Source organism: Strix aluco, chromosome 10 (genome assembly GCF_031877795.1).
Source record: "Strix aluco isolate bStrAlu1 chromosome 10, bStrAlu1.hap1, whole genome shotgun sequence".
Classification (NCBI taxonomy): Eukaryota; Metazoa; Chordata; class Aves; order Strigiformes; family Strigidae; genus Strix; species Strix aluco.
The window spans coordinates 12,525,486-12,630,007 of record NC_133940.1 but is presented as its reverse complement, the minus strand read 5'-3'; the positions used below and the strand labels follow the sequence as shown (position 1 = coordinate 12,630,007).

General features: G+C 45.1%; 1 protein-coding gene across 2 annotated transcripts; it reads right to left on the bottom strand.

Annotated features, from left to right (window-relative positions):
• Positions 1-21,400: 21,400 nt before the first annotated feature.
• Positions 21,401-90,312, bottom strand: GAB3 (GRB2 associated binding protein 3). 2 transcript variants are annotated; one of them, XM_074835277.1, is made up of 10 exons: positions 89,787-90,312; positions 43,772-44,075; positions 36,421-36,637; positions 35,493-35,971; positions 32,880-32,935; positions 31,474-31,729; positions 30,269-30,350; positions 28,505-28,607; positions 27,141-27,254; positions 21,401-26,132 (listed from the first exon to the last, which is right to left on the bottom strand). In XM_074835277.1, the coding sequence occupies exons 1-10, from the start codon at positions 89,856-89,858 to the stop codon at positions 26,016-26,018; spliced, it is 1,800 nt and encodes a 599-aa protein (XP_074691378.1). In that variant the 5' UTR covers positions 89,859-90,312; the 3' UTR covers positions 21,401-26,015. The 2 variants fall into 2 exon arrangements, with proteins under 2 accessions (XP_074691378.1, XP_074691379.1); XM_074835278.1 differs by having other exon boundaries at positions 32,880-32,932; positions 89,787-90,064.
• Between the last annotated feature and the right edge of the window lie 14,210 nt (positions 90,313-104,522).

The following is a 104,522-nucleotide window of genomic DNA, read 5'->3' as shown; positions in this document are numbered from 1 at the left end:
TTCTCCGCCGGCTCGCTGTTCTCCGGGTGGATTTAAGAAATAAAAAAGAAAAAGCGGTCGGCCGACACTGCGTTCCCTGTGGGAAGAGAGGTGCCGCCGGTGTGCAGGGGGCCGTGTGCGGGCAGAGCAATGGCCCAGCAGCCTCCATGTCCCTTTCTGTGGGATGGGTACTGCCACGGAGCCTCCTGCAGCCACACCGGCGTCTGCAGGCTGGTGGGACGAGCTCACGGTACTGCTGCGTGCTGGAGGGAACTCCCTCCCTCTCTTGTGGGTTGCGAGAAAGAATAAAAGCTCCTCGGAAGAATTTTCTTTTGCAGACTTTATTTGCAGAAGCAACATCCTTAAGAAGAAAGGGCCCGAGGTCCCTTGCGGAGCCTGTTGCGTTGTTGTGTTTACGAAAGTGAACCCTGCTTGGGCTGTCCGCAGGGGCTGGGTGGTGTGCCCGCTCCTCCGTGAGGCTGCTGAAGAGCTTCGTGAGAAACTCCTCTGGAGGGGAATGCATTGCATCGCCAGGGCTGAAAACCTGTTAAACAGCAGTGGTGGTGGCCCCCTGGCATTGACCTGGTTTTGAGCTGATGGGTCTTGCATGTTTAAAGTGATACACAAGAACCAGGCAGGACAGGAACTGGGTGATGGGTCCAGCCAAAAATGGGGGGGAGGAATGGTAGTTCACTGTATGTGTGTGTTCACTTGTTTGCCATTTTCTGGAGAGCAAACAGGAGGGTGAGTGCAGCTTTTGCCAGGTGTGAAAGTGCTTTCTCTGATATGGACGCTGGCCCATTGCAGCTGGACCGTTACCAGAAAAACGTTTCAAACCACCATCAATAAGATGTTAATGGTACCACGCAAGTAGGGTTAAAAAAACAGCCTGGAAATGTCTGGTTCTGCAACTCCCCCGGTCCTCCTAGCTTGGCTGTCTTCATACCAGCTTATTACTTGACTAAAAATACAAAATAGGTTTTGTAGTGGGTTGACCTTGGCTGGACGCCAGGTGCCTGCTAAGCCGCTCAATCGCTCCCCTCCTCAGCAGGACGGGCAGGGAGAAAATAAGATGGAAAAGAACTCATGGGTCAGATAAAGGCAGTTTGATAAAGCAAAAGTAACGGCTGTGCGCGGAAGCAAGGGAAAACAAAAGGTTATTCTCTACTTCCCATCAGCAGGCGATGTCCGGCTGCTTCCCGGGAAGTAGGGCCTCAGTACATGTAGTGGTTGCTCTGGAAGACAAAGGTCGTAATATCGAATGCCCCCCCCCGCTCCTTTCTCTTAGCTTTTATTGCTGAGCTGTTGTCATATGGTATGGAATGTCCCTCTGGTCAGAGCTGTCCTGGCTCTGCCCCCTCCCAAGATTTTGCCCACTCCCAGCCTACTGGCCTTTGGGGGTGCGGGGTGGGGGGATGTTGGAGGGACAGGCATGGTGCTGTGGAGGTGTGTTATCAACACCTTTCCAGCTACCAATACACAGCACTAATAGGGCAGCTATGGGGAAAATTAACTCCATCCCAGTTAGACCCGACACAGTGAGGGAAAAAATGTAGCATCACTGCTACTCAATCAGAACACTCAGTTTTCCCATGCCATTTCATGGAAGAGTATTTTTTTAACTTCTGCATTTATAGTACATTAATATAAGTGTGAACACTCATAGAAATAGAAGGTCTGCGAATACAGCAATAGTTATTTTAGGTTACAACTTTGAAGTAAAACCACAAAAAGTAAGGAGAGTAAGAAGGAGGCAGTTGAATATGAGTGTTATAAACAAAAATCTAGCAGCTTCTGACAGTCAACTCATATTTCAGGGTGCTGATTAAAGCTTTATTGCTTACATTATCCCTAAAGTGAGATGCTCCATAAATATGTGTGCTAGACTGCCAAACACCCAACCGTCTGTTACTGCATTACACGTATAAGAGCAATAAAGCAGGAAATGTTTGCATCCCACAGTACTGTATATTTCACTAATACATAAAAATTTCCTGTCTTTTCATAATATTTGTACAACACAGAGGACATTTTTTAAGTACTTCAGCACATTCCTTACAGGCAACTAGGTGACCGCAGGGAATGAGAACTACTGATATGTCTTCTTACCAGCAATTACAACTTATACTACATACTTACACATCTTTATACCCCACATTCAGATTTGTATTTATACATTCTTATTAACAACTATCCCCTGTCCTTTAACAGATAGATATTGTTCTCCCATTCCATAGTTTTCCTCCACTCCTCCAAATGTTCTTAAGAACAGGCTATGGCTTGAGCCCCATCTTTCAAGATGGGTGCTCAGGACAGGAGAAGCAGCATGTTTGATTGTTAGGCACCAACACTGGCTTGGTTTGGGTCATCACTGCACTCGCCATGTTCCTTGCGAAACTCACTCTTTGTTGGTTCAGATCGTTCCTGCTATGTTACTTCCTACAACACACAACTGAGATCACAGATCATTTTTCCCCCAAGGTTAAATCTCCTTGAGGCAGACACTGGGTCTCCCCATCCTTCTGCATTACCCACCAAGTACACCCAGGTCCTTGAGTGAAGACAATCCCATGAATGGATTTGCCTTTTCCCAAGGGAAGAGCAGTCCACACCGCCTTCCCCAGCCACTTCCCTATGTGCACTACCGGACCTTATCTTCTCCCCCAGTATGTAGGAGTTTTGTTTGGGCAGGAACAGGACAGTTAGCAAATCCTCTGGTGTTAATCAGCTAAGTGGCTTCTGCTAAATTTACATCCCAGTGCTTCCATGCCCCATTGTCCAACACTATCAACATAGTCGTTAACAGTCCATTATATCTCTCAATCTTTCCAGAGGCTGGGTGATAAAGATGTGATACACACACTCAAAGCTGTTTCTTAGCCCAGGAGTTTATGAGGTTATTTCAGAAATTAGTTCCATTGTCTGATTTGATTCTTTCTGGGGTACCATGTTGCCACAAAATTTGCCTTTCAAGGCCTAAGATGGTGTTTCAGGCAGTGGCATGGTTTACAGGATATGTTTCTAGCCAACCAGTAGTTCCTTCCACCATGGTGAGTATGTAGCACTTGCCTTGGTGTGTTCATGGCAGTGGTTCCATATAGTCAATTTGCCAGGCCTCACCATATCGAAAACCCAGCCACTGTCCTCTGTTCCAGGGAGACTTTACTCTTCCAGCTCACTTGATTGCGGCACATGTTTCACATTCAAGAGTGACCTGTGTGATTGCTTCCATGGTCAGGTCCACCCCTTGACCACAAGCCCATCTGTATGTTGCATCTCTCGCTAGATGTTCCAATGTTTCGTGGGCCCATTGAGCTACAAACAGCTCACCCTTGCGCTCCCAGTCCAGGTCCACCTGAGCTACTTCAATTTTGATAGCCTCATCTACCTGATCATTGTTTCCATGTTCTTCAGTGATGCGGCTTTTGGGCATGTGAGCATCTACATGACGTATACCCTTAGGGTAATGTTTTCTACCTGGGCAGTGCTGTCCTGCCACAATGCAGGCCCAGATGGGTCTACCCCTGTGCTGCCAGTTGGTCTTCTTCCACTGCTGTAGCCACCCCCACAGGGCATTAGCCACCATCCAGAAGTCAGTATAGAGTACTGGCCACAGCATTTGTTCAGCAATCTCTAGGACTAGTTGCATGGCTTTCACACTGCAAACTGACTTGACTCATCTTCTCCTTCAGTGGCTTCGATGACTTGTCACGTGAGACTCCACACAGGAGCTTTCCCCTTCCAGTGGTTTCCTACAATGCAACAGGATCCATCAGTAAACAAAACATAACACCTTTCATCTTCTGATAACTCATACGATGGTGCCTCTTGGGCATGAGCCACCTCCTCAGGCAATGCTCCAAAACCGCTGCCTTCTGGCTAGTCCCAGGATTCCTGGGCAGCTGGGTTCCCTGAGTCGAGCTTGTTCCCAGGCTCAGCAAAATAAAGAGATAAGCAATGCAGCAAACAAACTCTGTGACCTGCACAGAAGCTTGCCACTTAATAACTACTGTAACTGTAAAATGCTTAATACAAAACTGTTGTCATTTTGGGCCCTATGCTGGGTGCCAGAAAGGACTGTGGTGGGTTGACCTTGGCTGGACGCCAGGTGCCCGCTAAGCCACTCAATCACTCCCCCCCTCAGCAGGATGGGCGGGGAGAAAATAAGATGGAAAAGAACTCATGGGTCAGATAAAGGCAGTTTGATAAAGCAAAAGTAACGGCTGTGCGCGGAAGCAAGGGAAAACAAAAGGTTATTCTCTACTTCCCATCAGCAGGCGATGTCCGGCTGCTTCCCGGGAAGTAGGGCCTCAGTACATGTAGTGGTTGCTCTGGAAGACAAAGGTCGTAATATCGAATGCCCCCCCCTGCCCCCCCCCCCCCCCCCCCCCCCGGCTCCTTTCTCTTAGCTTTTATTGCTGAGCTGTTGTCATATGGTATGGAATGTCCCTCTGGTCAGAGCTGTCCTGGCTCTGTCCCCTCCCAAGATTTTGCCCACTCCCAGCCTACTGGCCTTTGGGGGTGCAGGGTGGGGGGATGTTGGAGGGACAGGCATGGTGCTGTGGAGGTGTGTTATCAACACCTTTCCAGCTACCAATACACAGCACAGCACTAATAGGGCAGCTATGGGGAAAATTAACTCCATCCCAGCCAGACCCAATACAGGTTTAAACATAAAAACAAAGGCAAGCTGGGATGGCTCCCCAGTGGAGCTGTCTATCTTTTGATACCTTTGAAAAGCACCATGGTACTGTACAAGTGTTAGCAGTCCTATGATCCGGCATGGCTAACGTTGTAAATGAAGGGTTTCTATAACCCTAAGGGCATAAATACATGGTTACTGCTATTAATTAAATATTGAACATTTCCTGTGCTGTAAAAATTACAAAGTCTTTAGTCCGACTGGCAGCAGACAATTTCTAGCTGCCTTATTTTCGCCTTAAAACTTGTAGTTTCTAGGAAAAAAATAATTTTGAATCTTCAAAGCCTGAGGAAACATCAAAACAGTAAGAAAAGAAGAGATGGAAAGATTAAATACACATTATAAATGTCTACATCTCTTAGGGCTTGTCTAAACAGGGAAGTTATTTTGCAATAAGTGAGGGTGTGAGCTGAAGCACAGCAGCTATTCTGTGCTACCTCCACCCTCAGCAGGGACTCTCTTACTTTATTGTTTCAGAAAGCCTAAATTTTGCATAAAAGTGCCTGACTTGAGTGTTTCACATTGCTATGGCTCTCTTTACTCAATGTGCTAGTCACACCCAAATATGAGTTCAAATGTCCCTCTTCAGTCAGCACATTGACTCCCTCCTGGTTCAAGCCGTCCTGCGTGCAGTGGGGATGGCTGCAGCTCACACCCTTCAGCACGATGTCTGCCCAGGCTAACACAACAAACAGCACAGCCTAAAGCCTGAAAACCAACTGGTAGGAAGTGCAAGTCAGTTTTTTATTGGCATTCAGCCCATCTCAGTGGAGTGCTCTATAGATGTGCCTTCTTTCAGGTAATTCATTAACTAAAGAGAGTGCCTGTGTAATTCCTATTCCAGACAACAAATTATGCTGGGATGGGATATGCAAAAGAATTATTCCAAATCATAAAACATACCATAGGTGCATTTTTCATGTTCACAGAAGCATAGGAAAATGTATTTTGTGAAGAATCATGGGAGATCATGTGGTACAGCTGGACCTCAAAGCAGGGCTAGCCTCAAGGGTGGATCAGGTTGCTCAGGTCCCAGTTTGGAGCAGCACCAGACATCTCCAAGGAAGGAGATTCCTCAACCTCTCTGGGCAACCTCTATGTTCATATCCATTGTCAATCTAGTATTGTTCACATTTCTTGAGACTTATGGAGATACAAGACTATTGACACATCTGATGTCTTATGAATCTGTTCGTGAAGGAAAAGGAATCCTTATCAGTATAGAGAGGAGGAAATCAGTGACAAGCCAATCTTGGCCATCATCCATCCACCTTAAGAGACACATCTAAATTTCTGATGCAATGCAGAACTTAATTTTGTTAGTAAGAGAGTGTGTCTGGGTGAAATTCTACACCTTTTGAATCAGATAAGGACAAAGAAGTAGAAGCTACCACCCTCTAGGGTGGAGTGGCAAGGTGCATTCATCATCCTAAATTAAACATGTATTTACGGAGGGTTGTGCCATGCCACCATGAAAGATGCACAATTAGCTACCCAAATTGTTGCATAGAAATTTAATTGAGAGGTATGTAAATAGCTTGTAGGGAGTGACGGAACGATACATTACCCACATCTCCCTCAGCTCCCCAGTGCCAAACGCGTCATCGGTCCTGAGGAGACAAGGAAGCGTCGATGTTTTTAGGGCTGAGGTTTCTCCCTCTCACCCCTGCAGCATGGCAGAGTGAGCCGAAGTTTCATGTGTTTCTGCAGGAGTCGTCTGAGACTGTCTGCTGGTCGCTGTCACTGTGGTTCTGGCAGACTACAGCCAGAATGACAGCACATCTTAGTTGAGGTAGCTGGCAGTTCTTGTGTTCACACCACATCGGTATGTCTTTGTAATACTCCTTGCCTGTTTCTCTCTCTCCTTCATCCCTTTCATATGAAAGCAGTACATTATATGATGTAGTTTAGGTTGCTCCATTAGCAAGTCTTGCTCTTAGTCACTCTCTTGCACCTATGGACTTCAGTTTGTATTTGTAAGGATGAAAAACCGGAAATTATATGTACAATTTATGTCTCGTTCATCTTGCTGCCCTGTGTTTACTGTAGTGTGGGTGATGAGGGCTTCAGAAAGGAGACAGGAAACATCGTCCAGGCATGGATGCATATAAATAGTGCTGGGGAGGTGGTGGTGGTGGAGGGAATGGGATGTTTCTGGGCTTCTGCCATGACTGAATGACACAGATGGTTTTCCCGGGAAATGAGTATTTTACTAATGAGTAGTGAATGTCCTTCGGGCTGGATGCACCTACAGCCCTGGGAATGCAAACAGTTTAGCAGCAGGTTTGTCAATAAATACCATCTGCTCAACAGCACTGAATCCAAAATATTGCAGAACCTACCTTACCCATGGCTGTTGTTTTGCTAGATAGAGGTGAGATAAAAATCACTAGTGAATATTCTTTTTTTTAAATACTGTGATTGTGATCTAAAAATTATAACACTCTAAATTTAATCAGACTTGTTCAATCTCGGTTTAAACCTGGGAGAATTAAACTTCTGTCATTAGCTTTTTTCCTGGTGGACAGTAAGGTGTCTCCACAGAAGAGTGAGCTGTAAGTGAAGCTGCTTCTCACACAGTTTAGGACACTGAAGTGTCTGAGAAATGCCTCGCTTCCATGGCTGCCTGCAAGGGAAGGAAACTCAACTCTGCGAGCCACAGCAGCAGCAGCAGAGCCGGGTTTCCTGGGTGCTGTGACAGGGACTCGAGGCTGATTTCCTGCCCCAGTGCTCCAGTCCCCAACAAAAGGTGAACCCCTGCCCCAGTCTTTCTCCCTGAAGGGGCACTGAGAGTCCTTTCTGCTTGTGTCCATGAGTTTTGCCAAAGCAGAGTGTCTTGGGGATCTTTACTGCTGTCAGTTGTGGTTGAAATTGGCTCCTGGATGTGAAGGCTTCTGGGAAAGAAATGAGACATGAGCATCATCTAAAAAGTCTGAAACCAGAATGAATTTCAATGCTAATTCTTACCTCAGCAGAGACATGAGAGAAAAAAAACCACACCCACTGTTGTCCAACTTGGATTTATGGATACCATATTCTGACAGTCTCTTTTAAAGATATTTGTTTCCCTCTGATGTGGATAAGAAGTATAGGTCCAGAACTGGGACTCTCTACAGCTAAATTAATCCAAATCTTGCATAACTGCAAAATATTAAAAGATCAGATTATGAGTCTGTCATTGGAGATTGCCTGGCTGAAACTCAGACTCGACATTATATCTGAGTTTGGTTTTTAGGGCAGAATCAGAGAGAATTCCAGGAGAGGTGGGCCTGAATAAGCAGGTCTTTAAAGTAATAATTTAAGAGAAAACTGTGGTGTAAAAATAATGAAATAAAGAAAAAAAGTGAAGATGCAAAGGAAGATGAGTGCCAAGGAGTGGAATTCACGGCTGGTGTTCTGTGTGGATGGACAGAAGTGACATACAGAGAGGAGTCATAAAAGAGATAGGGGAAAGAGAAACATTTGCTGGGAGAGTAAACCGTAAAATATCCTTTTTTTAATTGAGCTTGCTTATTTTTGGGGGGAATCAAGAACGGATCCACTTACCTTTAGGTTTCACTGACATCTGTAAATTTTCTGAAACGTACAGAGTGGCAAACAAATCTGGCCCAAAAATGTCAAGAGAGAAACTGGTTGGAGGAAATTTACTCTTAGAAGAAATTGGATCTACAGCTGCCTGCCCGTGTATTGTGCTTAACACAAAAAAATGGGCCATTTGTTTTTCTGAGAAGTTTTATGACTGATGTTATGCATCATAAGGAACAAGAAAGAAATAAAAAAGGCGGCAGTAAAAATATTTAATGAACTTTATCTGCACTTTCTTACTACATTTTCTCCATGTAGACTAATATCTGGTATGGTTTCTGGAATAAAGGAGGGGGGATTTCTGCTTCCAGAAATCAGGCCAATGCTCAGAAAGCTGAAATGTGCCTCCATTGAAAAGCTTGACACCAGAAGCCACTGTGTGGCTGGAGAAGCGGTGCTGAGAGGAGTTTGCAGCTCTTCCAGAACAGTAACTGTTCCACCCAGCCCACTCCTGCACCTGGAAACAGCCCCGGGTCAGGAGTGTGGTGCCCTAAGCCCTGCTAGACTCATCCTGTATCCATCCCAGATAAACCCCACTCCTCCAGGACCATCAAGAGACCCTGAGTCGTGATCAAGTTTGCTTCAGCGCTGGTTTTGGAGCCCACACGGTGCATAAAATAGGACACAACCCCTGGGGCCTTTAAGCTCCTTTTCCAAGTGCCCTGCAGATGTGAAATTTGTGCTCAACAGTGTATGATTGGTAAAAGCCACACATCGGTTTTCTCATCTCCCGTCACATGAGGGGAAGTCATGCTTTCTCTGCCCCTTCCTTCCATCCAGCTCCTCTTGAGGAGCGGTGGCCTGGGGCAGGGCTCGGTGCCGGAAGCCCACTGCCTCTCAGCCATCTCCAACTTCTGCCTCTCAAACGGCTGGTGAAGTTTGAACTTTTAAAGTGCTGACTTTGTATAGAGAAGGGAGAAAAGAAAGAGGAAAAGAAAGAAAGGGAAGGAAGAAACAATCTGGAGTTATGCCACAGCTGCAAAATTGCTGGGAGGCAGAAAAGCAAGACCCCCGCAGCTCCCGCTGCAAGCATCTGGCTGCCGTTCCTGACCTTAGACTAGTCATATTCCTGGCAGGTGTATTGCTGTCAATAATGACATATATGAGAAAATTTCTGTATTATTTCTGAAATACTTCCCTGTAAAAATGTTTCTGTTTGTTGAAGAAGCCGTTCTGATTCTTACTGCTGAGCATTTAACCAAGTTTCATGAAAGTCCCCTTTCTTTGACTTCTCTCCTTGATGTTACAATTCAATATTTTTTAAAAGATAGAGCAAAATAAATACTCTAACACTGATCATTTTAACCACAGACTCAATAACCCTGGAGAAACAAGAAAGCTAAAATCATCAGCCTAATAAAATTAGACAAATTGTGGACCAAAGAGGATCTGCAGTGTTTCTGTCCCTGCCAAGGAAGAGGAGCGTACCTGGTTTTGGGAAGAAGGATTTGGGGTGGGGGCGCTGATTGGGCTGTGGCACAGCAACAGAGGAAGGAGCCAGCAGTACAGCCTCTGAAATCATAGAACATGGCCAGTGAAAAATGATCTTGTATTAAAATCAGCTTAAAGCAGTCCTGGAAATTACAGGCCAGTGGGCATTAGTTTCGTATCAAATAAATGAATGGGAACAAACAATGTCAATAAACATGAGATATTTTGCTAAGCATGAATAAATAGGAACAAAGAAACAGAAATATATAAAGGAAAATCTTCCATCTCAAAACATATAAAATACCTTGAGTGTGTCAGTGAAACAGAAGATAAGGGTAAACCAGCAAATATGTCTTATCTAGACTTGCAAAAAAAAAAAAAAAAAAAAGAAAAGAAAAAGACATGGACAAAGGAGCTAAAGCACTTGTGGAATGCCCTCAAGGCATCTCACTGTGCTACTAGGAGCTCACAAACCTCTGAAAAGCTGATCCTGAAAGGGAGAAATGGAAGCAGATGCAAACAGTAGAGAGTTACAAGTGTTTTGAAACCAAAATGCTTATTTGCATTACCTGTCATTTCTGATGGAACAAGTACTAAGTCAATGCCACCGAAACACAGTGGATTCAAAATCGTCCAGGAGATGGAATTTTTTATACAAGCTAAAATGAACCCAATCAGGATACTGGTAACACTAAGAATTTAACCAAACCTGGGATGTTCATGAGGGTAGGTTAGAACACCTAGAGACACATGAGGGTCTGGTCATGGTGGGGGAAGGAGCCTGAGCTGGTGCCACAGTGGGTGATGTGGGATGGGATGGCTCCCGTCGTACACAGCCTGCCTTTCCCTCTTGTCCATTTGTCTGTTTTTATGGGAAAATGCTGGATATGACAAGCAGCCCCATGTGCCACAGAATTAACAAATAAACTAGTAAATAACTTTCTATGGGTTTGTGCCTGGAGACTGACAGACTGAGTTCTCCAAGACTGCAGCACAACTCTGTTGCTTATAAGACGTCAGAGAAGCCACACATTGCGAATGTCCTAACCACAGGAAAAGCTTTAATGGGAGTTCACGCTTCATTAAACACCAGTGAATCCACATGAGAGAGAAACCTTGACTAAAGAGTGGATTTTCTGGTGTCTAATAAGGCACAGACTCCCATTAAAGTTTTTCCCAGGGTATAATTCATTCTGTCACCTCTCTTTTCTCAGCCTGATTACCTGTTCTCACAAACTTTGCAAGACCTTAATATTTTCCAGACATTCACTCCTTTGACAGTAAGATGGGCAGTGGGCTCAAGAATTACTGGGGAGGGGATGGATGAAGTGTGACCTTACAGGAAAACAAGTTGAAAATCAGATCCCATCAGCCCAGAGGAGACAGGAGAAGCTGCCGTGCCTACCACGTGGATGACAGAGCTGTGCATGTTTTTTTTAGAAAGTCGGCTAAGCAGAGAGCGCCACACTCCTTTCTGGGCTCTTGCTTTCTTTTTACGCAAGCTGTTGTCATCACAGAGGTCAGAACAGGTGTACAAAATATCTGCAGGAAAATAGCTGGTTTCACTAGCTAGCATTGCTACGAAGGTGATGTTTTGCTATCCACTCCATTGCCTGGGAGGAAAAAAAAGATGGCAAACAACCTGCACAAACCCCTCTGGGTTTTTTTGGGGGGGGTCCCCGTTGTGGGCGGGGGGAGCGGAGGCTGCCTGGGGTGCTTGGCTGCGCAGACCAGAGGGGTATTGCCACTTGTCTGCATGCTGGAGACGAGATGAGGTCACTGGAAAGTGTGTGCTGTCAGCCACGGAGCATCACCCGTCGGGGCGATGACAGCGGCGGGTGGGCCGGGGCTCAGGAAGCCGGGTCCTGCTTTTGATTGCACTGGACAAAAGCCAAGGAGAGCCACAACAAATTAATCATCTGATGATGGCAAGGCTTCAGGGCTGGCGCAGGGGAGAGAGGAGCTGTTTTTAAGAGGTTACAGAGCAATGCTTCTTCCATCACATTTGTTCTTCTCTATCCGATGGTAACGTTTTAGGGCACAGGTACGCAGGGTGCAGGGCAGAGCCCTGTGCTCCATAGGCAGCCAGCACAAGGTCGCTCTGGCTGCTGAAAGCCCCGTGGCTGATTTTTATGCACATTTCCAAAGTGTGAAGCACGTACATGTTAACAGCACGAGCTCACATGCACATCTTGCTCTCAGCAAGCATGGTTTTATTTCACCTTTCATTGTGATAAGTTAAAACTAAAGCTTTCATTAGCTGTTCATGATGTTATTACTTTACCTCTTAACTATGGATTGGCTTTTGCGTTACAATCAGTTGCTTTGGTTCCTGTTTTATTTTGAAGTATTTAAGTTGTGCAGGCTGAAGGAGTGCACAGGCAGTGATAGAGACATTTGTGTGCTGAAAAGCTGCTTGCTGTTTCCTCCAACTATACCATCATGTCTGTTAACCAATTTTACCTCTTACTATAGGTCTCACCATCCCTTAGTCACACCACAATTGCAGCCCCGTTTTTTCAAGAGTTCCCCTTCTGTCTATAAAATTAATTGGTGAAAATAGAAAGCAAGTACTGGCAACCCCTAATGCATCCCCACTTCTGACAACATTTTATCTGATGAATGCATGTATGTGATCTAATATGCAAGCACACACACTTTCTTATTGATGGATGCAGTTTTTGTTCATCACATAGTGGTGGGATCAGCATTACAGGGCAATGCACTCGTAGGCACTGAAGGGAACTGGGCTCTGTGGTGCTGTGCAAGGGGGGTCCTCATCTGCAGGCATCCCTATGGCTGGCAGAAGATATTCCAGAGAAGGTGGTGAAAAACTCCGGCTAATTTGGCCCAGATGACAGAGTCTCACAGTCCTTCAATCCCCTCTTTCACCCTCAGGAAAGCTGCAGTGTCCCTGCGTGGGGGAAGCAGCAAAATCCCACTCCAGAGCAGCCAGAGTGAGCATGGCCACAGCTGGATTACATGTGAATTGAAGCTCATGAAGGAAATGGCATCACTTTCTCCTCTGGGATGGTGGCTGAGAAGGCTGCAGGGCTGTGGGTGGACTGCCGACTCTGCCGGGCAGACGGGACTGGGTGCTTATCACAGGCACCATGGGTCGAGCCGTCCTTCACGGTGGTGCCACTGGCCACTGGACCAGGGTGGATTAAGGGCTGGTGCCCAACAGGCAGTGCAGGTCATGGGTTGGGAGTCAGGGGCAACGGACCAACCTCAGCCCAAGATTAGCTGCAACGGGCACTGTGTTCCCGGGGCGATGGGTGTCATCGCATCTGGTGCCTGGGAAGACTACCCTCCAGGGGGTGTCTGGGGAACAGTCCAACGACCACAAAAGTCCATGTGCCACAGGGTGAAAACAGCTGCATTAACATGGGCACTTGTCTGCCTGCTTCAGAAGGTAAAAAGTGATAAAAATAACAAGAACAAGGACTGCAAAGCCTCTTGCATGCAAAACTGATAGTTCTGGGAAGCAGAGTCCCAGAGCTGACAGCTGCAGCGTGGCTTGGAGCCCCTCCACTTTAAAGTGCTGGGTGTTGGCAGGTTCACACCCTGGGGCTCGTGCACACAAGTGTGCCTGGGCACAGCCAGATACCACTGCCTGGTTATCTGTTACCTCCCCAGGACAAGGAGCCAGCGGCATTGGAGGGGAGATATTTGTACTGAGGTTGACCTGTGTTTCCAGCTCAGCCAGTGCTCGTACCTCTCTCCTGCTGCATGTCCGAACGCTCAGACAGCAGCACCTGCACTGCTCATGGTAAGGAGCGACCGGTACATCGGTAACCACTTCTGGCAAACCAAAACTAACAACCAATATTGGAATAAATCCCACAGGCAACATGTGAGCGGGTATGAGTGAAGTCTGGCCACTGTCCTCTACTGACCTGATTAGGGAACAGAAGCAATTCATTACAGGTGGCATGACCGCCACCTGTAACCATAGTTCACCTTAATCTTCCAAAGAAGACAGTGATATGGATCTACTAAAAGGGTATGCAGAGAGCTGGGCCAATTCTGCCTTTGGTGACCCATCTGTAGTGCCAGGGATTTCGGCAGAGCTGTAGTCATGCTGCTGGTTGCAGGAGGCTGCGCTGCCAGCTTTGCTTTAATGGACCCTTAAACCCCAACGCCAGAAACCATAGCGTGGTCTCAGACCTGCACAATATTGAGAGCGTGAGAGAGCACGTTTCCAATAGCAATAAAATAAAAATAACAAAATAGAAAGCTGTTTTCTGTTCCCTCTTGTGCAGCTGAAAACAGAAGTCACCATGGCTGGGTGTGTTTTGCGGCAGCCCTGTCACAGCACAGGCTGCCGGTGGCAGGCATGTCTGCCACAGGGCAGCCCTGCACGGGAGGAGGTGACAGGGAAAACAAGCCTTTTCCTTTCTCTTTCCTCAGCCTGCCCGTTGTGTCAACACAGAGAGCTGCTGGTGCGTGCACAGTCTCCCAGGTTTTGGTGTGCACAAGCGCAACACAATGGGTACTGGGCAGTGAGGCAGAAACTGAAATAGAAACTCTGGTCTCCCCACAGGAACAGTACGGCTCTAGGCCAGCCCCCACACACCTCCGAGTTCCAGCACGAGAGACAGAAGTCTTGTGCTTCTCAAGAATATATACATATACATATATATGTCTTCAAGCTATATATATATATACACACACTCGCTATATAGGTATAAATAGTTTTTATATAGATATAGGTGTGTTTGGTTTTTTAATTCCAGTACATACTATTTCATCAGCAGCCCCTTGGGGCTGGGAGTCTTTCAGATGGGTTGTGAATGTGGGGAAGGCCTCTGACAGGACGAGGCATGGGGCAGCATCCTGAGGAGGAGGAGGCAGGGAGCCCTGCTTCCCAGCCGTCCTCGAGCTCTCTCCTACGTGTCTAACTCAGTGTTACAGAAGAACAACACACATCAGAAATCCTGGGTTACTTTGATAAATCCAAGAGTCAGGTTATTCGGTGTTGGCAGAAGTGGGCTGGACCTTGTGGACACTCGTGGTCTGCCCCTCGTGGCATGGTCACTGCAGGGGCTGGGAACGGGCAACCACGGGCAGCGACTTCTTCAGTCAACTCAGCATCAGCCAAAACATCACTTGAACTGATTTCATTACCAATGAGTTGATAAAAAACACCCTTTTGAGAAAGAAATCCAAGTGGATTGCTTTTACTTGAGGGTCTAAGTCCTGGATTTCCCCTCTGCTTTGTGCTAGGTTGCATGAGCTACTGCTGGGCTTGTTTCCCTCTGCTGCAGGCAAAGTGAGCAGAAAGAGGGCAAGAGGAATACAGCTGAACTTCATCCACTTTCAGCAGCATCCTTGACAAAATGTGATCCGTGGCAAGAGCATTTTGTTTACTTTTCTAAAAAATGCCCTCTTCAGCAGTGAGGCTAACAGCTATTTGGAGACTTCCATGAAAATTACTCCAAACAACAGTTAGAGATTGACCACTTCCCCCTGAAAGGTTTCACAAGTCGACATGGAAGACCAGCCTTTAAGGAGGCAGTGGTTCCTCTTCTCTGCCTTGACAGTAGCAGAGATTCGTTTCGAGGTTACCTGTGGCCCCTAGATCTTGGCACTGGCTCTCCCCTCTGGCTTTTTGACTTGTGAAATTTCCTGAGGCTGGTTATTTTAAAAAAAAAAGCAATCACAGCACAAAGTAGATCCCATGACAACTGAAAATCTTTATGGGGGCCATTCACTAGGACTGAGCACCTTCTTTCACCAAAGTTGTTTCCCTTTTTTCCCCTTCCTGTTTGGGGTGATGGCTGCAGGGCTGTGCACAATGTGAACAGCAGATAAGGAGAGGCTCTAAACCTTTTGAAGGACAGCTATTAGCATGCTTTCCAAGCCAAAATAAAAGGTAATGTTTGGGACATGGAAGTTGTATTCCCCTGAGCTCCCACCCACTCAGCTACAGGTGGCTTTGGACACCTTGTGCACACCCTAAAACTTCTGCCAACCTCCTACAAAAGTGTGATTGAACATGCTGCAGGATCCTGGGTTGTCATTTCCCTGTGGAAGCAGCAGCTAAGTATTGGGTACAGCAGGGTAGGGCTTGCTTTTGCACAGCACCGTCTCACCCTGTGCCTAGTAGCTTTTCTCGCTGGGTTTCTCCTCGCCTGCTCTGACCTTGGCCCTTTGTATTGCGAGGGCTGGCGCAGAGGGGAAGCGAGCACCGCCCCGGGAAGCGGCCAGATCGTAGTTTGACAAACAGGTTGCACAACCCTGGGTTGGAGTTACTGATCCAATCTCACTCCGACCACTGCTCTGCAGCACTGGGAAACCTTTGCATCAACGTTTTCCAGGCAGAGGATTCTGCTTGGATGTGGTGCAAGTGTCAGAGTTATCAGGGAAATCTGATTTTTAAGTCTTTTCTGACTGTTCATAATTGCATGGGAGATCTTGAGAAAGCACGCCCCAACTGCTGCTAAGATACAATATTTGTAGGCAAGACTTCCAGCTGAGTGTGATATTTTTCTGTCTCCTCCTGAGACTGCAAGTTTCCCTCCCCCAGGTACAAGGCTGAGACTCTCCCCTGACTGCTTAGGAAGGAAGAAGGTGCAAGCAGCTGGATGTGTTTCCTCTTGATCCATGCAGCAAAAGGAGCTTGCACAGGGCTTTCAAGCTAAAGCGACAGCTTACATATTTGTCAAAGCCAATACCCCCGTACTGAGAGCCGGTGGGCACACCAAGCCGTCCCCACGGCCAGGCACGGGCTCCATGCTGCCTCACAGCCAGACCTGCTGAGCCTTTCCCTGGTAGAAGGACCTCAGGGGTGTCCTTATGCCACAGAGATCCTAGAACCTGCTGCTTCCGCGGGAAGCAGGATCAAAGGCACCCATAGGAAAAATAGCCCTGATAAACGCAAGACACGATTCAGAGCTGTTTCCTCTTTCTGCTTGTAGAACTCTTTGGTTACGGTATCTGCAGGGCTGGGACACACCTGCTTTTCTGCCTGTAAAGCTTATTTTCCTTGTCTGTCTTGCAGCAGCTTGGGGACCTGCCAGCACCGATCAGACTCTGCTCTCTGGGACACTAAAGAGGCCCTGAGGGTGAGCCTGTCTGTGTCTGCCTCCTCCCGAGAAGCACAAGTCAGAGCTAGAGAGTGATGCAAAGAGCTAATGAACATGCTTCGCTGCCTTACCCGGCGTATTTTACTCACTGCTATAGAATAACGCAATACAGGTATACTGTTCTGAATAAGAACATCTGTTTCTGGAAAAGATATAGACTTTGTATTAGCCTGTAAAACTGAGTTTTGGGGTTGTTCACCTACTTAACCTTTTCTATGCAGTGTCCCATCTACAGGACTGAAGCAAACCTCATGGATACAGCTGCTCTTCTCTTTGCTCCAGTCTCCTGCACATCTCTATTTCTCACCTCCTCCCAGTACAGACCAGCCACTTTACACACTCCTCACTCTACTTTTTCAATGAACATCTGCATTCAGCAGAGTTAGCAAGAGCTCATTAGGATTAACGCAGAAAAATGGTGCTTTCTCTTAGATGTGTCCATTTTTGCAGCCACAAGTGTATAAGCTACCATACCTGATGGAATTACACCAAAACATCCCTTCCTCCCAACTTGATCCAGAGAGGCTGGAGGTAAATAACAACATTCAAGCTCTTTTTGAGCCAGCCCAGCTGCATGTTTTGGAGGGAGTAACAGTGTGGTCACCAGTGAGAGGAGCACAGGGAAATGGGTGAGTCCGTAATAGAAATAAAGCTATCTGATGAGCCTTGTGTATCATTTAATTGTCAGAGCTGTTTACAGAAAACCAACATCTGAAGAGGTGTATGGGTGGTAAAGGATGCTTTTGTGCTATATATAAACATGGAAAAAAATTTACTGACATTTCTGGAGATATTCCAAATTTTCATTTTGTGCAAAAGTCAGATTCTGAATGTGCTATTGTGGAAACCCATCTTTATTTTGTCTCCCTGCCATTTCTACTTTACATGTCATGCAAGTTTGCTCTCCAGCTGTCTCTGCTGTGTCACTCAGCTCTGCCTGGCAAGAGCCAGAGCCCCCCCTTGCCGTCCTCCTCTGTGTGCGCACATTCCCCGTGCTGACCAGGCAGAACAGGACGGATTTCCTTTGGTGGCATTTCCTGACGATTTCTGAGTAACTGTGGAGGAAGTCAAACCAAAGAAGTGATGAATCTTCCATTTTTTATTTAAAAAACCAACATCTCTTATTTTTGAACTGTAAACAGCCTGCCTACTAGCCTGCTGACCACCTCATCTTCATGGGTAAAATGTAGACCAAAGGCCAGATACATCTTCTGCTGAGAAGCCCTTACCCCTTTTGGGGAGCTTTATTTGCAAGCGTTAGTATGTTGGGCTTGTTCAGTTCTTCGAAATAAATAGTTCATAGTCTGAAAGAACATACTGTAAAATATGAATGAAGGAGGGCTGCCTGCTCCCGTGGTCAAAGGCAAATCTCTCAGCTTCTGCCAGCGTGAATTTTTGGGGCCCCAATGGGCCTGGGCGCAGCCCTGTGGGGTTTGGTGGGGGGTCAGGCTGCTCGGCAGGAGAAGCAGCAGCAGCAGGAGGTGGGAGAGGGTTGGTCTGTCACTGCAACCCTCCCAGGGCTGCCTGCACCAGGGCGCAGCCGGGGCGGGATGACGTAGCCCTTGGTTGGGCATGTCCTAAGGCACCTCAGTTTTGAAGGGGAATGGCTCAGCTCTCTGAAACCCCAGGGCTGAGAGGGATCTCAGCTGGATGCCCCAGTGGTGGAGGCACCCAGACCCCACCAGGACTCCTGTATGAAACCTTGGCTCCCTTTGCCTGGCAAGTCTGGCTGCTTCCCAAAAGCTACATTAATACAAAACAGAGAGACCAAAGAGTTACCGAGACCTCAGAGATATTATGAATTCCTCTATTGCTCAATCCTCCATCTCTTTCTGTAGAGGAATTGTCTCTCTCATGCTGTACAAAAGGTCGTGCTGAAAGCTTGTCCTGAACTTTGATCTGGAAACCTAAAGGCAAAAGCTATGTTTGCCTTCTGGCATCTCCTCCAGTGCTGTCGGACACCCACCAGCGCTGCCTTCATTTGATGTTTTGCCTTTTCCATCGTTCCATAACTCTACACAACACTTCGTGCCTTCCCAGAGAAAGCCGAGGCACTTGCAGAGCGGCATCCTCCCAGGGTGGGTGGCAGAACCGCTGCTTTCATGTGAAGGGTCTGTAGTTTTTTTCTTGTGAGGAAAAGTACAGAGTGGGTCTTCCCCATTGCTCTGTGCTGTTCCTGTGGGAAGGAAGCTAAGAAATAACAGCAGCAGTAGCAAAAGCAAGCATCTCTAGATAGTGGTATAGTCAGAAGCACTTCCAGGTAGCTGAGCTCCTGGACAAAGCATTTTTGAATGAAGAAGCAAACCAAACTTCAACAACAACCACCATAAACACACTCAAGGAAAACACCTCCAAATCGCGTTAAGCTTTAAAGCTCTTGATGAGAGGCCACCAGCAGAGCAAGGGCTTTCCAGGCTCTTACACAGTGATGAATTTGCCAACAGTGAGATCCCTGAGCTGTCAGAGCAGGGTATGTTGTGGCTGTATAACAATGAGCTTATGCTAAAATCAGATGTGAAAGGAAAATCAAAGTAGAACAAAACAGGACAATGAATGAAAGGCTGAGTTGCTCCCTGCTAGCTCCTGCATTACAACAGGGTCCAGGATCGGCTCCCCAGGTGGGAAGGGGCTGAGCCTCCACCAGTCACATCCTTTGTGTTGAAGCACTGGATGTGGTGCTGCTGACACCCAGCGCGTGCCTATGAATATGTATAACCAATAGAGCTCTGCCCTAAACAACTGGAAGAGGAATTTTAGATGCTGTTTGATGGGGAAATGAAGATCTTAAGACCTGTCAAAACACAGCGTGCAGCCTGCTTTAGTTGCTGGCAAAAGGGCAGGATTAAGACACTGCAGACCCAGGTGTCATCTCTGCTGCTGCCACCGGCCCTGGGGGAGTCACTGTCCCTCAAAGTGATCATGAAAAACCAGAAATAAAGTACAGATCCCTTTAGAGATCTACTGGAGAGAAATGAGATATCACCACTGTGGCCCAAGACTTGTGTTGATACAGTCCCTGGCATGGACACGCTTACACAAGAATGCTCTATTGAGCATCTCAGGCTAAAAAAAGGTCAAAGCAATTGCACTCTTAACTGAAAGAGTTAAAGAGGCAAAAAGCACCAAAGCGATAGGGAATTACTGACTTTATTGAGGGGTTTGTGTTTCATGCCCCATGAAAATGACCTGGGTTTGGTAACTGGCTGGCTACTCTGTGGCTTTTTGCTTCAGGGAAATGTTTTACGTGGTTTGAAACTGTGGATGTGATTAGAGAGGCTAACCTCTACCAAGTGCTTACACAGTCATACTTTTTGCTCTCAGGTTTTTCACATTATTATTATTATCTAATCACCAAAGTACTTTATAAAGCGGCGTGAGAAGTCTGAGAGCTTCCTGAATTTTTTGCAGCCTCATACTGTTTCATTTCAGCACCATTTACTTGCAGAGCCAGATTTCTTGATCGCAAGCTCAGAGGGTGTTGGGTCCCACAGGTTGGGCTGTCCCTGTCTGCGGGGGTGCTCTGGGTGCTGGGACCCTCTGTGAGAACCACCCCTGCTGCTCTGGGAAGTACCCCAGGGAGGGGACATGCCGGGCCATTGTGGCAGGGGTGGCAGTGGCTTTGGCATGTCTTGCTTCCCTCCGAGGGTCTGGGAGCTGGTGCAGGAGAAGGGGGTCACTTTTCTGGGGAGTACTCCCTGCTGAAAGGGCCGTTCCCATCTCCGCTGGAGAGAGTACACTGAAGCAGCCTGTGAACTGGCAGTCAGACTTTATCTGACCTTTTATTTATCCGGCCTGCCCTCCCTATAAGACTGAACACAAAATGTCACGCAGTTCCCTTGTATCAAGCCCCCAGGCGTAGGCTTATCTAAATTACACGTGTCTGTGCTTCTGGAGTCCTGCAGCCAAGTTTCCATCAATGGCTCTCTAAGCGCTACAAGTCCCTCGATTCACCACAGAGGGTATCCAGCCAGGATTACAAAGCACACAGATCCAAAAGTGACACTTGCCTGAAGCAATAAATAAACTATTTCCCAAACTATGTTGCTTGTTAGCAGCTAGGCTTGCTCAGCTCTGCTCCCATGGAGTGCCTCGTTTCCTCTTCAAAATCCTGAGACGTGCATGTTAAAAGGATCTCACGTCCCCAGCTCACTGCATGTGGAAATGACATTAACAGCAACCATGCTCCTCAGCATAGAGCAATTAAAGGATCAGGTTAAATAACAACTAGTCTTTGTATCCAAGCCCAGAGCATGTGCTGATCAAATCTGTGCTTGTGGTCTGTGTCTTCGGTCAGTAAGCGCGGCCCCTTCCTGCCCCGTGGCTGCAGCAGGGCCTGGAGACCTGCATCTTACCCAGGCCCAGGACGATGCAGACACCAGCCCAGGTCTCGACTTCATTGTTCTTTCTTTCTCAAGTCACCTGCAAATAATCTTCCTGATACACAGGTGTATGAAATTTGTTTGCAAATTTGTTTGAATTTGCATCCAAATAATTTATATGAACAAGTCACAGCCTAGTAAGAGATTTTAAAAATTGAAAAAGCATTACATGAAAAATGTGAAAGTTTTCCCCATGAGCACCTTTGCTTATCAAAATAATTAAAGATCACCGCTACATTTTATATTAATTTATTAGAAAAAAAGATACACAGTTTAATGTGCAAATATATACAACAAACATTACATGAAACATCAGGAAGGCGAGCCCCTTCCCTCTATCAATGACTTACTCCTTCATAACAGAGATGACTGTTTAATGCTTCCCCACAGCTTTACAAATACAAAAAACGTATAATGCTTCATTTGCACAAGACAAAAAGTTTATTTTTATTTGAACAAAAAATATTCTGGCTTTGACATGGCAAAAGTCTGCTATTTTGGTGGCTTTTTTTTTTTTAAACCTGAGCAAGTTTTGCGGAACAGGGGAACAAAGGAAAGGCATTGCCCTGTGCTTCATTCTCATCACAGCATCTGATGGTCTTTGAATTACTAAACCACTGAATCACTTCAAGTGAACACAACTCCAAAGTCTACACCTATGATGTAATTAGTGACATGGAAGAGTGCGGGTGCTACCATTAGCAAAAGTGAGCTGGTTGAAAACACCTGACTTGAGTTAAATGGCTGTTGACATTTCTCAGGTAAAGTGTTCCTATCCACCAGTAACGAATTTAATGCTGCCTCCTCTAATAAAGGAATTATAAATGGAAAATACAGTTTAGTCCAAAAAGCAAACAAGTTTTGGACCCTGCTATGCCTTGCTCAAATGCGTGATCATTGAAAGAATAAGGCCGTATTAAACCTGAACTGAGTAAAGACCTTGGGAACACATGTAACTCCCAGTAAGCACTGAAATTCTGCTCGCTCCAGGAAAGAAATTCAGATCAGATTGATTTCTTTATGATTCTTTAGGATGTATTTCAAGCAGGTGTTTGACGCAGGCTATTTTTATATTCAGTGGCCACAGTTTCAGTAAAAGAAAGCCATTTCATCTCTGATCTCCTCCCTCCTGTGCCTGGGTGCTGGCACGCCGGCTCACTCACCGGCTGTGTCAACAGCGGGGGGAATCCAGCTGATCACCCTAACAATAACCACAGCACTGAAACCATTTGGCTTGGTTGTTTTCCACATCGTCCTGCAACAGAGCTTCACCTGGCAACTCCACAGAGCAACATTTCCAGTTGGGCAAAAGCTATTCTGCTCGCTGAGTGCTCTCTCCATTTTAAACGAGAAACCCCAGCGGTGCTGGAGAAGGCACTACAAGTCCTGAGCCAGGCAATGCCGGTTCCCCCAGGAGACAAGTTTCCTAAGGGACCACTGGCCATCCCTTGCTCATTTAGGTGCAAAGCCTTTCTCTGCAACAGCTCTCATGATACTTTTTTAAGAAATACATACAAATAGCAACATAACAGACCCCCAGCAAAAAGCAGACACTACCAGGAGTGTGTCTGGCTGACCCTGGAGCCAGTGCTAACCAAGGGCTCTTGCCTGGGCTACGTTTTCAGACCAGACACGCTTTCAGGTTGCTTTCACAGGTTTTCTTTTCTGTTTGGCCAAGGGATCAGTATTTAGGAACTGACTTCATTAAACAGTGATTCCTTTTTGCTCTGTAACACCCCTCCTCTCCCACCAGAAGGCTCTACGGGTGCTGGCCCTGGGCTGGTGGCAGCCCATAGCTATGTCAGTCATCTACTACAGCAGGGGCTGCTGTGGCTCCATTCACACCAAAATCCTTAATGATGGCGTGGCCACAGCAGATTTGGCTTTTGCCATCCTCCACCATCCTCTTCCTCCTCTTTACCCGCTTTGGAGTATTGTGAAATTTGACTAAAACAAAAGGAAATAAAAGCCTTGGGGGAGGACTGCTCTGCTTTTAAAACTTTTTTTGTACTTTTTTAATTGCTCCTGTTTCATGTGTTGTGCTTACACAAGAATGCATGTCACGGACCCTGGAGCAGCAGGTAAAACCAAAACCTAAATGAAAAATCTGAATAAACTCCCTAACTCAGCTTTTAGTTAAAAAGTGAAAGTCGGAAACCAGTGAACAGTGTTTGATCAAGAGAGTAGCGGGGGGGCAAGCAGGGGACACTGGGAAGTTGAAAGGGAGCCATTCTGATCGAAGGATAACCCTCACCAAGCTATATGTTTATGTCCTTTTAGGGGGAAAAAAAAAAACCCAAAGAACCCTTTCTTTTCAAAACTTCTGAATGATCCATTAGCCAGTTTGTCAAAGTTTAAATATTTTTACAATAAACTAGAATAACAAGCGAGTCAGTTGTCTCCAACAACTTGGTGTTTTTCCACTTAGAAGATTTTCTGACAGCATGAAAAGAAACACTCCAGTCAAACATGAGCTGATTTGTATGCTATTGCAATCTGCATCGAAGGCTGCCATGCCATCACTCTGCAATTGAGGATCTGCAGTAGCATAGCATAGCATAATTTTACCTGCCCTTTGTGGACGTTTTCTGTCCCCTACTGTAATATACATTTTAGCTGGTCTTTTAACTCTTTCAGTACTGCAGCATTCACTAAAAGCTTTCAGTGACAGGTATTATTTGTACACCTTGAAGGAAAGCCAATTCTTTTGAGCAGAAAGGCAAACATCTGTAACCGTGGCCCTTCCTCGCTTACCTCTCTCTAACACCTCTGTGGAGGTGCAGATCTCCACCGCCTCTCCCCAAACCCACTTCCCCTCTAGCAATACCACACCCAGGGCACAGTTGCTCAGAGCTCTCCTAAATCAGTCTTAAGACAAAACAACTGGGTTTTAACAAACTAAATTTCACACCAGACAAGATTTTTATGGAAAAGTCTGAATTCTTTTCAAAACTTTTATGAACATTAACTTTCATTTTAGAGCTTTGGTGGGGGCTGGAGGAGCAGAGTAGGAGGAAATAGCAGGTCAGCTATCTGCAGTATAAACCCAGTTTTTCCAAGCAGCTCTAGTCCAGGACACTTTATGCCTGCAGGCCTGGGTGCCCAGTTTGCCCCAGAGTCAATAAAGGCGCTGGTGAGCCTCGTTGTTCTTGCAGGGAAAGCTAATAGCCTGGTCACCATGGATCCCCAGCTTTGTATTTGCAGTGAGACTTGCAAGCACTTCAGCTCTCTTGAGGTAGGAGAAAATTGGTGTTTCTGTTAGCTATGCTGCCTCTCCCAGCAGGACGTGTGACTTGGCCGCGTCTCTCAGCCTCCTAGAGTGCCCAAATGGCTGAAGCAGAGTGGGTGCATGGAGGACAGTAAGCAGGAGCCTTGAAATGCCAGTGGTTTCTGCAGTGACATTTCTACAACCTCTGTTTGGTAAATCAGCATTTTTGGAATGTCACATTACAGTAATACAACGTGGTAGCAACAGGCACATGAAGGGAGGCCAGTGACTTGGCACTGTCAAAGAGCAAATCTTTCCTAAGGGTCCTGGCTGCCTGTCCTTGCTGACAGGATCAGACCTCTTATGGCTAGTGGGACTTACCTGCATGGGCAAAGCCTGCAAGATCAAATCCAGTGTGGGTCACTCAGCGGTACTGCATACTTCCATGATTCAAGTGGTTGTGTGCCACCTTAAAATAAAGATTGCAGCCAAGCTTTTAAAGTTAAATATGTTATAAACTATACACATATGTGATCCTGAGATAGTGCCTGTAACAAGTCCCAAGGTAGATAAGCTTCCTGAACCCAGAGGTCCTCACGCCGTGTAAGCACATTGTTGTTTTATTTTGGCAGGCCTGCTAGCCTCTCTCTGAGCACGCTGCACTTCCTAGCTCTCTTTTTTTGGGGGGGTGGGTCTAGTGAAACAATCAGTTTGATGACAACTACCAGCAATTCCAATGGCATTTCTTCTGCAGCTCAGATGAAAGCATTCTTGATCCTTTGCCAGTTCTCCCAAGACTTGCAGAAACAGGCTCACAGCTTCCCTTTCTATTTTTTGGCCAGCCAAGAGCTGTGTGCCTCCTCCTCCTGCTAGAGGAGCAGCTGTGCTGTGCCGAAGACACTCCTTAAGATAGGGGAGGAAACATCAGTAGGAATCAGACAGAAAGGCGACAAGTGTGAGCCACAATGGAAAGAAGAAGCTTAATACGATGACTGTTGTCCGGAGGGTCAGAGACCATGTGTTCCAGTCCCATCGGTACATAGTCCTGTTTTGAGTTTCTGACAGCATCAGCTCAGAGTCAGACCTTTTAAACCCACGGGAAAAATATTTTCCAAAATTCTCTTTGCTTAAACACTATATATTCAAAAAGTTCTTTTTATTGTTTCAGTATTTTAGCCCTTAGTTGATTAGTCACCAATACCTGTCAGATGCCCGCTGCCATAAAAGCACTCTGAGCACCCGCAGTGTTTGTAGGAATATCAAAAAATAGCTTTAGCAACTAGGAATTATGCAACAGAGGAAGAAGGCAGGACTAACTAGATTAATGCAACATGTAGTGAATTTGTTAACATTAAGTGTATGACTCGTCGCAGAATCATGCCAGAAAATGGTACCATGTAGCTTACTGGTAAGGGCAGTAAAAAGGGTAATGCTTTACTTGAATCATCAGTGAACCACTCACTCATTCAACATACTATTTCCAGCTGAAATCAAAGGTTTCCATTAAAAATGCCATTCTTCTGCAGACTGTAAGCATCTTATAACTCTCTCTGCCTTTGAACTCCACTGTGATAGCTGCTTCATTAACCTTGTGGTTCCAGTGCAAAAAAAAGATCCTCCAGATCCCAGATCTTCCTCCTTTAGACTTTTGATTGCCTCTCATCTGTCCATTCCTGCTTAGTGTTCTGTAAAGCTTGAGTCTTCTGTTCATCTACCTGGACATAGTCCACTCTCTGCTCCTCAGAGAGAAAAGGTTTCTGTGAGAGAGAGAGGAAAAAACCAATCTATTAATTATAGGGTTGAAAAGGCATGCTAGTGAAACCTGGCTTGATTTTCTGTTTTCCCTTTCCCTTGTTCCTTGATTGCTTCACTTCACCTTGAAGCTCACAGTGACATCAGCTGACAAAAGCATTGCTTTACAGCCTGCTTTAGCTATAATTATCCATCTGTCACCCTGTCACTCAGCCCAGCACAGCGAGCGAGGGAAACGTGCTGTTCTGGCTATTTCCATGCAGATAATCATTCTCTTCTCATCTGAGTGATCCTGCTGCAGGGATAACCTATCTGCATTTTAACTACAGGGAGGGTTTAAATAAGAAAGCTTAGGAGTCTTGAGTCTTTTGCATCCAGGAGCATTAGCTGATGGGGGAAATGATACACAGGATATAAAATGACCCAAACTGACACCAGTTCATTGCTCTGCAGTGGTACCTACCTCCCACCTGGGCAGGTTATAAGCTCTCTGGGATAAGGAATGTATTTTCTCAGCATTGCTAAGGAAATTGAAATGCTTTTGGTGATGCAAGAATAAAGATGCACTTTTTGCTGTGTTACAAGAGACGGTACAGTTTTACCCTGTGAATTTATCATGGGCTGTAAACTTGTTACTGCAAAGAGGTTTGGGGGAAAACTAGCAGGAAAAGGTTTGTGGAGACTTGATGAAAATGAAAGAGCATGCAGAGATCCTGCAAGCACCAACAAGCTTGTCCACGAGCCCTCATGGCTGCACATCCCAGCGCAGTCTCATGCCCTCTGCCAAGCTCGTGTTAATGGCATCCCTATGAGTCACGCTAAGGACACCTTATCACCCTAATAGTGCTTTTATTATATTAATCTTAAGCCTGCCACAAATGCAGTCAGCTGGAAACACGACTGGCTTCATCATGATACTTAGGGCACCTAGCAGAGTGTGACTCTTAGTCTTGTTTTCCTCCCAGCAGACAAAAAGATAGGACTGGCTGTGGGGTTTTTCAGATGACTCGTACCTTCTGTACAGGGGATGGGGAAGCAGAATTAAAATCCAATGCTAAGTAATCAAGGTTAGATTTCCTTGTCCATGGAAAAGCACCACTGTATGGAGATGTTGCCTGTCTGTGTTCCTGTCAGGAAAGAAGAGAAACTTTTAATATTCTTAAAACATGTTCCTAAAAGGAAGTAGGACTACAGCTGCGAGGTGGGAGACTCGTCTGGCAGAACGCAAGTGAGAAGGGTCAGCACCCACCTTACTTTTTATGCCAAGGGTGCGTTTGGTGACTTACCACAGGATAATGCTGATTAACTGTGGGATGGCATAAAGAAACTGTGAGAGCCTTTTTCTCCTGGTAATTATGGCAAAACAAGCAAACCAGGCTGATTTTCATTCAATGTTATCAGGAAGGACTTGTGCCCAACTTCTCGACCCAAGCCCTTGGAAGACTCAGATTTGCCAAGGTGCCCTCTTAACAACCATCATTGTTCTACAAGTCTGAAGAAATGGTGATAATTCTGTTCAAATCTAGCAACTGAAAATTAATCTCAAGAAAATCACAGAAGACCACAAATGTATGGAAGGTCTTATTTGACTAGAAAAATCAAACAGGGAGTAGTTACAACTGGAACTGCCCTCCTGAGCAGATTTTGATCTGGCAGAGGTATGGGTTAAAATTTGAAACTATGGTTCATGGAGATTGTGGTCAGTTTTGCAATGTATTTCTATAGCCATTGCTGTTGGGCTTTGGCTGTGGAGCCAAATCTGTAGACATTGGCTCAGATCAAGGGATTTGAGATCCATTTCCACCTAAAATTCAAAGGAAACTGAGATTCTGGTCTTTTGCAAGATATGGCTAAAGAGTGAATGAAGAAAAGGAAGCCACAAAGCCAGATGTTCTTTCATGGGATGGGAAGTGGGGTTAGTGCCACCAGCCAAAGCAGAAGCAATAAGAGACTTTAATGGGAGTTCTGTTTCTGCACAATATTTGGTGTGTTTCTTTAGGAAGTGCACTAACGGCTTTCTGTCATTTCCTAGGAGATTTTGCAGGGCACACTTTTAAAAGGTGAAAAGATTTAATTTTCTTTTGCCTTAATGAGTTCTCATGTAAATATGGCTGATCCCTGTGATCTCTTGGAACTGCTCAGCAACATTCGTGGGTGAACAGCTGAGTTCTGCAGAGCAGAAGAAGGGCTTCCCTTATCTCTCTGTAAATTGGTCCCAGTGTCTTTGGCTTAAAACCGTTTCATCATTTTTTTTAAAAACAGAAGGCAAAGGACAAACCTCCTCAACATTTTTTCTTAGAAAACAAACTTCTGCATTCTCTATCAATGTGACAGAGCAGAATAAAGCAAAGGATGGCTGTGTGAAAATGAAGATTACCATATGAATGTAACTTTCTTCCTCTTCTCCGGAAACTGAATTGGCAAATATTCTTGCTGAATTAATACCGTCTCTTTCTGGTGAGATAAAGCTCATTCGATTGCTATGAAGAAAAACACAGGAGAGGTTAAGGAAGCATCTTACAGATGCTCTGAAATGAAGCCAAAGCCTGACACAGTCCATATGGTGAATAAACTCACACTAACGCTGCAGCCTTTATGGAGAGGATGTCTAAAACCACTCCTCAGTTCTAGAAAAAGTGTGCTATATTGCTATGAGTGTTTTTGTTGATTTTTTTCCCTGGGATTTATGAAAGTTTGCCATCGCTGGCATGACAGAAAGCATAAAACATTGGAGCAATTCTCCAACAAGGGGCACAGAGACAGATATAATTCATCTGGGTAATATGTGCCAGTGGGGCTGTTACTTAGTTGTGCGGGTATCCACATTTTGGAGGTTGATGTGAATTAATCAGCTACTGGAGGTGCATGCAGAGGAACTTGTCTGGCTTTGAACACAGTGTAAACACATGCTATCTGTGCTATGGAGATGGCTGTGACTCAGCCCTTGTACAAGGAAATCTCTTCCACTAACAACTGTCAGAGGTATATCGTGAGTAAATTATTGCAGGCTAGCACAATGGGGTTAGTTATTAGGAAATTAGATGGCCACTTTGTGCAGCATGAACAGTATAATTCCTTTTGCTTTATTAGTTCCGGGCATACTTCTTTTTAGTTTTGTTAATGTAAAACATGCAAACACTCTCTGAGCTTGTTATCCTTCAGGACTCTGCACTGTGTCAGCACTAATTAACCACAGCGCTCTGGCAGGGATGCTTGGGAGGCAGGCTACTGGGCTTCCCTAACAGGCAGCACTGAAGGGCTTTAACTACCTTAGAACTGTACAGCTGAGAGAGGGGTCTGCAATCGAGAAACTTCCTATCTCATGTCCCTTTTGCCCTCCAAATGGCTACCTGAGGTGGAGGAGTGGAAATGCCCTGTCTGGCACCTTACACTATTGTAAAACCACAATTTCCGGAGTGACTGGGGTATGCAGAGGAGGTTGATGGGAATTCCTGGCTTTTGCATGCACACTTCAGCACAGCTGGTCTCCTGTCAGCCTTTTGCTGTACCGCCAAGAATCCCCCCTGCCAGCAGGCTGCAGTCCTCCCCTGCTCATGAGTTCCCTGAAGATGAGTCTCACTGCCCATGGAGCCCAACAGTATCATCTGTTCATACTACCTGGGCTTTGGGACCAAAAGCATTTGTTTTACCCCACAACTAATTTCCAGCGACAAAAAGTCACATCAACAGATCAAATCTGAATAGCTGTGTGGCAGTGCAAAGGCTACACCCAGGCTACAAGTCAGGCGGATCTTTATCTTACCTGGTTCTCCTTTGCTGCATTAATTTTCAGGAACAAAAATGGCTCTATCACTTTGAAAAAAAATAAGTGAGGCATTTTAGCTTCTAGCCATCGCAGCAACCACACTAGAGTGCAGACCAGCTCCAGACTTTTCAAAAGGAACCTTCAATACAGACTGAGCATCACTGCGTGATGCTGAACGCACTGCAGCTGCCTGTCCTGAAAAGGACACTTGCTTTTTAGAGACAGCAAAAGCCTGGGGGATGCTGGAAGGAGCCTGGGGAACTTTTTGTTGTGGACTTTGCCAGGAAATTGTTTCTTGTGGGATGTGATAAGTTATTTTTAACTCCATTCCACAATGTTAAAAATATTGGAACGGCAGGTTTCTTGTTGACTTACTAAGGCACAGTCCACATCCTGGTCACGGCAGCATGCTCCCGGATTGTGGAGAGGTTCCTCAAGTCCAGAGGAGGTGGCCGTGCTGCAAGTAGATACAAAAGGAAATATATTTCCAATAGCAGAGATAATGAAAAGTACAGACTGTTCAGACAAATGCAGTTTTATATTAACAGCAAGAAACTAACAGAGTATTTCACAGAACATAACTGATATAACCAAGACAGAAATCAGTAACAAATGACCACTTCGGTCAGTGCTAGAAAGCAAAGTCCCTCATTTACCCTAAAAAACCAGAATAAATACAACGGGCATAAGGAAAGCAAATGCCCCACAAGATCCATGTGCTTGCCTCAGATCTGCTCTGCATATGCTGCCTCCAGGAGGAGAGGCCAGTTCTACCTACAGGTCAACACACGTTTTGGGCTCTCTTCAAAACAAAAAGGTCCTACACATGGAGATCACAATCATTCCTCTCACTAGTCAATGTACGTTTTTCACTCCATTCTCAAAACCCTCTAAGAAAGGACCCGAGCTTGCTTTGCTTCCTGGCAATGGTCTAAATCTCTGTCCCCAGTCGATTTCCCCTGTAGCTCTGCAGCCCAAAGAACTCTAATGTAGGCTAGGTTTAGGCAATTTCTCTGCTGCAAAGCTGAATTTTGTCCCCAGTATATCCTCTGGAAGTGCAACCCAGATCTTGGAGATGCCATGAAAAGCAGAAGTGGAAAATTACCATCAGTAAAAGCATCTGTGGGAAATTCCTAATTAAACCAAGATAGCTGCGCCTACCCAACCAAGGTTTAACCAACAGCCCCCACAAGTTTAGGTATTTGAGTGCCTGGATGTGCTGCTCCTGGAAGGTCAGGGAGCTGGTGAGACAGCAGCACATGTACTTCAGAGCTGCAGGATGTAGCCTCCAAGGCTATGTCTGTTTGGTCATTTGCAGTCAGAGTGAATCTGAAGCCATGCACCATGCTAATGCAGCCACTTTGACTGGAAAAGTAGGCATGGATGCTCTTCCTCTGCTCACAAACGACCCTGCAGACGCATCCTGTTACGGTACTATAAGCCACTTACACAGCAATTCAATCTCTCTTCTAGAGCATGAAGTGCTTTAAAATGTTCCAAGGACACTACCAAAGGAGGTCACCCATGTCCCTGCTATCAGGATGCCTTGGCTGCCAACTGCACCTTAGGTTTGGGCTTACATTTCCTACGAGGCTTGAGGTCTCGGTTCACTGGAGGGGGCTCCAGGTCCGAGGGAAGCTCAGGTAATGGGCTGGTGAGTTTTTCAGTGCTGACGACAGGGAAGGTAAACGTGGCTGAGCCAGGGCTCATGGGGATATAGCCGTCGGGTGAACAGTCGGAGCCGGGCGCAGAGGGAGAGGTGCTGGGGCGCATGGGCACGTAGCTGTCCTCTGTGATGTCCGAAGCAGTTGAGTAGAGTGGGGAGAACCGACAGGGCTTCAGAAGCAAAGGAGAAAAAAAAAAAAGAGAAACGGGTCAATAAATGAATAGCTAACCCCCTGCAAGCCAGGTGCTGTGAGCTGGCCACAGATCTGAGCCAAGACCCAGGCCAGAAGAGTCCTGACATGACCTTTCTGAGAGGCACAAGCTGGAAAGACATGAGACAAACACATGAGTTCGGATGCACACTCCACCCTTGGAGAAGTGCACTTCTGAGCTTTGCAAGTCGCTGCTGGAAACTAGAACCAAACTTACTGGTGACTTAAGTAGGTTAAATCCTCCAATTTCAGTGAGGCTGCACTTGCCTCTCCCAGCAGTAATTCTGACCTATAAATGAAGGAGGATCCTTCATACAAGAAAAGTCTGAAGGGAGAACATCTGATGAACCAGATTTTTGCAAATGTGGAAGCTGAGAGAGCAGCCACACAGACCTACAAGTTGGTTCTGATAGTTGAGAATAAACACTAGAAATTTATTTCATGCAGGTTAGTGCTGACTGAGTGGCAAGAAGGATTGAATAGAAACCTTGCAAGCTTTCAAAGGGGAGAAAAATAAAAGTTGCCCACCACCAGAGCTTCCATACAAACAGCAAAGGATCTCCCACACAGAAGACAGTATCCAGTGCCAGGCAGAAGACTGGTTATGTGATGTGTGATGGTGCTACATATAACCATGTCTATCAAAGGCTCAGTCAGGAAGCTTTGGACTGACAGAGCTCTGAGTCACAGGCACTTTGAGAGCAGAGATTTTCCTATGTCCTAGAGAGGAGATATCCCTCAGGATCATGAAGTGATAGGGTTCTTTAGACCCTTTTTTCAAGAGATAAGCAGTTTTCCCAGATGCTTCTGGTCAACAGTTTAATTCTTGAGGTTACTGGTATCCCTTTTCACAACAGACCTGGCTTCATTGACTTTAAAAACAGAGTGCCCAGTGTTGTAGCCTCCCCCTCCCTCTTCTCTCAAAGGCTTCCTGCAGTTGTGAAGAAGCAGCACGGAAGTTGCCCAAAGCCAAGTGCTTCTTCCATTTTTTTATTCTTCTGCTGAACACACACAGGAGAGGAATGATTGAGTATCAGGATGTGAAATGATTCACTTTCTGAAGTTTGTTATGTGCCAGTGTTTTAAATTTATGCAAGCAGAGTACTTACCAAATTCAAGCTAAGCCTCTTATCCCGACTTCTTAAGGAACTGCCTTCCATGTCTGCTGCAAGGAAAAAAAAAGTGATTAAAAATGTGGTAAGGCAGTGCAACCTTACAGAGATAATTCTGGAGTAAAGCATATGGCTCTAAAATAATTAAGAGCTTTATAAAGGTTCTATAACTCCTAGTATTTATCCTAAATGAGGAAATCCAATGACACTTAAGACCAGAACCAACTCAATAGCATTTCAAGAGTGATTACATCTATTTTAAGTATGATGAAACCAAGGAACATGTTCATGTATAATCCAGCTGTAACTCATGCTTCCTGTAACGCAAGCAGTTGAGGAGAAAGACTGGTGTGGTGTGGAGAGCAAGCAACCAAGCAAAAACTTAAGCTAGCTCCTGCTCTAGTCCTGCTCTGTTTTCCCATCTGTCAAATTGGGGAAATTATATGCAAAGGGACCGTCGGGAATATTAATTCATTACTGTTTGGAAAGTTATTTAGAAGCCTCGTATGTAAGGTGCCAGGGAAGCACATGTTATTGTACAGAGAGTGCATAGGAAAACTTAATGGTAGGAGAGAAATTCTTCTCCTTGTCACCCAGAAATGCTGATGTGGTGCAAGTGGCTCAAGCTGATGGGGAACAAACAGACAGGGAAAAGGTCACCAGTCACAGTGTCCCCGTGTGTGGGTGGCCTTTGTCTTGGTGTAGGTCAATTTTATTTTTGAAGCAAAAGGCAAAAAACCTGAACTTCGGTATTCAGTGCATAGCAGATCAGCAGTGAGAGATGCTTACAACTACCATCCTTTTCTTGAAAATTATTCTCTGTGAAGAAAATGGCTTTTCTGTGGGAATGCATTAACACCCTGCAACCATGTTAATCCAGTTCCTGCTCTTCTGGTGGAGATGTTAATAATGCACTGCAACTGGGGGTCTTTGTGATGGTATCAACATAAAAGGCAAAAGAGCTAAGCAAGAACAAAGCAATACTGTTAGTGTGATATATATTCAGATAGACACACTGTACTGGGACAGCTACATTTATTTATTATTTTGGCAAAAAGACATTCAGGCACAATGCTCGGGCAGATGCCAGGATACAGGTGCCTTACATGTGTACAGCTTGTTCCCCTTCATGGTACTGCAACCAGCATATGCTGCGTTTGCACTGGGTTAATTAAATCTGTTCAGCTTTTACAGGTTGCCAAGGGCAAAAAATGAAGTAAATAACTCGAGTGGGCTCACTCTGGGAGCTGGTGAGGAACAGCTGTTTTCTCCCTGTTTCGTCTTCTGATCTTCTTGTTAAACACATTTGAATTCAGAGTTTAACCTTTCAAATAGTTTCAGCTGCACTTAGAGTAAGAAAAAATAGCAGCACTTATTAATTCATTGCTGCCCCCTGTCAGGCAGAGATAACCTTGCAGCACAGTAGCAGAACATGACATTCAGCCACTTAATCCTCTTAAAAACATTTTGGCGTAAATTGGTTTGGAGGAACATTAACTGTCTCAAGCACGTTGGCGGTGTTTGAGCGGCACATGTGCAGAAACAAGAGCAGCACCTTTTGGGGAACAACCAAATATAACTGATAATTAAGAATACCAATTCCACTGATGGGTGTTTCTCCAGAAACCTTCCAAGAACTGTTTGTACACTGATAAACAGGCTGGACAGATGTCTCCTTGCTTTAGCTTCTGAGCTTTAAGAGCAAGATCTAACAGCCCCAAACACCACTTGGTCATTCAAACTACGAAGTCTAAAGGGATGCTTGTCCTTAAAAACCTACATTTTCTTCCTCATCAAAAATGACATATCACTGCAAAATACTTGATTTCTGGCCAGGTATTCCAGATGTCTCCCTCTGTTCTGTGACTCCACAAAATAAAACTTTCTCATATTGTGTATCTGGTTTTTGACACCTTGATGTTCTGGGTTTTTGACTGTTATTTTTGTTTGCCATGATGGTGTTTCAAGAACAAGTGGAAAAGTCACCTCAGCTCAGAGCAGAACTTCAACAGAGCCCTGCTTTGCAGTAGGTTTTCAGGCTACCCTGACTGAAGTGCAAGGACAGAGTGGGATTTGCCTAAGGACACACAGAGTCCCTGGTTCAACTGGGATTACATTCCATCCCCAATGTCTCCCTGGCTTCCCGTTCTTTACTCTAAGCTGCAAAAAGACACACTGCTGTTATGGAAAGGACTGGATGTAGCAAAGCAGCACAGCTACAGAGGCATTTTGTGTTTTGACCTGCATAAACAGAGAGTGTGGCATTGCCTGGATCAATGGCTGGCTTTTCATTTTTTTCTACTGCTATTTTGGAGAGGGAGGGGGCATGGAAAACTAGCAAGTCGTGAAGCACCCTGAAGAGATCACAGTCAAATTGCTGCCTGTGTGTACACACTGAGGGGCTTTTACAGAGAACTAGCGGAATGTGAGGGACAGGTCTAAATCCTACTTGGATTCACCCAAAGCATTTCGGGTTGCTTTGGGTGGTGTATGATTTCACAGAGGGGAGGACAGGGAGGCACAACTGGAGGTGGGCACCCGCTCTGTGCTTGTGGGCAGCTCCATCCCTCACATGGGTCCTGCTTTGCTGGCTCTCAGAAATGCACTCACCTTTCCAGTTCCTCACGTTGTCCAAGCTGGACAAGGAGATCCTCCTGGGCACCAGAGCAACCTGAGCTCGGCAGATCCCTGCGTGCCCATTCTGGAGGGCTCCACCGCCCACCTCATCCCCTCTCCTGTCTGAGAAGTGCGTTGGCTTGGGTGGCCGCGGCGGGGGCGTGTTGGACAGGATGTCCAGCTGAGTTACACCGTAGGGCAGTGCATTTTGGCTCTTGTCAATCTGAAAGGTTGGTGTCAGCGGCGTCCCCAGCAGTGGAGAAGAGGAGGAAAAGTCACTGGGTGGCCCGCTAATGTCTATGTTCCTGGACATGGTGCTGGGATTTGCCAATGGGGCCCCGTCCTGGTGCACACTGCCAGTGCTGGACGGCTGTACAAGGTACAAAGAGGGCTGGGACTGCAAGGAGTCGACAAAAACATCGTCTGATGAGGTTTGCTCCAGAGATCTGTCTGAATTCGACCAGCTGTCACACCTGCACAGACACAGAGGTCAGGACCTGCACTTTCCTTTTCTCCTGGTTGCAACTGAGCAAGCTCACAACAAAAAAAACCCAACCCCACAGTTCGGGACAAAATCCATCCCTTCCCTATGGCTGTGGAAGGTCCCCTCTGAGCTGGGCTGGGGCACTTTGTGGAGCACCTTGAGCAGCAGCAGGCAGAAAGGCTGTCCGGAGGGAGGCTGTATGTGAGGTCCCCAGCCACCCACCCTGGAAAGGGACAGGACCAACATATGACGCTCGACTGCTAATCTGCACTACGAAAAGCCCCCTGTAAATTGGATTAAGTGGGGGACCCCCTGTTGTGCTTGGACGCCTACCCTGAGTGGTGGGCTCAGGGACCAGTTTGCCCCAGTTTCCCAGGGCATCACTGGGCAGGCAGAGGGCAGCTCCAGCCCAGTGCATCTGCTAGACCCCAGACCTACCTGTTGTGGCTGAGCTTGCCCGACTCGCAGTTGGAGAGGAAGAGGTAGTCGGGGAGGAAGACCGACTCTGACTCGCTGGGGGTCTCCTCTGCGGCAGACACGTCAGCAGCAGCATGGTTGACTGAGAAGGAGGGATCAGCGATGCGGGAGGTGTGGGTGGAGGCGGCCGGCGATGGCTGTGGGGACGAGGTTGTGTGAGACAGGCTCTCCACCGAACCTGCAATGGGAATGGATGGCCCCGGCTGAGGGATGGCTCTGACTCACCTTGGCCCACTGCCTCTCCTGACCATCACCACCTTGCCTTTGCACCAGGGGTGTTTTACCCCAGAGCAGCAGTGGGTCAAGGCAAAAGCAGTTTCTGGGGAGAGGGAAGCCTGATTTTGCAGCTGCTCGCCCTGCCCAGGCTGGACAAGCCAGCTGCCAAATCGAGGGGCTGCAGGAGGTGCAGACCCCTCCTTACTCTGAGGTCCCCCACTCCTGCAGGGCTGTAGCACCTGTCCTGCAGATATTAAGGAAGACAGCCTCTGCTGAGGAAAGTGCTGAGGCAGAGCAGTCTGCTTTATCAAGTATTTTTTAGGACCTAACGCAAATAATTAATTATTAATGTTCAACACTTCAAATTAATGGCAACAAGGAAAGGGATTGATTTCTTCACGCTTTCTAGATCTCAGAGGACAAAACTGAGCTTGTGTACCCAGATTTGTTGCACCTTTGAACTTGTCTGCAAACTCCTTATGTCTCCTTAGGCATCAAATCCACAAGAGCTGTGCTGTAGCTGTTATTGCCCAGCTGGAGGCTTGTTGGCTCTGCTGAGAAAAGGGACACTACTTTTCTGGAGGCCACAAGGCACAGGGGAGCCTGTGCTCAGTGGCACCTTTCCCGCTCCCTCCTTCCTTGGGCATAACACTCCGGTTCCCCCTGGCAAAGAGAGGGGTGGCGGTGGGGAGAGGAGCAGGTTTTGGGCTGCAGGCAGCAGGGCTGGCCCAGGCTGCACAGAGCCGGCCATTTGCTCAGCTCCAGGTTCACCTCCAACCACCAAGGCCACCCTTCACTGGCAGCATACGGCCGAGGCACACATTCCCTCCTGGCCTGAGCATTGTCAGGCAGCAGAGACAAGTCTGGCTCTGTTGCTCTCCCGGCCAGAAAGCTGGTGATGCTGGGCAGGAGGGATCTAGGAGTGATGGCTGAGCCACAGAGAGTTAAGGCTAAGCAAAGCCTCTGGCCCAGCTTTTGGGGTATTTCGACTCAAAAATCGAGTCCTCGGTGCAAGTCGGACCTCCCACCATGGGCAGCTGTGGAGTGGGAGGGGCCTGGGGTGTCTGCAGAGCAGCTCCTCAAAGGCATCTGCTCCTGGCAGCAAGCTCAGACAGCAACACCAGTAGCACAAGCCCTCAATTAGAGAATATGATTTTTTCTAATGAAGTTTCAGGTTGCTACATGGCGGTTCCCTTGCCAGGGCTGCATGGGGACCAGGCAGTGCTCGCTGGGTGCCCCAGCTGTCCCCAACACCTGCGGGGCCATGGGTACCCATCTCTCTGGCTGAAGCACAGACACTGTCTGAGACAAAGTTGCAAAACTCTTCAAAACGAAAAACCCCGCAGAAAAAACAAACACGAGAAACCAGCTCCTGCTGATAAAACCAAACCAAGCATAAACATGCCTTCATAGTGTAGCAAGAAGGCAGATTTCTCTAACACTGATATCCAGAATTTGCTGGCAATGCTGGGAACCAGCCCCTGACCTGCACTGTGCAGTGAGGTCCTGAGATCCTCCGGCAGGTTCTACCTAGTCCTCAGCTCAACACAGCAACAAGCCTTGGCACTGGACTGGTTGTTGTAATCACTTGTCAACCCTGGGAGGTGCTAGGTATATATGCAAGGTCAGGAGGGATGGAGAGGGCTGCCAAGACTTGGGTGGTTAGACAGCAACGTCATTAAGCACAAACAAAACCCTCTAGTGACCCAGACATCCACACTAGCCACAGTGGGCTGTCATCTTTCTGATCTCAGTCAGAAGAGTAAAACAACTTATCTTCTCTCCCTGCACCACCCACACCTCATCCCTTTAAACTGGGGAGGGAGCTGCCTCTTTCCTTCCCATCTACCAGTATCAACTTGCTGCTGCTTCCTCCTGTTACCTTCGGAGGTCTGGTGCACTGGTGGGCCCCAGGTCAGCAAAGCACACAAGCATGTGCTTAAATTCGAGTTTAAGCAAAGCATTTGCTTAATTTTGAGCAGGTGCTCAGAGCAGCAGGATTTCAGCAGTGAGCATCTGGAAGGAATGGCTTTTATAGAGTTTCATATTTGCAAAGCAGAGCTGAGGGCTGCAGCCTTCCCATTTGAAAAATAACTTTTCTCTTGTTCATTGTGCTGGCTCAGACAGTAACCCTGCTTTCAAATCTTGGACTAGGAGAGCTGTCTTGCAAGCTGAGGATGATCAAATATGCACCGGGCTAACTCCACGGGGAATCTCAGAAAAGCATGTTCATGTCACCATCTGACCACATTTAAAAAGAAAAAAAACAAACCAAAACAAAACCCAATGACTAAAAACTGCCACAATGCATAAGAAAGAAATTAATGACTTTCTGGATTATTAACACAGAGAATGAACAGGCCTGAACTCCATCTGGTACTCACAGGGTTTAGCCACGGATTATCCCATCAGGAAAGGCTGTGAGCTGCAGACCACATGGCAACTGTTGTGAGCAGGAGGGAGGGATGGGGACAATGCAGACCTGCCCTTTTCTAACCTTCAGGGGCTCAGGGACCTGCAGTCAGCTCCTAACAGACCATCCCTGTCCCTGCCAGCTCTGCTGGTAACCGAATCAGTGTGCATTAAAGCTGTACCATGACAGCAGCTGAGTAGAATAAATTATGCATGGCCACTTTCAACAGGGAGAAGGCAGAGAACAGATTTGGTGCCTGCCGTCCCCTTTGCCAGAGAGACAGCAGGAGGCTTTGGCTGCCAAAGTAACTGCTTTGGTGGGTACTAACCCAAAAAATCTCTGCCCTGCATTGGTGGGGAAAGTCACTGTGCATGCATCCTCCGCAGTGACTTTCCCCATCAATGCAGGGCCATAGCTTGGGGAAACAGAGGGCTTCTCCCTCCTGCTACAGACCTCATCCTACTTTCCCAAAATCGTTACAGTGCAACAGCAGTGAAGGGACACAGTGAAACAGTGGTGTCCTGCTCACAGCAGCCCCCCGCCAGGCTGCACTGACATATCAAGGAGGTAGAAATGCCACCCACCCCTTCTGGCCAGGGGCCAGAGCCTGACATTAAAGAACAGCCTGGAGTCCATGCAGTTGAGAGGGGATTTCCTCTTGCTGAGAGGGAAGTGTGGAGGGAGTAGCTAGCTCCAGAGCCTGTCCTCCAGCATGGGCTGGGAGGAGCCATCAACCTCCCCTGAACTCCTGTGCAAGGGCCAGGTGTGGCAGTGAGCAAGTCTGCCAGGATGCTGCCTGCCCTGCTTTGTATGGGAACAGAGTGGGGAAATGAAGTGAAGATGCTCAGGAGAAAGCGTCTCTGCAAGGAGAGCACAGTCCCTCCAGGGAGCCCTTCAGTGCAGTGGTCCCAGCTCCCTTGCTCCCAGCACGCTGCCCTGGCTGGGGGAGATGCTCCCCAGTGTGGCTGCAGTAAGGTCCTGGGGAATCAGACCATCCCCATGCCATGGGAACAGCATCTGTCCGCACTGGTAAAAGAAAAACAAAAGGGAGAGACATTTAAGGAGACAAAGAAACTATCAGAGGAGCAGGCAGAAAGGGAGAAAGTCCCAGCAATGGGCAAGGATAAGTGTGAACAGGCAACCAGAGGTGAGGGAGAGGTGGAGGAACAGAAATGCTCTAATCCAAATGTCAGCAGCCAAGAGAGACCCAAGGGTAACCTGTCACTTACGGTGGCCCTGCCAAAGTCATGGTCTATGCACTGTGCAGGGAGGGCCACCAGGCTCCACTGTGGCCCTGGGTGCTGTGGGAGAGAGTAGAGCAAGGGGAGCGATGGACATCAGCAGGGACCTTCAGGTAAGGGCTGCATCTGGAAGGAGCAAGGCATTTACATGGGATCTGGAACAATACTTGGAGCCTGTGGAAGAAGTGAAGAGAGAACCCAAGACAAAAGATCTCTCTTGGGCTGAGGAGCTGCCTGCCAAGGCATGGCCTGAGGGAGCATTCAATGCACAGCTACAATCTTTAAAAGTAAGGCTTCCTAATGAAAAAGGCTAAACAACTTTCACAGCAGTTTCTCCAATGAAAAGCTGCTATATTGCATTATGTCAATTAATCATGGCTTCAGCTTGCGTATGGGATAAAGTGCACCTTATTTCATCTGCTCTTCTGCCCAGCCACTTGGCTGAAGTGTCCTCTCAATCCCCAGGTACTGTGGGACTGGGGAACAAGTGCTCTACTGGGAGCCTTCACCAGAGGTAGAAGCAAGATTTTACATAGAAATGGTAGGAAAATAGGGAGGGAGGCCTCTTCCTCTCTCTTCCAGCTGACTCCCCTGAAGGTGCCAGCTCCCCCATCATTTTCAGCACAGCCAGCAGCACATTTTCTTGCGACAGCCGAGTGCTGCAGCATGGTGATTGCTTCTGGCAAGTCCTTCCCGACAGTCGCCCTCCCAGGTGCTTCCTGACATCTGCCTGGAGCTCGCATTTGCCTTGTCTCTCAGCCGTCCTCCCTCTTGTTGACTAAAAAGCTGTCCTCAAAGGGCCAGCTGCGGTTTTGCTAACTTTGGTCTGCATCTGGTCGCTTATATGTCAGACCAGAGGCCTTCAATGACTAGGACCTGGCTGTTCGTCCAGCTTCTTGGCTACTGGGACTAATTTGGAACAATGGGATGGTGTTTACAGCTGAGTCACTGCGTAAACCTGTGGCTGCACTTTCTCTGCATTAAGCGGAGAAAGCAGCAGATTTGGTTTTGGTCTCAAAGTCACAGCAAATTTTCAGATGCAAGGATTAAGAGTGATTGATTTCACAATATAATATTGGCTTTGAGATTCATTTTAATACACAGAACAGCTTATTAAAATTTCTTGCAATTGATGTGTGTTTCTTTTGATGATTCATTTCAGGGACTATTATTTTTTTAACACAGTAGCATTCAAGTTAAAAAAGCATATGGCATTTAATAGAGCTTCTCTCTTCTTATGTTAATTTTTAAGGGTAATTTGTTTAAACCTACAGGCTCTTGGGGGATTTAGGTGCTTCCAAAAATCTGAAGCAATTAGCAACTGTTTGAAATGTGATGTGCATGCTGTGGAACTGTTTTAAACAGATTTAAATCAGAGGATCTGAACATGCCCTGCAACCTGACCCGCATACACCCCAGACCTGACCTCACCAGCATGAACTGCAGGGTAAATAGAATATCTTATGAGCTATTGGCCATTACAGATACATAAGTGCATGTCTGGAAGCTTAGCTTAGGCAGTCTGTGATGAGGGCTGTAAATTCAGGTGCCAGACTTTACAGTGAACCAGGGAAAATGCTCTGCACTGTTGAACTTTTCGGGGGATATCTGCCTTGAATGGATTGGAAAGCTGGGATGTCAGCCTTCCCAACTGCCGTGCCAAAGAGTTGTCACTTCTTGTCCGTCAGTGTCTACACTAGCAATCTTTGCTGGGAGAGAAATATCACTGTATAATACTCTGAGTATTGCCCATGTGCAAGTTTTACAAGCAATGCTGTGCTGTGCCAGCATAACAGCACAGACATTTCCCTGTATAAATTCATCTATGCTGGCAACAGCAGCTGCTTTAGCTCCTCTGCCACAGATCACATCTTACTATGTACATCCTCAACACAGTGTCAGCACAGGTCTGTGTACAAATTTGAGAGGCAAAAATTATTTTTCTCTTTTCTGTTTTGCACGGAAAGACTTACCTTCATTTCAGAGTAATTGGTAACATTATATTTAAAATAATACTGCACCAGAAGTAGCAATGCAAGACCAACATCTCAGTGTCAACAAGGACAGATCAGTAGGAAGGGGGTCACTGGATATCTCTAATTACAACCAAGCTCCAAATGGGAATTGACTCCAATCCCTGAAAGCTACCAGCTCTAGTTTGCAAGCTGCACTCATGGGCAGCTTGCACTGGCACATAAAAATATCTCAGTACATTTTTCTGGTGGTCTCTAAAGTGAATGGGAAGAGAGCAGACATCAGATTTATAACATAACCACTGCAGTGCTCTTTCCACTACCATTTCCCTGCAGAATAAGCTACTGAAGAGAAGATTAAAGAAGGCCAGGAACCAGGATAGACTAAAATAAAACAGCTCACCATGGCTTTTTATTTGCTTTCAAGTTATAAAGTAATGGTATGGCTATGCAGCAGCTGAAGACACCAATAGCAGTCTGAGAGCAGCAGCACAGGGACAATGGCAGGATAATCTGCCAAGCCACACTACGATACCCCCAAATATATTACTGCCCTTGCGATCCAGTATCTCCATCACCACCCTCTTCTGCTCTTGCACTACCTTTTATCATGGCGAACTACTTCGTTTTGACTCACTTCCTATGAAGGTCTCAAATTGCTGCTGTATCTGCCCCTTGGAAATGTCAAGGGAAAGACAGATTGCTGTTATCTGAGTCCAATTGTCTCATTTGAAAGGTAAGTTAATGATGATACAGGTCCCAACTTTAATTACTGGCTACATACATCTTGGAGTGGTTGATTCTTGGAAGCTTTCCAAGACATTCACCCTACTGAGTATATACAGGTGTAGGTCCTGGCAAAACAGGCTGACTTTATGCCTGACTGGCAGGACCATCTCTTAAGTCTAGACACACACTTCTAACACTCTCCTGTCCTCTGCCTTTTCTTTATTTTTCTTCTCATTAATAGACTAAGACAGTTCAGTATTTTTGTCATTGATTTATGTATGTGCATATACACCCAAGTCTGTGCACATTCCCCATCCAGCAAAGCTTGAGAAAATGCAAGTTTTGCAGGACAATTTCCTAGAACAGGTGTCTTACATTAAGCCAAACTAAATAAATGTGGGACATGTAATGAAATAAACGACCCCAGAAGATAACAGTCAGTCAGCTTTTCATATAAACAGTACCTTTTATTACTAAGGACCTGCTGTTTATTCTAGCAGGAATTGCTTCATCAAAGTGAGACCAAGCAGCCAGCTATTATTTCTACTCAGCAGAAGTGAGATCCCTGATAACTTTCAAATCAGGGTTTAGAAGCATCTCATTGCTGCGTGGAGCTACAGGAAACAGAGTCCCACACCACCCATCCCGCCAGGTCCATGCTTCCTCTCACCCCAGGTGCCGCTGTGCAGGAGCTCAGACACAGATCATCCTCCCAACACCCAAGACAAGCATGATCCTACCTGTGCCATCTTCTAGATGTCCAAAGTTACAGATCTGGCTGATGTTGTGCACCCAGATCTGCATCTCCTCCTCGGTTTTGGCTACTAGGTAGAAGGTGCGGTAGGTGGTTCTCACAATGAAGACGAAGTTGTTCTGAAATTCCTTCTTGATGAAGTTGGGTCCCGAGTGCTTCAACACTTCGCACTCGTTGAGGTCGATGATCCGAATGGGCTTTTTGGAATGGTTGTTCCTGTAGTACTCCAGCACATCCGGGTTCCCGCTCATGCGGCCTCTGCGCAGCACGAACCAGCGCTTCCGCCATGCCTGCAAATGGCACAAACAGGGCCCTTTTAGTGCTAGCCACATAATATATCAATCAGCCCACACATGCATATTTTCCTTGAGGTTTTATAGTTGTTTTGATAAGCTAGCCAAATTGTGACTTTGATTTGAAGTGCTTGCTATGAGCTTGCATTTGCGATTGGAAAAAAGGCAGAGAGTTGTCCCTTTGGAGGTCAAGAGGAACAAGACTTCTCCCCTCCTCTCACCCTCAGCCTGTCAGCACAGTCTAATCAAAATGATCTGATACTTCACCATCAAACACCTTTTGCCCAGCAAAGACAAGGCCTCCAGATGACCAGTGAAGCTTCCCTCCCATGGTTTTCAGTGCTAGTAAAAAGCTGTTAATGAGCTGCCAGTTACTTCTGAAAGCCCAAAACAAACCTTAAGGGAGCTGTAATGCTAAAAAGTTAAACAGGAAACTTCCAAACCTCACAGAAAGATGTCTATTTAAGCAGGCACTGCTTTGAGAGACCTTCAACCCAACCAAACCAGTAAGCACTGATGTCACATATAGATAGATCCATGTGACTGAAGGTGTGGGGTCCTGTACAGGCTTAAATGAAGTCCTGGCAGGACTAAGATGCAGTATCACTTTTATAACGCTATATGCAAGTTTCTAGGAACAAAATAACATATTTTCCCTTTTTTCCAGCAGCTGTTTTTATTCATCAACAGTATAAGCACCTCGATGTTGATTACAGCTGTCACCAACACACTTTGAGGGCCAGAAGAAATCCACCCTGAGCTCTGTTCCACAGAGAAACGCTGAAATAAGACATCAGGAGCTTTCCCCCTTACCAAACTCCATAAAAACTGTGTTGGATAAAGTCACGTCCAACTCAGCAAGGCCCAGGTGACTGCAGCTGTGCCAGCTCTGATGGCAGCCCAAGGGCTCGCACACTGCCCAGGGACCTACAATAGCTGTACAACCCCTGGCTGTTTTCATTGCCTTCGTAAGAGTTAAATGGTCATTAAAGAAACATCTGAACAACCACCACAACCTCCCTACCTGAATCTTATTCAAGTACTCTTTGCAAAATGACTTGTCACAAGGATGTAAACCTGCGTGATAGCTTGTGTTGTAGTTAAAAATCATGCTCATCTTGCAAAGAGTGGATCTGTCTCTGGACAACCAACCATTTGGCCTAAGACAAAACAACTGAGTTCAGGATGTTTTCACTAAGATCTAAGGGCCCTTGCTGGCACAGTTTAGGATCAACACAGGCACAGATTTCACTGACAATGAGTTCCCATGGGCATGGTGATAGTTAAAATGATAACAAAAAATAACAACAGTCATTTGTAAAGAAAAAGCATCTTTTTTCCTACTCAAAAGATACTTCCTTGCAGTGCAGCAAGCTTTTCACAGCCTGTCAATATTCATCCAAAAGTTTATCTAGAAGTAAGTCTGTTCAGCCTAGCAGTACCTTAATCTATTTTGAAAGCAAAAGATTCTTCAAAAACAATATACAGGGACCAGAGACTGAAATATCATAGAGGGAGCTCTTGCAAGGCTGAACAAGCACATACCAACCTGTGTAAAGGAGGGGTTTTCAGAGAGGGGGAATCACATCAAGAATAAACAGGAAGCAGTGGTGAGGTGCAAAGTATATTGCACAAAGAAAATTAAGTCTTGCCCTCATGACCTGTTGAGGTTTGAAAGTGATTTGGTCTCTGCTGAAAGTAACTAGAGATAACAGATTACTGAGATATCTCAGACAAGTCTAATTTTGTGGAAGCTGGGAAAAAAAGAACACACATACTTCCCCAAAGAAAATATATTTAATGGAGAAAACATTTTCCTGACTAGCAGGCTTCAACAGTGGAATACAGCCCAGCAGGTATCTCACATATATAGTCCCAGAAAGAGTCCCCACCTCTGACACCTGCAATCCAAGTGCCACACAGGCTTAACGCACACCCCACAGATGCATCAGGACAGAAAGGTCACATCCCCTAACACACTCTCACCCCTAAACAACAAAAGAGAAATGCTTCAGGAGGTGCAAGTCAAATAAGACCTGCTCCTTTATCTCCCAGAGAAGCAGACTACTAAGGCAGAGAAGGGAAAGAGCCATCAACTCTTCCCCCCAAAACTGCAAGACCACTTCCCATTCCTCTCCTAAGGCTGCCAGCCCTGCAGCTTAAATACACCTGGCTCCTTCTGATGGAAATTGGATGGAAATCACCTGCACATGAGCAAGCTGAGGAGGGAAGGAGGGAGGGAAGGAGGGAGGGAAGGAGGGAGGGAAGGAGGGGTGGCAGCAGCAGCAGCAGCAGCAGCAGCACCACCACCAGCTGCTGCTGCTGCTGCTGCTGCTGGGGACACCCTTCCTATCTGGCACCCATGCAGCTGTGGGGAGGTGGGAGCCCAGCCCTGAGGCCGGGGCCAGCTCAGGGCTACCTGCTGGCGGCCAGTACAACACCCTTAGGCAGGCTGGCCCGGTACCCGTCCCCATTTCCTTAGCATTTTAATTTTCATGAGTCTAAAGGGGTCTGTAGTTTCAGCACAACCCAGGCAGATGGTGAGAAGAAAGAGAAAACTGCAGCTGTGCTTTGCAGAAAAGCTCATGGTCCCTCCATTCGGAGGCGAAGGCTGGCTTCGACGTGGTGTGAGCGGCTGTGGCTGTGCTGGTTTTGGTTTTGTACTAGCCGAGAAGCTGCCTGATAACCTGCTTCCCTGCAGATACACAATTTGATCAGGCTTATCGTTTGGCTGGCACTGTGAGACTGGAGATGGAGAGGTGCCCGGTCAGTGCAGCATATGATGGGAGAGGAGAGCAGGGCCGAGGCTGTGTGAGAAAACTCTGGCTATCATAGCTGGGCAGCCGTGAAAACAGGGCTGAGGGGAAACAACACCAGATAGCTGCCCAAATCTGCACTGCCCTTGGGAAGGGTGGGCCTTCCCTCTCCATCTCCCGCACAGCCACCCTCATTGCCTTCCCCAGGCTCATGGCGCAGCCCGTGCAGCCAGCCAGCACCCCATCTGGCTGAGAACAGAGTAGTTTTTTTCTTGTGGGGGTTATGTGAGCTGTAGGAAACATGTGGGAAAGTGGGAGGTGGAGAGGGACAGAGGAACTGCCCTTTGGTGATGCTGCAAGTTTGGGCAAGCTAACAGCCCTTGGCTGCTGCCGTTCATTGCCCCAAACATTAATGTGCTCTGAAACTGATGGTGGTATCTTGCTGTAAGCTGCAGGGACGAGAGCAAATACCCTGCCCGTGCTGCTGACCCACTGCTGGACCTGGAGCCAAGGGGAGGGAGAGGCGCCCAGGGATGGCAGCTTTTAAATAGGTGCAGCCTGAGTCAGCAGCACAGGTGAATCAGCACTTGAAGGCTCAGGTCTTCAAAGACATTTAAGCACTCAACCCTCTTGAAATCAGTACTGGTGCCACAGTGGGGTGGCAGCGGCGCAGGGCTATGGCCGATGGGGAGTTTGCTGGTGCTGCCCAGTGAGCTCGCTTGCTGCCAGGGCTGCGCCTTGCCTGCTGCCAAAGGAAGACATCTCGGGGAGCAAAATCAGTGGAAACTGCCTCATCCCACACTGGGAAATGGGGAGCACCACCAGGAAGGGGGTAGGAGGGAGAGAGGAGATGGGATGAGCCTAACATCAGCTTTGTTGTACCATCAAACTGCATCCACACACACAGAGTGCACTTGCACCTCACTCTCCGGGCTCCTTTTTTTACCCTCCACTCTTTAGGAAGGAAGAAGGTGGCATTGGCTACCAATGTAGCTACCTGCATGTGTGGGCTTGAAGGACTATCTTTTGCCCCTCTTCTCCCATTTGACATATCCAGTCCCATCACTGTCTTCCTGCAATGGCTCATTTCCATCCTGAAACTTTCACTGATATGTGCCTTTACTCACAAAATGTACTCCAAAAGGTCTTTTTGCTTATCCTACAATGCTGAGTGTACAATGTGCCAAGTTTCTGAGACACTCACAGCTTGCCTGCAAACGGACATGAGCTGGTTTGCCTCCACCAATACACAGGACTCGCCCTGCTCCGTGGCATAAGGCAAAGCAGGGGTTTTGGCACACCTTTCAGCATGAGGCTTTTATCTCCAAGAGTCAAATATCCTCTCCTCATTTTCCTGGCATTTGTCTGCAATGAGCTACATGTCTCCTTTCCTCAGGGGAAGGGGATGCAGCACACTGGAGTCACTGGGAGCCCAGCTGTGGCAGGCTTTGGCCAGACGAGATGTTGGCAGCAGCTTTTAGCTCGCAGAGACCCAGGCAGCTCATGTACTACACAGTCCACTCTGCTGGAGCAGTGCCAGGGCTCCTCAGCTGGGGCTAGAGGTGCAGAGGGTGCCTGGCACCTCCCAGCCCCTGCCCTGCAGGGCAGGCAGTCATACCCCACGGCAGGTCCTCTCCAGTGCCCATCCCAGCCCCATGGCAGAGCATGGTGGGGTTTTACATAGTTGTACGCTGTCAGTAGTTTTCTTTTTACCATTTACCAGTCACACGGCTGCCTCCTCCTCCCCCTGTTATGGTTCTTCCTGCCATCCCTGGTTTTCTGTCTTTAGAGCATGACCTTCGCTCACAGACCAGGATGCGGTGTGGTGAGGTGTGTGCCTTCCTCCCCTTCCATCACTCACCCAAACCAGAAGCTGTGCCTGTGTCAGTACCATGACAAGGTGCTGACCACCTGCCTGGGGCTGGAGGGGGCTGCCCACAGAGTCCTCGCTGGGGAAGGGTGTGCTGTGCCAGCACCCCGTGGTACAGCAAGCAGCTGTGCTCCCTGCTCCCTCCAGTCCTGGGCGGCACTGCGTGCATGATCAACCTGCACCCTTGTGCTGCTTGCAATACCTTCCTCCTCATGACTTGTAGGGCACAGAGTCACTATCAATGCCAGCCTGTGCCCAGAGGACCAGTGCCTGTGTTGGCTGTAGGGTGCTGGTATCAGGCTAGAAAGCACCTTCAAGCCCCCACAGCAGCTTGAGGCTGGCAGGGCCATCCGAGGAGCCAGCAGGGCCAGAGTGGCGGGGCTGTGGCGAGGAGGGATTTATTTCAGCTGATCAGAGCCAATAATATCTGACAGTATTTAGTCTGGAGCTGCACGCACTGCTAAATTTACAAGAGAATTTGGACCAGTTTAAGGGGGAAAGATTATGCTCCCATGGTTGAGATGAAGTAACCTATATTCTTAAATAGGAATCAATTCCTGGGATCCAGCCTAGGCTCCTCACTTACACTATGGAAAGGATCTACGCATCCAGAATAAATATTATATTTATTTGGGAGTCTCTTGAGATTAGTTCCTTCTTGATGAAGGAATGATATGATGATGATACATTTACATGCTTTGTTGGCATTAGAGAGAACGCTTTATCAGAAAAGCACAACTACCATCAGATAAGAGTCAACATATATCCAGAACAATTTTCATCTGCCCTTTGTAAGTGGAATAGTTTGGTGCCAAAAGGAAGAAAGAATTTGCAGCGGCATTGGTTGGATGCCAGCACGCTGCTTTGTGCAACACAAGCTATCAGTGTTTTCATCTTGCTCCTGAATTTTTCACTTTGGGAATTCCAGAGCCACTTCTGAAGGAAAGAGGAATAGCTCTGTTTTCATTTCAGTAGGGTTTCTAAGAAAGCAATCGCTACTTCCACAATCTGACGTCTCTGCTTCTGCTGAATAAGTGGTGTGAGGTTTAAAAAGGGCTGCTATTACATGCAAACGTTTGCTCTGCCATGGCAATGTTGGATAAAACAGGCCATGAACAAACCTAGTATGTGCTGAAGAAACAGTTAGCTGGTTAACAAGACCAGAATGAGAGCTGAGTGCCTGTGTGGGAAAGGTTTAGCCAAGGACCTTCAGTGCTTACCTTCTGTCTAAGGACCATGTTTTCATTTGTATGTACAAAATATCCAGTATCTGACATCTAAATAATTAATTAGAGCACATACAAGCTAAATGAGGTAAATTGGCCTGAAATGTAATTTGTCCTGTGGGTTTTTGATTTTTTCTGGTTTTAATAACAAAACACGGAACAGCCAACAGACTTTAAATTCTTTACCAGCTAAATTAATGCTCATGTCTCCCCCATGAGGATAATCTTCATTTTACAGAATGCAGTGAAGGGGATGGTAAGGGGAAGCAGAATGAACAGTGGATGTGTAGTGATTCCTCACCCACCTGGTGGCCTTGCAGTCATGCTTCTGGGCAAAGGACACGTGCTCGTCCCCAGGCCTCCTGTGGGGAGGTCTGACACTGGAAGAAGAGTTCGAGAGCTCAGTGACAGGGAGGACTGTGAAAGGTTTGAACATTTGGGATTGCTCTCATCCTGGCAAACTCTCTTGGAAAGAGAAAGCAGCAAATTCCACCAGAGAAGGGTCTGGCATGGCTTCCCTCCTATGGCTGGCTGAGGGCTTGGAGCGCCTGTGTGCTCCTCCCTCTACTCACTGCGGTTCTGTTGCCTCGAGCCACAAGGCATCCTTGGGGCAAGAGAGCTAGCAGAGCTGCAGGATAATAGGGCCACAGGAGTGCCAGCACTTGAGACACAAGTTTTCAAAGGTTGTCTTTTTTCTAAAGAACAATTTTTAGACTTATTCTCGGGGAAAAAAGTTTAGGCGGAACTTTATAGCATTTCCTCTAAATGCCTTAAAAGAGGAAGTTAAAATTCATATGTAGACAGGTTTGTAAGCAGCTGACATCTAAGCCCATTAAGACCATTTAACTTAAGAGACTTTCCCCAGCCTGCACAGAGTGGGAGGTGTTGGGACTGCAGAGAATGGTCCCTGCAGGAGGGACCTGTGCATTGGGAAGGAGTCAGGACCAGCTCCCAGCAAGCATCCTCGCGTTCAAAGAACCAGGGACATTGTTGGGAGCTCTTTGTGCCACTCTTGAAAGAGAAGAGGGCCAGCCCCACACAGCTCGCACTCCTCGGACTGTGAGACCCTTGCAGAAGGGTTCACGCCTTCTGCTCAGTAGCCTGCATTGCTCAGTAATGGCACTCGATTAACTCACTTGCAGAAATCTGAGATGAAAAAGACCTCTTAAACCACCCAGCCCGTCCCCCAGCTGGAGTTATGGTTTTGCTATTTCAGTTGTGGCTGTTGGTCTGCAGCTCCCATCAGCTCTGCATAATAAATCTCTCCCTAATGAGGCTGCCTGCTTGTCCCTTCCAGTGCGTCCCTGTGCAGCGCTCTGGGAGCAGCTGAGCTCACTGCCCATCACCCACTGGTTTAACGCTTCTCTTGGATTTTGTCTCCCTTACTGTCTGGTTTCCCTTATTTTCTAAGCAGATCTCATCAACTTCTTCAACAGTGAGAGGCTGAAACTTATTGTTTATGGCTGGGAAAGAAAAATCAATAAATACTCAATTTCAGAGAGGAATACTCCTCCCTTAGGGCCTTCCTCTGCCTCCACAGGCATGTAATTCTATTTAACCTACAGAACCGAAGGAGAGATTTTCTGCAGTACTATTTCTCCCTTTGCTTGGGTGCCTGGAAGCTCAGGTGCATTCCCATGGGTGCTGAAAAGGCATCAGCTCTCCGTTCCCCTGCCTGATCATGCTCACTACAGCTCTGATTTCTCAAGGGTAGGGCTCAGCTATAGTGGGAAAAAGCTCTGAGCTAACCAGTGTTCCCACACAAAACAACTTTCAACACAGACTAGTGGCTAATGATCTGGCTTATCCCATGCAAAGGACCATGATACAATGAGAACAGGACAGACTACAGTCTAACATCGTATTTCCATCTGCTAAGTCGTGAGTCCTTTATTGAGTCACTTGTCTTTCTGACTGTGGTAGTTTCAGTATGACTCTAGATGAATCTTGTTTCAAGAAAGTCAGCATGAGTCTTCCTCGGAGGAGATGCAATGGGTGCATAGTGGAAGGGGAAATACCTTCTTCCTTTCAAGGTGGTACAGATACATTAATTGACTAAAAACACTAACCAAAAAATTTCCTGCGCTGTAAGTGCAATGAAAGCTTTGTAATAATGCATCTAAGATGACGTCCTGTAGAAGCAGAGAGGTTTCCTTTGTTTCTGTTTCTCACAAAAAGAAACCCATGGTTTGTGAAGAAAAAAAGACACACTTAAAAAGAAGGAGAAAAAGACCCAGGGTCATATGTTGCCTGCTAACCTGCACACACTCCCATTGCCTGGTCTACATTCTAATCCATAATATTTATGGTGCTTTACATATACAAACATCTGCAACAGAATGAGTCACTGCTATTTAATAAACAATGCAGATTCTTTGTAAAGCTAATGGGTTTGTCTGGGCATGAAGGGTCAAAATCATAGTGACCCAAAAACTTGGGAGTTCTGAGTTCTTAAAAACCTTGTGGAAGATAAGAAAACAAGTTCTGAAAGTAAAATTAATAATAACACCACTGCATTTTGGGAAGGGACAAAGGAGACAGACACTTGGATGAAGAAATGACATTTCACTCATGTCTCCCATCCTTTAGTAAGAGCAGCAAAGAAACAAGAACTGTGCTTCTCACAAACATTTTGATTAGAAGTTTCCTCTGAGGACGCTGGCAAGTTGACAGAGCATCCCCTTGCTCCTCATGCAAATAGGAATTGCTTGAGAAGATGCTGGTGAAGGGGAGCAGCACTGCTGTTCTCTTCTCGCTTTCCCCATGGCTCCCAGCAGGTGGGTCTCAAGGGGCTCTCCTGCAGAGAAGAAATGCTGGTGCTGTGGTCATGCCCCCTGGATGGGTCCCTGAGCTTTGCAGGGGAAGATGCTGAGAGGGCATGCCACCCCACAAGCTCTTGCTATGGGAAAGAATTCCTAAGCCTTGATCTGGGCTACAACAAACCCTACCACACCACAAAAACACCGTGGCTCCATGTCACCTGCAGGGACTGCGATGTGTCAAACAGCTTCACAGCACTACCTGCATGCCCTGCCCTGGAGCGTGCGGTGCAGGCAGGACCCGACCCTCCCCACCAACGCCAATGCTTCACAGAGCTCACTGCTTCCTAGTGTCCCAAAGCGATGGAGATGTCTCCGGGCCAATAAAGCCTTACCTGTGAAATCTGTAGCAACAAAACACCGAAGGAAGGATGGCAAACCTTTTTCAGTGGATTCATTTAACAGTGAAGTCCTGACACAGGCATGAAGTAAATAAGCTACCCTCTCCTTAGTCATCCCAGGGCATGACTTCTCTATTCTTCCTCCTATTTTGACAGCAGTGTTGCTGAAAGCTTGGAGCTTTTCTTATTAACAGCTGCCCTGCAAATATGTGCAGGCCCCTTTGAACTCATTTATAGAAAGCATAAGGATCAGTCATTATGAAATTAAAGCTAACTGCCACCACAGGGCAGAAACCCAGCTGTGGCCTGGAGGGCTGCACCTCCCAGGGAGAGGCTTGTGGCCGAGTGGGATTTGTCAGGAGCACCAAGCAGCCAGGGCCAGCCAGCAATCTCAACAGCATCTGCAGGACGCCAGTAAAAAGACACAATTGGTATTAATAAAAAAATAAAGTAACTCCCCCACTGCATTTGGCTGTGTTTCATTGAGACTAACAAGACAGTAAAGACAGTCTCACACGCTTTCAGGAAGCAACCAAAATTTTTGTGACTCGGCATCATTATAAAGCAGCGCCCAAAGGAATCTGAAGAACCGATGAAAAATCAAGCTAAGGAAAAGAAATCCAGCTGTGGTGGGAGATCCACACAAGCTTGGGAAGCCTCCAGGTGGGGCAGAGCCCAGGCAGCCACAGCACTCCTAGTACAGCCTTGGCCCCGGGCTGGCCACCCACTGCCTGGGCTGCCAGCACTTCCACTGGGCCACCAGCTCTCATCAAAATGATCCTGTGATGGGTGAGCAAAAGCCATGGGTGGAGGGAAGCTGGTTTTGGCCAGCTGGCCTTGCCCCTGCCCAGGGAAGGCATGAGGACCCTGTCCCGCCTGGGTCCCTGCATGCCGCAGCCCGAGCAGCTGTGACGCCGGGTGGGGGGTTTCAAACTGTGGGGGCAGCCAGGGGTGGACACTGACTCATATCGTGAACATCCTCATACTCTCCTTTCTGTTTCATTTTGCCTGTCTTTTTCACTTTTAATGGGGATGTAACGTATGCCACAGCTCAGAGTAGAGGTCCCAGCAGCAGAAGACAGCACTGAAGTGATTAAAGCCATTCAAGGATCTCCTCCCACCCAGAGCTCTTCTCTCCTCCGGCACATTTTTTCCTTCCTGAGGGCAGGCACAGTGAAGCATTAAATCCTTTAAGCTGCCCCCCAAATGACACCTTCTGACTGCTGCTACATTTTTGCAGGCATTTAAGCTCCCTGACAGTGAAGACTTACAGGCAGGACTCTACATGAGGATGTTTACAGCCTCACCAGCTAGCCAAGAGTTTTAGTTCCATATTCCCTCACAGCATGTTTATGTGTAGTATCTAAAATGACATTATTATCATCCTGAACGCAGCTTAAATTTCTGCAGTGATTTTTTTCACCTTTAAATCCTAAAGCACTTGACAACTGGTATATGATCACTACATGCCGCTTATGTTGTGATTTGTTCACCTGTCACTGGGATACACCTGCCTGTGAAGTTACGCTGTGTTCCTGATAATCAGGATGCTTATCTGTACACCCACAGGTATGCACTCACATCTGTTTGACTTTGACCAACCTATGGTGCAACTTTTCCATCTGAAATCCTTATTTACCTGTTTAAGATGGCAGAGGTCGACGGACAGAAACCCACTATTCCAGCTTAGTGCCACTCCAGAATTTCTGATTTCTCAGGATACAGGATTGGGCTTTTTACAGAAAAAAGTTGAAAACAGGGAGAAAAGAGAAACTAACACACTGACACAGGTCTTCCTGGATTTAACAACAGAACTTCATTTTCTGTTAGTGGGAAAGGTGCCACGGAAACCTCATGCCACACGATAGGGATTCCTACTGTTACATGAAAACTACTTGTGTAAAATGGCCTGGAAACCCTTAAGATCTCTCTGACTCGTTCACAATAAATTCTTTAATACCAACATAGTAATAAGATATAATCGTGAATAGAGGTAAATTTCCATTTCTTAGAATGGCTTTAATCCAAAAGTCTTGCATAATCTTGAAGGATTTTTAGATGGCTCTGCCTGGATCCTTGAGATCTCAGTAAAAATTAGGTTGCTGCCAGGTTGTTTAAGGAACAACAGTTTTGAAATACAAATGCTGGGTATAATCATCTACTGAATAACTGAAGCTAGCTAAGTCACCGGAGTTTTCAGTCATTTTTGGAAGCAAGTACAGGAAAATACATATACCAAAGGGACTGAAGTTTGGACAAATTCTGAGCAAATTTGCTAAGCTAATAGCTTTTATGGAAGGACTCCAAACCTGCTTCGCTAAGGAAAGAAGTAGAATTGGGGCTAATCCCCTTTCTTATAACTCCGAAGCACCATGTAAATACAGATGTGCAAAGCAGTTAAAGACCAGAAAGAGCTGCCTGGAGATTGCACCCTGCCGTGGGCTATCGGGAGTCCCTCTCCCTCTATTTTACTTGGAACCGGCAGTTTTCTCAGTATTCTTTACACAAACAGAACAAATTTTGCTGTTTCACCTTGTTAACTGAACATGTGGTGTGAGGTCAGCAACAGTCACGCAGCCTATCTATAACTGTCTGTGCTCACATGATGCAAGGGCTCCGAAGAGAAGGAACACAAACAGGAAATTGGGCAAAGTGACTCTTTTAGTAGGGGACCACAACACTGCTTTTTTTTTAAACTAAACCCTTCAACAACAGGCTGTCAAACCTAATGAAGAAAACCAGAGTAGCCAGCAGGATCAGAATAAAAGCTGCAAATGTTTACGCTGTAACACTTTGCCTGATCATAACAATGTGGTTCAATGTAGGGAAATGAACCCGCGTTCAGGGTTTTGCTCCAGCTGATCTCCCAGCTTCGTGCGCACAGGAATAAAAAAGACGTATCCTCCACATCCACTGTGGGCCAAATCTGGTCTGTTCTATTTTACAGCCTTATTGAATTCACAGCTACATGCTGCAAAGGCTTTGACCTTTGCACTTCATTTCACTCCTAAAATTGCCAGGAGAAAGGAAGTGTGCAGGAGGCAAGCAGAAAAACAGGGAGGAGGCGCACATGTGTGGGACGTCTTGTCTTAGAGAGCAGGTCACATTTGTTGAAAATAAGAGCAAACCTTTCTGGACATATGTACAAAGATAGAAAAATAGGTCCCATATCATAACATCAACTATCTAGTATCCAGATGAGCTCTAGATTTTGGCACGTGTAGGGGGGCACTGGTTTCACTGCATGCTCCTAGCTATACAGACTCTGAAGATCTCTGCTGGGATCTACGTATTGGCTTGAAATCAGTCCCACGGGAACAACTCGGCCTTTGCGGTGACATTTAAACTCCACTGATGCAAATGGCAAAGCTCCCATTTGATCTGAGGGGGGCAGGTCCTCCTTTTGACAGGAAGCTCTGAGAAATGCAGAGATTCCCAAAAATGGAAACACAATATAAAGAAATTATCTGAATAAAAATAATCTGCCTCTGGACTGACGAGGAGCCTTTCTGTCAACCACATCAGAAGATGAACTCTCCCTTCATGGGTCTGGCTTGGTTTTTGTGGGTTATACACAGGCTGCGCTCAACACTGAAATGCGAATTCAAGAAATTGGGTCTCTCCAGTCTTAAACTGGAAACAGTGCTGTGCGATTCAGATGCTCAGCCAAAGCCAGCCATCACCGGCCAGATTCCTGCACTGAATATTTACAGAAAACAAACTGGATTATAACTGGGAGTTATTTGTCAGACCTATTTAGTAAATATCATAACTGCATTAAAAAGTACTCTAAAAGTGTGAGGAAGACACAAAGCAAAACACATGGTGAAATGCACTGGATGAAGTCTGTTCCTATATTGCACATATGTTAAGTATGAATGTGTATTACTGGTGGGTATATTAGGCAGCCCATGCTAGGTCTAGGGGGGGTTGAGCTGAACTTCAACAACACTGAAGGAGGCTGGAAGTGCTCAATAGCTGGTTTTACACCCATTTGCCTATTTCAAAGTACAATATTGGAAAACCAGCTACGCTAAGGAATTAAAAAATCTATTTGATTGCAGTTCTGCTGTTTTCAGCTGTCTTCTCATCAAATAAATTGTCTCGTTTCACCCTTAAGTATTCTGCTAGGCAGTGTTACATTTCTAGAACTGGGTTTTCTTCTTTAAAAGCTGTCTTAAATTAATCTCTGCTTTACACTTCACAGGAGGCTGAGTTGGTTTTTAAACATTTTTAGAATTATTTTTTCTTCTCCTTAGTTTGTGGAAAAGTGGCCATCACTCATATGGCTCATAATACACAGCATCCACTGCCTGTAATTTTTTATTTTAAAATACATAAATGTTAGGAAAAATATAAACAATGCTCCCTGTGCCAGGTTTTCTTTTGTTTGTTTAAGAATTCTTTCTGGGTTGTCAGAATTTTTTTTGTTGCCATTGCGCCCTGCATCTCATCCAAGAAAACACGGTTTTCAGGGATGAGGGTTTGAAGAAATCACACCCTGCAAGCTCCGCTTTCCTTCATGTTTTAGGTGCATTTCACAAAGTCAGCTGGTTAAAATCAGCTTGAGTATCCAAACATTCATCATGTAAACTTCCCATGCTTAGGAGATAACTGCACATTTCTGCGCTCCACTGTGAGAAGGCAATGCTGCCTGTGAAATTCTGCAGACCTGCGCTTTTTTTCTCAGTGTATCGTTTCATGCTCTGCCTACTTCACACCGGCCTGCGGAGAGGAATGCTCCGATGGAGCTGGGAATGAGCACCGGGGTGCAAACCCAGTGGCCTCTGGCACAGGCTCAGGACTGCATGCACAGGTCCTCAGCTGTATCGCTCATCCTCAGTACTCTCTCTTTTCACCTCCTGAGACTGGTTCTTCCAATGGCAAGTCACATACAGGTTAAGTTTTTTCAGTCCTGTTATTGCTGCAACTTTTGTCTCGATGTGAAGACATCTATGTCCCCTGGGCGGGCATACCCTGTATAGCACCGCTATAGCAAAAACTCAGCATGGCAAATAAAGTACTACCAGCATATTTAATGTTTATCTTAATTTGCATGACTTCTCAAACTTCCCTTGCTGAACTGAACGATGAAATCACAACATGTTCAGAAATATTAAATCATTTCCTCAGCATCTGAATATAACAGGCTGCAAAAGGAAAACAATTACATTTGGCACATTGCACACTTTATCCTTAACACTCCAAATTCTGGTATCCCTTCAGATTTATAGGCTTGCACTCTGATCACAACAGCATTAAAAACAACTATGTACCAGGATTTATTTCCTAGGAAATCCCCCGGACTTGCCAAACACCAGCTTTGCCTGGACAGCTTGGGTTTCGGGTGGCTACAGCAAGTTCAGGATGCCCCAAACCAGCTTCCCACCTGCTGGCCTGCAGGCAGCAGATCGGTGTCGCTTGGGAACATGTCTAACCTAGGTACTGGGTAGTGTCCTGCTGTCTCCGTGGTGTAGAAAGCCCAAATTCTATGTGGCACTAAAATGACGAGGTGTGATGCACTGCATTGCCCTGCCTGGCTGTGCCTCCGACTCTGCCTCCCCACTATCCACCCTGACCGAGCGAGTGTCTGAACTTCCCCTCTCTGGCCATGTGGAAAGGGAAGGGCAGGAGCCAGGCTGCTCCTCAGCAGCTGACCGTAGTCCTCCTCCCTGTGCTGCAAAGGGCCAGCTTGAAATCCTGGGAGGGCTGCTGGGTGCCAGCCCCTCCACTGGGGGCTCCCCAAATGGCATGGAGAGAAAGAGGGAAAAAAAGTGCTAATTTCTGGAGGACCCCACAGATTTCACATCCAGAGCAGTTCATTGCTCTGAGGTGACTGATGGCATGATAACACTTCTGTGATATCAGCGTCATGACAGACTCAAGTGGCATGGCTTGCCCCAAAGCAGCCCAGGCTGGGGGCAGGTGTCAAGCCTGCCCCTCGCACGCTGCCTGGCTCCTCAGGCACGGCCAAAACGTGCCGGTTCCTCTGTGAAGCTGCAGCTTGCAAAAGGATGGGCTGGCTTTCCTGAGCAGGTGCCTTCTCTTTGGGGTTATATTCGGCCAGTTGTCAGTATTTTGTAATGCAGATTTTTTGCGAGTACAGCAGGAGTAAAACTCTCTGCCAAACTCCACAAATAGTGGAACAGTTTGGGAGTAAAAACAGATTTCAAAAATGAAAGTTCAGCTTGATCTACTGGGAACAACGTGCAATTAATGTGCTCAGCAATATCTTAAATATGAGCAATGTGGGAGAAGGGTAATAGCTCCCTTTCTATCATTTTTCAACCTGTCAGCACACTAATCTATGAAACACCAAAAGCCAGATTTTTAGTAAATGTAAACTGGTAAGCGCAGTTGAGGCAGTGGTGTTGTGCAGCTTATCCGGATCTTAATCTTTTTGAAACCATAAAACTATCGGAAGAGTATGTGCTTGTGGGATGGTGAAATAGGATCAATGTTACTGTTACAAAAGTGAGGATAATGAGCCAGCTGGGTTTTTCCACAGTTATTTTCAAAACTGCAGCATTTATTTCTGCTTTTCTGCAACTTCTTCTCTATCTCTTCTCCTCCCTTCTCTATCCCCTTTTTTTGTGGTTTTTGCACTCTGAGCTACACCCAGAAAATGAGGTCACCAAGGAGCAGTAAGGACATGGATGCAATGTGTGACTGCATCATTTTCTGTGTGCGTGCTGCTGGCTGCCTCCCTGCTGCACACCCCGGTCAGGGCGGGAGCACTGGGAATCCCTGGAGGCGTCGAGGGAGAGGACAGGGGAGGAGGAGAAGGCGTCAGGACTGGACTGCTGCGGTGTGGGGATGTCCCACCCGCTCTGCTGCTGACGCTGAATGAACCACCATTGGAGAAACACATGGCATTGGTGCTTCCCAGAAGTAAACGGGATGCTGCTGCAGGGAGAGATGCCTCCCTGCACCCTCCTGGTGCCTACAGCTAAAGAAATGAGGGATCCTTCGGACCCAGGCTGCTGTGTCCTGCAAGTGTGAGGCTGGCAGGACCTGTCATGCCTCCACCAGGCCGCCCTCTCCTATGTCAAGGCTTCACGGAAGTGGGGAATGCAAAGAGCTCCACCAGCTCCTGGGCCATCTCCTTTCCTCCCAGCTACCCTGGTCACCTGAGCACCTGTGAGTGATGATGCCTTCACAGCCCCCGCACCTTGGGCAGTCCCTCACAGCTGGTCACAGCAGTCAGTGCCACCAGCTTTGTGCAACGGCCACCTAAACGCCTTCTGCCCCGGGGTAAATATCTGTACGTTCGCTCCCCCTGTGCCCTGAAATGGGGGGAGCATCTGAAGCACATTTGGGGCACCAGAAGCACATCTGGCTCTAGCCCCGGTGAGGCTGCAGGGCTCCCCCGGACCACACAATCCCAACCAGCTGGCGAGGCCACACACTGCGTTGGGGTGAAGGGCCCCCTCTTGACCTTGGTAATGACCACAAAGTCTGCATTCTGCTTTCCTCTCACGGGAAGAGTTTGCCAATTGGTCTTAAAACCATACGTCACCCAGCCCAAATTTTATAAATCTTCAAAACTGAAAGTGTACAGTCCTCTGCATAGTCTGCAGTGCTTGCATGTGCTTCAGAAGGAAGTGAATGTAAGCGTGGCTGATGTTAATGCTAACATGACGCTGTCAACTTGAACAGCAAAACAGGAGCTGAAATGAAATTCAGGCTGGCTTGGAGTTCCTCTGCTGATTTTTGAAATCATGTAACCTCATTTTCAGTTTTTAAGTGGACTTTATTGCTTCTAATCCCATGGGAGAGATCCATGAGGACAGAGAAACTAACAGCAGAAATTCCAAGACAACCTTATACACTGAAATCTGCTAAAACCACAAAGTAGACACATAAAAACTCCAAATTCTCCACAGATATAACTACTTCCTGATCAGCTGAATGTGCAAGCAGAGTTAATCCACAGGGCTCTCCTGCCCAGTCAATGTCCAATTCTCCTCTTCCTCCCACCAGCAATACCCCAGCTGCAGAACAGTTAAATATCTGTAGGTCTGTGCCCAACAATTTGCTTTCAGCTTACTTCAAATAGTGCAGATTCTTGACAGTCAGTGCCTTCACACTGGCAAAGAAACCACTGCTCAGAGCATTTGTCTTAGGGAGGGTGTGGAGACAGACAGATTTACAACAAAGAAACCGTATGAAACATCCTTGGCTCTGGGCTGAACCCACAGCGTTCAGTCTATTAGAGAAAAACAAATAAGACTTTCCCTGTTGCTGCCCTCAGTTGAAATGTGGTGTTCGGGAGCCGTGTGGATCAGTTCAGCCCTATTTATAAAGAATACAGTATCCTGGAGGAGAGTAAGCTGTCCAGCACTGGTGGGGAGTAGAGTTGAGAGTTTCTTCAGCAAGTGACTAAAACATATTTCCAGGCCAAACACGGTACCTGGGTGCCAGCAGATGCCAGAGTGCCACACCAGTGAGCACAGCGCAGCTCACAGCTCTGTCGGCACCAATGCAGGCCTTAGCCACCACTGGTTTTAAGTGTTGTTTTCTGTAGCTCTGCACGTGCATCAGGATCTAATAGGTCACTGCAGGTCTCCTTTTTTAACAGGTCTCAAATCTATTTTAGCAGGCAATGTTTTGCCCCCTCGTTCTGCCATTTAGACGCCTGCCTGGTTAGTTTAGGAGTGACAGCATGTGAGTATCACAGGCCTGTTGGCACTTGTAGGTAGCGATGGGAGAAGGGGTGAAGGCCATGCTTAAACAGGGGTCATTTCAAGGGTGTTTATGTCCTAGGAGCAAATCAAAAGTAGAGCAATAATAAGTGTTTTCAAAGGGAGAGTTAAAGTGAGAGCTACAAAGGGAGAGTAGGGGAGCCCCAAACGGGCAAGAAACTTGGAAGGACAGGAATGGGAGGAGCAGGAAAGCTGAAGGGAAAAGGACAAATAAAAAATGAACTGCAGGCATCATGCAGAGAAAGGACTGGGCTCTTCAGCTCAGCGGGAAGAACCTCAGCAAGGAGCAGCTCCGTCCCCAGTGGTTCACATCACCACAACCCACAGAGCCCTGATAGCAAACCCCTGCCCCGAGATGAGGGAGGCAGGGCTGTCACTGCAGTCCTCCCAGCTCCTCAGGCAAGGGTTTCTCAAAATCACACCCAAGTTTTTACTATGGGTGGAGTAGCCCCATCATGCTCTGAATCATCAGGCTATGGGCTGGCCATTGTATGCATTGTTATGAGGTATCTTCTTTGCTAACGCCAAGCAGAAAAGCCAGGGAAGCAACAGGAGGGAAGAGGCCATTACTGAAATCCTAAGAGAACAGTGAGGAATGATGAAAGACTATGCCTCACGTCCCTGCTTTGATTGCAGGAGCAGCCACTGCCGCAGCAGAGTGTCCAAAGCACCGCGTGGCAGGCATGGCCAGGCCAGGGCAGCTTGGAGAGCTGGCTCTGGAGCACCTGGCTGCTTCTAAAGAACTGCAGAGAGCCCTAGAAACCTCCTGTTTTGCTAGTACACTGCAAGCAGAGGGCAAGAGCTAATCAGGACTTGTGCTAATTAAGCTGCCTATTGCTGGGAGAGGATGGGGATGTGGCTGGATGCCAAGAGTAATATGGTAGGCGGGATCAGAGGGCTCCACTGACTCCCAGAGAAAATCTGCTTTGGTAACCTGGTAGTTACACTTTCCTTCTCCCCTCTCTCAGGGTTGCTTGTGGACTGGCACAGCCTGAGAAGCCCTTTCGGAGCCCCATGCACCTCCACCTCCTCCTGGAGACGTGTGGGCAGGAGGCACCGGGCCTGCCAGGAGGGCAGAGCTGTGGCGGGATGCAGCCGCTGGGCTCGTGCTCCCCTCTGTTCAGCCCCGCCGCAGCGCTGCGACAGCTAGGGCTGCTATTGCTGGCAGAGCTACAGCCTGGTGTTTTTTGACCTTTTACTCTTCCAGAGATAGAAATGGGATTTGTCTGAGCCTTGGAATAACTTCCTGCGATTGTGCTGGAGAGGGCTAGTCTGGCTTGCTAGATAGCTGTGTCTGTCGGGCTGGCTTAGGAATGGAGAAAGCCTCTGCTCTGTGACTAAGCCGAAGACAGATTTAAAAGATCCCAAAGACATCACATGTGCCTTAGCAAAAAATAAGCTGATAGCACTGTACATTGTCTCCAGCAGGACAACTGGGCCTGGGCTGCTGCTGGGTTTTGGCATTAGCCATTACTGGAGAACCACTAACAAACCCTAAAGCAAATGGTGTCTGTATATTGATAGTTATTCCTCAGATGCTAACTTATAAATCCTCTCCAGATCAGTGAAGTATGCGTGTCTGCATGTGTGGGTAAGTAGGTAATGGTCTGAAAATTGATCCGTTGGGATGATGAGAGCAAGTAATAGTTGTGCAAGCTTCCCCCTCCTCCTCCTCCAGCTTTCCTCTGCCTCCGCAGCCAGCGCAGTCAGTGACGCTGGGCAGAAGCCGAGGCTGAGGTGAGGGAGGACTGCTCTGCATTCCCTGCATCTTTAACAGTCTTCTGCATCTTTTCCATTACATCTTTAACTGACTTTTATCAGCTTTTAAAAGTGACATTGCTAGGCCAGATGTTCTCAGCACAACTGTTTGGCTGAAGAGGAGGAGGAGTCTCACCACCTTTGCTAGGCTGATGGCTCTGGCACTGGTTGGGGTGGGGGGACACCTGGAGAAGGGCACTGGAACACTCTTTTGCCAACCATGAAAGAAGCTAATACCTACAGTCTGACAAACCTGTGCATCCCTGGGAATCCAAAAAAGGGCTAGATGCAGTCATGGTATTGTAATACTCTGTGATGGCCTTCATCCATGACCCTGTTGCACTAGACAAAAATATTAAAACCATAAAAGACAGATTTTGATCCAAGGAGTTTACAATCACAGCTAGTGCACTGGAATTTTTAATGGCAATTGCAAGAGTTCCAGTCGCTCCCAGGTAAATAAGAGCCATCCTGTGCAACCAGGACATGCTCCATCTTAAGCCCTAGATAAAGCATTTACATAACTGTTTGGCGCTCGAGCTGTCATCACCGTTCTTCCACACACCAGGTGTCTCACACCAGATGGCAAACGCAAGGTAGAACCTAAACTAGACAGTCTCTTGTCATTTGGCAGATCTGTTGGGAGCTCCCAAAGAATTAAGGAACAAGGCTTTTCAAACCAAGCTTTTAGTTGTTTCTTGTATTTTACTCATCAGCTGGCAAAATCACTACGTACAAGTCATGTGTGCTAGTGTTTTCCTGTGTGAGTCACCCTCAGACTGGCTGCTTCTGACTCTCTTTAAATTTGGAGTAGGAATGATCTTGGCCTTTTAATGATATTCCTTTGAAAAACTGATCATATGTCACCTGGTGGGCAGGATCCTTGGCTGAAAGAGGTAATTTTGTAGTCTTCTGGCCAACAAACTTCAAGCAGTGCCAGCTGGGGATCCCCTGGCAGTGGGGAATACTCAGGCCATATCAGGCCAGCCCAGCTATGAGCCCCGTCCCCTCCCCGGTCGGCTCTCTGCAGGTATTTGCTGCTGGCATCAGCCCTCCCTGATTGGCACTGCTTGGACAGGACTGGGACAACAGCTCTCCCCACCTCTGCAGTGACTGGTTGTGTCTGTGCTGTTTCTGATCATGAGTGTGTTTCATAGCAGGTAAGAAATAAAAGATATGGCTCTTCCTGCCCAGCAAAAGCAGAGCTGTCCCAAAGCCAAGCACTAACATGCAAGTTCAACATGCTTAACACTTCTATGCATGGACACCATTCACAGGTTTTCAGCTTCAAGGGAATTCAGGTGTGTTATTGACATGTACCAACATATGTGATTTATACTATAATTGTATAATATGGTAAGAAGGGTAACATCCGCCTTTTGAGCTTCAGCGCACAGCAGTTCTCTTAAAAAGCAGAAGGAAGCAGTATGGACTGTGCAGTTTATCAGTTTGCATTAAAGTTCTGCCTCTTATGTGTATTTCACCTACTGCTTTCTAAATAGGTAGTGTCACAGAAACTGGATTTTTTTTATTTGAATATGTTTTTGCAGTTCTTTTTTTTTCTGTAATCGAAACGAGGAAAAATTTAACACAGAAAAAACCACCTAGCATATTTGTAGGTAATATCACATAATAAATTAATTTTAAACCCTTTAAAAAAGTTTTTAATGCTTTTGTGCATTTTTACTGAATTCCAATTCCATTCAAATGCATCTTGTTTCAAATCGCACAAAATAATCCCTGCTGGGGGAAAGAAAGCTTTCCACAATGGTACCTCTTTAATATATAAAGAACATGAGTAATTGTATATGAAGCTATACAAATGCCTAGTTATTTATGGATGGATATAGAGCATCCCTGTTAGCAAAAATAAGTGACACATTTATTTTAAAAACTCCCTTTAGTGGTAAATCATTACACAGCAACTAATGAAAGTGTATTTCAAGGAAATAAATTTAGAAGTACCTGTGGAAAGAAATGAGATTAGGAAATTATAATTTAATTCAAAGATTTCTACCTTCTCATTTAAATTATTATAAAAATCAGTGTTATCACTGCTCTATGTGAATCCATGCTCTATATAGGAAAGCTTCCTTGAGGTGATTGGACTAGTTTGGGGAAGCACAATGAGGAAAGCTGTTGAAATTAAAAATAAAACTACTAATACTCCCAGACTGAAAAAAACCTTGTAGCCTATGATCAATGGTGTTGCAGGCAGTGCTCTTTTACTACCCTCAATCACATATGTCAAAAATGCAGTGATGGACCATCACAGCATGGGGCATCTATTCACCCACAGTTTAAAAGGTATCTGAGGGCTGAGTAAATAGCCATTCTCACCACAGCTTAATTCTAACAATTCAACCCAATAATTTTGCTTGAGTAAGAAGCCACCACACATCTTCATAAAGACCATGAGAATAATGCACGTTAACAGTCTTTTGAGCTTCTCCTATGTGTGGGTTTTCCCCCCTGCTCCACTGTTAGCAGACTGAGCTGGTGACTAGAGTCACAATTCAGACACATCTAGAATTTTATTTAAGAACAAATATGCAAATATCATTAAAAAGACCAGGTCATGGTATATATGTAACAGTTCACACTTTGGTGAGCGAGTGTAAAGTAGGCCAGCGATGGGGGTGTCTATCTAGGCATAACATAATTCGGTGAGTAGGTGTGAGAACAGTCTTGCCATACCAAAACCAACAACAAATCCCCAGAATAAACAACACCAAAAAGAGATGCAAAACACTGCAGCTCAGCTCCCTGTAGACTTAGGCTGTTTCTCTACTGTACCAGAAAAACAAAGCCCCAGAAGAAAGAGCGTGTTACTGAGACTTGTCTCAGACTTCAGCTCTTCTGCATGGTTTCAATCCTCATCACAAAACATCCCAGGGTTTGTTTATTTTTCCATCCAGAGCTCTTGGGCCTCTGACACAAACCCAGAGAGGCATCCCACAGCATGGCACTGTGCGATCTTTCTGCATCAAGATGGTCTCTCATGGTGCCAGCAAAAATGTTAGATTTCCTGAATTTCTATGTGAATTCTCATTAAGTTCCTGGAATTCTTTGTAAAAAATGGTCTGCAGGTTGGCTACAGAGCTGCGAGCCCCCTGACCCATTTCTGAAGATACGCATCTTCTAATACTTCAACAATTATTTGCTTTTGTTGTCTGACCTAGTTCCAGGCTTGCCCCCCGCGCAGGAAGCTGTGCCGCTGTAATGCCACAGCTCCTGGTACTGTATCTGCACACTGACAACAAAATTCTAGATGATCTGCTCTGTCTGCAGAGCAAAGATCGTGTCAGGAGCTGTAAGCAGAAGCGTGAAGTTCGCAGTCACTGGTTTTGCTAACTGAATCCCACAAAAAGTGATGTGAGATAAGGGCTGTTTGAGCACAGAGCAAAGAAACAAACTCCCTAGAGCACTTTGATCCTGAGGCTTCAGCTCGGTTAGCGCAATTAGAAGAGACCCTATCTCTCAAATCCAAAAGGATAAGTGCAGTATTTAACCTCTGAAATTCAACCTGACAGAAACTCTTCTGTTGCAGGATGTTTCCTGATGGTACCAAAAAAAGCCAACTCATTTATAACCAAATCATTTGCCCTCCAAGTTTAGATCCCAGTTCCAGAAGGTACTTGGGCACACACTTCACAGCAAGCTCAGGTATAGTCTTTGACCTCATTTAAACTAAAATACTTTAAGGAATTGAGCCTGCATTTTTGGGGGCTATAGTCCAAGTTTTCACTGACGTTTTCACTGCCCAAAGTCTGAGCAGTGCCTGGCAAGATGAAGTGAGAATCCTAACTCCAACAAAGTGATGTGCTCTTATTTAACCATCTTCTGACTTCAAAGACAGTGAAGGTTTTCTCTCTGAAAAATGTTATTTCACAGTATGTGTTTGAAACATACACTTTGTGTAGAGCATGAAACTGAGAGGACACTTCCTCTTCTATTGCAAAAGCCATGCACCACAGAGAGGCAAGTAAGCACCGTACGTGAACGTGTGCATGAGAGATACATGGAAATCTTCTTGGGTGTTGAATGTTGGATGCCCACTAATTTTGATTTGCAAGTGGGCCATGAAAAACTAGCAGGCACAATTAACATCTCCCTGTCCGAGCTGTCTGGGAAAAAGTCTCCCAGGGGTTCAGCAGCTAGAGTGAGGCAGGGTTTGCTTCTGCAAGCTTCGCAATGATCCCGTAAGTATTTCTTTGGAAGTGGTTGAGTCACTATCCCTAGAGGTATGTGTAGATGTGGCCTTTAGGGACATGATTTAGTGGTAGACTTGGCGGTGTTAGGGCAACGGTTGGACTCGACGATCTTAGAGGTCTTTTCCAACCCAAATGATTCTATGATTCTGTGGTTCTATGATACAGGGACCTTGGGGTATGGGAGCTCAGGCTGTATAAATAGAAGAGCTGTTTGTGCTCTGAGTAAGGAAGTTTAAATCTGACCTGCAGTGAGCGTGTAAGGCTGCACAGAGGAAGGGCTTTCTCTGCTGCTGTAGTCAGAGAAATCTCTCTTTTGTCTCAAAGGCCACTGTGGCTATGACTCACACACAGCCATCAGACTATTAACACTTTTATTCCAACTAGTTATTTCTGGCTTTCGGCAGTCAAAATACCTAAATGCCCAGAGTGCTTCCCGTGTAACTATAGAAATTACAACAACAAACAACAGCAGCTTGACCCATGGGTCAGCTGAAGCCAAACTGAATCACACACTTATTTTTTACCTATAGTTATGAAAAGGAATTTAAGTCTGGACAACAAGGCAGTACATTTCCCAGGTACTGAGAAGATGCTCAACCAGACAAGCTCAGCACAGATGCTGTTAGATGCTCCCCCCTTCCAGGGGAGATGTTAGCTGAGGGGTGGGTTCTGCACAGCTCCCTGGGATAACAGGCAGCCCCCAGTCAGAGTATCACCAGATACGCTTTGTAAATCCACTTGAGGCTAACGGACTGTATAAATGTTGTGAACTGATCTTTCTTCTGTGTATTCATAATCTGTATGTTTCAGAGAGCTCTGTATAAGGTTTCTCACTAAATAATTATTGTCTTCAGTTATGAGAAAGATTTTGTTCAAGCTCTAGACCTCCTTTACACTTTCAGTCTTCCTATGCCTGCAGCAGAGTGGTCAGTTCACTATCAACTGTGTCAGTAATTAGAAACTTCAAGTTAGAAGGGGTAGGGTCTTCTAGGAGAAGCCAGAATGCAGTCAAATTAATTACCTGTGTCTCTAAAACTTTACATTTTATTTTTAACCAAAATACATTTGCTTATGCAAGACAGCATTGTGTTGCTGCTTCAGCACAATGGATTTCTTCAACTCTTCTTTCTCTCTAAAAAGAGTCAAAATTTACCATATATTTTGACTTTTTACAGTATTATAAAGAAAGGCAGCTCAGTAACCAAACACTTTACAAGCACGTAAACCAAAGGCTGAAGTGCAATGTGAGAAACCAGATTAATCACAAATGAAGAACAAAGTGGTTTAAACTTTAGAATGAGTAACTCTTAATTATATAAATGTCTAACCCAATCTCTGGAGACCTAAAAGTGCAAAGAATGCCTAACAACTCTGAATATAGAGGATAATATATATATTAAACAAAGAGAATAGTCATTGATCCTTCAGTTGTGTTTCTGTTTCATTTATTCTCTATAAAAACAACTTTGCTAAACTAGAGGGCCATGAAGTATGTATCATTAGTAAATAAAATAGATCAGAATACAGTGGAGCAAGACCTTGATGACTCACTAACAAACCATGAGAGAACACCACCAGTCTGGAAGCATCAAGCCTTCCAGCAGAGCAAGGACCAAGAAAATGTCTAACAGGAGCAGCAAAGCTAACTTGATGAGAGCTCACAGTTCGCTAAAGCCATATGCCTCATCTTAACTGAAAACAATCTAAGCTACATTAAATCCAAAAGCTCGAAGTTGACAAAAATAAACTAATACACTAAAGAGGAAAAGGAGAAACATAATGAAATTATTGTTTTCTTCTGGCTTTCATTGAAACATACCAATGCAAAGTGCTGTCTACAAACTTGAAGCCAGAGTTGCACACAGGAGAGAAATTCTGTCCTGTGAAGGTTGAGATAATTCTTGCACATGATACTCCAAAAGGGTGGCTCTGAATGACAATAGAGATTTTCTTTTAGGGTGTTGCCCTTGTTGTCTGGGTGTTGCACACAGTAGCGGTTCAGAGAACGGTGTGCAGAAAGGACATTTGTAAAACCACGGATGTTGTCAGAGGCATTCGGGGATGGGCACCATGTTTGGAACCTTTACAGACTTCTACTGTGGATTAACTGACATTTTGAATAACAAATCTGTTGTGTTGTGTAGGGAAAGACAAAGGTCATCCTTGTGCTGTTCCCCAGGTCCTTGCTGATTTCCAGGGGAGGGATACTGCAGGAGTTCCCTTCAAGGAGAAAACCAAACTAGTAAAATCCCTTCCTCTGATCTCTCCTACCCCAACAGTACAGAATATTTTTGAGTAAAAATGGAGCCATAGTCACAGACATTATCAGATACAAAAGAGACATCTGAAAGCAGTGGTTGTACACAGAAAGCAGTAACTGCCTTCCTTTTTTAGACTTCATGGTTTATTTGTTTAAACCACAAAGAGGCATTTGCATGCTACCCATTTCTGGTCAGATACAAAAAAATAAAGTAGATAAATGCAGAGCAAGTAACACCTCCTGCTAATTTTCAAGGTTAATTTTAACTCATGAAACACTTTAGCAAAGGTCCATCACTTGAATTTACAATTTTAAAGAGGCAAAGAGTATGATCAAAAATTACTTTTCAAAGAGGTGGAAAGAAACAACAGAACCCCAACTATTATCTTTTCTTATTTTAAACTTCATCCCACACTTGGCACAAATTTAGATCTGAATGCGGAATTACTCCTACTCTTCTCCTTCGCTTATGACTCTTTCTTACCATGTTTTTCAGAGAGGCAGTTTGTAAATGTGGCTTGTTAGGATGCAGTGTAAAAAGTAACATGTATGCTGCAGTCAGTAACCCAACCAGGTTCTGTGTTGCTGATGTGGTTACTAAAATGTTAAATCTAACTGCTAGATTCAAATCAAGCCAACTGGGAGGTGAAATATCCCCTGGTCAGGACAAAAGTTTGTGTTACAAAAGCACACGTTGCTAAATCAGCCATAAGTAAGTGGATTCTAAAATGTAAGTTTATGGACGTTTTTCAGCCAAAGAGTAAGTGTGGCTGTAGCATAGATGCGGGCCGTTCAGAAAAGATTGACGTGGTGCTGATGTTTTTAGGAGACTTTTAAAAGACAGGCTGAGAGAGATGGTAAAAGACAAGCATACATGTGAACTTGTGAGAAGATTTAATGCTTGATGTAATCCTTCTGCAGATAGAAAAGCCTCTCCTGAGTAGACATTTTTTTAATAGTTTACAAAGCCCAGGAAGAATCATATGGTGATGCTGTCTTGATGTTTGTGTTAGAAGTCACTGCAAAATACCAGGGAGCTGTTTCCCAGGGGTATGCCAAGGGAAGTGCCTCTTCTGTTCCCAAATACTCTGATTTAGAGGGAATACCGTAGAGGGAGAAAACAGTATCACACCAGAAGATGATGAATGGCATCCTGGCCTTAGTGAAACAAGGGGAAAAATTCCTTTTCTGATTTCAGCAGGTTACAAGGCTAATCAGACACATACAAAACCCACGTGTGCTGTGCATGATAAATATAGGCAATACAATGTAATGTCTCAAACTATGGAAGTCTGCTGAAAACTAGTCTTTCCAGAGAGCTGATGGATTGACTGTAAGATGTGGAGGAAAACTGAAAAAGCTTCCAAAGAAGGCAAGGGAGATTTTTACAACATGACTCCTTGCCCAGCAAACTGTATTTTCTTGGGGAAATTTCAAGGATTGCAACAGACAGAAGAGCCTCGGCTTTCTGGTTTTGCACTCAACACTGCCCAAAGTTTGTGGTTTCTGATGGTCTTGGTCTATACCAGGTACAACTCAAAGAATTTTGCTCTGACTTTGATCCTTCCTGCAGCACTGCCATAGCTATTTTTGTGTGCAATCAGAGCAGAAGTTGGACAGATGAAGACTTGAGGTGAAACACGAAGCATTACTATTGCCAGCCAGCAGCTTCACAAATTACAATATTTGCTCAGCTGGGTTCCAGGCAATTTTAAAGAAATAGCAACCATACTGATTTTTATGGCATTCCAATGTGCTGCTTGTTTTAGATGAAACAGTCCTAGTGCCATTATTTAACGTTCATATCAACAAAAGACTGGGTGCCGCCAATTTTCATTCAGCCTATCAGCATGGATTCTCAGCTTATTTTTGATATACCAATTAACTTTTTATCGTGGGATTAAACCAACATCAAAGAGCTGACTTAGGACACAAAACGGATTTGGATGCTTAAATAACTTAAACAATCTTACAAATCTTACAATCTAGCCTGGGAGCAATGGGATATTTGTACCTGTATTACTCAAAAGAGCACCTCTAAATCAGTAATGCAGCAAACTAATGAGGCCACGCTCTTCTGCATATTTCTGCCCTGCTTTGCAAAAGTAAGAATTTGGATTATTTTTTCACTTCTGAAAAAAAGAACTTGAAACATGTCTTCCAATAATTTATTCATGCAGTGTAATCAAGCACAGAATCTGACCCATCTTAGCAGAGGCATGATTTCCAGCTCTGTGGTTTTCACCTCTGAGAGTATTTACTATTTGCTTGCCAGTAATTACCGCAACCATCTCCTGCTTTGAATTCTACTACAGAAAAAGGTTACCAGTTTGTTTCTTTAAACTCGAAGACTTCATTTTAAAACTCAGGTGAATGGAGAACTTCCATGAATCAGGTGATAAAATCATTTGCAAGTTTTTTCTTCTTGCTTGTTCACCAAGTTAGGCGTTATTGGCTTGTGTCTGTAATATCCTGGCCAACAATTCTTTTCTGTCCATGAAGTAGTTTTTGTTGTTGTTTAATACACCCTGTGCCCAAAGGGACAAATGCTTGGAAGTGTTTACATTTTTCACTCGTTTCTTGGAAATCATGACCCATAGATAAAAAGAATACTTCTGCAACAATAATTTGGCACTTACAGAGCTTCTGGTCTTACTGATTGTTTGAATCCATTTTTTTAAACCTATCACATACGTTCATATTTTATTCTGTGACTTTCTTATTACTTAACGAAAGTTGAGAATTACAGTACTTACTAATATTATTGCACTGTTAGTGTCATGCAGTTAAAATATACATAATAATGATTTATTGGAAAAAAAAAAAGACAGAAATTTAAGCCTATCTAGGAATTTGGGGATGTTGGGTACTCATCTTCTGCTGGCATTTTAAATATGCCATAAGACATCTTTGTCCATCTCTCTGAATGCTAATTTTGCTCCTCTAACCTGAGTCTCCTCTCCATTATAGTTTATTTCAATTCTTATGAAAATCAAGCAGAATAATCCAATTGCCTTGAAAGAGATCTGGATTAGGACTTTGCATTTGTTTAATCCAAGACTCCTTCTCCATGCCTGATTCTGTGTTTGTTCCTATTTGACAGCTAAAAGGGGAACTTGAGATTTTCTTTAGTGCAAAATCAGGTGCAAAATCAGACCCGTAAAGCACAACTGAATTTGAAGATGAATGAAGCACTAAAATAATCTCATGCCCCTCCCCATACCATTCCTTGCATCCAATGTGAAATTTTTGCAGAGCCAGAGCTACAGTACTCTTTGTTTTATTGTTTTTCAGGATATTTTCACTTTCATTCTTTGGCTGTAAAGAATCTATGTCTTTAGAAGTAGTCTGTTGCTATACATGCTTTCCAATCCACATTTAAATCAAAACCCATGACATATGATTAATTTCACTTCACAAATTGCTTCAGCTCTGTATTAGAAACACCGTTTTGTCATGGCGTTACGTGATAGATGTTGCACACTCTGTGTTAGAAACACCTTTGGAGAGAAGCAGCTCTGCTCCTCTAGAGCTCCAGGGCCACCACCCTACTCACAGGCAAAATGACCCCACTACACAATCCATTTTGTATCATGCGATTAAAAAAGCTGCAGTTCAAGGGAGAGAGACAGCAACGAGAGATCTTTTCTGTTTGTCTGCCATTTTCTAAGCCTGTGGCTACTTTACTTTTCTGTGGTCTAGCATGGGTCACAGCCACCCAAGGAGGCCAGGGAACCACTTGTATGGATGCTGAGGGTTAGCCATGAAAACTACCAGAAAGAATGCATGAGCGTTGGGGCTGGGTGATAGAGTCAAAAGGAGCAAAGCCAAAGGCCTCTAAAGATACCTTCAAGTCTTGGGCTGCACTGAGCATAAGATTCTTTTTTTGTGTGTGTGTGTCTTGCATTCCCACACCACAAAGCTGCTGCCTCTATCCTGCTCCAGAGTTTCATGTGTCAGACACAGCTGAGCACAGATCCATGACTCATTTGGTGGCTGTGCCTCGTTTTTTGTGCAGGGAAAAAGTAGCAGCACTGCATTTTCAGGCAGTGCAACGTGTAACTGGAAGGCAAGTTCCCCAACCGCAGCCAGGCACCATTTCCACAGAAGTTTACTAACAGTGGCTTTCAATACCTAAGAATCTTCTCCATGGTGCTCTGCTTCTGGTTTGGTCCTTGATTAATTAATGGCTTGACACTGTGAAACTAAGAATTTTCCCAACAGCATCATATTCAGGGAAGAGCAATTATAAGCTAGGGATTGAAACCACTAAATGTACTATGCATACACAGTTGGACTCTTTCTTATTCCACTGAACTAAATTAGTGATTAATAACATTTTCACCAAAAAGCTGAGCAAATCCAGGAATAATAGTAAACCAAATATATTACATAGTCAGATGTGGGTTTCAAAAGGACAGGGGTCAAAGCTGCTGAGGCCTCATGTAGTTAGATAACTACCCAGATAGCTCAGCTCTTCTTTCCATCCAGCTGAGACATCCCCAGCCTTATCAGAGTTATACCCCTGACCTTAGCTGCTGAGCATTAGAACAGTTCCCTTCTGACATAACAGCTTTTGGCTGGAAGTTCATCAAGTCAACATTTATTTTTAATAACCAGATTACCAACAGGTGTTGGATGTGTCCCCCCCTCCCCATTCCCTGTTGCTGACTCCCTACCCTGGGGCTCTGGTATTTGTTGTCTAATGAGAGTGCCTGTAGCCAGTTCCCAGAACAGACCCTGTCCATGGCTCAGCATTTTTACTGGGAAGAGAAGAGGCAACACCCTGCACTAGCTGAGTGATAACTGGCCGTTTCAGCCAGTTTTTCAAGTAAGTTGCTACGCTACAATTGAAGTGCTACAGGCAGAAAGGGTATCTGAAACAGCAGAGCCCTTGCCAGAAGTGGTCAGTGCTTCCTACAAGATCTTCCTGCAAAACATTAAGGTTTTTTCCACACTTGGGCCCTTCTCTTTGCTGCTCTGGGGGCTCCTCTGGTGTCTTTACCAGAAGCACGTCAGGTCTGCCGCCACCATTCCTATGTGAGGACAGTCCCTGGACAAGTCAGGAAGCTGCGGACTGGGTCTGTGAGCAGCGTTAGAACCCCAGTGCCAACTGACACCATCGTGAAGGAGGAATGGTGACAAACAAGATTTTTTTGTCCTCTTTATGTTCTTCCTGGAAAAAATCAACTTACTCAAACACATAAAACTAACTTTAGTTTCTTTGAAGGTGACTTCCTCACTCAGCCAATTCACTGAATATAGGTAGCATGCAATTTTCCAGATGGCCATTAATGTTCAAGCATAGGAAAACACAGTTTGATTATTGCATTCTAACTGCTCTATTGCACAAGTATGTTATGAAAGATAAAGTTATGTAAATATCATAGTGGATTTCAATATTTCCTATTTAACTGTTTACTGTAAGCATGTACAATGTCCCAAAAATTCATTTATGTAGAAAAGATGTGAGCCAGCATAACATAGTTTTAACATCCTTTTGCTTCTTTACAATAAAACAGATGATGATCCTTAATTTTTCCTTTACTAACATAAAACCTTCCACTTTGACTCACAGTCCTTATGCTGAGAGACAATTCGGAGAGTTTTATTTTACAAACAGTGAACACAGGCCTGGATTCTTTTGTCATTGTTTGGCTGCTGTACTTACAGAATTTAATTTTGGTAGATCAGAGCATTCTCCTTTCTAAACACACTTTATAGGTTCAGTAGTGAAATATCATCAACCACGTATCCTAGTCCACCACCTGATCCCAACAACCTGCGTTGGGGGCTCACAGAATTACTGTCGTCACAATGACTGGCCAGCCCATGATAGAAGTGATAGTCTACCCTTGGACAAGCTCAGTGCATTTGGTAGTCTTAGTGCTGGCTCCAGGGGACCATAACAAAAATAGAGGGAATTAAAGAATCTCTTTGTTTGCAATTCAAATAAATATAACAAGGGCAAAGGAGACACAAAACCCGAACTCTGCTCTTAAGACTGCAAGATGATAAAAAGGAATCTGACAGGATAGCGTGTGGGAAAGCAGGGATTATCACTGCTTGGGTCATTACTGCTTGAATCTAAGGGCTTGTCTGCAGTTTTACTAGCATAGCCGGGCTGCCACGTATCTGCTGGCACAAGTATGCCATGGGAACACTCTGATACGGGAAAAAAGAACATTGTTCCCAGTTTAGTTTATATTGCTTCAGAAGCCGTTTAAGATAAAGGAAAAAGATGTCACTCATCGCAAGAACATCTGAGAAGATGTTTAGCAGCATAATTATAGTGATTTGAATTCATGCATCGTTATACACCTATGTAATTTTCCTGTAGATTGCATTGGAAATCTTGAAACAATTTAGTGGCAGTCATTTCATCAATGTTACAAGTAAACTGGTTAGTGAGACAGATCTTTGCTGTATCACAAAACATGGATTATTGGTATTTCCCATATGAATAGACTGCTCTGGATTAACAGAAGTTTGTTAGAAAACCACTGGAAAAAACAGAGCTCCTAATACCGTTATGCTGAGCGGCAGCGCAATGAGACGGTGAGGTGGCAAGGGCTACTCTAAGCTATTAGTGGTAAAGACGCTTTTTCCAGGATCTAGCTATAAGTGCACAGGTGATTTGCAAATGGAGCCCAAAAGTCTCACAAACAGTCAGCAGCAAAGCAGATCCCCTGGAGAAAGTCAGATGCAAACTGGTCAGTTCTTAAACAAAGGATGAATTTTTAGAGATTTTCTAAAGATTTTCCCTAAAATTCCCCAAAAGCTGCAGTTATTAGGGAAGGTGGAAGTCACATAGGATGCACATGAAACCTCTCTGGCCACTGGACTTCACTGCTGGAGGAACTGGAATTGTAGGAAATGAACCCAAAACATCCCAGTGGGGCTGTTCTATGGCCTGAAGCGGGAGGTGTTCCAGCCCAAGAGATGTGCGAGCTCAGCCTGAGAGCTGCAGGAGGAGAAGTTAGCGATGTACCTTTGGTGTGAGCGTGACTAGCAAAGACTACGCTTCTGGGGATGGCTCTTGCTCTGTTTGGAGAGGGAAGGCAAAGCAGGGAGAGGAAATTGCTGTAATGCAGAACAGCAGTATGAAATACTGTTGTGGAAAGCTTGGTGTGCAAGCCAAAGGAGTGCCCTGATGGGGGACGGAGGGCCCAGCTGGGGTAAGGAACATGGCATCTGATGTTACCTCATACCATGTGCAGGGCAGGGCTACGTTTCTGCGTGGAGCCTCGCCATTACTCTCAAGTTCTCACACATACCGTGGTGCATAGCAACTCATCTGCTGGGCCATCTGCTGAGCTGCCTGCGTACTCGAATTAGGACTGCAACTTTTCATTCCTACGTGCAGCCTTTCAAATTTTACACCCTCCCATTTGAAAACTTTCTCCTCCTGCTTGATCGATTACATCACCCATCCTCACCAGCTGGGACTGACTGCTACAATAGTAGGTGTTTAGCAGGCTTCACACTGTCTCTCACCCTTCAGATTAATAACCTCACCTAGGGGAGAAGCATCATGTGCACTTGCCTTTCATTCTGTCTGTTGCCCCATCAAATGGGATCATCATTTCAAAGATGGTACGGGAATTGCCCAGCCAGCGGACAGCAGTCAGCATCTGCTTTTGTATTATGTATTTCTAGGTCCTCAGCATGCTGCTGGCTGTGAGTCATGCAAATCTTATGCCAGGCAAAGCAAAAATGGCTGCACCATGCATAGATTTGATTTCTCAAATAGAAAGTGAGATTTTTCAGTGACAGTTTACTCTTTTTAAGAAGTTACCAATTTCTCTGCAACTCTGCTTTTATTTTTCACCATAATTCTATCTGGCTGTAATCTCTTTGAGTGGAAAGTTTTGTGCAAAGGATGTTACACAAAATAAAGTGAAATTGTGCATTTTAACGTATTTTTATCCATTCATTGTCTCCAGTTTCCAATTACATGCTGGTAAATGTTGCAGTTTCCTTACCACATACCACCTCTCCCAGTTGCACTGGAGCTACCAGGAGCTCTGATAATGGCAGATCTGGAGTTTTCCATCGGGAGGCAAAATCCTCCTGTCTGCTTTTCTCTTCCCATTCCCTCGTTGCTGAGGACCATGGCTCTGTGCTTGATCTGCATGCAGCCAATTGATACAGAAGCTGAAAAGCCTGAAGCTCAACTGTGATATTCAAGTTCAGTGTTCAATGAAGATGACATATCATCAGTCATAAGGAACTGTTGTTAGCAGTAAGGAATATGTAGTGGAAACAGCTCAGACTATTTAAATGTTCCCTATAAATATGGTCATAATAGGTTGGAATTTGAGACTGCATTTCTTTGGCTTCTGGTTTGTCCTTAAGCTCCAATATTGCTAGAGAACATGAGGTGCCATTTCTATTTCAGGATATTTTTTTCTGATGAGTCTAAGTACTTTATATCTGAAATCTTTTCAGAGAGGACAAAGAGATGTTCCAAGCAGATTTGTGCAAACTGATAAATGCAAGTGAAAGCTTCAGATCTAACCTTCCAGTTTGACTGCGCACCTGCCCAATTCCAGCAGCTTATTAAAGCCAATGTTTACTTGGCCTTTCTGTCCATTATGGATGCATTTTATTTTGGAAGGTAAAAGTTTCCTGCTTGATGGTAGACTCAGTTGTGCTACATCACCATACTTACTTGCTGCTATTGCTGTGTAGGGTCATATGCCTCTTCTTCTCTGTCCCAGCAATGAACCATGAAGACCCTGCCCTAAACTGGCACTGTAAACTAGATCTGGAGTGATTCTGCATGACCATGTTTCCACTCAGAGCAGGTACCTTGACTGCAGCAACCCTAGGTACAAGTCAGAAGTGGCCAGCTGCCCTGCAAAAAAATGATCCTAGGCCTTATGACCATTAATAGTACAAGGTCTTGTATCTGAGTGCTTTCCTCTGCTCCTTATCTTTTATTCCTACACATAGACAGCACATAAAACAGTTACTTTCTTAAAAAAACCCCAATCTCTGAACTGAAACCTACAACGATATGCTCATATAGAGATCCCAGTTCCATTTCCAAATCCAGTAAACCCGAGGAACGAGTCAAACTGAAACCTGCCTGTGGGTGCACAGTAAATTCTGAGCATATGAGAATTAGGGCCACCACTGCTGAAATCTTCACATAGCTCAGGTTGCTCAACTACATGCAAATCATTTGCTTGGAAATGTTCCTGAGACTTATCACTGGGGTGCATCTCTATGACTATCCCTCTCCATCAGTGTATTCTGGAAAGGACTGCACAGCTACCACTTCGCGCAAGCTTGCTCTGGCTCTTCACCTCCCAAACTTGTGTTGCCCGATCTCGAATGGCAAGTTTCACTAAAGCATCTCTGAACCCACGACAAGGTAAGTGCCATGGTGAGGGGAGTCCTTAAGGATTTAAAGCAGCAGTGTAAAGATATTTAGTCTTCACCTAGCTAACTATAGCTTATCTGAAACCTGGTCACATCTGCCATCTTCTGCCTCGACATAATTTCATTCAGTTTTAACAATCAAGCTGTTCGCCCCAACAAAGAGCACAGGCAAACATCATTGCAGCCCTCTTGGAATACTCTAATGGGTAAACAGCTTTAATTTACCAGCCAGCAAAGCAAGTTTACTTACAAAGTTTAGAAGATCATTTCGAGCACAAAGGACCTGGAAATACAATGAAAGACAAATAGGTCCTTTAGGAGGATAACATAACAGAACTGCAGAGGGTGTAATTCATCCTCCTTTCCATTTAGCAATGCTGCTGCTGATGGTTAAAACTGGGAAATTTGCTGAGCATGGGCAACAAAGCCCTGGAAAGGACAGGCTGTAGGTTGCACTTCTCCCGGCTGGAGATTTCTGTGTAGAAAATGCCTGGTAAAATCTTATTCACACTGAAGACAGATAAATCATAATAATTGCTCTTTAGAGTCTGAGATAAATGCAGTCTCTGGCAAGGGTAAAGGATTTGACAGAGCCCAAACGAGGGTTTGAACTCCGTAGGGGACAAGAAAGCCTCTAACATCCTCTCCTTCAGTCTGAGGCTGAATGCTGGTTGTGCTAGAAAACAAGAAATGTCTCCAATCACAGCAGCAGCGAACTCCTAATGTAAGTAAATAAACAACCCTTATGGATCCTAAACTACTTGTTCATTTTCTGACACAGAACCTCAGACATTCTGTGGACATATCTCAAGGTCTAAGGCACTAGGGGTTGGCTTGTGGCTGAAAATTAGGAAAGTTTCTTATTAAACCAGCTATTCACATCCCTCGTGTTAGGAAACACTCCTAGCCATTCAAATTCCAGCCCTCCATTCAAGGAGTGTTAACAGATAAAATGAAAATTTAAAACCCCCTGCAATTTAGGAACAAGACTAAATGTACTTATCAGCACTGGCTCTTGTTGTACCCTCTAATTTAATCCTCCTATGTAAGTTTTATGGTAAATGTGGGATTTTCTGGAATGCCTCAGATCCAAAGGTCTCTTGGGTAGGGGGCACATTTACATTGTTTCTTTGTAGGAAAGTAACAGATTTGTGGAACTACAAAAATACCACAAAGAAATCTCTAATGGGATTGCATGCACTGAACTGGTTTAGGTTATGGCTGTGGGCTTCTTCCCTAATTCACAAAGAAATCAGATGCCTCATATTATTGTCACATTAATAATGTGTTGAATTAACTCACACACGAGCGAGCTTGGTCCGTGTTTCTATGTCCGACCTCCCGCTAGCGGGAAGGTCTGACAGCTCACAGCTGCTCTGCTGCGGGCTCAGGGCTGCCGACGCTCCCGCGAGAGCAGCGGGGCCAAGGGCAAGGCAGGACCAGAGCATCGGGGCGCTGCGCACGCCCGCAGTGACACCCGCAAGGGGCTGGGAGCGGGCTGAGGAGCTTTGTGGCTAGCGGAATGCAGCCCAGAGCATCCAGCATCTGAGATAACATTTTGGACATGAGGTCAAAGGCCGCTGTCTGCCAGCAACAAGGCTGCAGTGCTCGTTCCCAGGATATGGGTTGCTTCTGCTCCAACTGACATGGATGGAGGGAGGACTGGGCTCTATTTTTCACGTCAGTGGCTTGCAGTTCCCACCATTTACTGAATCAGCCGCTGGAGTTTAAATGAGAGCTTGTTGTGCCCAGGTCTGTACATGAGCAGCATATGCAGGCAGCAGGGGGGGGTAAAAATGACCCTGCTGTACAAACGAGGCACTCATGCATGTTCACAAGCCAGGTTTACAAAGATGTTTAGGCAGCAAGCAGGTACCTAGGACTCATTGCACGAGAGCCTAACCATGTTTTTGTACATCTGTAACCTGCCAGGCTGTCCCAAAAAGGATAATGGACTCAAATTTCCAGTTTCTGGCTTTACAGGAGCACATTTTCTCAAAGCTTGCTCCCTCTGTTAGATTCTCCTTTCTGAGCACACCTTTGCAGAGTGAATTTTCATCAGTTCTCCATGCCCTGTGATACCTGGAAGTAGCTATTCAGTTCACAAGTGTCTGAGGTGCCACAGTTTCACCAGTTTCCTTTGCAAATTTGATCTTGCAAAAAACAAAGCAGAAAGACTTAGTGGAACTCCAGAGGCATAAATTTTTAGTACTCTCACATGTCCAGAAATTCTGTTGTAATTTCATTCCAAGTAGTCTGGGGTTAATGAGAGCAAAGAGAATGATAGGAAGGAAAGAAATAATTATATATTCTCTTTTTTCTCAACATGTCCCAAACATCACCTCTGACCTGGCTTTCTATTTCTGGCATGGACTAAACTCCCACTATTTATTTAGCAGCCTACACACCATCACAGTAACATAGCAACAGTACTTTCAGTTGTGAATTTCAAAAAAAAGAAAAAAAATAACATATTTTTCATAAGAAAACTGTTAAAGCACTGCAATCTAGTAACACATCAATAAATGCTTCTATTTTTCCCTTTACAAGCCAGTATTATTAGGTTTCCAGTCTGCAAACCCAATGCAGAGGGATGCACAGGGGAACCAAAGCAGTGTCACCAACACAAAGCCTGTTCTTCCTATGCCAATCAGACTGTCCCCTAACCTTTTTGTTTGTTTATCTTAATGATGTTTCAGCTTGAATATTTCTCAGGCTCAGCACAGACTAAAGCAGGAGCTTGGGGGAGGATACTGAAATAATAATGTGATTTATCTGGTGTTTTCCCCTCACTTTTCAAAAACAGTTCACCGTTATTTTATAATCCATAGCTCAAGGGTGATACAATGCTCAGAGTTATCTGTCAAAAAGGAACATTTTGAAAAGCACAAAGTGAAGTTGAAGTAACAGTCCCATTTTCATCTGACAGTCCAAATCCCACTGTTTTACAGGGAAAGTTAGACAGTGAAGACCTGTAAAAACAGCCCTAGAGTCAGAGGAGTACCCAGTGAAAACATTTTGCAAACCCTATTTCAGTGGGAGCAGAGCGCCTGAGTATCTCAAAAAAGCAATTCCCTGAGCTACTTAAGTGCTTCTTATTTTTAAACCTAAGGCCTCAGTGAGAACTCTTAGGATGGGTTCAGAATGTTGAACTTCTCTTAAGCTTGCAAAGCTTCCACTGTAAATATTAGTAAACAATACAGATGTAGTAGCTGGAATAGCAGTGAGCCCTTCATGAGAAGCAGTGTATGGCTTCTCATGAAACTGTTTCTCCACTGCTACTGTAAACTCAGCTGGCATCTCTTCAGATGCTTTTTCTCATCTCATAGCGTTCTGATCAGCACACAGCCACCTCTGAATGCCGGTGGCTTTTCTGTGGAATCGGCAACAAACAGATCTTGGAAGTGCAGCTTTACAGCAGGCATACACATTCAGCTTTCCTAGCACTTAGAAACTTCTGTAAACTTAGTGGTTTCACTGCACAGTTTGTAAAGTCTGCAAGTAAAACATAGTTCACGCTTGTTCCGAACTATTGGCTTCTCCTTGGCACGACCAGTTCATGTCAGCTTGAAAAAATGGCTTCACAACTGTAAAATCCTTGAACTTCTACAAACAGTTTGCAAGTCTGGTATGTGAAAACAGATTGTTCAGAAACTATGCACTCTGCTGAGATTACAACAGTTGCAAATTTAGAAAGGGTCCCTTTATGGCCATTATTCTGTCCAACAGAAATATGAATACATAACCCACAGTCCCTGAGACTTGGGAGTCACAGGATGAATAATATTTGTCACTAACAAGGCTCACAGAAACTATTGTCTTTTAAAAAGCACTGTCAAAAAACGAGTCAAAAAGCTTCAGATGACAATCTAAGTTCCATTTAAATTAACACCTTCATTTAAGTAATTTAAAATTCATAATAATGACATTTTACTGCCTTTCTGTAAAATGCTTTATGGGAAAGTATGTCCAGTAACTGAAATGAGCTGTTCAAGGCTTTTGTGGAAAGCTACAAAGCAGTTTTGACTGCAGGGGTCAGGTGGGGTTTCTGGCATCAGAAGGGAAGAGAATAACAAAATCTCTAAGAACAGTTGTCTCATTCTAACAATTACAAAGCTACAAATGAGTTAGCCTCAGAAGGGGAGTATTTTTCTGCCATGAAGAGCAGATTTTAAACCTTAGTTTTGCATGGCTATATGTTTGTTGGTTTTTTGTTGTTTTTTCTGATGCAACACAAACTGAAACAAGTCAAGGATATTACTGTAAAGCAGAAAAAAAAAGTTGAAGTATCGCATTTTATTCAACAGTTAAATGAGAGAGTAAAATCTATTTTCTCTGGCTGCATGTAATGTTTTGACATGCAAATTTCATTTCAAAGATGGCATTTTTTCCTTGTCTTATCACATTACTAATTCATTTCCAACTCAAATGAAAAGGACAGGAAAGCAAATAAAACAACTTGTTTCTCTGCTGAGTAACATTATAGGAGTAAACTTGTCCCTTTCCCTAAAAACCTATCAAATTGGCGTAATACATGTTCATAGCATTTTAATGCATTATTGGTAGAAGCAATGTGTTTGTCCATATTATAGTTTTCATGCTACAACAAAGAGTACAGCAAAGTACTACTTGTAATGCTTTTTCCTCTAAGACATGTTTGATTGCATCACTGGTTTAATTACCACTCAACTTAACATTTCCTTCTCTATTTCAAACTAGCACTTTTTTTTAAGTCTCTATTTTTGAATGCAAAGACCTGATAACTTGCGGTTTCTGTTTTGAATAGAAACCAATAGCTGGACATTCCTGTGCACTGAAAATATGTGGTCAAAGATTAAACTTGGGCTTCAGGGCTATTATGGCTCCACCCAAATAAATAGTCCAAGGGAAATTATTCTGCTTAACATTCTGATACACAGGTTGCCAAGAACAGCAGTGTTTTTTAGAAATTATTTTTTTCTTAGAAGTCAGCCTATCTCATTAAACATTGCATTTAAACTACCAAAACATGGTGAAAATGGCAGAAAATGGTCTAGAATAAACATCGCACTTAACCTACCAAAACAAGGTTAAGTGGTGGGAAATGGTCTGATTTGTACTTGGCTAATTGCAAATGTTTAATTCCAGTGATGGAAACTCCTCCCTAAAAAAAATTTTCTGCTGTTATCTTTACCAGTGAGATCAATTTGTTCAAAATTTCACAGAGAAGGGAACATGTAGTCTGCAGCACAGGAACTTCTGTATGAAAGTCTTCATTTTCTCAAAATTGAGTTCTTCCTTAATATCCAAACAGATAGAATATGCGCTGTATTTTAAAATTAAGTAACAGCAGAAAAAATGTAGGTACAAAACTGACAACTAGAACCAGCTAAAAGACTGTCGACTTTCTCCATCACACGGGACTCCTATTCCAGCCAGCCTATAAACTAGAGTTACAAAACTTGCACAAACTGGTTAAATAAATTCAGTTATTTCAAAGAGAGTTCAGGATGTTGATTCCAGCAGGGTATGAAAGGCAGGGACAAAGCTCAAGAGGTGATGCTTTGTAGGAAGCATTTGGAAATAAATAGACTCATGGACAAAAATTAAGTTCAGATTTCTTTTTGATAGTTATTTTTTGGAAACATCCCCCAAATCCCAAACCAGCGGAAGTACTTGACCTCACACAACACTTGGGGATTTCTTTTAGGGGAGGGTGGCACTGTCCTCTGCTGACACCAGCCCAACACTAGATCAGAGGGCAGACGCTCTGCATCCCACCCACCCTTAGCAGTGCTGTCGGACTCTTGTTCCTATTACTTGAGAAAACTCTTCCACTTTACTTTTTCTTCTTAGTGGCCAGTAACTTCCCGTTTGTTCTCCTGATAAATACCAGAACTTCAGCTAAAAATGGAGAAGTCTAGATTCTCTTAGCTTGTAAAACCATAGCAATGGTGTGCTGGGGTCGAGTTCTGGCAGATCCCCCCAACAGTCAGAGACATCCGTCTGCAGCTACTTGCTGCTGTGCCCCTCTGGCAGCACTTACTGCCCCTCGCACAGACACAGCAGGAACGCACACTGCTTTACTGGATTTTTGCATCTGGTACATTAATTTACACCTCAATTTGTCTTCCCAGACCAGACACTCCAAGAACTGTGGTAAGAAGTGCAAGGCTAAAACTTCTAACACAGAGTCCATTTTGGACTCTTGTTCTAGAGATGCTGACAAGGAATTTTGATTTTCAATAACGTTTGAAGAAACCAGTCACTCAAGTAAAGTGGGAAACTTGTCTTTTTTTGAGCAAGTGGTCTTCCCTCATCAATTTGTATAGTACTGAAGATTAAAAATAGCTCCTCAGCTGGGGTACAGCTGTGCAGCATTCACTTAAATGGAGCTGCACTGACTCACAACAAGCAAGCATCTGTATATAGCCCTTTACTATTGCAAACCACGTAACTTAACACTAACAGTAAGTAAATAATGGCGTGGTGTTCACTGGAAGCAGCGGGCAGGCTGCCTAACTACCACTGCTGCTCCTCACAGGTGTGACAAGCTACAGGACAGGGATTTGAGGATAGGTTAAAATGAACTAGCCTGTTAAAAATCCCATCTCCTTCTCCTTACCAGCACATGAACATTGTGTCTTCTCGATGGCACTAGCCTCTTATTTCATTAGGCATCCTCTGTGCCTTCTTCCATGTCTTTTTTCCCCTCATAGTGACTTTTTGCACTGGTTGTAGTAATTCCCTTTTTTTCTAGGCCATGAAACCATTCTCCCCGCTCTCCAATAAACAGAAAATAAATATTACCAGTCAGCGAGCAGATATATTTCCATATGAAAAGTATCAAAAAGCTGGCTGTTCAAGGCTGATGTTACAGAATTGGGATACATGAACACCACCACCCTGAGTCTTCTGAATTTCTAAATTTTTTTTAACAAACGTAAACACTTTTTTCCTTTGTGGCTCTGAATGCCTAATCTAAATCTCTGGTTGGATACATTCAGCAGTAATATAAGGCACTGTGAAACCCATCACACCTGAAGCAGATTCTCCCATGACATCTCATTTCCTACAGAGGCTGGTACTCATGATCCACGAATATCAATACCAAAAATCTCCTGTGGGGCCAGGTTTTCCTCCTGCGGGGCTGAGTGTCAAGCTGTGCCTGATGCTTAGCATTTTTTGTCTAGAGCATGATGGACTTCACCTCCACCACCACCACTTCCTAGTATTTGGTAGCAGCTTCTGCCTCTCTTGCCCCTGCCCCACACCCAGCTCCCCTAGAGCTTCAGGGGTTCCCCGGCACTCCTCAGGCCCACGCAGCCCCGACCGGTCGGTGAGAAAAGCTGGAACCAAGTGGGGGAATGAGAGCAGCACAGCTTTCAGGTCATACTTAGGGGACAAAGAACTGCAACACACACCAAATGCTCTCCCAGGAGACTCCTTGCCCAACTGCCTCTTTAGATAGGCTGACGTGGTGGATTCATGGTTCAAGTAGCAGACAGAGGCAAAAGCACTGTATGTGCTATTAAACCATATTAGAGTATTTGCTTGCTGAAGTGAAGCTCCCTGTGCTTTCTAATGAATTCTCTGCATTTAGCATTAAGCTCTCTGTTTTTACAGAAAGTTACGCTTGGGTAATTAATCTCATGTTCGTTTCCTGCACATGTAAGAGAGCAGCCTTTGTTAGGGAATGATAAGACACTTCTAAGAATAGTGCTACTAAGAGCATCAGCTTTGTGAGACATTGCAGGAAAAATATAGACTCTTAACACCTGCTTTTCACCTTTCAAAGTTTTGAAAATAACGTTCTGCTTACCTAGAGCCCAATTTTGAATTGTTTATGCATAGAATAATTGCTTGCATTGGCAAACAAGCATAAATAAAGGCATACTTTGGTCTTTAGGCTCCAATCTTGTAAAAATCTATTTGTTTAATTTTACAAACACTAAATATTCTCAGTGGCTTCAGTGGGGCTATCTGCAGTTCCCAGTCTCACAACCTGAATTCATCACTTGTCTGGTCTCTTAATTACAGATTCCACTGAAATTTATTGGATTTTCTTAGTGATTGTAATAGATTGAGAATTAAGAATTTATCAGTGTGTCAAACGAGACCCTCAGGCCCGACCTTACAAAGGCCGGATGCTGAACTCAGGAAAATGTAAACTGGGAGACAACCCCGTGAGCGTGAGCGCAACAGTCACTCCAGTGTAAGAGAGGTCCCATGAGCGGCAGCCCCAGCCTGCGTTTGAGGCTCCCTGGAAGCTTCAGCTCAGACCATGGGTATTGCCGGCTGAACACAAAGGGTGGTGTAAAGCTTGGGGATTTATGTATGTTGTCAGTTCAGAACCAGAGCCAACACCATTCTCCTGTAAGCGGTTGACACTTGACACCTACTGAAGTCAGTTTAAACAGTCATTGTTTTAAAGCTTGTGTTGTTTTTAAGCAGTCACTGTGGTTCAGCCTGAGCTATCTACCACCTCAGTGCAAGATGCACAAGCTACCATGCTGGTGAAACTATATAAAAAGTGGAGAAATAATAGTTTACAGCGAGTAAGAGACAATGTCCATTGGGTTTGTAGCATCCAGTCATATGAGAAAGGACATTAATCTTTGCTGTACTTGCAGTACATTTCTTCCTGCTTTATTATGGACAAAGGAGTAGTTTATCCTCCTAACCAGAAAACAAAGCCTAATCTGCAGAGATCTGGCTAATCTAGAGGTTGATGTTTGAAGAATAACATAGACCCCATTTCCCTAGGTTTTGTAGTGCAAAATCTGAGCAGAGCAGACTGCAACTAGTCTCGTGAGCTGATCAGAGCCCCTGTTGTGACTATTATCTTGACTGTATAATGGGGGCTTTCAAATCCCAGCTTTATCACATTCTGTTTTCTCTACTTTGCCCTTTTATGAATATTGAGTCATCAAAAATAGCTTCACTGACAGAGTTACTAATGATACCAGCTGGGTGAATCAGTGGCTCTTACATTGTCTAGTGCCTGCTGTACAGTGCTATTAGTACACTCGTTACAAAATGTAACAAAAACTAGATATCCATATTTTATTTGCAGCTCCCTTGAGACACATCATAGTGGTTATTTTAGAATTGGAAAATGCTAACTGAACAAAGCAAATATTCAGCCATTTCAATGCAATACTGTGATCTAAAAGAAGAAACTCTGGCTTAGAATAAAAGTAAATTCTAACATCAGTAAATTATCCTTTCTCCTAGTTTTCAGTGCAGAGAAAAAATACACTACCAAACGATATCTACCACATTCTTCACGAGACAGTTATTCCTCATATTACTCTAAAAAGCCAACATCAGCAGTCCAGAAAAAATGCTGATAAACAGAAGTGAATACGACAAATGATGTAAGCTGTGTATATGGTTTGGGAGTGTGATAGACACATACGGTGGCATCCTTCTAGTCCAGTGCAGTGCTCTGGGGTAAGTTAGAAGTGCATGACTCAAATGAGTGTTACCGATTCCAAAAGTGTAACAACATAACAACATGCCTGATGAAGAACCATCACAAATGAGTATGCAAAATGGCCCACGGTGGGCTTACATTTTTAATGGTGTCCCAAGCAATTTTTTAAGGCTCCTTTATTTCCACGCGGAGTGCCTTCCTCACAGCCCTGCAATAATAGTTTCCTATGTTTGCAACACTCCCCCCCCCCCCCTTTTTTTTTTCTTTTTTTTTTTTTTTTTTCAGAAAAACAGGCAGGCAGATACAGAACGAAACAAGGGGCCCCCTTTACACATAATGCGGTTGCAGCTCTCCATGCATACAGTGCTCGCTTCTTCTCACCAGCTCCCTTCACCTTTCAGCTATCAGGAACTTCACAGCATGGCATCTTCCAGCACCTCTTTATCACGGACAAAAAGTAAAGCTTTCTGCTAGCAACTGCATCTGGCATACTAAATCAGTAAATAAAACTATTGCAGATGTTGCCTTTAGCAAGTGCCATAGAAATTACAGAGCATCTTAACAAAGCAGAGCCTCAGAATGTAAAGTATTAGTTTTTTCAGGAGGTTCTTGCCCTTCCCTGGAAAAGTGATATCTGAAATTCTGTTACAACAATTCTGTTAGTTACGGCAACATTAACTGAAACCGAAATGTGGTTTTTAACCTAAGATCTGTTGCATAACAACTGAAGTGTTATAATCTTACGAGCCGGGAAAGGTTAATTCCAAAGGGCACAAGAATATCGGTGGAAACTAAAATACTCCGTAAAAGCGCACGGACTTGTAAACCTTTTTGTTTTGGTCCAAGGCGAAGCCGAACCAGGCGAGACATTTCAAAGGAAGAGTAAGACACCGAGCACATGCCGAAATCCCTTTAGCCAGGAAAAAATATCAGCAGAGCCTCTGCACTTACGTATCTCTTGAGTTTCTTCTCGGGGGGTGATTTAATGAGCCATCCAGTGCAAACGACGTCCCCTGAGCTCATCTTCCCCCCCGGCGCGGAGCGGCGACGCGGGAGCCAGGGTGCGGGCTGCGTGTGCGTGTGCGCTTGTGTGTGTGTGTGCGCGCTTGTGTGTGCGTGTGTGCGTGCGTGTGTGTGTGTGTGTATTGTTCCCAGCCAATTTGAAACCAGCAGTAATCAGCTTCCTTCAGCTGTGCTCTGATACTGCTCCAGCCCGAGGAGGAAGTCATGACATTGATCACTGACACGGCCAGCCCTCCCTCCGCCGCAAACACAATGCAACACACCGAGCACGTGATGGGCGGCCGGGGCTCGCCGCCACGCAGCCGGCGGCTGCGACACCCCCCGCCACCGCCACCGCCACCGCCAGCGCCAGCGGGCGGCTCCCGCGCCGGCCCCGCCGCCCGCCCCGGCGATGCTGACAGCCCCTGCCCGGGGGAGCGGGGAGGGGGGGGGCGAGCGGCGCGGCGGGGCTGTGGGAGCTCCGGCAGCAGCGGTGGCCGCGGTGGCCCCCGCGCAGCGCTGGCTCGGGCGGGGCCGCGGGCGGGGCCGGCCCCGCCGCCCGGGGAAGGGCCGTGGCCCGGCGGTGGCGGCGCGGGCGGAGGGCTGGGCGCCGCTCCGCGCCTCTGCGCTGCTCTGCGCGCACCCGAACGCCGCTTCAGCTCCCACCGCCCGCCCGGGCTGCCGCTTCCAAACTTCGTCAGTTTGCGGATCCGAAGGTTTTTCAGCGGCGTTCGGTCCCCTGTATGAATTTACTACGAATAAACTTGATTTTTCTGGTCACACCGTTGCAGATTTTTTAGAAACTGACTTTTTCAGAAGTGACTTCAGCGAGACGGGTTGCCATTCCACGGTCACAACCGACAAGATACGACCGCAGAGCGCATAGCGTTGCCGGTACCCTTGGAGTTAGTGCCTCTCCCCAGGATGGGAAACTCCCGGCGCTTCAAGGACAGGGCAGCTTGTGTTCATTTTTAAGAAGTTACTTATGGCTTAGATTTAAAGCGGGCACAGTGACTCTTCACTGGTTTTTACTAGTCTGTAGTTTCTGAGGGGTCTCATATACCTCTGCCTCAGCACAGCACACGGTAGAGCCTGGCCCTGCAAGGTGTGGTTAGCGGTATATCAGGCCTGGGGGAGAGTTTAACGTTTCTACAGAATTTTTCACAGCTGTGCTGGAGCTCTTTGGCAGGGCAGGCTGACTACAGCTTGCAGTGTCACTGCTGAAATCTGACAAGCTGGAAACCATGCTTGTTTTTTTTCAAAATTTTAAGCAAAAATGTTGTGGCGATATGTATTTATTGTATTTAATATAATATGTACTATACATGGCGTATAATATATAAATATATGCCCTATGTACATTTACATAGCTGTACAAATAAATCTGTGTAAACTCATAGCATCCCTGTTGCTACTGCTTTACATTATCACCAGTCTTAAAAGAATCTTGCTATAAATGAAAACTGTCATGGATAAACTAGAAACACTGGATTTCAAATGTGCTCTGACTTCTCTAGATAGGTTTTTGTCTGAGAGTGACTTCCATGCAGCCTTGCAATATTATTTAATTCCCAGCGTGATGTTCTACTACTGCCTTCACTCAGCTCCATATATCTTTTATCCACAGTGATGTTTTAACAACTTCACATGTTTAATAGCAGGTTTGTGAACAAGGCTTTGTAATGCTCCTCCTTGGAGAGATGTATCCAGCCATGGAACTTATTTAGGGAAGGAGAGTCACACTTTCCTTCCACATGTGACTTGACTGTGTCACTCTGACAGATACGATAGCCCTAAAGACTTTAAAACTTCAGTCTGCCAGAACAAAGTGAATTGTGACATAATTCATGTGTTATACCTGCAGTGCCATAACAATACCCATCTTTTACCAGATCATTCTTCAGACAGATGGGGGTTCCCCTGTCAGGTTCCTCGTGCAGCTGCATAACCACTTGCAATGAGGCAGGAGAGGAGGTGGGGAGGGGGCAGGACAGGGTGGTGAGGAACCTGGACTGCCAAAGGGATCTAAACACTGAATACCAAACCACAGCCTTAAACAGAGCTCTGGCTCCGTCTTCTCTTGCGCTTGGTGGTAGTGCTGCCTAAATCACCAGTAGTCTCCATCTCTTACTCCACTTGTCGCTGCCCTTCCACTATCTCCTCCATTACACAGGGTATTTGTGTGGCTACATGATGAACTGAGTCAGAAAACTGTTTGGAAAAGAATGAGTCAAAAAAAGGAGGTGATTTTCCAGCTGGATCAGGACTAGTTTCCTATTCTGATAAACGCTGTGGCCTACTACACACTCAGACCTGGCCAACAGAGGGGGTGATGCAGGGACAGTAATAAGAAATCAGTAGTTGCTTAAATTGGCACTTCTGCCCAAAAACCGCTTGCTGAGTGGTAGCCATGGTGACAGGGAGGGGTACAGTGATTCTGTTCCCTGCTAGATGTGTCACTCCTCTGTCAGACAGCTCCTGTCCTCACTGCTGGAACAACTCAGCTGTTTGTGAAGCACCTGCTGAACTACTTGCATGTTGAAGCTCAGAATATTCAGAATAAATAAAATCTGTGCCAGTTTACTTATGGTGCCAGTAGCCTGAGGGGAAATACAGGAAGCCAGAAATCATAATTAAGCAGAGCATGTGGGGGTTAACATGTTTGTTATGAAAGCTGCTGTGCCTTCTTGGTATTTGTGCTCCAAATATTAAAAGAACAAATAAAGTTATTTTCTTTCCCTAATGATTTTAATTGTGCTGATAATGTGTCACTCACGCATGTGTCTGAAAATAGAAGGTTTAAAAATGAATGGTATCTAGCCCTGTTGGAAGAAGGGGGATTTCACTTTTGTCCTGCTCCATGCACAGATTTTTCAACCACTTTCTAATTATAAAATTCTTTACTTAAATCCTTCATCATGATGGTGAATGACAGGGTCTTTGTTTTTAAAATCTTACAGTTGAAGACATATGTAGAGAGTGAGTTGAGGCTGGAAACAGAATGGAAAGTGAAGGGAACGAAGAGCAAAGCAAAATTGATTTTGGCTGATCATTTCTGTGAAACCCTTGGGGTGTTCTATTTTAGTTCCAGCTTTTGCATTTATCCATTAGTATTTAGTTTCGGACTTTAAATATCTTTTGTATATGCTGAAATCACTGGCAAAACCCAATTTAAAAAGTTTAAAAATAAAATATTTTCTTAGTATTACTGCATTGCCTAAAGGTTTGAAAGTGTAGAATTACATATATTTGCTTAGCTTTATTTGTCTCACTTTTAAAGCTTTTATTTTATACATATCACATGGTTACCTTGAAAGAGATCAGATTTTGCTTGGTAACAATAACTTCAGCCAGTAGTACCAGCCTCCCCAAATCTGCTGTAGGCAGAGCTACAGGAATGTTCTCAAAAATGACTGACCATTGAAAAAACCCAAAACAAAATGACTTGCAGTTAGGATAAAATCCTCTTTCTTTCTACATGAGATCAAAGCCAGTGTTAGCAAATCTTCAGTCTGACAAGACAGAATTTTTTTCATGCTGTGACACTTCCTAGAATAAAGTCAAAAGCTGAGAAGCCTTCATGGATATGAACTGTAGACATGATTACAGAGGAAGTAAAACTAAATAAAATGTAAAACATAAAATTGATACCCCAGGAGGTAAAGTCATTCTCTGTTCTACACAAATCGTACAGGTCATTCATGTTCTGATGTGTCTCAATCAAATTTCAGGAATCTGTCTTTATTTGGAACATGCTAGAGTGTTTGTCCTTGTGGTGGGTTGACCTTGGATGGAGCCAGGTGCCCACCAAGCCACTCTCTCACTCCCGTCCTCAGCTGGACAGGGGAGAGAAGATACAGCAAAAGGCTCCTGGGTTGAGATAAGGACAGGGAGAGATCACCCAGCAGTTGCTGTCATGGGCAAACCAGACTTGACTTGGGGGAAATTAATTTAATTTATTACTAATCACATCAGAGAAGTATAATGAGAAATAAAACCAAATCTTAAAAACACCTTCCCCCCACCCTTCCCTTCTTCCCAGGCTCAACTTCACTTCCAATTTCTCTACCTCCTCCCCCCAAAATAGCGCAGGGTGATGGGAAGTGGGGGTTGTGGTCAGTTCATCACATGCTGTCTCTGCCACTCCTTCCTCCTCACGGAGGACTCCTCACACCCTTCCCCTGCGTGGGGTCCCTCCCACGGGAGACAGTCCTCCAGGAACTGCTTCAATGTGAGTCCTTCTCACGGGCTGCAGTCCTTCAGGAACAGCCTGCTCCAGCGTGGGCTCCCTGTGGGGCCACAGCTCCTGCCAGGAGCCTGCTCCAGCACAGGCCTTCCACGGGGTCACAGCCCCCTTCGGGCACATCCCCCTGCTCTGCCATGGAGTCCCCCCGGGGCTGCAGGTGGGTGTCTGCTCCCCCGTGGAGCTCCCTGGGTGCAGGGCACAGCTGCCTCACCATGGGCTGCACCACGGGCTGCAGGGGAACCTCTGCTCCGGTGCCTGGAGCACCTCCTCCTCCCCCTCCTTCACTCACCTTGGGCTCTGCAGGACTGTTTCTCTCACATATTCTCACTCCTCTCTCCCAGCTGCTGTTTCACAGCTGGTTTTCCCCCTTCTTAAATACATTACCCCAGAGTTGGTACCACCATCACTGATGGGCTCAGCCTTGGCCAGCGGCAGGTCCATCTTGCAGCCGGCTGGCATTGGCTCTGTCGGATACAGGGAAGCTTCTGGCAGCTTCTTACAGAAGCCACCCCTGCAGCACCCCCACTTCCAGAACCTTGCCACACAAACCCAATGCAGTGCTCACCAGACTAACCTCATATGCACCGCTAGCAAAGATCGGAGTAAGCGTGATCAGTTTGACCCCGAATCTGTGTGCAATTCACATCAGCCAGATACCTAAGAGGAATTCTCTGCTTATCGTGAAAGTACTGGTCTACTCCTCTCCTTTCCTAACTTAGGCTACTGATGTTTCAGAGAAAAACAACACTTGACTACTAATAAACCAGAAGAGAACAAACTGGCTCATTGCATTTGATGGGAAATTCCTTCATGACCCTACGGGCAACTGATTTAAAGAAGTGTGTGTGCTATTTAAGCTTGCCCATTTCCATGTTGTAGAGCAACTGGTGGTATTATTATTAATATTGAGAGCAGTGAAAGTACTTGCTCCCCTGGAGACAGAAAAATAATTGGGATGAGAGGATGGGAAGAATCGGGAGGATTTATTTTGTTCACCGATTTCTAGGTATCAAAGCAGGAAGAGTTATCTAGACTGACATTCCCACAAGCATATATATTTTTCCCAGAATCTAGCCCCACATTTAATTTACAAAACCCTGCAAGGGTTGTGAAGGTTGAGGTGCATGCAAGAGAGAGCCATAGCCCTGGGAGAACAGCTCTTTTCTCTCATCTAGTGACTGATCCCTGTTTACATATGGAGCTCGCACCACACTTACTCAGCAAAATGCTAACATGCCTCTGCAGCATTCCCACAGCAAGCAGAAAAGTCCAGGACCACAAAAAGACATGACACAGTATATATGTTGCAGCTGTTCCTGACAGTTACCACTCTGCTCCCCCCTGCAGATAGATATTTCACTCTCTTTCCATTCACAAGGACAAAGTCAGCAAAGTCACAGGGGATAATTCAGCCCCTTCTCTTCCTTTCAGTGGCCTGTCCTCACCATACAAATCAGGTCTAATAGAGGAACACAGACAAATTACCAGAGCAACATGACTTGTTGTTGTTGCTTAAACAATTAGCTACAAAAACTGGAGCCTGACCACTGACATAGAGCGATGCTGACCCTGTCTGCACTACGCTGCTTAACTGACGAGTATATTCTGCCCGAAACGGGCTGCGTGCTCCGTCACCCACAGGCCCTCAATGGCAGTGGGACCCAACGGTCAGATACCTGCTTTTGAAGCAGGAGCCATTGTGAAAATAAAAAAAAGAAAACAGTTGAACGTTGTTGTGGTTTTGCTCCAGGAAGTATATGAACTGTGTAAGCTGCATGTGGGTATGGCCTTTATTGTTATGGACAGGGCAGAATCTAATTTTACCAAAAGCTCTCATGACACATAGGGAGAACTCTGTCAATCTGTTTCAGAAAACAAACCAACGCCCTCTGGCACTAATCTCCTTTGGGAAACAGCAGCAGACATCCAGCATCTCATAGGGAAGTCTCCCGTTCAGGAAAGTAACTGGTGGAGGAGCTGGCGTATTTATTTGCAAATGTACAACTGCCTTTTTCTTAAGTGGGGGTGGTAACAAACAGAGCTCCATCTTGGTACAAAACCTCTGGCCTGGCACTTTTGCCAGAAGATAGGTTTCTCTCTTCTCTGTTGTCCACGGAAGGACACATTAAAAATTGTGCTTTTGTTACTTTTCAGCTTCTGTTTGCAGACTAGTAAACAACCTTATGATGCCTACATAGCTGGTCAAGCAAGTCATGGCTGTTACTCTCTACATATGCACCGGTATCAACCCTTTTCTGGATTTCCTTGTGGGGTAATTTTTTCAATGGCCTCTCAAGGTCAGCAAATAATCCTTGTGGCTGAGGGAGGAGATACAGAAGTAGAGAAGATGGCTTTTTCAGAGAACCAAAATTTATTTTCTAATTCTCTCAATCACTTTTGAAAATCTACTTCCTTTTTCATGTATAATGACGAATACTACTCAGCCCACATGTGAGAGGGTCTACTGATTAACTTTAAATGGCAATTTGGAAGAATTTACCTGTGCACAGCTGATGGATTCTGGTGATATGACACAGTCAAATCTGTAATGCCCAGAAATCCAAAATAATCTATTTGACATCAAGATTATGACATGCCTTTTCCAGATCAGAAATAGCAAGTTATTATGAAATTTTAATCTCCTGAAAGCGAGGATTTGCTGAAACCAGTTCATTCCAAACTATCTGGAACAGCCTGAAGTTTGGATGTGAAGCTTAAAGAAAGGTCTCAGGAAGGCCTGCAGAAACAGATGGAAAAAGAAGTCTGTAGTTTAAGTGAAAAAAATCTACCTAGCTATTTTCAGACTCACAAATGTGGAAGGCTCATCATGAAGTACAGGATGGGTCTTGGCTTCCCTAAAATATTCTGAGACCAGAGAACACTCCAGAAAATGAACACAGGAAAATTAACACGGGACACTTCTGCCTCTGTTCTCTATGTTGCCCCAAAACGCATTACTGAGAGTTATAGGAACCTTACCTCTTACACCGTGATTTGTGAGAAATTTTCATGCAGATGGCAAAACAGTGGGTGAAACAGATACCCTCCCCTTCTAGGTAATTGAAGGAAAAATGAAATAGTACTTTATTTACTTATGACTGAGTAGAGGGTATTACAGCAAACAGACCAGATTTCTGAACGACATGTGTAAAAGGTTGCCCTGTGTGAAGAATGTAAATGCAGGAAAGGAAGAATTGTTTTGATGGCAGCTGTGTGTTTGAGACTGTTACAAAAAAGGAAGAATCATTACAGGATGAGGAAGAAAGAAGGCCCAGGCAGTCAGGGAAGCAAAATAGCAAAAAAATGGGGGAGCGAGGGGAAAGGCAGAAACAGATTATGTGTGGACTAGGATAAACTAAAAACAGCTACTGTAGTTTAACATATCCTTCAGCAGAAATGGATAGTACTCTGGAAAATATAACAGGTTCAGTCTAGTTTTCCACAGCGAGTGGATGTTGGCAAGTAAAAATGGATAAAAAGGACAGGATTAAAAGTATTTTCACAGCAGGATAAAGCCTGTGGCAACTGAAGTGATGGCTTTGACTTATGCAATGCATCTGCCATGTTTGCAAGGCTGATGGAGGCAGCACTTCACAGCATCCTTCTGGGCATTTCCTGTATTTAAAGGAAATCCTGGTGCAGGCTAAAACCTTTGAACAAGGACTGTTACATTTACAAATAGTCTGTGATCAGTTTAGGGATGACAGTGTGAAATCAAACCCACAGAAACAGGCTTTTACTTAAGAAAGAGATAATTTATTTTGGGCAGAGAATTTGCGAAGAGAGAGAGTTAAAAGCTACACTGCACTGGTCTGCTTGCTGAATACTCACAGATATTCAAAATTTTGTAAGATTCTGTCTCTGTTAGGGGCAGGGTATTTACGGGTTTTCAATATTGCAAAACCACTGCATAGGTTAGGGGAGAAAAGGATGCCATTGCAGTGAGCTGCAAAGTATGCTTCAGATTTATTTCAGTTGGAAAAACCTCTTTTGACAGCTTTTGCTTTGACTAAAATCACTTTTAAAATGCCTCTCACTTTCAACAAAACTAGTCTCTTCTGGTCAGGGGGTCTCTTGACACAACACTCCAGGTTTTGTCAAAGTCATAGCTTATTACATCAGGAATTATTGTATGACCTCCAAAGGAATCCCTGATCATCGTTAAATCTTCATGACATCATTGTTTGTAGGTGGGAAAATCTCTAGTTCAGGACAGAATACACAATTGTAACATTGTTTATTAAAGTCTGGTTTATGGTAGCTTAAACTGATACAAATTAGTGTGGCTGCAATCCCACCCTCCATCTTGCCATGTATCTGTTTCTCTGCTGTATTGGCACTGGCCCTTGTATGTGTGGGCAGTTGAGTTGTTTTGCTGTGCTGGTCTGGGAAAAAACTAGTAACTCTCTCTGTTGGGCTCAATTTTTGCTTTTTAGAACCTTGAACTAACCTACTGCTCACCTGCAGAAACACCAGTAACAGTGCAAGGGGTCAGGAACACAGAAACATAGTGGGGGGAAGGAGCCACAGTGTTTAATTTCAAAGTTGCAAAGGATGAAAGGTGTCCATATAGGCAATTAAGGTATCTTTGCAATACGTTCCTGATGAGGCTCAGTAAATTAACACATTCTAATGTGATCACATAAACCTGGCTCATCATATCCATGAAGAGATGACAGTCTTCTCACTTTCATAATTTACCAAACTGTGAAAGTTCCTGGCTCTCCCACTGAGAAAATGAACACATAGCCAAAAAAAAAAAAAAAAAAAAAAAGGTGGATACCAAGTGAAAAAATGTTTAGCAAAAAAACTGTGGTTGAGAAATACAGCCATACTAGAAGCCTTTGCAGTATCACAGCAAAGCTTTGGTTGCTAAAACCTGGAATTAAAAATGCAGTATTGCATACAAGATAGCAAAAAACAATGAGTATTTGTACAGCTATTATCTCTTTGAACCAGATGAAAGGATACATTAGCTTTTTTGTTATAGTTTTCAATGCTGAATGAGGTCTTGTATTTGCACACCTTCCTGGCAACTCCAGAGACTGACCGTTGGGTAAAATGAAAACTCGATACAGAAAACTGATGCATGATTATGAAGCCTGCAACACAATGTCAAGCCTATCAGAGTACATTGCTGGATGGGCTTGTGCCTGCAACTGAAGCAGAATCAGGTAATCACTTGTTTGTAGCCAGGGCTGGCCTGCTCTTATCTACTCAGCTGCCACAAGGCTCTGCAGCAATGAACATCCTCAGAAATGACATCTTCAGCAAAACCTGGGTTACAAATGAGAGATGCACAAACCAAGAGCTCATTTTAGCAGTAGTTTCTATATTGCGAGCTCTAGAGGAGGCGGCCTAGGTTTCTTTCTAATCCTGTGAGGAAGGAAAAAATCTGGAACACTAAAGTGGATAAACTTTGGAAGAGAACCTATGAAATAAGGATCTGAATGAAACAGGGCTGCACAGGCAAGTGCAAGAATGCATAGAATTGTGTCGCTGGACGTAACCAGAGTTAATTGTAAGGACATAACCACTGACATAGGAATGGAGGCAGCATTTCTGAATTCTCAGCAACAGAAGATGTAATAATGGAAACTGGAAGAGATGGTTTCTCTGCCAGACAAGCTACTCCAGCCAGGCAGCAGATTTCACAGAAACAACAGTCCTTTCTTGACTGAAAGAAATCCCTCCTAGGAGATTTGGAAAATGGCTTCTCCATACAGTGTTCTTCTTTAGCTTAGGGCAAATGAGGGAGCAGGTAAATGGTTAAGACAACTTAAACAATAGGAGGCACACATTAAACCATAGGCCATAAGTAAAACTGTGCAAGAGATGTGCGACAGAAGGTTTTCACCATGTGTTACTTGAGAAACAAGAGACAGAGATAGTGGTGGTAGATGGAGTTTGATTATGTGCCAGGGTGTGAACTTAGTCAGGGTTTACTCCCATTCCAGCAGCCAGCTGTTGCTGGAAGGAAGGCCTCACTCTCCTTCCTGCCCCTAGCTATGAACTCCTCCCACCACTTTCCTTGTATCACTTCTGGCATTTTTATGACCATATAGCAAGTCTGTTTAAAGCATTAAACCAGTAGGAAAATTATAAAAGACAGGAAACAGTTTTCTGTGGGGTCAGCCTTGCTGATGTTGCTCACCCGATGCTAAGATGAATGACACTGCTTGCACAGGGCAGTACAGAGCGAGACCCCACCTGGAGAAGGGAGGCGAGACCACCATTTTCAGAATGCTGTTAGATGGGCTGTGTTGCAAACTACATTTTAGAAGAGATGTAAGAGGTGGAAACACCATGGAACAAGACAAAATAAATACAGGGAAACCCCTGACACATTCATAGAAGCCTGCATGCACACCAGAAAATGCCTAGGGAGAGCTCTTTGAGAGCAGCACTGTCTGGAAGTTGCTTGAAATACACACAAGGAAAATATTGCCTATTTTCTGCTGTCTTAAGGGACATATGATTTTGCTAGCCGCCCGAGTGCACTAATAGGCTTTAATAACCCTGGTCAGCCTCACCTGGGGCCTTCACTCACACTCCCTATCCATAGGCCCATAGAACTGGACACCAGTTGGTGAGGCCCCTGCCCTGTTGGCCATGTTATGGTAGGATGCTTCAGGGAGCAGCTGGCCTTGTTGTGCCCTGGGAGTTAGCCCAGACAGGCCCTGAGGACCCAGGTCTGAGCTTAAAGGGGGCTCCTGGCCCCCTAGGGCAGGGAGGGTTGACAGGGTCTACTCATGTCCCTGGGCCCTGAGCACTTAGTTCCTCAGCCCTGTCACCAATGGTCCTTTTAACCAAGGCAGCCCTGAAACTCTGAACCAGCTAACAACAGAGAAGAAAAGAGAAGTATTTAATATAAGCAATATTTAAATAGCAACACTTGATATAAGCATTTTAAGCAAGATCGTAACACTGCAGTCAGGGTAATGTGTGGTTAGTGCACTGTGGTTGCTCACGCTTGGGCTAGGCTAATGTAAGTACAGAGGTAAAGGTGGCAGCTGTGCAAGTCAACTCCCAAACACCTCAGAGATAGCACTTTTGTTACTCCCAGATCCTGTTTGTTTCTGAGCTGTAAAGCTGTTTATTGCTTACAGCTAACATGTTTTACACAGCTGTCGTTTAAATTCATCGCTAATATATTGAAGCTAGAAATAACTAGCGTAGTAGATGTGGATTTTGGACTGTGGCATTTAACGCGAAGCCTCCTGATGTGCACAAGGGAGTGAACAGATCCCAAAGTCAGAGGACACTACCCACCCAAGGCCCTTCTTAACAAGACACTTCGGCTGTTCTGGGGGAAGGTACTGAATGTACATGATGCAGTTCTAGAAGTAATTAAACAACAGCAGGTAACAGACGGTTTACAAATCTAATTTACGTATATTTTTTTTTCCTATTCTTGATCAAACCAGTTTTAAGACTGAGCAGCATTCATACTAAATAGTAGGCAGGCTGCCGGCTTACCTTCACGCTGTGCCTCCCGCAGCCGGCCTCAGGCGAGTGCAGGTCAGTGTTGCCACCTAGTGGCACCTGACAGCGGTCCTGTCACTTGGGACTTTCAAATCGGGGAAGACACAAATCACAACCGGTATTTAAGACACTTTTTATTATTTAAGCTGTTCTTATCCTTAGAAACAAGTTTTTACTGCTAACAGCAGATAACTATGCACACAATATATTGATACGGTTCGATTACGCATACACAAAGTTACTTGGTTTGTGCAACAGTTGGGGGGCCAACCTCACCTGCCTACTAAGGTGCTCAGAAAGTCTTTGAAGGGCTCCTCTTTTTTCCGCAGGTGTATACATAGCCCTGTCGGCTTTATTTGTGTTTAGCAGCTATAGCCCCTGCTTTTTGGTTGTGGTCCAAGTTACACAACCTATTGATACCTGTGCGTGCCGGCTGCCTTGTATGGATTTGGCAGACTCTGAGTTTATCTGTCCTTGTGAATTCAACAGGTCTACTGGTCTCTAAAGCTTATGAGTTCTTGGGGGATTTTCACACGCTGTCTCTCAGCATGTAGTAATTCTTTCTTCAGCCTGCTTTTTGGTAACATTTCTCCATGCACACCCACAGGCAGGTGCCTATACAACTCATCCACACAAACTCACAAAAGGAGCTTTTATAACAACTTGGCCTATAAAGTAATTCCACAGAATACTAAGATTTATTTTTAAAAGTTACCCAAACGCAATATATCTGTGCTAGAGAAATTAAGACCCCTGTTTGGGAAAGGTTGAGTAGCAACAGTCCAAAACTTCAAAAATCTTAGGGTCCCACCTGGATAGTGTATGAAAATGCCTCTGGATCCATATCTCATCAACTCTTTACATATTTCAGCAGTGTCTGAAGTGGGTAACAGTGAGCCTAAGTATATGCAATTTCTCTTTTTGTGTCTGACAAGAAAATGTAATTGTCATCATACAATATGCCAAGTGCCACCTTTCTGAGTTGGACAGAGAAAGCCTTCCTAATTGCCGTGAAGCCGTAGTGTGTAGGAGACTACACATGCAGACCTGGTGATTGTGCCTGGCAGACTAAAATAAGGAGTGATAAACCTGTGAAAACAAAGAGCTAATGCCTAAATCTACAACTTTAACAAGGCAACTGGCCTCCTGCCTCCCAACCACATAAAAAAAACCCCCAAAACTGGAGAAATTCTGTGGAATGTTGCAAATACATTAGAAAATATATGAGTACAAAAGATAATATATAAAGTAAGTATAAAAAAGCACTTCACTACCTTTTTTTAATAATTAATTAGATTGATAATACTGTTGTATGACTAAGTGTTTTTTTCAGGCAATGACCTGTGGATCCCACAGGAGTACACAACACAGTCTAACAGAAGCAACTAAGAACATCTATGCAAAGTGCTAAATGCAAATGTTAAGCATACAAGCAAAAAATATCCAAAGGGGATCTTTCATGAAAGCAGCAGTTTGTTTTGTACAGCATGTAATGTTCCTGCGAATTTCAAGTAGAAAGCAAGCTGTGACAAACACTTGAGAGTGTTTTGCATAAACAGAGCTACGAGCATTTGAAACTGAAGTAGGAAAGTCAAATATTAAAAATGGTTTGTGAGCTATTTTCTGTAAAGGTTAAGAACAAACACGTCATAGACTGGAATTTTCCCACCTTAGAGACTTTTTGCTCAGCTAACGGTAAACTTCATTTTCTAGATAGCCCTGCTTGGAAAAGCTATTTGGAGTACTCTTTCAAAACCAGTCATGTCACTCTTCTCAATTGTGCTATGAGAAATGTACTTTCCAAAGCTTTTAAAAATAAATCATGTGGAAGGGCTTCTGCAGACGTTGCGGGCCTTGCGTTGCTGCAAACTATGCCACAGATGCAGAAGGCAATAGGGTGCTAAATAATTTGGAACAGCATCATTACTGTTTTGCAGCTGTTTCACAACATGAAAAGGGGGAGTTTAGAGCATAAATCTTCTATGTTGGACCATAGTTTAGATACTGAATTTCAAAGTAATCAGGCAGTCATGGAAACAATTCAGACATACAGTTACTCTTCACAAAATGGCACTTTATTGGAGTCAATGTATGGATGGAAAAGAGGTCTCAGAGGTGTCTCTAAATGCGGTGTATTAGAGCTGCAAAAACCCATTTGCTCAGCTTAGCTGTTGAGTTATGTAATAAGATCATGATAACAGCTACTGAGCTTTTTACTGGAATGAAAAAATTGCTCATTCTGCCTACTGGACTAGGGTTTCATCTATTCCTCTGTACAAAATGCTCACAATATTGCCTTCGTAAGCAATCACCAGGTAAAATGGCTGATTTGGAGCTCTCAGTCTGCCATCTCAAGGATCGTTTTGGAATCCTTCAGCAGTATGAGCATCTGAATGTCTTGCATGGACAGGCAGAAATGTGTGCATTGACAGTAACTAAATTGTGTGGCTTCATTAGTGAAATTTTCAATATGAAATACACTGCCGAACTTGGAATGGCATAAAGAAATTTTTCCCATAAACTATCCCTGCTTTCGGAGCTCCGCCGGTACCTCTTAGCCACACAGATGTTAAGAGATTATTTTCTCTCTCTAATACAGCCTGGGGCATTTAAGAAAACATTTGCTATTTGCAGCAGGGTTTGGAGCCATGGAAAATGAACTGCAAGTAGAAGGTTTTCTGCCCCATACCATTCTGTTTTACTGTCTGGCTCCTGCAGCACCTTATCGTCAGCTTTCTAGGTCAGCACCCACGCTTCCTTCTTCCACAGTGGGTCTGGAGTCCATGCGCTCTGCAGGCCTGTGCCAGGGCCACAGGGACTCCTCTCTGGGGAGGGCAGCACGAGGACATGAAGGACAGCACATCCTGTCCCTCACGCACGAGGCACAGGCTAGCTGCCTTCTGGAGACTGCAGAGGTGGCAGGTGGGACACGGAAAAGACCTCAGCAATGGCTG

What these genes read in the sequence shown, in the direction of transcription:
- GAB3 (XM_074835277.1), bottom strand. Translation starts at nt 89,858, where the DNA reads ATGAGCTCAGGGGACGTCGTTTGCACTGGATGGCTCATTAAATCACCC. An exon ending in CAACGTGAGGAACTGGAAAG is followed by an intron (nt 32,936 to 35,492) that starts GTGAGTGCATTT and finishes TTTTCCTTGCAG; the next exon opens with CAGACATGGAAGGCAGTTCC. An exon ending in CCCCATCCCCTGTACAGAAG is followed by an intron (nt 26,133 to 27,140) that starts GTACGAGTCATC and finishes TCTCTCTCACAG; the next exon opens with AAACCTTTTCTCTCTGAGGA.